Consider the following 138,668-nt stretch of genomic DNA (forward strand, 5'->3'; position numbering starts at 1 on the left):
GGTCACATCTCCCCAGAGATGCTCGGCCCACATCCAGGGGAGCTTCCACATCCCAGTGTAGAAACAGCTCCCCACAAACACCTTCCAGGCTAAGAACAAAATGAAATCACCCCCTGGGCAGGCCAAGAGAATCATGGAATCCTAAAATTGGCTGGGTTGGAAGGGACCTCAGAGATCATCAAGTCCAACCCTTGATCCACTCCCGCTGCAGTTCCCAGCCCATGGCACTCAGTGCCACATCCAGGCTCTTTGGAAAGATCTCCAGACACGGAGAATCCACTACTTCCCTGGGCAGCCCATTCCAATGCCTGATCACCCTCTCCAGAAAGAAATTCTTTCTCATCTCCAACCTAAACCTCCCCTGGCACAACTTGAGACCTTTTGTGCCCTCTTGTCTTGCTGAGAGTTGCCTGGCAAAAGAACCCAACCCCCCCCCTGGCTCCAACCTCCTTTCAGGGAGTTGCAGAGAGTGATGAGGTCTCCCCTGAGCCTCCTCTTCTCCAGCCTCAACACCCCCAGCTCCCTCAGCCCTTCCTCACAGCACTTGTGCTGGATCCCTTCACAGCCTCCTTGCTCTTCTCTGCACCTGCTCCAGCACCTCAAGCTCCTTCCTGAACTTCCTGAGGGGCCCAGAACTGGACACAGGACTCAAGCTGTGGCCTCCCCAGAGCTGAGCACAGGGGCAGAATCCCTTCCCTGGACCTGCTGGCCACGCTCTTCCTGAGCCAGCCCAGGATGCCATTGACCTCCTTGGCTACCTGGGCCAAGAGGAATGGTTTTAGCAGAACATCCACCTGTGAGCAGAGCTTCACGGGCAACGTGGGGAGCCTGGGGTGTGAGGCATTGGCACGGGATGCCCAGGGGGGTGGTGGTGGAGTCACCATCCCTGGAGGAATTTAAAAAGCACATGGATGTGGCACTGATGGGGCATTTTAGGAGAGGATTTACTGCTCTAAGGTGGTGTAGGATCAACAGTTGGACTTGATGATCTTGAAGCTCCTTCCCAACTATCATGGGATGACTCCATGGCAGCCCAGTCCCAGTGCCAGGATAATCAGGACTGAAACCACTCAGGACTTTCTTGACCTGAATTGTAGGGATTAAAAACTGGGACTGAGTTCCCAAAGTGCAGAATAGGTGCATCCAGACCCTCTCCAGCTGGGAGCTGGGGGATGAGTGCCTCTTGGCCATGGGGTCCTGCCAAGTCCCAGCCTTGAGGATTCCATGTGCTACCAGGTCCAGGAAAAGGCTGAAGGAGAGAGCAAAGAGCAGGAGTTTCCCAGAGAAGCAGAACAGCCATGAACAAGCAGGTCCTGCACCAGAAACTGAGGGCCAAGGAAAAATATCCTGAGTTTTTGACAGCAGGGGGGTCAGAGGAGGACCAGGCTGAGCTCCAGGGAGATGTTAGGCATCTCCATCTGCTTTGCTCCATGAGTTTCATGCCTTTCCCTGAGGAATGGCTTCCCAGGGGCACTCTGCCACCTCCAGCATCAAGCAATAGGTTGATGGAGCAGGTTTGGTGTAAAACTGTGTTACAGATGTGTAACCAGGAGCTAGGAAAAGCAGGATTAATCAAAACCCTTTATTTAGGTGATACAATAACCAAGCCTGGCTTATTTTCCAGGAAGGGCTTTGTGGGTTTTTTGGGGGACAAGAGGAATATGCTTGGCTGCTTGGTTTTAATACTTATTTTGGGTTTGGAGAATTTCTCCTGTTTTATGTCCAAGCCCATAAAAAGGACACAAATCAGGAGAACTCACTTGGTGATCTGCAAGCCTACAACATCCCCCAGCCATTTCCAGCAGTGAAGAAGCTTCTTGTTCATATTCTTGGTCTATAACCATCCCCAAAGAGATCTAAGCAAAGTGCAGATGCTTTATTTATCATTTTTATTAACCCCTCCCCAGCAACTCCATCTCTTTCTCCCTTGAAATAGTGAGATAGTGTTACTGGCTCACACATCCTTGTGCTTGTCTTCCTGCATTTCAAGAAAAAGGTTTGGGTTGGTTTTGGGGTTGGTTTTTTGGGGGGTTTGGTTGGGTTTTTTTTTCCTTTTGATGAAAATTCACTTTTTTTTTTTTCCCAACTCCTTTATTCCTTTATTTTTTGAGTCCCTGCACCTCTTGCAGCTGTGGGAAAAGGCTTCACTTTGCCAGGGCACAGCACTCATTGTCAAAGTAATTCAATTTTACACCACAGCAATGACATGATCAAGGGAACTCTGAGCAGGCTTTGTGACCAGGAGCATTTCACAAGTATGTGAAAAGCTTCCAAAGAGCCTTCCTGAAAGACAGAAGGGTCATAACAATAGGAGAGGTGGTTTGATAGTGGTAAATTTAGAGTCAGAGGAGTGACTTTAATCAGATTAGACTTTAAAGAAAGAGAAGCACCTTTATACCTCTGGGGTAGAGGCCTGAGTGCATCAAGAAGTGTTGGGGTTGGGAGGCACAGAAATAAATCCCTGGGGCACTCAGCACTTGCTCCTCCTGGAGCTGAAAACTCCAACCCTGCAAGGGCAAAGGTTTGGATGAGCACCTTGGAAAAATACTTAAATCCTTGTAATATCTGGGCCTCTTTAGGGGCTTTTCTCTTTTGTTGTGTCTTCTGAGTGTGGCAAAAATCTGATGTATAAAAGCACTGATCAACCATTCTCACATGTCATTAATTCATGAAATCTGTGCAAGCCTGAGCCAGATTCTGTCCTGAGCTCCATCCCAGAGAAAGGTATCAAGAAAGGCCATGGAGATAACAAATAATTCTCTATACTGGGTGTTTTCATCTGCATGTCTGGTTCTGAGTGCATCATTCAAACTTGGGGTTGGGGAGGAACCTGGATAGGGCTGAATGTTTTAAAGGAGAATCTAAAAAGACAACACATAGATTAGCAGGCTATCAGACTTTAGGGTTAGTTTTGTTTCTCACGTGTGGCTTAATCAACAACTTTTAGAAAGAGGTGAAAAATTAGAGCTTATTTTGCCCAGTAAAAAGGTGGCAAGGTGGCAAAAGGTTTTTTCTCTGCTAGTGGAAAAGAAGAAGCAAAACCCCAGGGCTTAGCCTCCTTTTTGCAATCGACAGGGACACCTACAGGAAGGCAAAATGAACACATGGGCATATTGGGGGTTTTCTGCTTTATTTGTTCACAGCTTGAGCCTATTACCTAATAGAGCCAGAAGAAAATGGCCCATCTGTTTGCAGTGGGCAAACGTGTGAGCACCACTCTCTGGGGCTGCCTGGGAGAAGGGTTGCTTTTCAAGAACATATTTACTTTGCTCTCTGTTTTCTCCACGGTGTCTATAACTCAATGCTAAAAGGCTAATTTGTTTAAGAAAACCAAACCTGACTCCTCCAGTTAATTGCTTGCTGTAGGTATTGCAGGGATGCTGTGGCCTTTGCAGGCAGGGAGGAAGCAGAGAAGGGAATTTTGGGGGTAGCAAAGCCCTGATTGTGCCTCTTGGAAAAGGTGAAGGAGTAGGAAAGAGATGAAAGTCTGTCTGTCAAGGGATGGGGATGAGTCTGCTGAGGGGCACAGGGGATCTGGGATGTGATTAAATGCTTTGGCAACATCTTAATGAGAAGAGGATCTGGCAACTGAGAGGAAATGCCTCTGTGTTCACTTCCAACCAGCCTGGAGCCAGAAGAGGAGCCTGTGCTCAAGCCAAAGTGAATCCAAGCTTTTTCCATGTGGGAAATGGGCTGCAGTTAGACCAGAGGGAATTTGGAGCCTGGATCCATCCCATGGGGCTGCTTTGTCCCTCCTTTTCTCAGCAGAGGGAGAGTGGTCCTTTTGGTAAAGCAACAGCAAACTCTCACAGCCATCACTCCTTTACCACTCAGGCTTTTAAACCAGTCTTTAAAACTCCCAAAAAACTCCTAAAAGTCCCAGAATCCAGCCCTGTGGTGACAGAGGTTTCTTTACTTGCCTGTAGTCTGCAGGGACAGAACTGCTTGAAGGTATTAGTTATGCTAAGCCTCTTAAATAACTATTAAACACATAAAACTCTTAAATGCAAGCAAATCCTCTGTAACAAATGGCAAACAATAAGGAAAAGCTGATCAACCATTAGACAGCAATTTAATCTATGAAATCTGCATGATTTTGTCAACCAGAAGGAGGCTGCAGCAGAACTCCTTCCTTAGGGAAGGCAGGGATGCTGCCCAGAACAGGTAAATAATCAGGAAGGAGGATTTTGCAAGCCCTCAGAAAATTCTTGGCACAAAAGGAGTGTGAGATAATTGCAAGGGATGAGCTGTGGATGGGCTAAAAGGGACAAAGGACAAGTTAGGAGCATGGAAAAAAAAAAAAAATCAGTTTGGTGATCAAATTGGGAAGCTTAGAACAAAGGCACCTTTAGCTCTGCCCCTCTGTATCCTTTCAGCAGACTGAGGGGTGGCATCCTGAGCTGTGGTCCTGAGCACCCATGGAGCCAGTGCCAATATTTTTGTGCCCATGGAGCAGCTTCCCCTTTGGAGAGCTCAAAAAGGGGGTGACTTCTGAGCAGCCTGGTTTGCAGCTGCCAGAATTTGGGGTGACCCCAGGAAACATCCTGTGCCTCCTCTGGGGCTCTTACAGTGAAGAAGGTGGGTCCATATTTCTGGGAATATTCCCTGCACCCTGTGGACTCCAAGCTGCACTCACATATTGAACACTCAGATTTATTTTTTTTTTTCCAGGGCCAGGAGGTGCAGAATGTACTTGGAAGTGGTTAACAGGGGGTTGGTTGTCACTGCAGAGCCACCTGTTTGGGTACAGCCCCTAGGGATTGTCACCAGGAGCTCATTAACAACTTAGTGCTGGGCTGCAAAGCCTTTTTTTTTTTATTTTATTATTATTATTATTTTGCCTTTTCCCTCTCAACTCCCCCCCTAAGGAATGTCCTCTATTATGTTCCCAGCAACTGGTGCCCATCAACACCTGGCTGATAAACTGGAAATCTTCACCTTCTTCTCTTCTCACCTCTCCAAGGAGCCATGAAAGAGGCTCCCAGATCAAAGGAATCCCCTTCCATCCTTATCCTTCTGCCTTCTGATGGGATTTAGCACCCAGGTGGGAATGTGAGCACTGGTAACTGGGGAGTGGTAGGGGTGGAAAAATGACTGGGGAGGGTGGGAGAGCCCAGAAGATAAATGGCTTGGGGAGGATGAATTGGGGGCTTCAGAGCCAGGGTGAGAAGACAGGGGAGAAATGACTTCCTCTGCCCCAAAATAAAGATGAAGCAGTATTTGCATTCAAAGGGGAGTTGAGTTTTGCACTTTCTTCTAACTGGAAATCCTCACTAATGAATTGTTCTGCAAATTCTGCTCCTGGATATCATCCCTCTGAAGGCTTTTCTTGTCTCCCCAGTGCTGACAACTTCGTGTTCCTGGCCCTTGCATTTTGCTCTCCTAAATCAAATAAAAAGCATGAAGGAGTTAGATGGGAGAGCTGCAGGATTTGATGAGTTTTTTAAAATATTCTGCAATTCCAGTATGTTAAAGTAGAGGTTTATGTGCTCCAGATAACCAAGCAAAATGCCCAGTAGGAGTTATCCACTAGTCCTATTTTTTTTCATCAATTTGAGGCTTTCTCTTGACTTTGTGTTAGCAAACTCAGCAACCTGGGGGCTTTTCCCAGCACCTTAAGCAGACTGAAGTGGAGCTGCTGAATAATCAGGGATGGAACAGCTGTTATCCAGAGATAACAGAGGACTTCAGGCTGCAGATGTGCGTGGGGTCAAGGGAGACAATGTTGTGCATGGAAAAGTCATACAATGGAGTTCTCTGTATTTTCCTCAGATTTAAAGAACAAAGCAGCAATGACCTTTTGTCTGCTGCTGTCATTCCCTGCTTCCCCAGCAAGGTAGTTTTTCTTTTCTTTATTTTTTTCTTTTTTTTTTCCCCTTGATGGGAAGGATTTTGCAATAGACCCCTGTCAATCATGCACTGAAAATGCTGAGTCCATCCAGGAGCAGAATCCTTTTTAGGAGTTTAAATACTCTGAATGTCTAAACATGGGGCAGCACTTTGGGTACCTGTGGCTTGGATCTATTTTCTTCAAAGACAGGTTGAATTTTTAATCACTGAGGATGCCAACTTTCAAAGGACAGATGAAAAACCCAGGAAAAAAAGCTTAGGAAGGATCTTTCCAGCCTGGTATTCAGCCTCCAACAGTGGTTGGTAGTGATGTGTAAGAACAGGCTGGCAAAGAGAGACAATTCTTTTTGTGTATCCTTCTGACAGGCTGTTTTATGATCTTTTGAGTTCAAGATGTGTCCATCCCTTCGTTATTCTGATTGTTTTTGTCTGGTTTGATTTGGTTTGTTTCTTGCTTGTTGTTAATCAAGTTTCATAAGTGATACTTGATAGGAAGAGGTGCTTCCTCTGTTTGTTTTGAACCTATCAGATCATTTCAGGGGAAGCCTTTTAATGTCTGTGTTGTGAGGAATCCTGATTAACTGGACCTGCCACATCTCAGTGTTGTTCTCCAGTTGTTCTTCATCTCTTTAACCTCTCTCTCCCTGACAGCCATCTCCTCTTAAGCATCTCTGTACAGCATCTCACCTCCAGCACACCCCAGGGACCAAGCATGGAGCAAATCCTGGGCTCTGCCCTTGTCCTCCAGCACATCCTGAGCTCCCCAGGGCTGGGGGCACCCAGAGAGAAGGAGGAAGAGGAGGAGGAGGCAGCAGAGCTGCTGAGACCTCCAAAGTCCCAGCAGGCCAAGCCTTGTCTGACACTGTGCCATGGGGCCAGCTTGCCAGGGGAATCAGCATCCCTCACCTCAGCCTGGCCACAAACCTCTTCCTCTTCCTGATGGGAGCAGAGCTGTGAGGGGACAAGAGCCCCAGAGCAGAGCCCTGTGCCTGGCACTGGGGTGTGCTGCTGCCTACAGCCACCCCATCCCAAACAAACATCCCCTACAACCCCTTAAACACCTCCTACAACCATCCCACCCCAAACATCCCCTACAGCCACCCCACCCCAAGCATTCCCTATAGCTACCCCAAACATCTCCTGCAGCAACCCCAAACACCTCCTACAGCCACCCCATCCCAAACATCCCCTACAACCCCCCAAACATCCCCTACAGCCACCCCATCCCAAGCATCTCCTACAGCAACCCCAAGCATCTCCTACAGCCACCCCAAGTACCTCCTACAGCCATCCCAGCCCAAACATCTCCTGCAACCACCCCAAAAATCTCCTACAGCCACCCCACCCCCAACATCCCTTACAGACACCCCAAACATCTCCAGCCATCCCACCCCAAGCATCACCTACAGCCATCCCACCCCAACATCCCCTACAGCCACCCCAGCCCAAGCATCTCCTACAACCACCCCAAACACCTCCTACAGTCATCCCAGCCCAAACATCTCCTGCAACCACCCCAAAAATCTCCTCCAGCCATCCCACCCCAAACATCTACAACCACCCCAAACATCTCCTACAACCCCCCAAACATCCCCTACAGCCACCCCAAACATGCCCTACATCTATCCCAAGCATCCCCTACAGCCACCCCAAACCTCTACAGCCACCCCACCCCAAAAATTCCCTACAGCCCCCCCAAACATCCCCTACCACCCCCTAAACATCTCCTACAGCCATCCCACCCCAACATCCCCTACAACCACCCCAGCCCAAGCATCACCTACAGCCAGCCCAAGCATCTCCTAGAACCACCCCAAACCTCTCCTTCCTCCATCCCATCCCAAACCCCCCCAGGAGCAGGCTGCAGATTTTCTGTTGTTCTGATTCTGCTTCTCTTCCTCTCCTGCCCACCCCCCCCCTGCTATGGGGCCACAGGTTATTCCTTAATGCTCTGGTTATGTCCTAACTGCTGGGAATTTTGTTTCCAGGAAGGGGAATGCTCCCAGAGCCTCTCTCCAGCTGGGCAGGGATGTGCTCAGCCTCTCTGGAGCATCCCTTGTGTTCCAGAGAGTTTTTGTTGGGGTTGGTTGGGAAATGGGAGCACAGAGCAGTCAAGCTCCCAGCCCAGCTTGGTTTTTTTTTTTAGGATTCCCATCCCCATTAGAGGACAATCTTACAGTCTATGGGAACCTGGAATTTGGGGGTTTTCTGGTGGGTTTTTTTTTTCCTGCTGGAGTTAAGATTTTAATTCCTTTTCCTTGCTGTTTGGTTTTGTTGGTTTTGCTAATTTTTTTTTTAAATTGCTTTCTCTCCTCCACACTTCATCCTTGTGGCACAGGGCTGCCATTCACCAGCTGTTCACAATTCCTTCACCCCTTCTGGTGTTCAGTACCACGCAACCACGACACAGATTCAAAGGATTTTTTTTTTTTTTTTCCTTGCAGGAAGCTTCCCATGCTCATTGCACACATTTAATACAAATATTTTTCTCTCTCTTTCCCACCTTGGAGGTATTTAATATCTGCCCTCCTCACATAATCCAGTCTATCATCCTCAAATTGCCTGGATTGGATTTCCTGCCTCTTTTTAGGTTCTGGGATGGATGAGCTTCCCCTCCACCCCACAGCAACCTCATCCACAAGGTGAGTACCCAAATAACCACTTCTCAACAAAAAATCTCACTCATCAATCTGGTCTCCTTTTCCCCTGCCTTTTCCCACTTTGCTTTGTGTAATTATTGAATTTATTTTTATTTTTTCCTAGCCTGAAACCTCACCAACAACCAGGGCATCCCCAAAGGGGCACAAAAAAGAGGGAACCTGGGATGGCACCTGCTGAAGGGAGGCAGAAGAGCTCAGTGAGGAGCAGGGCATGGCAGCTCCTACTATTGCTCCTCTTGGGAATGAGGTGGTTTAATTCCTTCTGGAATTATTTGCTCACTTGTTAGAGCCCCCATCTCTCAGGGCAGAGGCTCCCGGGGTGTCAGGGTTTAGCACTGGCCTGGCAATTAAACCGAGTACCAGATGCTCTCTATTAATCTCTCTCTCCTCCTTGATAAAGAAAGGAGAGAGAAGAAGGGAGAGAGACTGATGGGTTGGGAACTAAACTACACAGCTTTAATGAAACAGGAATGATAAATAGGAAAAATGACTAAATCTATACAAATATACAGGAAAATGGATCCCACATTCCTCCCCCTTTTCCCCAATAACTCTCATGTCACCCCCGAGGCTGCAGGGCAGCCCTGGGAAAGTCCAGGCTGGAATCCTGGGGTCAGCAGCAGTTGGAGCTGGAGGCAGGAACACACAGATATGGGCTGGGATGGATCAGGAGCACAGGCAGAGGAAGGGATGGAATCCTCCCAGGATGCTGGGTGAAGGAAGGGAAACAGGAAAGGCAGGAAGGGCAGGAGCTGGAAGCTGGAAATCATGAAATCTGGCTTGGCCCTCGTGATGCCTCAAATTTATCCTGAGTATGAGGTGTATGGGATGGAATCCTCTGTTTGGTCAATTCTGGCATCTCTCTTGTCCCTTCCTCCCCAAAGGAGGCTGCAGGTGGGACCTCTTTATTCCTTCTGGAGGGTAAAATGTTCCTCAGAGCTGAGCAGTGGCCTTGGCTCTGCACACCAGGCTCTGGCATCGAGTGGGATCAGTCCCAGCAGCAGACACTGACTGAGAAACTTGCTGTTCATTTCAGCAAGTGCAGCTCCTGACAAGAGACTGAGCTGAAAGCAAAAGTACAAGACAGAAAATCACCTTTATCCTGGCCCAAAGCAGGACATGGGGACAATAACCGTGGCCACACGCGGCCCCCGGGGAATCCGCGGCAGTCAGGAGACAAAAATCTTGTTCTGGTTGTTGAGGTCTGGTTTGACTTAAAACTGTCAAAACCCTGAAGCCATGAAGTGGCTGTGGTGGCACATGTCCCAGCTGCTTGTCTCAGAGTCCCTGCCTGCTCCTTGGCTCTTTTTTAGGCACTTGGAGCAGAGTTCCCAAGCGTTGGTCCAAGGGAGAAGGGCAAGTGCTGGGCTGATATTGGACTCTGGGAATGTCTCTGATGCTTCAGCTGAAATCCTTTGGGGATAACATGATGCAGGAATCATTAGGATGCTCTGTGGCTCCAGAAGAACCAGGGACCATCAGACTGACAGGTCAGCCTGCTCTCAGAGTATCTCTGCTATTCCCCTTTGCTTTGTGTCTCCCAGATCCATCCGTTGCCTCTGGAGCAACCTCACAGGCATCAAAACAACCCCAAAATCTCTTTTTTTTTTTTTTTTTTCTTTTTTCACATGGCCGTGTCAGACTATGTGTGCAAAAAAGACCCCTCCAAAGACCCAATCCACAAGCCATCCCTTCTACAAAGAATCCTGCTGATGAGGCAGCTCCTCTCCCCTTCCATCCAGTGACAAAATTAAACACACAAAACATGCTTGGTTCCCAAAGTGTCAAATTATTGCACAGAAGATATACATTTGTCCATTGCTTTTACTGCTTTTATTAACCTTCCTTTCTCATCTTTTCCTCCTTCTTTTGGAGGAGCCCTTGTGAGGCAGAGAATCCAGAGCAGGTTTCTGTGGTAGGAAATACAAGAGAAACTCTTCCCTGTTTTATTGCACAATGTGAAATACTGTTCCCTTACTATAAAACCTTTAATGAGGGTACTCTTTCTCAAATGAAAAGGTTTTGTTTCCATTAATTATCATCTTTTAATTATTATAAATAAATAACTAATCAATATTTAATCAATACTTAATTATTATTAATGAAAATCTATGTTTTGACACCTTTCCCCTAAAGCCCAGCTTTACAGAAGTGTTTGCTTGTATGGCTTAGGACAGTACTTGCATGTGGTTCAAGGCTTGCTAAAAATCATAATTTAAAAAAAAAAAAAAGAAAGAAAAAAAAAGAAAGAAAACAGAAGAAACTTGAGTGCTTTGGCTGTAAGGAAAAACATTGACCAGGGACAAAGATTAGGAATATCCTACCCACGAGATAAGAGGGCATTGATTTGCTGCTGCTGGTCTATATGGGAACTGCTTGCAAAAGGTAAATAGGGGACCCCTGGAGTTCCTGGGATGTGACTGAGCAGGTGGTTGGAAATCCAGGAAAGGCTGGAGGGAAGCTGAGTAAAATCTGGCCAAGGAAAGTCAGCAGCAGTGGGAAGCTGACTCTGCTCCTGGGGTTGGGTTTCTTCCCAGGGGGAGAACCCTGTAGCCCTGCAGAAGAGATGATGGTGAAGTTTGGATATGGAGACACCCAAGGCTGGCAAATGAGTTTTAGGAAGAAAGTTTGATTTTTCTGGCCTTGTGACCCCTTTCAGTATTGAGAGCCAATCCAGGGGGGTGGTGAACATGCAGGATGTGTCTATTGCTGCTGGAACCTCTCTTTGCCTTCTCCCTGGATGCTGGGGAGTCCCCAGGGGGATGTGTGGAGAAGGGACCTGGGTCTGGAGTATCTGGAGTGGCTGGTGGAGGTTTCTGTCCTACCTAGGGGCTATGAAATGGTCATAGAATCCTAGAACTGGCTGGGTTGGAAGGGACCTCAGAGATCATCAAGTCCAACCCTTGATCCACTCCCGCTGCAGTTCCCAGCCCATGGCACTCAGTGCCACATCCAGGCTCTTTGGAAAGATCTCCAGACACGGAGAATCCACTACTTCCCTGGGCAGCCCATTCCAATGCCTGATCACCCTCTCCAGAAAGAAATTCTTTCTCATCTCCAACCTAAACCTCCCCTGGCACAACTTGAGACCTTTTGTGCCCTCTTGTCTTGCTGAGAGTTGCCTGGGAAAAGAGCCCAACCCCCCCCTGGCTCCAACCTCCTTTCAGGGAGTTGGAGAGAGTGATGAGGTCTCCCCTGAGCCTCCTCTTCTCCAGCCTCAACACCCCCAGCTCCCTCAGCCTCTCTTCATAGGATATGTGCTTAAATCCCTTCACCCTCATGGTCCTTGTCAGCAAAACTCCTGGGAAAAAGAAGAGGTGAGGCTATGGCAGATGCTCCCAAGTGCCAGGAACTGCTGCCACCAGCCTGGCCCAAGCTGTCCCCTCATCTCCTGCTTCTGGTGCCTCTCAGGTGGGTGGTACCTGTGAGTTAAATACCCAAGAAGCAGAAGTCCCTTGAACCCTTCTTTACACCTCCCTGATGTGCTGAGAATGAGTTCAGGAGGCCCAGGAAGCTGCCTGTGGCCATGGCCCTTCCCACTCCTTGGAAAAGTCACTCTGGGGATGTCCCTGAGGCAGCCAACCCAGTTTTGTCTGGCACTGCAAACCAAGCACAGGAACTTTAGACCCTTCTAAGCCATGGCAGCAGCTCAGTATATGGGTTTGGTGGGGTTTTTTTCATTACATTGGGACTTTGTTCTTTCCTTTTTTCCTTTTTCATTTCACATCTCTCCCCCACCCCAAACACAACCTAAGGAAATGAAGATGGCCCAAAATACCAGTGATATGCCCTAAAATGCCATTAAAACCCCATGTCCTCTATGGCAAGTCCCTTCCAAGGCTGAGATCTATTTTACAGGATGCTCTGGGCTAGGGTTTGCTGGGTGCATGCACAGAATGCAGCTCTTCCACCTATCCAAGTTCATTTTTATCCAGAACAGCTCCTGATTTCTGCAGGGAAAGCAGCTGATGTACTGGGAACCCAAAACTTGGAGGGTTTTTTTCCCTAATTTTGAGACCAGGGCCCAGAGCAGCAACATGAGAGTGCAGCAAAGGGAGCTCCCAACAGCAAAATGATCTGGAGAACAAAAATCTTTTTCAGAAAGGATGAAGGTTTCTGACATTTTAAACCCAAATTAAGACCTTAATCTGTTTTGGCACGAATTTCCTTCTTTTTTTTTTGGTTTTGCACCTATTTCTAGGATGGATATGAGATGCCCTTTGGAAGAGGCAGCTGCAAAGTGCACACTGAGCCCAGGGAGAGGAGTGGCAGATGGGTCCTGAGCTTATCCCAAAGTTTTTTTTCCCAGCAAGTGCCAGGGGTTGGTGGCTGAAGCTGAGATCCCTCCAGGTGAGGAGGAGGTGAACTCCAAGCAGGGACTTTACCACCTTCCTGCTCAGCACTGCCTTGCCCCAGGGAGGGAGCAGGGGGGGTGAAGCTCTGAGATTTTTCCTCTTCTGCTTTCTCTGATTTTTTCAAATTAAAAAATCTCTCACCACCTTCTTCTTTCCCTCTCCTTATGGCTGCCCCCTCCACCTTCTTCCTCCTGCTCCATCCCACTCAACAGTGAATTTTCCATATTTTTTTCATTTTTTTTTTCCCCCACCAACCCCCTTCTTTCCTTTTGTCTTCTGGTTCAGCATCTCCCCGTCCTCCATAAGGCCTCAATGCCTGAATCCCAGGGCAGCTTGAACGTTGCCTGCTGAGACTGAAGAAGAACTTGAGGGAAAATAATCCTCTCTTTTGTTCCGCTTGGGTTGCTTTTTGTTTGCCTGACAGATGTTCAGCCCCTCTGCGTGTGCAGGGAGCAGCTCCTCTGATCCTCCCCCCCCCCCCCAAACACACAGATTATTGATTTCTGAGCATCCCTTACAGATGCCAGGGCTGGGGCAGCCCCTCTCCTTTGCAGACAAACAGACCCCATCCTCCAGGCTGAGGGCAGAGTTGGCTTCTCTCCCTGGTGATGATTTTGGGTGGGTTTGGTTGGTTGTTGTATTTTTAATTTTTTTTTTTTTTGGGGGGGGAGATGGGTGCTGAGCACCCCAGGTGTTTGAGGTGAAGGGGTTTGGGGTCTGCCTTGTGGGGTATCTTCATTTCAGGTGATTTCAGGCATGGGGATCCCCAGGGAAAGGTTTGGACACAGCAGTCCCTGCTCTTGCCTTGCTACAGGGAGCTGGTCCAGAGGAGAGGCAGTGATCAGGGGGATGGAGAGCATCCCTAGGATGAGGGATTGGGGTTGTTGGGGTTGCTGAGGGAGTTGGTTGCTCCAAAGTGACCTCAGAGCAACCTCCCAATATCTGAAGGGGGCTACATAAAGCTAGGGGAGGGCTTTGGACATAAGGGGGTAGGGAGAGGACCAGGGGAAATGGGTTCAAACTTGAAGTGGGGAGATTGAGGTTGGACATTTGGAAGAAATTCTTTAATTTGAGGATGGGGAGACCCAGGTTGCCCAGGGAGGATGTGGCTGCCCCATCCCTGGAAGTTTTTAAGGTCAGGCTGGATGGGGCTTGGAGCAACCTGGGCTGTGGGAGGTGTCCCTGCCCATGCAGGGGGTTGGACCTGGATGAGCTTGAAGGTCCAACCCAAACCATTCCCTGATTCTATGCTCCCAGCTTCCCTGGCAGGCTCAGCCACACCATCCCTGCCTCCCAGACTCCAATTTCCAACCTTACAAACCACTTGTAATGCTTTCCTTCCAGCCTGCTTTTTTATTGGGGTTGTTTTGTTGTTGTTGCTGTTTGTTTGGGGCTGATTTTCTGCCTCCTGATTTTCTGCCACCTTTCCCTGGGGATCCCCATGCCTGAAATCACCTGAAATGAAGATACCCCACAAGGCAGACCCCAAACCCCTTGCTCCTGAGTGGTGGCACAAGGGCTCTGCCAGCAGCCAGTGAGCAGGGTGCTCAGTGAGGGGGGCGAGGGGGGCACCCACACCCCTGCACCCACATCTCACAGCTGGGGACAGCACTTTGCCTTTTGTTTGTCACCTGGCAGACCTCTGGAGGGCTCTGCCCAGGGATGGAATGGGAGATGATGGTTTGGCCAGGCTGAGCCATCCCCCCTCAGCTCATTGCTGGTGCCTGTGCTGCTCAGGATGCTCTCCAGGTGTGGCCCTTCCTCTGGGGCTGGGGTGAGGATTTTCAGAGCAGCTCCAGGGTGCACCTCTCTCTCACCCTGCCAACTTTTCTGCTCTATGCCATGTTGCCCTGCCTTATCTCCCCTCTCCCTAAAGCCTATCACATATCACTGTGCCTGCCAGAGCCTCCAGAATTATCACAGCAGTGGGGGATGCCCTTTGGTTGCTATGAGGCACTTGGGTTGTCATTTAATACAGCAGTAGCAGGGCAGCAGTTTATTAAACCTAAGGTGTTAATGACCTCCTGCTTGTTTTACCCTGCAGGAACAAATCCAGAGAGATTTGCAGTGCTGCAGAGTTCATCTGGCCCTGTCCTGGAGTGCTGCTCTTCACTTGCAAGGGTTGGGATGGCTCAGTTTGCACTTGGTAAGGGAAAACTCCGACATGTTGGTTCTTCCTGAGAAGCTGCCAGAGCTGGCAGTCAGACCTTGCATGGTGCCAAGGGAGGGAGCAGGGAGGGATATTTCAAGGTCCCTCTAAACTTCTGACTTTCTAGGACTATGAAACTGAGCTTGGTGCCTGCACTGCAGTTAAAGTTATTGATCTGAGACTGAACCTGCAGCCTCAGAGTCCTCAGTGGGTGCTTTCCACTTACTGGGATGGGGCTCAGTCTGAGCTGGTGGCAAAGGAGCTGTCTCTGGGTCCTTTTTGGAGGAGAGGCTCAGGCAGCATCCCTAAGGGCAGAGCAGATGCTCCACACAGCCACTGCCTGCATCCCCCCCAGCACCACTGCAAGGGGCTCCTTCACTCTCATGGCTAAAACAAAAAACTATCCCTCTTGGCATCAGTTCAGGTCTGGAGATTTCCTTCCCTGATGCACAAGTCCTGCAGTTCAAGTGGTGTGTGTGGGGGTCTTCAATTTACAGCAAATAACTCTGACAAGCCACAGTGCTACCAGTAGCCAGAAACTTCCATTATTACCCTCTTTTTTTGGTCTTGAATTCTCCTTGACACACACACAAAAGTGAGCAAAACCAGTTCATTGGGAGAAGAGAAAAGCTTTGTAAAATGGCCTCTGGTTTGACAGGTGGGTCCTTGCTGAGGCTGCTGGACTTTGTCCTTGGCCTTTTGTTCCACAGGAGAGGGCTCTGACTGCTGAAAAATCACTCAATGCCCACTCTGCAAAAGGAATTATGTTCTGGGAGTGTCACCCAAACCCTTTTAGCTGGGTTGTGATGTTTAGGATGTTGGATTCCACCTGCTAAACCCAAGTAGCCAAGCAGCCAGAGAGCTTGGAGGTTGTGTGGGCACCAGACCCCCCCCAGTCCAAGCCAGGAAGCACAAGGGGGTGAGGTGGGAAGGATTCCTGGCTGGAGAATGGAGAAGAGAGAAAATCCCCCAATACAGACCTGTGGATCCTCTGAAGACAAGGAGTGGGGAGCGATAAAAATTTCCTCTGGCTTTCAGGTAGGAAACAGGCTGGGGGTGTGGGAAGCTCAGTCACTCCCTGCAGGACACTCCACGCACAGCCCCGGCACCAGTGATTTTGTACAGACTTTTGTTTTATTATTCTTTTTTTCTTTGACTTGTCTTCTTTCTGCCTTTACCCTCACAGCCCTTCCCTTTGCTCTGCACAGCCCGTGGGTGATGTTGTTGTTTGCAGGGCTGTTCTGTGACTTCTCTTTTAAAGGAGCTCTTTGCACTTCTGCTTCTGCGTGGGGTTCGCGGGCGGCTGCCTCACTGTTGTGCTGGTCTGTCAAGCCCCCTAATTGCCTTGTCTCATTAAAACTTAACAATTAGCACTTACAAGGCAGCAATCCTGTCACCCAACACTGGAACCAGAGCCACACTGCCTGACCAAGCACCTACACATGGGCTGGGGGCTGGATGCAGAGGTCAACTGCATCCCGTGCCTCAGTCCACAGCTTCTAAAAAGAAGCTTGGGGGGGTGAGGCCACCTCTGGCTTCACCTTCTCTGCAATTCAATCAACAAATAGATGGGGTTTTGTCTTCAGTTTGGAGTCTAGACTCCTGCTGGGATTTCAGACTGGACACTCATGGAGCATCCACTACCTGGATGGTTTGGTTTTGGGGTTTCTTTTCGTTAGCGAGAGCTTGGGGAGGAAATGGGGCAAGAAAATGGCAGATTTTGGTTGTCTCTAGCAGAAACCTTGGAGTAGCTCCAAAATGGGAACAGTTTATTAAAAAATCTTCTACCTGTTCATGTGAAACCATGAAGTAAACCACAGCAACTGCATTCTCTTATGAGAAGTTCTTTTTTTTTTCCTTTTCATAGAATCCTAGAATTGGCTGGGTTGGAAGGGACCTCAGAGATCATCAAGTCCAACCCTTTCCTTTCTCTTCTTTTAAATCTGATCCACCTAGGCAAAAGCAACTCGCTTATTTCAGGAACCTGATTCACTGCCCTGTAATTTTAATTATTTTAACTGCTTCTAGCACCATGGTTGAATTTAATTGGGAGCATGAAATGGAGCTCAGAGCTCCAGGTCTGGGCACAGAGTGAAATTGAGGGCAGCTTTCTTGTCAACACCAGGCTTAAACTAAACATGGAGTTTAAACTGCCAGAAAATACTCTTAAATGTTTATGCAGGAGTTTTATGGGTTAAATTAGATGTCTGAATGCCTGCATTAAATGCTGCTGTGGTTACTGTGCCTCCTCAGGTGTTTAGAGAAGAGCATCTTGGCTGCTTGGTGCTTCACTGAGTGTCCCTTTTATAGAGAAGTGGCTAAACAAAGGTGGAAGGCACCATAGCTCCTGACTTTAAAGGCCAAAAAAAAGTTAATTTCCTGATTTAGATGTAACAGCCTGCCCTGAATTGAGAGCTCAGCAGCTCTGCCCTGAGGGTCTGGAGAAATGGGGAGGAATTTCCTGCAGAAATGCTTCTGGCTGTGCTCAAGCAGAGCTCTGGCTGAAGCAGGATGGCTGGTGAGGTGACAGTGACCACCCAGGTGACATCTTTAGGGAGCTGAGGAGTGCTGAACACCTCGGTTACACATCAGTCCATGGAATGTGTAGGGCTGAGCCACCTCTCCCCCTGCTCTCCACATGCCCCAGGGGGTGGGCAGCAAAGCTTCCCTTCACCCAGTGCTGGAGTCAGCCCAGGAATCATAGAATCATAGAATTAGCTGGGTTGGAAGGGACCTCAGAGATCATCTAGTCCAACCCTTGACCCACCGGAGCAGTTGCTAGACCATGGCACTGAGTGCCACATCCAGTCTTTTTTTAAATGTCTCCAGGGACGGAGAATCTACCACCTCACCGGGCAGTCCATTCCATAGCCTGATCACCCTCTCCGTGAAGAAATTCTTTCTAATATCTAACCTAAACCTCCCCTGGCACAACTTAAGACTGTGTCCTCTTGTCTTGTTGAAGGTCGTCTGTGAAAAGAGTCCAGTTCCCACCTCGCTACAGCCTCCTTTCAGGTAGTTGTAGACAGCAATGAGGTCTCCCCTGAGCCTCCTCTTCTTCAGGCTGAACAGCCCCAGCTCTCTCAGCCTCTCCTCATAGGGCCTGTGCTCGAGTCCCTTCACCAGCCTGGTTGCCCTCCTTTGGACCTGTTCCAGGACCTCTACATCCTTCTTAAACTGAGGGGCCCAGAACTGGACACAGTACTCGAGGTGTGGCACCTCTGAAATCTGCTTGTTAGGTGGTGTTTTTTTAAAGAGCAGGTGAATGTAAAAGACTCCCTGAGCTGAGAAGACTTTGCAGCACCCTTGACCATGTTTCCCCTTCCAATTTTAGGGGTGAGCAGAGGGTGAGCACTTCTTTTGCGAGAAGCCATAAACCCCCAACTTTGTGGCTTATTTAAACTCAGAGAATGAAAACACACTGTGTGGCTCTTCCAAAGACAAATTCTCTTGGTTTTTAAAAATTGTTTAAGAATCCACCCCATCTAATTGTCATTAATCAAGCCATCCCCTGTGCTAATAAGATGGAGGGGGGGTCAGGAATGCCGTGGCGGCTCCGGCAGCTGCTGCGCGTGTCAGCTGGGTCCAGAATGCTTGGCAAAAAAAGTTGTAAATGCAGTTCTAATGAGATTGATTTGTCTGCAACTAGCAAACAAATACCAGCAGCACCAAAATGTTTGTTTGCTGTGGGACTTGATGGAGATTGTGTTAACTGTGCTGCATCCAAGGGGAAAAGTTCAGATCCAGCAGAAGGCGGTGACGCTGGAATGCAGCTTTCTCCAAGAGGGTTGTTCATATAAAACCTGAGAAAAAGCTTCCCTCTTCTCTTGGTTTTTGGTTTTTTGGGTTTTTTTAGTTTCTCTCCCAACAGGCCTCGTAATTTTCTGCTGCCTCAGTGCATGAGGTTCTCTGCAAAAGCTGCATGAGGAGGCTGCAGATGGAAATACATCTTCCAGTGGTGTGTTTGAGGATGGGCTCCTGCTGCAGGACAGACTCATGAGGATCTCTGCAGCACCTCTGAACCTCCCAGGTACACCCAGATGGGTACAAATCCATCACCAGCCCAGCTTGGCTATGAAGAAGAAGACAAGAAGCACTCTGTCGAGCCACCCAGGGTCTCCAGTATGAGACCACAGTGTTGAGAGACCAATAAAGAGCTGGATCATCCATCAGAGCTGACTGCCAGGCTGGTTACTGCTGCTTGTCACAGCTCAAACAGAGCAGTGGGGCTGTCATCCTGGTCAGCTAAACCCCCCCTGAGTGGGGCAAACTGGGGTGGGCACCCAGGTAAATCCAGTAGAACCACCAAGGAGATCCTCAAACTTGTGTGGCTGGAGAAAGCCAAGCAACAGTCCTGTGTCCAGTTCTGGGCCCCTCAGCTCAGGAAGGAGATTGAGGTGCTGGAGCAGGTCCAGAGAAGAGCAAGGAGGCTGTGAAGGGATCCAGCACAAGTGCTGTGAGGAAGGGCTGAGGGAGCTGGGGGTGTTGAGGCTGGAGAAGAGGAGGCTCAGGGGAGACCTCATCACTCTCTCCAACTCCTTGAAAGGAGGTTGGAGCCAGGGGGGGGTTGGGCTCTTTTCCCAGGCAACTCTCAGCAAGACAAGAGGGCACAAAAGGTCTCAAGTTGTGCCAGGGGAGGTTTAGGTTGGAGATGAGAAAGAATTTCTTTCTGGAGAGGGTGATCAGGCATTGGAATGGGCTGCCCAGGGAAGTAGTGGATTCTCCGTGTCTGGAGATCTTTCCAAAGAGCCTGGATGTGGCACTGAGTGCCATGGGCTGGGAACTGCAGCGGGAGTGGATCAAGGGTTGGACTTGATGATCTCTGAGGTCCCTTCCAACCCAGCCAGTTCTAGGATTCTATGAACAGATCTAAATTCCAGAGCAGCTGAGTCTCAGGTAAGCCAAAAGCATTTTTCCCCCAACCCTGAAGCACTTCCAACACTCCAGTACAACTTCCAGTCTTCCATATCTTGTTCCTCTTCCCCAGGAGAAAGAGTGAATCCTGGTTTTAGGCTTTTATTTTATGGTTCTTTGATCCCAAGCACAAAGGACTGGTTCAGTTCTTGGTACCATGACTACTCCCTTGCCAGCACCCCTTTAATGGGTGCCTTATACCAAAGAATCTTAAGTATTGTAGGCTACAGGCAAGTCCATCCCTACCCCCCCTTGAGCCTCTGACATGAACAGGGAGGTTGAACTTTGCCAGCAACTGTTAGGAAAAGGGCCAAGAACAGACTAAGGGGAAAGATACTGAGGATTTTTTGTTTGGTTTTTTTTGCTAAACCATGTTTTTTAAATTATGAATACTTTGTTGAAATTGTTTAGAAAGGAAGTGCACATTAAATGGTCCATGCAAATAAACTAACTGCATCTCAGAGCTGAAGGGATACAAGGCTGCTCTCACTCTGCTGCACTCACATAGACAAAAAAAAAAATCCCTTCTCAAAAGGAACTGGGCTTGGGAAGGCAGATCTGGAGACAGATCTCAGTGAACTCCATGCCCATGTGCCATTTTGTCTGGTGTGTGACTGCCCCAAATGGCCCCAAAGCAAAGGGCATTCACCCTAAGCAAAAAGCAAGGGCTGACAGAAAGAGAAAAAACTGGAAAGCTGTCATTTCCAAACCCCTTCATCTCCTGGCTGGGTCCTGACTCTGGATCAGAAACCCTGAACAAGGCAACAATTACTTAATGCTCTTAAAACTATGTTTTGTTTCACTGGGGACAAACTGAGTATTTTGCTCAGATTCACATGAATGCTGCTTTAGTTGTTCCCTGCCACTTCTCCCAAGCTGAAGTTTTTGAAATCCTGGAGATTTAACATAAGATCACTCCCCAGGACACCTCTCTCTTGTTTTTCCAGCATAGATTATCCTGGAATATAAAAAGCAAGCAACCAACCAAACAAAAAAAGTGGTTAAATTACAATTTTGTCCCCCCAAGCAAATAAAGAAAGGAGCAAGTTGCTGTGGGACCATTTCAACCTGCTGTACCCAGTAGTGTGTTATCATTTCCATCTGAATGGTTTTCCCTAGGCCATAAACCAGAAGCAGCTCCTGCCTCCCATCACACTCAGGCATCTGTAGTGTCACAGAATATCTGGTTGGGAAAGGAAAATGTCACCTCAGAGTGAGAAAGCTCAGTTATTTGCCTGATAAATCAGCATTTTATCATTCAGCCTGAAGAAAGCTTTGGGTTAATTTAAAGGGAAGATAGATAAACTTCTTGACTGATTGAAGACAGGGGATTTAACTTCACAAAGCATGCAGGCAATATGCAGGGCACATTCCACAGTAAAAAAAAAAAACCCATGAAATGGACTTGGTGCATAAAAAATACTGCTGAAAATATGGCCAAAAATCAAGCAAGATCCACTTGATCACAAATCAACATTTTCAGGCCAACTCTGCCCTTTTCCAGTGCCCTCTCTAAGGATCAGTGGGCAGCTGGGATCAAAACAAAGCCTCCCCATCTCCTCAAAACCCAGTGCTGCAAATCCCAGGAGAGTGGGGAAACTGGTCACAGGGTGTATGAGTATTTTTACCCGTGTGGAATTGTGCTGAAGCCTGGGATGGCAACTAACTATTGCCACCTTAAGGTGGTCCTCTGCATCGCTGCTGGGAGTTGTTCTCCTCTTCCCTGTCACTTGCAAGTTCTTCACCGAAGGGGTCAGAAGTGCTGGCTCCAAGGTTGGTCCAACCCTGCCCTCTTTTGGAAGACAGGCAAAATGTGTTCATTAACAAAAAAAAGCACTTAAAATTCATATTTTCCCCTCTCCCTCCTTTTGCTTCCATAAAATTGTGTTCAAGACATTTAATCCCTGGCCAAGCAGCAGATCTGCCAAACCCAAACCTCTGCTTCCCATAACTCTAAGTGCTACTGTTGCTTTTGTTTTCCTGGCTGCTGCCTACCTGCCAACACAGTTCTGTAACCAGAGAGTGTTCAAAAAGCTTCCCCAAACTGTTAATTTACATTGTCCACACAGTGGGAGATGGGCACTGACCTGATTTAACCACAGGAGAGTTGCAGGCAGTGATGTTCTTCTCACTTTACAGCCCTGTGTGTTGATGAGCTCTGCAAACAAAGTCTTGGTGGATGAAAAAACCCCAAATAAACACCTTTTAGGTACCTTTTACCTGTAAGACACACTTGACATCTGTGATTTTTCGATGTGTTTTAACTCTAATGAGCAAGTAACTTCCAGCTGAGCAGCCCATGGACATTCTTCTGCTTCCACATCAGCTCCTGACACTGAGTGTGAGTGAGTGGTGATGAGATCAGGGCAAGGCACAACCAGGGAGTTAAAACCAAACTGGGAAATGAACCTTCCCTTATCATTCATCCAAACCCATCCCCCCAGAGAGTGAGTGCAGTGCTGCCTTCTGCTGTAAAAGAAATTGGGGATTTTCCAGTCCAATGAGCTGGTGGTGAAAAAGCTTCCAAGCCCTGCTGGTTCTTCAGCCAGAGGGACTCTGCAGTGGAAACTGAGGAGGACACAAAATGGCCATCCCACCAAGAGGGCAGCACTGACCCCCAGGAAAACTTGGTACCTGCTGCTCTGTCTCTTCTGAGCTTGCAAATGAGACCAAACACTCCATAAACACCTCCTGTTTCTCCTGAAAGAACTTCCAGGGACAGGAATGGACAAGCTAAAAGAGGTTATTCCTAAAATCACTTGGAAATGCATCTATTCTGGATGGGAACTTTGCCCTTAAATAGCAAAGCATCCAAACTTAACAGCAATTTTTAAAAAAAATTAAATGAGTTTCACTGGAGTTCACCAACTCTGCCTAAAGCTCTTGTACCAACCTCTTGTGAAACACCACAGCACCCCAACACTGACCTGGGGGCAGAGAGAGCCAAACTTAAAGAGCTTTAAAGCTTTAATTGTATTTTATAGAAGTAGCAAAGGAAGTACTTAATTTGTAAAGTATTTAATTTGTAGAGTATTTAATTTGCAAAGTATTCAATTTGCTATTGCTGATTTACTCTTTAAATAGACCAAACCTTTCCTGGGATTCCTGCCCCATGCTCAGCACCAACAGCACAGCCCTGCCTGCACCTAACCCTGCTGCAGATGACTTTTACAAATAACATCAAATATCCAAGAAATTCCCTAAAAACGGTTTCAGGTCGCTGCCTCCGAGTTCTTGGGTGACCCAAAGCTCCAGCCCCGGTGCCACCCAGCTCCCGAGGGAGGTGATTCTTCCCCTTGTACTAAGCGCTAGTTAGGCCACACCTCGAGTCCTGTGTCCAGTTCTGGGCCCCTCAGTTTAAGAAGGATGTAGAGGTCCTGGAACAGGTCCAAAGGAGGGCAACCAGGCTGGTGAAGGGACTCGAGCACAGGCCCTATGAGGAGAGGCTGAGAGAGCTGGGGCTGTTCAGCCTGAAGAAGAGGAGGCTCAGGGGAGACCTCATTGCTGTCTACAACTACCTGAAAGGAGGCTGTAGCGAGGTGGGAACTGGACTCTTTTCACAGACGACCTTCAACAAGACAAGAGGACACAGTCTTAAGTTGTGCCAGGGGAGGTTTAGGTTAGATATTAGAAAGAATTTCTTCACGGAGAGGGTGATCAGGCTATGGAATGGACTGCCCGGTGAGGTGGTAGATTCTCCGTCCCTGGAGACATTTAAAAAAAGACTGGATGTGGCACTCAGTGCCATGGTCTAGCAACTGCTCCGGTGGGTCAAGGGTTGGACTAGATGATCTCTGAGGTCCCTTCCAACCCGGCTAATTCTATGATTCTATGATTCTATGATTCCTTACCCAGGAGGAAATGTCCCCTCCTTACTCTGCCCAACAGTGGCACCCAGCGGTAAAACGTCCTCATCAGCACTTTGGGGATGCTCCTTTTCCAAGTTCCCACTCCCTCTGAAACCAGAACTAGGTTCATCGGCTGGCATCCAGTAACTTCCTTGAAGTTACCATCTGCAATCTGCAACTTCTGGACCATGGACATGAACTGTAAAAATTGCTCCTTGTTTTGAGAATCTGCTACAATAGATGAACATCTGCAATCATAGACTGAATTATTTAGTGAGTTTTAGCACAGAGAGATAGTAGTAATTTGTGTATAGTTATGTTTAGGGATAAGAGATAGTAATGATTGGAGCATGACACAAATGGTATGGAATAAGGGGTGGAATGTCCTGCTTTGGGCCAGGATAAAGATGATTTTTCTGTCTTGTACTTTTGCTTTCAGCTCAGTCTCTTGTCAGGAGCTGCACTTGCTGAAATGAACAGCAAGTTTCTCAGTCAGTGTCTGCTGCTGGGACTGATCCCACTCGATGCCAGAGCCTGGTGTGCAGAGCCAAGGCCACTGCTCAGCTCTGAGGAACATTTTACCCTCCAGAAGGAATAAAGAGGTCCCACCTGCAGCCTCCTTTGGGGAGGAAGGGACAAGAGAGATGCCAGAACTGACCAAACAGAGGATTCCATCCCATACACCTCATACTCAGGATAAATCTGAGGCATCACAAGGGCCAAGCCAGATTTCCTGATTTCCTTCCTTCACCCAACATCCTGGGAGGATTCCATCCATTCGGAACTCAAGGCATCCAAGGGCAGCGTGAAGGCACCAGTGAAATTCAAACATTTATCCACTACTGAAACTGCCTGGAAACTGCCCCAAAACCACCCAGCACTGGGCAGCTGCAACCACAGCCAGGGAAAACACGTGGATCCCAAAATCCTACACAGATGCAGGAGACAAAGGTACTGCAGGGTCAGCCAAAACTGTTCTTACAAAAAAACCAAAACCAAACTCAAGGATTTTGTATCATTGATGTTCTTGAGGTGTGTCCCAAGAGTAGCAACAAAGCTGGTGAAGAGTTTAGAGCAGAAATCTTGTGAGGAGCAGCTGTGAGAAAAAGGGTGGTTCAGTCTGGAGAAAAGGAGGCTCAGGGGAGACCTCATCATTCCCTACAAGTGCCTGAAAGGAGGTTGGGGCCAGGGAAGTCTTGGGCTCCTCTCCTGAGTTGGAAGGGATAGGGTGAGAGGAAAGGGCCTCAAGTTTCACCAGGGGAGGTTTGGGTTGGAGATCTGGAAAAATCTCTTTTTGGCACAGGCTGCCCAGGGACATGGTTGTCACCATCCCCAGGGGGGTTCAGGAGAGCTACAGATGTGGTGCTGAGGGACATGGGTTAGTGGTGAACTTCTGGCAATCTTGGAAGTTCTTTTCCAACCTAAATGATCCTGTGATTCTCTGTATCCTTTCCTGGCTCCAGACTGTGACAGGATTCCTGACCAGAGATGATTTGGGCCCTGGTGATGCAGCTCTGCCTTCTGAAAACCCAAACAATTCCCACAGGGGTTGTTCAGCACCTCAGTCCTCACCTGATGCCATCTCCCAAGAACCAAAAGCAGGCAGTGGGGCTACCAAACCCTCCAGACTTCCACAAGGACCCCAAACTGAGTTATTTCCCACCCAAAGCCAGACACAGATGTTGCTTCAGCTTTAGGACATGGAAACCCCAATGCAGAGAGCCCAGGGCTGAAGTCTGGAAGCTCCATTTAACATTTTTCCCTCTTGCAGAGGAATTTGTTTGATTCAGCTATTTCTGTGATCTCTGCAAGTGCAGAGAGGGCAAATGCCAAGAGGAAAAGTCAGAGATAAAGGAGACAGGAAAAGGCTGAACTGAAAGCATTATCAGAAGTCTGTGAGCCTAAGTTAATAAATTTACACTACTCCATGTTTTGGGTTTGGAAGAAAGGGATTAAACTAACACTGGAATTGGAGTGATCAGTGGATGGAGGTGAAATGAACCAAACTGACTCTTTTTAACACTTCATCCTGACCAGGAACTGCTCTGGTAAAGAGTTTCCTCAGAAACACTGCAACCAAAGAAAGCACTCAGCATTAAAGCACTCCAATTTCTTGACAGATTTTAATAAGACAAATGTCTTCTCAGCACAGGTTACAAGTGAACTGAGTTAGTCCTTCCTTAATGGGAAAGTTTCCTCTTTAATCCCATCTTTTGTGACAATGCAAATCTTAAGGGCATCCCCAGTGTAGACATCTCTCTCAGCAGCAGAAATGAAGACATCTTTCACCAGCTGCAAAGCCTTTTCCAGGGTCAGAGGAAGATGTTCCACATTCTGCATGTTCTTGAAGCCAATCTAAGGAGAGATGGAAATGTAAAAGGGGAGAATGTTCCTCCCAGCACCAAAGCTCTTCCAGCCTCTGCCCCAGGATGAGCAGATTGAGACAACTTTAAAAAGAAAAAAGAGTTGGTCTGGCTTAGAAACTTGGAGCTGGCACAAGAATTCCTCCAGAGAGGTTACAGGATCAGAACTTGGCCCGTGGTTACAGGAGGAACAGAGGAGATAAATCAGACACAACATCACTCATTCAGCATCACTGTCAGTGGAACAGAACTTCAGAATTTTATACAGCTGCCTGTTCAGTGATAAAATGCATAATAATGGCAAGATGTGTCATAAAATGGATCATAATACTTCTTAAAGCAGTATTATTTTATGCTAAGCAACAGGTTTGCATTATCAGCCAGGGGAAAAGCAGCTTCTCTGGGAAATATTTTCTCCACTGTCTTTTAAAAGCAGGGAGTTCACTGCTGGCAGTGTATTAAAAACCCAAACAGACTCCAAAGCAACACTGTCTGATTTCTCACCATTTGTTCATTGCAGCCCTACCTGTAATAAATTTCAAGCAAAGTTCACCAAAAGTAAAGCTGTGTTAAGTCTGGATGTTACAGATGTTGACTGAGACCACAAAAAAAATAATCAAAAAGCAGAAAATAACCCCCAGCCAGAAGGAAAACTCTTTTACCTGGTTATCAAGCAAGGGCTGCAGCATGGCACTGGCTGAGCCACCTGCTTTGTAGGAATCTCTCTGGTAGGAGCCCACTGGATCAAAGCTATAAACTGCTCCTTTCCCTAGGGAAAAAAAAACAAAAGAAATGATGATGTCATAGAATCATAGAATCCTTCCCTGGACCTGCTGGCCACGCTCTTCCTGAGCCAGCCCAGGATGCCATTGGCCTTCTTGGCCACCTGGGCACACTGCTGGCTCATGGTCACCTTCCTGTCAATCCAGACTCCCAGGTCCCTCTCTGTCTGGCTGCTCTCCAACCACTCTGTGCCCAGCCTGGAGCTCCCCATGGGGTTGTTGTGGCCAAAGTGCAGGACCCGGCACTTGGAATGTTGAACCTCATCCCGTTGGGATCATCCCAACTCTCCAGTCTGTCCAGGTCCCTCTGCAGAGCCCTCCTGCCTTCCAGCTGATCCACACTCCCCCCAGCTTAGTGTCATCTGTGAATTTGCTGATGATGGACTCAATCCCCTCATCTAAATCATCAATAAAGATATTGAACAGCACTGGGCCCAACACTGATCCCTGGGGGACACCACAGCCGCCATTTTGATGCAGCCCCGTTCAGCACCACTCTCTGGGCCCGGCCCTCCAGCCAGTTCCTAACCCAGCACAGGGTGCCCCTGTCCAAGCTGGGGGCTGACAGCTTTTTCAGGAGGATGCTGTGGGAGATGGTGTCAAAGGCCTTGCTGAAGTCCAGGCAGACCACATCCACAGCCTTCCCCTCATCCCCAGGCAGTCACCCGATGATAAAAGGATAAAAGGAATTATCCAGACAAGGTGAGGTCTGAGCTCCTGCACCCAGCCAGAACACAGCAGTGAAGGAACTCAACCAAAATGTAAGATAAGAGCCCATAGAAAGTTCTGGAAGGGCTGAATGTGACCCTGCAGCTGCCATGTAGTATGCCACTTATTCTACAACTAAATCCTAAATTGAGTTTATTTCTAAAACTTCCATTTTCCTCTTCAGCCTTTTCTGTTTATTCTTCTGAAACTAAATTCTAAATTGAGCTTATTTCTAAAATTTCCATTTTCCTCTTCAGTTTTTTTCAGTTTATTCTACAACTAACTCCTAAATTGAGTTTATTTCTAAAATTTTCCTCTTCAGCCTTTTTTTTTAGTTTATTCTAAAACTAAATCCTAAATGGAGTTTATTCCTACAATTTCCATTTTCCTCTTCAGCCTTTTTTTTTCAGTTTATCCTAAAACTAAATCCTAAATTGAGTTTATTTCTAAAACTTCCATTTTCCTCTTCAGCCTTATTTTTGGTTTATTCTAAAACTAAATCCTAAATTAAGTTTATTTCTAAAATTTTCATTTTCCTCTTCACCCTTTTTTATGGTTTATTCTACAACTAAGTTCTAAATTGAGTTTATTTCTAAAGTTTATTCTAAAACTAAATTCTAAATTGAGTTTCTTTCTAAAACTTCCATTTTCCTCTTCACCCTTTTTTTGTTTATTCTTCTAAAACTACATTCTAAATTGAGTTTATTCCTAAAATTCCCATTTTCCTCTTCAGCTTTTTTTTTTTTTCCCAGTTTATTTCAAGCCTTACCTTCCTCATCCAGCCCCCCAATGATGTTGTAGACATAGTAAGGGAAGAACCTCCTGGAGTAGAGGATTGTGGAGAGCATGGCAGCAATGGCCCCTGTGGTCATGGTCTTGTTGTTGGAATGTTTGTACATCTGCAGGGGGACAACAAGGGGACAACAAGGGGACAATCAGAGGCAGCTAAGAGGTGCTAAGGAACCACCAGATAACTGGGAACTGGTGCTGAGCAGGATGAGGAATGAGGGGATGCCCAGGGAACTCCCTGCTCTGACAGCAAAGCCTGATTAAAAAAGGCTTAATTAAAAATTAAGAGTTCAGAGAAAAACCCCAAAGGCTTCATCCTCTGCAGCTCCTCCACTCTTGGCAGATTTTACTGCTTTTCAGAGGAAAAACACAGCAAGGGGACACTCAGAAGGAGCTGAGAGGTGCTAAGGAACCACCAGATAACTGGGAAGTGGTGCTGAGCAGGATGAGGAATGAGGGGATGCCCAGGGAACTCCCTGCTCTGACAGCAAAGCCTTTGGGAAGGCAAAAATTAAAAATAAAAAACCCCAAAGGCTTCATCCTCTGCAGCTCCTCCACTCTTGGCAGATTTTACTGCTTTTCAGAGGAAAAACACAGCAAGGGGACACTGAGAGGCAGCTAAGGGGTGCTAGGGGACCACCAGATAACTGGGATGGCTAAGGAACCACCAGATAACTGGGAACTGGTGCTGAGCAGGATAAGGAATTCCCAGGGAACTCCCTGCTCTGACAGCAAAGCCTTTGAAAAGGCAAAAATTAAGAATTCAGAGCAAAACCCCTCAGATTTTACTGATTTTCAGGGTAAAAACCCAGAATCCATTTCCCCTGCCTGCCCTCCTGCAGCTATGGAATGAACACCTGAAGAAAGTGAGCAAAGCTCCCAGGTAAAACCTGCTCAGAGACCCCCAGGTGGCAGCTGGGATCCTCTTGCTCCATCCCTTCTCCTTTTCTCCTCCCAGCAGCCCCTCCAAATGAGGCTTAAAACTTCCCAGAGTGGGAGAACTTCCCTTGGAAAACCATTCTGTCCTCAGAGGGGTTAAATTTCCCTGGTGTCCAGTCAGAATTTCCCCAACATTTATTATTATCATGTTATAATAATATCATTATATTATATCAATCATATTACAATGATATTAATCATATTAAATTTATTTTTATTATTATTATATTGTGCTGAAAGGGGCCAGGAATGTTCCCAACATTTATTATTATCATATTATAATATATTATATTAATCATATAACATTTATATTAATCATATTATAATGATATTAATCATATTATATTTATTTTTCTTATTATTATATTGTGCTGAAAGGGGCCAGGAATGTTCCCAACATTTATTATCATATTATGATATAGTAGAATATAATATAATTATATTAATCATATTACAATGATATTAATCATATTACATTTATTTTTATGATTATTATATTGTGCTGAAAGGGGCCAGGGATGTTCCCAACATTTATTATTATCATATTATAATAATATATTATATTAATCATACAATGATATTAATCATATTACATTATTATTATTATTATTATTATTATTATTATTATTATTATTATTATTATTATTTTGTGCTGAAAGGGGCCAGGGATGTTCCCAACATTTATTATTATCATATTATAATATAATTATATTATATTGATCATATAACAATTATATTAATCATATTATATTTATTTTTATTATTATATTGTGCTGAAAGGGGCAAGGGATGTTCCCAACATTTATTATTATCATATTATAATAATATAATTATATTATATTAATCATATAACAATGACATTAATCATATTACATTTATTATTATTATTATTATTATTATTATTATTATTATTATTATATTGTGCTGAAAGGGGCCAGGGATGTTCCCAACATTTATTATTATTATATTATAATAATATAATTATATTAATCATATTACAATATTAATCATATTATAGATTATTATTATTATTATTATTATTATTATTATTATTATTATTATTATTATTTTGTGCTGAAAGGGGTCAGGAATGTTCCCAACATTTATTATTATCATATTATAATATAATTATATTATATTAATCATATTACAATGATATTAATCATATTATAGTTTTATTTTATTATTATTATTATTATTATTATTATTATTATTATTATTATATTGTGCTGAAAGGGGCCAAGGATGTTCCCAACATTTATTATTATCATATTATAATAATATAATTATATTATATTAATCATATTACAATGATATTAATCATATTATAGTTTTATTTTATTATTATTATTATTATTATTATTATTATTATTATTATTATTATTATTATTATTTTGTGCTGAAAGGAGCCAGGGATGTTCCCAACATTTATTATTATCATATTAGAATATCATTATATTCTATTAATCATACAAGAATGATATTAATCATATTACATTTATTTTTACTATTACTCTATTGTGCTGAAAGGGGTCAGGGATGTTCCTGGGGAGGGGGGGGCACTTGGTTACCTTCAGTCTGGCTTCAATGATTTTGGTCAGGGTGAGGCAGTCGCCATGGAAACCAGCACATCCAATAACTGTTTGTTCTGTTCTGCAAAGAGGGAAAAATCCAGCTGGGATTTCAGCTCCAGCACTCCCTGGGGTGTCAGGAAAACACCAACTGTGTTTTCAGCTTCTCCAACCCCCCCCCCAGGGAGTGTTTGTGGTGCAAAATGCAGTGAGAGGGGGGGTGTGGGGTTCAAAACGTTTCCTCAGCTCCAGCTGCAGGAGGAGAGCTTTGGAATGTGAGTTCCAGGCAAGTGGGGAGAGCCTGGAAAGCATCCATGTTCCCAAGGATTCCTGTTTCTAGTTTCTGGGCAAGATCAGAGAGATAAAGATCAAATCAGGAGTCACCCAGGAGCAATCTGAGTTCCTGTCATCTGGTGTCATTAATTAAAATCAATTAAAACTAATGAATTAAGGAATAAATAAAATACAACAAGAAGAAGGACAGAGGAGGAAGGGGAAGGGGAAGGGAAGGGGGAAGGGGGAAGGGGAAGGGAAGGGAAGGGGAAGGGGAAGGGGAAGGGGAAGGGAAGGGGAAGGGGAAGGGGAAGGCGAAGGGGAAGGGGAAAGGGAAGGGAACGGGAAAGGGGAAAGGGGAAGGGGAAAGGAAAGGGAAAAGAAAGGAAAGGGAAAGGGAGAGGAAAGGGAAAGGAAAGGGGGAAAAGGGAAAGGAAAGGAAAAGGGAAGAGGAAAGGGAAAGGGAAGGGAAAGGGAAAGGGAAAAGGGAAAGGACAGGAAAGGGAAGGGGAAGGGAAGGGGAAGGGAAGGGGGAAGGGGAAGGGGAAGGAGGAAGGGGAAGAGGAAAGGGAAAGGGGAAGGGGAAAGGAGAGGGGGAAGGGGGAAGGGGGAAGGGGAAAGGGGAAGGGGAAAGGGGAAGGGGAAGGGGAAGGGGAAGGGAAGGGAAAGGGAAGGGGAAGGGGAAGGGGGAAGGGAAGGGGAAGGGGGAAGGGGAAGGGAGGGGAAGGGGAGGGGAAGGGGAAGGGGAAGGGAAGGGGAAGGGGAAGGGGAAGGGAGGGAAGGGAAGGGAAGGAAGGGAAAGGGGAAGGGAAAGGGAATGGGAAATGGAAAGGGGGAAGGGAAAGGAAGGAGGGAAGGAAAGGAAGGGGAAGGGAAAGGAAGGGGAAGGGAAAGGAAGGGGAAGGGAAAGGAAGGGGAAGGGAAAGGAAGGGAAGGGAAAGGAAGGGGAAAGGAAGGAAGGGAAGGGAAAGGAATGGGAAGGAAGGAAGGGAGGGAAAGGAAGGGAAGAAAGGAAGGGAAGGAAAGGAGGGGAAGGGAAAGGAAGGGGAAGGGAGGAAGGGGAAGGGAGGAAGGGGAAGGGAGGAAGGGGAAGGGAGGGAGGAAGGGGAAGGAAGGAAGTGAGGGAAGGAAGTGAGGGAGGAAGTGAGGGAAGGAAGTGAGGGAAGGAAGTGAGGGAAGGAAGTGAGGGAAGGAAGTGAGGGAAGAAGGAAGGAAAGGAATCAATGATTTGTCCAGAGCTAGTGGCAGGCTCTGGGTAAAGCCCCTGCAGCAATCCCCAGAATGTCCCCAGCAGGTATTTGTAAGGCAAGGAGATGCCATCCAGGAGTCACAATGAGGACAAAATGACCACAAAAAGTTCCCTCAGGTTCTCCTCTCCTCCAAGCAGCACCTCTGCCAGGTGTTTGGCTGCTGAGCAACCCCAGCTGGACCAGCACCAAGTGTCCTGACCAAGCACAAAACCAAATTTTGCCTGAATTGAGACAAAAGTTCCTCTGATTATCCAACCACAAAACCCCAAACCACCTCCCCAAAATGTTCCCTCATCAGCCAGCATCAGGAGGGGAAGAAACCTCTGCTCACCCCACTCCTGCAGCACAGCAGAATCAAAGCTAAAGAGCTTTAAGCTGCATGAGATGTTGGGGAGTTGAGCTGCACTCACAGTTTGTAGCATTTGGGGCTGTCCCTGCAGTGGATTGAATAACCCTCACTCAGCCTGGTGTCAGAGGCAACAAGGGAAAAGTCTTCTCCAGCAATGGCCAACACAGTGCTTAGGGAAAGAAAAAAAAAAGAAATATTTATAAAATGATGACTTTTCAACATGTTTTTCCAGGCTACAGAGGAACAGACCAGGCAGAGTCACCCTCCTGAAAGAGTTTGGCTCTCCAAGCAAAACTCCCTCAGCCAAGTGCAACTCAGCCTGTGCTCAGCTCTGGGGAGGCCACAGCTTGAGTCCTGTGTCCAGTTCTGGGCCCCTCAGGAAGTTCAGGAAGGAGATTGAGGTGCTGGAGCAGGTCCAGAGAAGAGCAAGGAGGCTGGGAAGGGATCCAGCACAAGTGCTGTGAGGAAGGGCTGAGGGAGCTGGGGGTGTTGAGGCTGGAGAAGAGGAGGCTCAGGGGAGACCTCATCACTCTCTACAACTCCCTGAAAGGAGGTTGGAGCCAGGGGGGGGGTTGGGCTCTTTTCCCAGGCAACTCTCAGCAAGACAAGAGGGCACAAAAGGTCTCAAGTTGTGCCAGGGGAGGTTTAGGTTGGAGATGAGAAAGCATTTCTTTCTGGAGAGGGTGATCAGGCATTGGAATGGGCTGCCCAGGGAAGTAGTGGATTCTCCGTGTCTGGAGATCTTTCCAAAGAGCCTGGATGTGGCACTGAGTGCCATGGGCTGGGAACTGCAGCGGGAGTGGATCAAGGGTTGGACTTGATGATCTCTGAGGTCCCTTCCAACCCAGCCAGTTCTAGGGTTCTATGACTCTAAGCATCAGTGTCACTGCACTTAAATTACCACCACTTCTCCTCTGGTGACATCCCCAATAACCAGCTCTGGGATTGGCAGGTGTGTGGCACTGTTAAGCAGCACACAGCACGCAGAGGTTCTTAAAAAAGCAGTTAGGTGTTATTAAAAGTAAATAAAAGAGTCTAAATGACAGTGGCCTGGCCAGACTCTGTCACCAACTCAGAGCAGGTGCCTGCAGAACACCACACCGACCTCTGCCAGCTCTGACACGGTAGCTTGCGGCCCAGTTAGAGGTTTAAAATCAGGTGAAAGCCATCACAGGGCTTTCCTCTCCCACAACAAAGAACCCTGCGAGGAGTGGAAAGCTCTTCTTTCTCACCAGACCCCCGGAGAGCTCCAAGGACCCGCGGCACGCTCAGCCCCGGGCCCAAGCGCAGCTCTCCGCGGTGCTGCCTCTTTTTCTACGAAAAACCCCTCGTAACGGGAGGAAAAAAACCCCACAGACTCGGGTGGGGAGGCAACAGCAAGGCGCACCAGGCCCACCCCCTCCTCCCCTCCCCAGCCCCCGCTCCCCTCGTTTCCCCCCCGCCCCCTCCTCACCCTCCATTGAAGGTGTACGGCGAGAAGCGGTGCTGCACGGCGGGGCCGAGCCCGTAGCGGCTCTGGGCCCTGTCAGGGGGATAAGCACCGAGCGACAGCATCATCCCGGTGCTGCCTCACCGCAATATGGCGGCGGACACAGCCGGAAGCGCCGCTCTGGCAGAGCTACACCGCGGGCGGACTCGTCTCGACTGCTCTGGAGGACTTCGAAGCTCTGAGCCGCCCTGCCTACACCCCCCCTCCTCCCCTCGCTCCTGGCGGTTCCTCTGAGCCCAACCGCCCCCCCCCGCCCGGTACCGATACCGACACCGCCTAAAGCTTTTCCCTCACAGTTCAGCCCCCGACACACACACACAGAGGGGCTCTCAGTGAAGATGGCGGCACGCAGGGCGGTGCTGGCGGGCGGAAGTGACGCCATCAGGAGGCGCCGGCGGCGTTGGGCGCTCTGGGGTCCGGTGGGCGCCGTGAGGCGGCGGTGGCGGCAGCGGAAGGGACGGACCCGGCGGTACCGGCCCGCAGGTACCGAACCCCCGGTACCGACCCGCCCACAGGTACCGCTCCCCCTCCCATCCCGCTCCTCTGGGCCCCACTGCGGGTGCCGGCACCAGCGGAGCCGCCATGGCGCGGGCCGGAACGGGCCTGGAGGGCGGGGACAGTGCGAGGGTTCGGGTTTGGGTTCGGGTTCGGTCCGCACCTCCCCGCCGTGCCGCGGGTAGAGGGGTGATGGCCGCTACCCCTTTGTGAGGATCCGGGGCGTCTCGGGGCGGGATGTCCCGCGGGTGAGGGAGGGCGGGAGGGAACGGGGCTGCGGGCGGTTCGGTTCGGTTCGTGGGGCGGGGTGAGGGGTATGGGTGGCGGGGAGAAGCGGGGGGTGTGTGTGGGGAGGGGCTGTTTGCAGGCGTTGCTGCGGGTTGGGGATCCCGAAGGGGCGTGTCCGGGGGTGTCCCGTGTCTGCTGCCCCCACGTCCCCGTGGGATGGTGTCACAGAGAGGGACCGGGGGACACCGGGCTGGGGGGAAACGGGGCAGGAGCGAGGCCTGACAGCTCAGGGAGCAGGGGAAGTCCTGGGCTTCATCAGAAAAAAGGTGGGGAGGGCTCGTTCTGCCCCTCTGGTGTGAAGCTGTGCAGCCCCTGGCACGGGGAGAGCGAGAGAAAGGAGCAGAGAGTGAGAGGGTTGGGGGTGTTCAGCCTGGAGCAGATCCCAGAGGGGTCTTGGAGATCCTGCCAGGAGCTGAAGGGGCTGCAGGAAAACTGGGGAGGGACTTTTTCTATAGAATCCTAGAATCGACTGGGTTGGAAGGGAGCTCAGAGATCATCAAGTCCAACCCTTGATCCACTCCCGCTGCAGTTCCCAGCCCATGGCACTCAGTGCCACATCCAGGCTCTTTGGAAATAGCTCCAGACACGGAGAATCCACTACTTCCCTGGGCAGCCCATTCCAAGGTCTGATCACCCTCTCCAGAAAGAAATTCTTTCTCATCTCCAACCTAAACCTCCCCTGGCACAACTTGAGACCTTTTGTGCCCTCTTGTCTTGCTGAGAGTTGCCTGGGAAAAGAGCCCAACCCCCCCTGGCTTCCAACCTCCTTTCAGGGAGTTGGAGAGAGTGATGAGGTCTCCCCTGAGCCTCCTCTTCTCCAGCCTCAACACCCCAGCTCCCTCAGCCCTTCCTCACAGCACTTGTGCTGGATCCCTTCACAGCCTCCTTGCTCTTCTCTGGACCTGCTCCAGCACCTCAATCTCCTTCCTGAACTTCCTGAGGGGCCCAGAACTGGACACAGGACTCAAGCTGTGGCCTCCCCAGAGCTGAGCACAGGGGCAGAATCCATGGAGTGAGAGGATGAGGGGATCTGAAAGCAGAGGAGGGAGAAGGTTCCTCCCCCCAGCCCTGTGGTTCTGAGGCAGAAATGTTCCCCTTCTGGCAGAGGAGCAGCCTGGGGCTGGGGGGTTGCAGGAGAAACCTCTGCAGAACTCTGTCCCAGCTTCAGGTTCTGCTGGGTCTCATTGCCAGGCAGATTTGGGTTTTTCTGAGGAAATGTTGAGGCTTCTCATTTCCCCCCCTTCTGATTTTGCCCCCCCTTCTGATTTCCCCCCCTCTGATTTTCCCTCTTCTCATTTTCCCCCCTCCTGATTTTCCACCTCCTGATTTCCCCCCCTCCTCGTTTCCCCCCCTCCTCGTTTCCCCCCCTCCTCGTTTCCCCCCCTCCTCGTTTCCCCCCACCTCGTTACTTCCCACCTCGTTTCCCCCCACCTCGTTTCCCCCCCTCCTCGTTTCCCCCCCTCCTCGTTTCCCCCCCTCCTCGTTTCCCCCCTTCTCATTTCCCCCCCCCTCCTCATTTCCCCCCCTTCTGATTTTCCCCCCCTTCTGATTTTCCCCCCCTTCTGATTCCCCCCCTTCTGATTCCCCCCCCCTCTGATTCCCCCCCCTCTGATTCCCCCCCCTCTGATTCCCCCCCCTCTGATTTTCCCCCCCCCTCTGATTTTCCCCCCCCTCTGATTCCCCCCCCCTCTGATTTCCCCCCCCCTCTGATTTTCCCCCCCCTCTGATTTCCCCCCCTCTGATTTCCCCCCTCCTCATTTCCCCCCCTCCTCATTTCCCCCCCTTCTGATTTTCCCCCCTTCTGATTTTCCCCCCTCTGATTTTCCCCCTTCTCATTTTCCCCCTTCTGATTTCCCCCCTTCTCATTTCCCCCCCCTTCTCATTTCCCCCCCCTTCTCATTCCCCCCCTTCTGATTCCCACCCCTCTGATTCCCACCCCTCCTCATTTCCCCCCCTCCTCATTTCCCCCCCTCCTCATTTCCCCCCTCCTCATTTCCCCCCCTTCTCATTTCCCCCCCCTGATTCCCCCCCCCCCGATTCCCACCCCCCTGATTCCCACCCCCCCGATTCCCACTCCCATGATTCCCACCCCCTAGATTCCCACCCCCCTGATTCCCACCCCTCCTCATTTCCCCCCCTCCTCATTTCCCCCCCTCCTCATTTCCCCCCCTCCTCATTTCCCCCCCTCCTCACTTCCCCCCCTCCTCACTTCCCCCCCTCCTCACTTCCCCCCCTCCTCATTTCCCCCCCTCCTCATTTCCCCCCCTCCTCATTTCCCCCCCTCCTCATTTCCCCCATCCCCACCCTGGGGGTTCCCTGTTTAGTGTCTGGGGGGAGGGGAAGCAGAATCTCACGTTTTAGGGGGAAAAAAGTACAACTTTCAGCTGCAGACTGGACATCAATCCTGAGCTTTCACACCTTATAAAAAAAGGAAGAAAAAACCAAAAACCTGAATAGGTTTTCTTCCCATTTTGAGGTGGTCTAAATCTGACCTAAAAATAAGCAGGAGTTTTTCTGGGCAGTTGGTATCTAATTAAAAAAGCTACAAATTAACAGAAAAATGACATCAAGGCCTCACTTCTTAAGTTTCCCACTTGTGTTCTTTGTTTCCAGAACACAGCAGCAGAGCTACAGATGGGGGTAGCTTTAAAATAAATTAAAAAATCATGCAGGCATTGCCTTAATGTACCTGAAATTGGGTTTCATCTGTTCAGAAATCACAGGAAAGGTGTTGGGGTTCTCCTGGAAGTGAATGGAAGATGATTTCCTGGTCCTGCTTTGACCAGAGATGGTTTTTTCCATAGAAAACAAACACAAAAAAATATAAATTATTAGAAGCCCAAACCTTAACATTCCTGGGAAGAAATTGACAGTGGAATTTAATTAAAAAAAATAAAATAATCAGTGTATAATGTGTATAAATGTCCTCTCATGGTTGCTCAGGGGTGTCCCAGCAGCTGATGGGGTTGGGGTTTTGGGGTTTGGGTTTGATACCACTCTCAAGATGCTGCTTTTCCTCTTTTCAGGCTTGGATCAGTACTTGAGGCTCACCAGACATTTCCCTGGAGCTGGTGGTTTCCTGACACTTTCAGCTGGGCTCAAGAAGCTTTTTGTGGGAATGTTTTAAAGGGTTAAAAAACCCTCAAGGATTCGAAGTCGTTTTAAATTTACTGCAAGAAATCCTTCTGGCTTCACTGAGGAATCATGGATCAGAACAACAGTTTGCCCCCCTATGCTCAGGGCTTATCCTCCCCTCAGGTAAAATCCAATAATTTGATTTACAAATGGGATCTGAGTTCCTTTGTTAAAATGTTTTCTGTTTCTTCAGCCTCACTTCAGGGTTTGTTGTGGGTTTTTTTTTTTTATGAGCAGATCTGAAACTCCCAGCCAGGTAGTGAGTAACATCAGGATCAAGCAGGACTCTAAAACAATCAGATGTTCTAGCCAGAGGTCTAAGAAACACCTGAGGTTCCTTCCAGTTGAAACTTGGCTGAGAAGCTGGAAAAATCAATTTTGTTTTGGTGATTGCACCCCAGGGAACTTTTGGGCAGGGGGGGTTGGGCAGAGTCTGGGTTCTCACCTCAGCATCCCAGCTGGAGACAAGCAGAGAAGTGACAGATCCCTCCAGGCAGGATTTAATCCTGGAGCAGAGCTGTGTTCCCAAGGGCTTTCTGCTTTTCCTGAGCTTTCCCAAAGGCTTTCTGGTTTTTTTTCTCTCTGTTCCTGATGGTTCTGTCCTGGTTGGATCAGTTTCCACACCCTGGGTTTACACCGATTTCTTTCCAGACTCCTGCAAACTTTATAAACCCTTGCCTGAGTCAAAAAGATCTGTGCTTTCTCTTTCCACCTTTCCTTCTGCAGGGTGCAATGACTCCAGGAATTCCCATTTTCAGCCCAATGATGCCCTATGGCACAGGACTGACACCTCAGCCTGTCCAGAGCACCAACAGCCTCTCCATCCTGGAGGAGCAGCAGCGCCAGCAGCAGCAGCAGCAGCAGCAGCAACAACAGGCAGCCCAGCAATCCACATCCCAGCAAGCCACCCAGGGGACATCTGGTCAAACCCCCCAGCTCTTCCACTCACAGACTCTTACCACAGCCCCTCTCCCAGGGACCACCCCCCTCTATTCCTCCCCCATGACTCCCATGACTCCCATCACTCCTGCAACGCCGGCATCCGAGAGCTCCGGGATAGTGCCACAGCTCCAGTGAGTGTCCCTTGGGAACTGGGTGCTTCGTTTTGGTAGGAAGGGAGATGCTGAGAATTTAGGGCTCTCCTCTAGCCACAGGAGTCATTTGTTTGCCCTTTTCTTTGTAGCTTAGCTTGGTTACTAAAGCACTTTGTGATACGAACAGTTTCTTGGGGATTTGTCAGCCAAACATCTTTTGAGCACCCCCTGGAGGATTTTGTCTTGATTTGGCACTGCAGCTTTTCACTCCCTGCTCCCTAGCAGTGGGTGATGCTTTAGCTGTAAGGGTTATCTGGATTAATAAGCTGCTATTTCAAAATATGTGTGCCTGGAAGCATTTGTTCCCATCTGCAATCAGCTGGGGACATGGGGCTCACAGGGAGGCAGAGAGCTCCACTTGACACAGGACCTGTCACAGCTGAAAAGGGGATGGCAAGGGCAGAGGGGAAGAAACCAGTTGCTAGTCCAGGAGCTAGAGCTGAGTTGTCCTTAACACTCCTCCCCTTCCCCCATTTCCCCCTTCCCCCATTTCCCCCTTCCCCTCCCTTTCCCCCTTTCCCCCTTTCCCCCTGTTCCCTTTCCCCCTGTTCCCTTTCCCCCTGTTCCCTTTCCCCCTGTTCTCTTTTTACCCCCCCTTTCCCCCCTTCCTTTCCCCCTTCCTTTCCCCCCTTCCTTTCCCCCTTCCTTTCCCCCTTCCTTTCCCCCTTCCTTTCCCCCTTCCTTTCCCCCCTTCCTTTCCCCCCTTCCTTTCCCCCCTTCCTTTCCCCCCTTCCTTTCCCCCCTTCCTTTCCCCCCTTCCTTTCCCCCCTTCCCTTCCTTTCCCCCCTTCCCTTCCTTTCCCCCCTTCCTTTCCCCCCTTCCTTTCCCCCCTTCCTTTCCCCCTTCCTTTCCCCCTTCCTTTCCCCCCTTCCTTTCCCCCCTTCCTTTCCCCCCTTCCTTTCCCTCCTTCCCTTCCTTTCCCCCCTTCCTTTCCCCCCTTCCTTTCCCCCCTCTCCTCCCTTCACCTCTCTGTGGCTACAGCAGAGTTTGGGATAGAGGAAAAAAAGAAACACCAGAACAGGGTCTAGGACCCCAGGTATGGAAGTGTTTTCACCCAACTTGAGTTTCCAGCAGCAGTTTTACAGAAGGCATCCAGAGAGAAATGGTTGGAAATGTGAGTTTTGCACTGAAAGAGTGGATTCCATTGTGAGGCCTCCCAGATTTCAGAGTTTTCCCATAAATGCTGCCTCGTTTTTTCCTGTTTTCAGCAGCTTGTGGGGGGGGGGCTCTCAGCATTCAGACTTTTTCCTGCCAAACTGAAAGAGAGATTCTTCTTGTGAGACACTTTTCATAACAGCAGATAAGGAGGGGTTGGCAGTTGTGCCTTAGGAGCTTTTGCCCTAAAAAAGCAGATTCCTGAGGCAGAACCCTGCTCACTGCTCCTGGCAGCTGGAAAAATCTGCTGGACTCACTCAGAGAAACAAATTTAAAAGAAAAACACACAACCCTCCCCAAAACCAAAATAATCAATGATGGTTAAGAGCAAGGAAGGTGCCTGAATTCTTTTCTTGCCTTTTTTAATTCATTTCTCTGAACTGTCCCCAGGAATATTGTGTCCACAGTCAACCTTGGCTGCAAACTTGACCTAAAAACCATCGCGCTTCGTGCCCGAAATGCTGAGTACAATCCCAAGGTAAGAGGAATGCTCAGAGCTCCCCCTGCAGCAGATCTGTTTGGGGGTGTACTTTGCTGCAGAGAGACTGAAAAAAAAAAACCCCTTTCTACTCTAGCTGGAGTTTTGTGCTGCAGTTAAAAAAAGAAATCTGTAATAAACTTAGAACGTGCTGTCAGACTGGTAGGAAAGTGTTCTGGTGGTGCTGCTGCTGTGTGGGTTTAGAAAGAACACAGCAGATTGAGGAAAAACCCAAGAAAATAAGGTGTTTCCTTGCTCATTGGGGTGGCTCCTTGAAATGGGATCACCCAGACACCATTTCTAAGGAAAGTTTGGATGTTGTGTTGTTGAACTGACTTGAGAAAGGTTCCTGAGCCTTCCTTGAGGAGGATTCTGCTTTCTCGGGGTGTTTTGTTGTTAATTCAACATTTGGGATTTTGCTGCAGTTTATCCCAACCCTGCTCTCTAAAATTAGAAGCTTGCAGGATAAATAACTGGTGGTATCAACTGATGTCAGTGCTGCTTTTACATAATTAAATGAGTAATTTTTTTGCAGCAGAAATTCCAGGGGTAGGTGGGTGGGTGTGTAAAACTTGCAGGCTTGAAAAATCAAGAAGAGATGTTGGATTTTTCCACAGTGGAGATAAAGAAAAACTACATAACTTTTAGTCAGCAGATCCATCTGTCCAGGGAAGGTGTTCCTTGGCTGTCATTTTTTGAAGCCACAGTTTGAGCAAGGTGCTGTTCATAGAATCATAGAATCATAGAATCATAGAATTAGCCGGGTTGGAAGGACCTCAGAGATCATCTAGTCCAACCCTTGACCCACCGGAGCAGTTGCTAGACCATGGCACTGAGTGCCACATCCAGTCTTTTTTTAAATGTCTCCAGGGACAGAGAATCTACCACCTCACCGGGCAGTCCATTCCATAGCCTGATCACCCTCTCCGTGAAGAAATTCTTTCTAATATCTAACCTAAACCTCCCCTGGCACAACTTAAGACTGTGTCCTCTTGTCTTGTTGAAGGTCGTCTGTGAAAAGAGTCCAGTTCCCACCTCGCTACAGCCTCCTTTCAGGGAGTTGTAGGCAGCAATGAGGTCTCCCCTGAGCCTCCTCTTCTTCAGGCTGAACAGCCCCAGCTCTCTCAGCCTCTCCTCATAGGGCCTGTGCTCGAGTCCCTTCACCAGCCTGGTTGCCCTCCTTTGGACCTGTTCCAGGACCTCTACATCCTTCTTAAACTGAGGGGCCCAGAACTGGACACAGTACTCGAGGTGTGGCCTAACCAGGGCTGAGCACAGGGGAAGAATCACCTCCCTGGACCTGCTGGTGACGCTGTTTCTGATACAGGCCAGGATGCCATTGGCCTTCTTGGCCACCTGGGCACACTGCTGGCTCATGTTCAGTTTCTTGTTGATGCAGACTCCCAGGTCCCTTTCTGCCTGGCTGCTCTCCACACCACACCCTGGGTTGTGGCAGGGTGCAGGGGGAGTGAGTCCAAGTGAAATCTCCCAGGAAAAGAGGGGCTCCTGTGAGGGCACCCCCAGCAACTGCCTGCTCCACAAAGTTTGGAAGAGGGTTTGGAAATGCAGGCAGAGCTGTGGGGGTAACTGGAAGGAAAAGTTGGAGCTAACCAGGCTGCTGTGGTAGCTGAGGTGACTTATACAGAACTTTGATGTCCAGCTGCTCTGTTTGGTTTTTAACAGTTGCCATTTTTTTTAAGAGACCCAAACAAAGCCCATCACAAACTACTTGCAGGTTGCTCGTCTCCCACCCTGCTTGTAACAGCTCAAGTTTCAAGACCTATGGAGGAATTTTATTTATTTATTTTAAAGATTGGCTGTCTTGCAGCTGTCAGCATTCTTTATGTGTTGCAGGCTCAGCAGTGATTTGGGTCAAACAGAAATTCAGTGCTAAATATTTTGTCTGACTCTCAGTGTGAAGCTGCTCTAGAATTTCATAGAATTTCATAGAATTGGCTGGGTTGGAAGGTGTAGCAGGAAGAGCCTTTCTTGCTCCTGAGGCTCGACGACCTGCTGGCCTCTCCATTGCCTCGCACAGGAGTGAGCTGCTCTCTGTGGGTGTGTGTCCCACCTTTATTGGCCCCCTGGTAATAGGGGGCCTGCCCTAACCAGGCACAGGTGGACTCACACCCACTCTTTGGCAACTCGAGGCACCTGGTTTATCTTGTTTCTCTACAGGAAGGGACCTCAGAGATCATCAAGTCCAACCCTTGATCCACTCCCGCTGCAGTTCCCAGCCCATGGCACTCAGTGCCACATCCAGGCTCTTTGGAAATATCTCCAGACACGGAGAATCCACTACTTCCCTGGGCAGCCCATTCCAATGCCTGATCACCCTCTCCAGAAAGAAATTCTTTCTCATCTCCAACCTAAACCTCCCCTGGCACAACTTGAGACCTTTTGTGCCCTCTTGTCTTGCTGAGAGTTGCCTGGGAAAAGAGCCCAACCCCCCCTGGCTCCAACCTCCTTTCAGGGAGTTGGAGAGAGTGATGAGGTCTCCCCTGAGCCTCCTCTTCTCCAGCCTCAACACCCCCAGCTCCCTCAGCCCTTCCTCACAGCACTTGTGCTGGATCCCTTCACAGCCTCCTTGCTCTTCTCTGGACCTGCTCCAGCACCTCAGTCTCCTTCCTGAACTTCCTGAGGGGCCCAGAACTGGACACAGGACTCAAGCTGTGGCCTCCCCAGAGCTGAGCACAGGGGCAGAGTCCCTTCCCTGGACCTGCTGGCCACGCTCTTCCTGAGCCAGCCCAGGATGCCATTGGCCTTCTTGGCTACCTGGGCACTTGAAATTTAAGCATTTCAAGTCAATTTTGAGGTATCCATGTGTCTGAGCTTGGCAGTTCTCTGCAGCAGAGGTGGAACTTGCTGCTTGGATGATGCAGGTTGGGTTTGGATGTAATTGCAACACTCTCTCAGTAACTCAACTCTCCCATTCCAGCGTTTTGCTGCTGTTATTATGAGAATAAGAGAGCCACGTACCACTGCACTGATATTCAGCTCTGGGAAAATGGTCTGCACAGGAGCTAAAAGGTATGTTCAGTCACTACAGGCACACTCAGCCTCTTTTCTCTTGCACCAGGATGCTTTGGAAGTATTGGATACTTCCTTTGTATTGTGTAATTCCTTTGGAATTATTTGTATATAGGATTTGCATACATGCAAAAAAGTTGCCCAGGGCCAAATAAATTTGCTGCCCACTTATTTCAAGTGGACTCAGAGATGAATTTACTTAAAAAGCCTTTTCATGACTAAAAGAACTTCCCCTGCAAAAGGGGGAATGGCAGTTCTGCTTCTGCAGCTCTTTCATAGTCTGATAACCTGGTTAGTGGAGGTTACTCCACACACATTTTTGGTTTTGCTGTTACCTTTTTTAATTTCTTCCCTAATAATTTAAAAATGTCAATGACTGTGCACAGGAACTTCTTAAAACTGCAGGGGCAGAGGAAGAGTGACTCCATTTGAAGAGTTTCATTCATCACAGGCCAAGCACTTCCAGTCTCTGGTCCCTGTGTAGTCTGGTCTGTTCTTGGCACAATCCTTGAAAGATAAGAATTGAAGCTTAACCCCAGTGGGCAGGAGAGAAATTCTGCTCTGAAAAAGTCTCTCAGGAATCCAGAAGGAATGAGCTGATGAGCAGAGCTGAATGGAGCTGCAGGGGCAGCTCAGTCTCTGCCTGGTGACCCTTGGAGTTGTCTTACTCAGCTTCAGGAGCAACCAGGTCCTCAGACTGAGTTCTGCACCAGCCTCTGAGGCAGAGCACTTCCATTAAACCAAGGTTTGAATGTCTGGGCTGAATCAAGCAGAGGATTTGCTTGCAGATTTTTATAGAAAAATGCATTTTCTAGCAGCAGTAGCAGTTCAAAGATGTTTGCCACTGAAAATGGTTTCCATGTGCCAGGAGAGGGAGCCCAGGCAGGATTTTAGGAGTGTGAAATATGTGGATTTATAATTTACTGTACAGCATGTACAGCTTTAATGGTGCTCAGGATCCTGGTACTTAAATTAGCATGCAAAGCAGTGCTGGTTGTTAATTTGGGATGTAAAAACTTTGCATGTCACCCTCTCTGCCCCAACACAGATTTTTCTTTTTCCCAGTTAAATATTTGTGGTTTGTTGCTCTGGGTTTCAATACTTAACAGAGGAAATAACATGGATATCCTTTCTTCACTTCAGTGAGGAGCAATCCAGACTGGCAGCAAGGAAATATGCAAGAGTTGTTCAGAAACTGGGATTTCCTGCCAAGTTTTTGGATTTTAAAATCCAGAACATGGTGGGCAGCTGTGATGTGAAATTTCCCATCAGATTAGAGGGATTGGTACTCACACACCAGCAGTTCAGCAGGTAAAAAAAAATAAAGGTTTCTGTTTCATTCCTGCCACACACTGAGAAGCTTAGAGAGTGACATCTTGCTTGGATCATCCCCCTACATCCCTGTTCCCACCACAGCTCTGCCTCAGGAATACCTGAGGCTGTCCAATGAACCCATCCATCCCATTCCCTGGGAATTCTCCCAAGTTTCAGTGAGGTCTGTCCCCTGCCCGTGGCTGAAGATGTGTTTGCAAGGAAGTTTTAACAGTGTCACTCTCTTCCCTTACAGCTATGAGCCAGAATTGTTTCCTGGCTTAATCTACAGAATGATCAAGCCCAGAATTGTTCTGCTTATTTTTGTTTCTGGAAAAGTGGTTTTAACTGGTAAGTGAAGAGAGAATCTTACTCAGGAGGTTAAGTGGAGACAGAGAACACCCAGTGGGACTGAGCCTGTAACTTGCTGGGTGCTTCCCTTGGAGAAGACAGACAGATAGACAGACAGACAGACTCAGTCAGTGCCTGAGGATGCACAGAGCAATCCCTGTGTTTGGCTAAAAGCAAGGATCATGGATCCTGATCAGTTCTGCAGGTGCCCAAAAGGCTGCAGGGGGGCAGGGAGTGTTTCTGGCAAAAATCTGAAATCTGAGCTGTGCTCTGCCAGCTTGGCTGGAGGCTCTGTCCTTCTCCTGGGATACAGCAGCCAAAAAAGGGGAGACAGCTGAGCCCCAGGAGCTCCTCAACCATTCCACCTCCACCTTTGTTTTTCTCCTCATGCTCTCTTACTCTGGAGAAAAAACAAAAGAAACATAAAAACTCAGGTGAAAGGAGTTGTCCCTCCTGCAAGTGCTGGGTCTCTGCAGCTGTCTGTATGCCCCAGATGTCCACACACCCCCCAAAAAAAAAAGCTCCAGCAGTTAAGCCCTTGTGCAGAAACTGCCTGTAGGGCTGGAGTCTCCTGTGGAAATTATATGAGATAAATCTGATCTGCAAAGGGCAGCATAAGTAGAAAGATGTTAACAGAAGTTTAATCAAAATAATTAGTGAGAAGGCTGGTAAGGTATGTTCTATATAAAGTGTGTATAATAAACCCTAATAGAGTGGGGATTCATGAATATTAAAGGCTTTATGTAGTCATTCACAGAATCCTAGAATTGGCTGGGTTGGAAGGGACCTCAGAGATCATCAAGTCCAACCCTTGATCCACTCCCGCTGCAGTTCCCAGCCCATGGCACTCAGTGCCACATCCAGGCTCTTTGGAAAGATCTCCAGACACGGAGAATCCACTACTTCCCTGGGCAGCCCATTCCAATGCCTGATCACCCTCTCCAGAAAGAAATTCTTTCTCATCTCCAACCTAAACCTCCCCTGGCACAACTTGAGACCTTTTGTGCCCTCTTGTCTTGCTGAGAGTTGCCTGGGAAAAGAGCCCAACCCCCCCCTGGCTCCAACCTCCTTTCAGGGAGTTGGAGAGAGTGATGAGGTCTCCCCTGAGCCTCCTCTTCTCCAGCCTCAACACCCCCAGCTCCCTCAGCCCTTCCTCACAGCACTTGTGCTGGATCCCTTCACAGCCTCCTTGCTCTTCTCTGGACCTGCTCCAGCACCTCAATCTCCTTCCTGAGGGGCTGAGGGGCCCAGAACTGGACACAGGACTCAAGCTGTGGCCTCCCCAGAGCTGAGCACAGGGGCAAATAAACCCCAAAGCTGAAATGGTTTGGCAAAAAGCAATTTTTTCCTTCCTCTCTTTTTCCAGGTGCTAAAGTACGAGCAGAAATCTACGAGGCATTTGAAAACATCTATCCTATTTTAAAGGGCTTCAGAAAGACCACGTAACAGTTTCTCCATCCTTCAGAGAAACTGGGGGGGGTGTATTTGAAAAAGGTTTTGTGTATGGCACAGTGGCCAGAAGAGATGGACTTCCAGTGAAACTGCAACACCAGGACTCATTTCCCAGTTAGTGCCTAGATCCCTGCTGCTGGAGGGGATCTGTAATCCTGATTCTGTCTACTGAGTTACTGTGAGTTGCTTTATGGGGCTGTTCCTGGAGCAGTCCCCCCAAGTTTTATTTATATTCTAGCTTTTAAATAGTTTTAATGCCAGTTGTATTAATAGAAAACACAGAAGTTGGTTGAAACAAATGCAACTGTGTTACTCAGTGTATAGACCACTTATTGCCATGTATATATGTTTTAACTTCCTTCCATAAGACCATGGTTTTTATAATTTTCAGAACTTTAGCTTTTAATGTTTTTCAATTAAATTTCTTTGGTGCCAGACACATTCCCTCTTTCCAGTATTAAGCAAGACAGAATAAATTTATTAATGAGAATGGCTCACTGTACATATATATAATATATACCTTCCTTCTCTTTCCTCCTTCAGCTCCACCTGTACAATAAATCCTGTTTATACAATTATGGGAACTGTCTTCATGAATTTTAAAATTCAGCTGCTAGACTGAAATACATTGAAAACTGCCTTTTTTAAAAAAAAATCCAGATTTTTCAATCCCACCTGCACATTCCTGTATATTTACCCTTGAATAACCACTCCATCAGAACACCTACCAATGCAAAGGTAGATTCACTGTCCCTTTTGAGACAGAGAAGGATTTCAGTTCCAAAGGGAAAGGTGAAGCAGCTTTTTCTTAGCTAGGATGCACCTGCAGAGCACAAGCACTTGAGTGATGTTCCAGCAATTTGTGGTAATTACTGAGTAGCAAAAAGAAAATCCTTTCAGCTAGCAATTAAGTTCTTAGAGTTCAGTCACCCCATAATAAGAAAAGATACTTTCACCCATCCAAAAATAATTCATCTTTATTTAAACACTCAGAATTGAGGTTTGAAATCCACTCAGCAATGCAGCTGGCTCCATCACCAGGTTGAAGTGAAAGCTCAAGAAGCTGCCAGGGAATCCTTGGAGTAGTTGTGCCCCTGGGAGAAGCTCCAGCTGAGCTCAGGCCCTGTATGCCCAGTGCTGTAACAAGGCAAGAGCTCACCAGATCAGCTCAGTGACAATTATCCAGAGCCTGCAGAGAAGTCTTGTTTCCAGATGAACTCCTCCAGGTACTCCTTGCCCTCCCCACAGCTGTCAGCACAAGTGAACACCACCAGTGTTCCCCAGTCAATGCTCTCTCCCAGGCTGTCAACCTGCAGGTGGTTCAGGAGCTGGGGCATAATCTTGGAAAGAAAAACAAAAGGTTTAGAGAGAGCCCACAGTTCTCTCTCCTCACCCTAATAAGGGCTCTGCCTTCAGTTCTCTTCTCTCACACCAAAATAACCCAGCAGCTGAAATAAAACACATTTGGAACTCCCCAAGCAGTGCTGTGGATGCAGAGGGGATTCACAGCTCCACCTGAGCTGCAGCCTGCCCTCTATCTGACATTAAATTCATCATGAGACTGCCCTCTATTTGACATTAAATGCTCTGCTTCTGCCTGGCATCAGGTGTACTCACCACACAAATGCTTCCAGCACTCAAAGATCTGCAGCTGAACACTTCCAGACAGACATATTTACATATTTCCAACTCAGGTTGCAAAGGAATTGTTTAATAAAATATACAATACCAAACAGCTCTTACTTAAGAGCTGGTTCCATATTTACAAATGCACCATTTTATGGATGGTGGCAATTGCCAGGTGGGAACCTGCCTTTTCTTGGTGAAAGTCATATAGAAAAAAAGCAGAATAATAAATAAGAGCTCTGTACAATGGAGTAGAGTTGGTTCTTGTAGCAATTTCAACTGCCTTGCTTTAATTACACCTCTACAATTACAGCCTGAGAAGTCTGAACTCCATCACCTTTATTATCCTTAAATAAATTCACATACCTGGAATTCAAAAATCCTTTTGGCCCCACATGAACAATTGGGGATATCTTTTTCTTCAGGAATATTTTCACCTGATACCCAGACTGGGCCTTCTCCTCCTCTGCAGTATCTAATAATCTGAAATAACACAGAAATTTTAAAGTTCTCAAGATTACCTTTTCATCTGGGTATAAAAATTGGTATTTACTGACACAGCCAAAGCAGGAAGTGCAGAAAAGGAGCAGTTCCTCTAAGTGTTACCCACAATGAAGTCTACCAGTCTGAACTAATTCAATCATTAAAGTATTCATACAACTATTTTTCAATGATCCAGGGGTAAATTTCAGATTTCTATTTCTCTAGTTAAGGGCCCCAGGAGTGCTAGGCCAGGTACTTATAGTTTTCATATATATATACTTATAGTTGTCACCTGGAAAAAGAGCAGATTGATCATTAACACACAGAAAAGTCAGAAATGCAACCCAGCTCTTTTCTATTTCCAGTTCTGCACCTAAATGCAAGGGACTGTCCTAACACCCACCAGGGAGGTGTTTTCAGTCAGATCCTTTTGTTTTTTCTGTTACTAAGGCAATTTATGCAGCAGATCAGGCACTCCCAGCCAGAGGAGGCTCTGCAGATCAGTGAGCTAGGGATGGACAGAGAGGGAGGTGATGCACCCACCCCAATCATACAATCATAAAATCATAGAATGGGCTGGGTTGGAAGGGACCTCAGAGATCATCAAGTCCAACCCTTGATCCACTCCCGCTGCAGTTCCCAGCCCATGGCACTCAGTGCCACATCCAGGCTCTTTGGAAAGATCTCCAGACACGGAGAATCCACTACTTCCCTGGGCAGCCCATTCCAATGCCTGAGCACCCTCTCCAGAAAGAAATTCTTTCTCATCTCCAACCTAAACCTCCCCTGGCACAACTTGAGACCTTTTGTGCCCTCTTGTCTTGCTGAGAGTTGCCTGGGAAAAGAGCCCAACCCCCCCCTGGCTCCAACCTCCTTTCAGGTAGTTGTAGACAGCGATGAGGTCTCCCCTGAGCCTCCTCTTCTTTAGGCTCAACACCCCCAGCTCTCTCAGCCTCTCCTCATAGGGCCTGTGCTCGAGTCCCTTCACCAGCCTGGTTGCCCTCCTTTGGACCTGCTCCAGGACCTCGATATCCTTCCTGAACTGAGGGGCCCAGAACTGGACACAGGACTCGAGGTGCAAGCAGAGAAGAAACTCCAACTCTTGAGATGTGCAGCCTCACCCCTCAGCTACCAGGGAAAACATGGAGAGAATTCCTCCCTCCTCATTTCATGCATCTGGGGCTGTGTCTCCTCTGCTGGCAGGAGGAGGAATGGTTTTGTTGGGCAGTGTGGCTTTTTTTCAGCTTCTTGTGTTAGCAAGAAACACCAGGAGGCAGGATTTCTGGTTTAAATAGTTGAAATTTAGAAGCCATTGCTCATTTCTTCAACCCTAAAAAGAGCCAAGGCAACTCAGGAGTATGTGGATGTGTGTGGGGTATGGAGGATGAGGAGCCATCCCCCTCACTGTTTCTAACAGTGAAACATTTTGCAGGTGCAGGGGGATGCTCTAAGTTCAAAGGCTGCCCCATCTCCTGACCTGTTCTGGCTCAGCAGCCACTCGTTCTTTAAACATCTGAAAGATTTTGTCTTCTTCAGTCTCATGTTTTGCCATTGCTTCCAATGTCTCCTCATCTAAGGACTGAAATGTCTCACCTAAGCAAGAAAAAAATAAAACAAAAACAAAAATAGCAACCAGCAACCCAAAGATTACAGGCTTATGCAAGACAGCCAGAAACTAAACACAATATTGTACCTGAAAGTGCATTTTGCTGTTAAGAATCAATCATTTCCCAGTAGAGATCTGGCTTTTCCCTTTTTGTGATTAATGAAGATTCAGTCACATGGATTTATTTAGTAGTTTTAGTTGCAGTTTAAACCTTGATGTCAGTACTGGAAGGCCAGAAATGGAAGAAACTAAACACAATATTGTATCTGTAAGTGCATTTTGCTTTCAAGAATCAATCATTTCCCAGTAGATATCTGGCTTTTTCCTTTTTGTGATTAATGAAGATTCAGTCACATGGATTTATTTAGTAGTTTTAGCTGCAGTTTAAACCTTGATGTCAGTACTGGAAGGCCAGAAATGGAAAGGGTAAATCCACCAAAGTTTATGACTCTCAGTGGGGATCACTGAGCCTGCTGAATCTCCAGAAGGTGACATCTGGGCAGGTCACCCATGCCAGGCAGGTGCCAGCTTTCAGCTCCAAGCACTGAAGGGTTTATTTCTCCTGCTCCCACCTTCACATCCCTGTAGGGCACTGAGCAATCCTGAGCCCAGCAACACTCCCTGGACCACCAGGAGCTCCCCAGCCTGGGTGGGGGCACAGCTGGTGTGGGGAGGAAGGGAAGAAGCCTGCACTTCAACTGCCCAGCTCAATGGCAACAGCCTCAGAGCAGTTTTCTTCCAGCAGAGCCAAGATTTGTGAAGTATTTTCCATAAATTAAGAAAAATTCAACCATCTGGCCAAACCCATCAAGCTCCATTTCCTGATTGCAGCAGTGTCCAGCAGAAGATGCTCAGGGCCCTGGTTTTGCCTCTGGGGTTGTTCCTCACCTGGAGGAAGCACCCAGGGACACAGGGGGGACCCCAGGGACACAGGGGGGACCCCTAAGATCACAAGAGGACACAGTGGGGACCCCCCGGGGACACAGGGGGACCCCCAGCTACTTGCAGCTTCGTGGCAGCAACAGCTGCTTAAACAGTTCATGGGCTTGGGAAGTCTCTCCCCTAAAAGCAACTTAAATTAGAGGAAGTATACAAAAACTTGCCTCAAAAATGACTCTAGATTTAGCCTTTTATGTTAGCTTGGGTTTTTATGTTAACACTTCAAAATCACACTGTTTTATTACTAAATATGTAATACAGGAGCCATTAGGAAGAATGACACACAGCATCTTACTCCTTACCTGCACTACCTGTAGCTCCCAGCTCCTCTTGTTCTTTGGGGTCTTTTGATGTCTCTACAGCTCCTTGTTCATCACCAGGATCTGCACTGCTCTCAGCAGCACACTCTGGTTCCTCAGGCTCTATCAAAATCTCATATTCTGGAAAAAGGAACTCATTATGCTCTGGGATTGCATCTGCTGCCTCGTCTACGAAACAGAAAGCAGAAAATCCCATCACCACCTCATCTCACCTCTCCTCCTCCCCAAAAGACCAGGAATTCCTTCAGAAACGCAGTATTCACTTCATGTTAACACATTTCAGGTTTTCACTGCTTCCATTAAACATCTGTCTGACCCCTCTCTTGGTTTGCACAAAACCTGTCAATGTTCTGCACGTTCCCACTTCCTACAGCTCCCAGTTTTATGGGACTGGCACTCAGCAGTGTATGATGGGAGTTACACCACACACACACTGCATCCCATTGTTCTTGATGTGGTACTGCTGAAGGCTAAAAAATACCAGAAATATTCTGTGTTTGTCCTTTTAACAAACAAATGCATTAATAAGACAAGAGCAGGAGAGGGGATGGCTTAAGAAAAGTACTGGAGAGAAGTACCCTTTATCTCCTGCCCAACAAGTGTCCTGGGAAGGCATCCCCTCTTGATGCTACAGTTTACCAATCAGCCATCCTAAAAGTAGCCCATAAAGGGAAAAAAACCAACCTCAAACTACATGCTTTCAGCTTTTTAGTAACAAAAAATCAGGCAGAAAGAGGTCTGAGAGCAGAAGTATGCCTGAAAATTCTTAGCCTTCCAGGAGCTACAAGGATCCCATCTTAAGTCAGACAATACACCCGAAAAAAGGTCCCGATTGTTTCCTTAGAAACCAGAGGACAACACAATCATAGAATCCTAGAATTGGCTGGGTTGGAAGGGAGCTCAGAGATCATCAAGTCCAACCCTTGATCCACTCCCGCTGCAGTTCCCAGCCCATGGCACTCAGTGCCACATCCAGGCTCTTTGGAAAGATCTCCAGACACGGAGAATCCACTACTTCCCTGGGCAGCCCATTCCAATGCCTGATCACCCTCTCCAGAAAGAAATTCTTTCTCATCTCCAACCTAAACCTCCCCTGGCACAACTTGAGACCTTTTGTGCCCTCTTGTCTTGCTGAGAGTTGCCTGGGAAAAGAGCCCAACCCCCCCCTGGCTCCAACCTCCTTTCAGGGAGTTGGAGAGAGTGATGAGGTCTCCCCTGAGCCTCCTCTTCTCCAGCCTCAACACCCCCAGCTCCCTCAGCCCTTCCTCACAGCACTTGTGCTGGATCCCTTCACAGCCTCCTTGCTCTTCTCTGGACCTGCTCCAGCACCTCAATCTCCTTCCTGAACTTCCTGAGGGGCCCAGAACTGGACACAACAGACACAACCATCCACACAACCATCCCTTCCCTCTGCTCCACAGGTCCTTACACCCCTCACAAACAAGCTCAGCCTGCTGAGAGCCTCCTCGGCTCCCACCAGCAGAGCTCGGAACCCACTTGAACCAGCGGCGAGCCCGCTCCCCTTCCGGACCCACCTCCGGCAGCGAGCTTCCCGCAGCTCCTGCGGTGTCCTCCCCGCCACTCCAGGGCCTGGTGCTGGGGCCCGCAATAGGCAGCGCGGCGGCAGCGCCCGCAGAGCCGGGGGCCGAGGCAGCCGCAGACCCGGCAGAGCGCGGCACCGCTCCGGAGCTGACGGGGAGGAACGAGGGGACCCGGGGGCGGCTCCTCGGGGGGAGGCTCCTCGGGGTAAGTGTCGTTCCGCCGCGGCAGCTGGTTCCGGAACACTGAGGGAAGAGAAGCGGCGGTCAGGGGCAGGGCAGCCGGAGAACTCCCCCGCGTCCCCTCCGCGTTCCGCCGCCCCCAGCCTCACCGCAGAGCGGCCCCCGCGGGCCCTGCAGGCGGTAGCAGGCGGCGCCGCGGCAGGCGAAGACGAAGAGGGTGCGGTGGAAGGCGTCTGGGCGGGCGGGCAGGGGCGCGTAGAGCTGGAGGAGGAAGGCGAGGGGCTGCTGGCAGAGGGAGCAGCGCAGGGCGGAGGGACCCGGCAGCCCGGCCTCGCCCAGCCACGCCGGCCGCCCCCCGACCTTGCTGGGGAAGTAGGGGCTGCGCAGCCGCCAGGCACCGCCCGGGCCCGCCGCTTCGGCGAACCCCAGCTCCACGCCGCCCGCCATGCTGCCGGCGGAAAGGTGTCCGCCCCCTCCCACGGAAGCACCGTCCCACCCACGGCCGCGCCGCCCGCCCCCCCCCACGGCCGCGCCGCCCCCCTCCACGGCCGCACCGCCCCCGCCACGGCCGCACCGCCCCCCTCCAAGGAAGCACCACCCACCCACGGCCGCGCCGCCCCCCTCCACGGCCGCACCGCCCCCCACACGGCCGCGCCGCCCCCCCCCCACGGAAGCTCCGCCCCCCCACGGAAGCTCCGCCCCCCACATGGCCGCGCCGCCCCCCCCACGGCCGCGCCGCCCCACTCCAAGGAAGCACCGCCCCCCCCACGGCCGCGCCGCCCCCCACACGGACGCACCGCCCCCCCCCCACGGAAGCTCCGCCCCCTCCACGGCCGCGCCGCCCGCCCCCTCCCACGGCCGCACCGCCCCCCCCCACGGAAGCTCCGCCCCCCCACGGCCGCGCCGCCCTCCCAGCCCACGGCCGCCCGCCCCCTCCCACGGCCGCCCGCCCCCCTCCGCGGACGCGCCGCCCGCTGCCTCCCACGGCCGCGCCGCCCCGCACCAACCCCGCTTCTCTGCTCGGTTCTCTCCCGGCTTGCCAGGAGGGAAGGGGGGAAGGCGATGGCTGAGGAGGACAGCGCAGGGAGGGGGGCAGAGGAATAACAGACACGTACAGGACGCTGATTTAATTCGTATTGTTTTAAAATGTAACATTCATGAGGTAATTAAAATAATGCCTAAAAAGAGAGAAAAAAAAAAATCAACCCGCAAGCCAACACACGATTACCATTTTCCATGAGTTCTGCTTTTCCTTCCTAAGGGCCTCTCTCCTTACACGCAGCCAGCCAGGTATTTCTCTAAATATTAATTTTAATAGCAAGTCCTTAATTCCCTGTTCCATTTTCACAGCCATTAAATCCTTGAAACCAATCACATTCCTTGTTACAAGTCTAGAAAAACGCGTTTAATCAGCCGTTACTTGTGCACATCTCTTTAAATATTAATCCAAAAGGAAAAAAAAAAATTACAAGGTTTAATCTGGTTTTTAAAAAAAACAAAAACACAGTGATGATACAAATAGAACCCTGACCTTCGGCACCAACAAGTTCTTGACCTCTCCTGCTGGGGCAGGACCATGGAGCATCCAGTGGGACACTGGGCAAGTGTCCTCAGCAGGCACCAGGCTGCAGTCACAGCACCAGGAACCACTCAGAGCCGTGCAGCCACAGGTTTCTGTACAGGTGTCCGAGCATCTAAAAGGGGTAGGGGGTGAAATAAAATAAGAATTGGATCAGCAAACTGCTGGAAATTGGGACTCCTGTTCCCTACTTCTTGCTTGGAAACTCAGTTGTTGGGTTGCAAAGCATTTCAAGTAAAGGAGGGAGATTCAAAGCTGCATCAGTGACACCAGAAAGTAGAAATGTAAAAATCATTATTGAGTGGGTTGGGTGGGATGGGACCTTAAAGCTCATCCAGGTCCAACCCCTGCATGTGCAGGGACACCTCCCAACAGCCCAGGTTGCTCCAAGCCCCATCCAACCTGGCCTTAAAAACTTCCAGGGATGGGGCAGCCACATCCTCCCTGGGCAACCTGTGCCAGGGTCTCACCACTCTCACACTAAATCATTATCTAACCCAAATTTCCCCTCTTCCAGCTTAAAACCACTCCCCTTTGTCCTAACACTCCACTCCCCTTTGTCCTATCACTCCACACCCTTTTAAAAAGTCCCTCTCCAGCTTTCCTGGAGCTCCTCCAGGTACTGGAATATATCATGAGGATTTTCATACAGATAAATCTAAGTTTCTACTAAGGACAAAACATTCAGTGTATGTGTGGACGTCCAAAGTAAATTTATAACTTGAGAAGCTCTCTTCAAATTAGAAAACATTTACCAAACATGTCCAGGATTTTATGAACAGCCTCTTGATTTACACTGTAAGTGAATCCATTGGATCTACAGTAAAAAGAAAAAAAAAATCTTCAGTGACTATTGCTTATTCCAGAAATTTTTACACAAATAACCTGAATTACACATTTTCATAATTACAGGTTTCTTTTTTTCATCCTACCAGCACACATATTAATTTTCAGGATGCCTCTTAAGAGATTGTACTCAAGGACAGTTACAGTTTTTTTATTCTTCCCATTGTTCAGTCCCTGTCTCTCTCTTCCCTTGATTTCTTTTTAGGGACACCCAGAGGAAGAGCACATTTGTTTGTTTCCTGCTGTATGATTTTCACAACTGCCTCTCTGAAACTGAAGCAAAACCCAGCTGATGTCAAATTCAATCTATTCCATTTACCTGAAAGGGGAATTTAGCTACAGACATTTTTCTAAACCCAGAGCAGCAGACATGACAAGAATACTTTTTGTATTTTGTACTTTCCAAAAGCACTGCAAACCTTAACCAATTCATTTCCTCAAGAGACACAAGGAAAAAACTCAGGGTCATCAGCTGCCAACTATGTCCCACAGCCAAGACTCAGCAGGACTGTTCTATTTGCTCACCAAACCTGGGCAGAAACTCTGAAAACCAAAAGGGAAAGGGACTCAGAAGAAGCCAAGCAGTGGGTGAATGAATTTTGTGCCACTTTGCTTCAACAAAGGGTACAGAAAAAAACTACCTGGGCCTTCACCACAACTCAGGTGAATGCAACCCCTCAGCCAAGGTTCTGCTTGATCCCAAAAGCTCAGCTGGGAATTGCAAGCTCACACACTGACTTCTGTCCACCAAATACCCAACTTCACTTACATTTTCTTCTTCTTCACTGCACCCAGATGCACAAGGGCTGCCAAGGCATTTTTCTGCATGTCAGAAGACAGTGCTTCATAACACTGCGTGTTCCCTACAGAGAAAGCAGAAATCCAACTCATATTTTTATCCCTCTCCATTACCATGCTGCAGTTCCCAGGTTGCACAAGGGCTGTACACACCCTTCTCCAGAAGTTGAAAAACAAAGTTGCGGACTCCAGGTATAAACTGCTTCTCGGTGAAGGCTTCTTTTGTTTCCTTCCAGAGGTATCTGAAAATGAGCTGACATTAAAAACAAACATGTTAGCATTTCTTTCCCTTTGAGTGCCAGCCCATCTCAGACACATCCTCACAAGTGCAGACAATCAACTCAGAAGGTTTCACTACAGAGAGCATCTGAAATTTTTATTACTGCTTAACAGGCACCAGAATCCCAACTTTAAAATAAGATTCAGATTAAAATAAGATTCAGTGTTACCATGATAGTTACCTTAGACATTAAGTTTAACACTCCTCACAACCAAAAACTGTCATTTTTTTAAAGCCATACCTGGTTTACAGCTGAAAAAGAAAGGGAAAATCCCTGCAGTTCAGCCCAAGTCACACACCAGATCACTAAGGCATCCCATCTACATTCCCACCAGGTATGCTGCCACATTTCTGCTTTTAGATCTTAGCCTCATCCTTTTATTTACATTGCTTAATGCAGAAGTGTTTGGGTACTGTAATTCTTTTTAAAGCCACACCTGGTTTATAGCTGAAAAAAAAGGGAAAATCCCTGCAGTTCAGCTCAAGTCACACACCAGATCACTAAGGCATCCCATCTACTTTCCCACCAGTACTATGCTGCTTTTAGATTTTAGCCTCCTCCTTACATTGCTTACTGCAGAAGTGTTTGGGTACCCAAGGTTTTAATAAGACTGATTTAAAGAGGTAGGGATAGAATTAATGACTCAAAAAAAAAAAAAAAAAAAAAAAAGAAATCTGATAGGAGCTGCAAACTCATTTCCATACCAGCCCACACAAAAAGAATGAAGCAAGAGCTTCTCAGAGGAAGGAGCAATGGATCCAGTGGCAGCACACTCCCTGTGAGTGAAGATTACAAATCCACAACAGGCCATAACATTACCAGGTAGTTACTGCTTTAAGTCAAGTGGAAAAGCCTGAGCCAAAAGCTGAAATCAGGCTCGTGGGCAGAAGGTGATGTGTTTAAGGTATTTGTTACTGTCATTTCTCAACTCCTCTGCTCCCCAGGCATGAAGGAAACAAGTCATTATCCACGCTGCACAAGTGCCACAGCTCTCCTAGCTTCTACCAAGAGAAAAAAGAAAAGAAAAAAAAAAAAAGGAATTTTCTGAAGTACAACCTACCTGATAACCTTCCACAAAAGGTCTGAACATAGCTGACAAGAAAGACAGTGTAACACTTCCTTTGTCAGTAGGGTAGATTTCCTGCTGAGTTGTTTGAATGGCATCACATTTTGTGAGCAGGAAACATCCTTCCTCAAAATCCTGGGAGAGACAAGAGTAACCAACCAACATTTTAACATCTTCAGTAAGTGCAGCTCCCTTTTCCTGCAAAACTGACAATAAAAGCCATGCAGCAGGACACCACTTCCAGGCCTGGACTCAGTTCTTCACAGACTCAGCTCAAAATTTTCCATTACACCAGAAATATCTTTATAAAAAGATATAAAAAAATATCTTTTATAAAAAAATATCATCAACACAGCAGTATCTCCATGCACAACAGGCATGGGAGCAAAGACTGCAGCTCCCTCAGGACTCTGTCAGAATAGGGTCAGGCTCTGTGGTGTGTTTTTTTTTAAACTATTATTTATTTACTCGTTTATTTTCAAGTCAGGGTTTGCTTTCATCTCCTCTGCACTGTTTGTGAGTGATGAATGACAACACTGTGCACTCAGCTGACCTCTGCAAAAGAAAGAGCACAGCAGCCCAAAGTGACAAACCAGGCTGGTGAAGGGACTGGAGCACAGATCCTATGAGGAGAGGCTGAGGGAGCTGGGGGTGTTGAGGCTGGAGAAGAGGAGGCTCAGGGGAGACCTCATCACTCTCTCCAACTCCCTGAAAGGAGGTTGGAGCCAGGGGGGGGTTGGGCTCTTTTCCCAGGCAACTCTCAGCAAGACAAGAGGGCACAAAAGGTCTCAAGTTGTGCCAGGGGAGGTTTAGGTTGGAGATGAGAAAGAATTTCTTTCTGGAGAGGGTGATCAGGCATTGGAATGGGCTGCCCAGGGAAGTAGTGGATTCTCCGTGTCTGGAGATATTTCCAAAGAGCCTGGATGTGGCACTGAGTGCCGTGGGCTGGGAACTGCAGTGGGAGTGGATCAAGGGTTGGACTTGATGATCTCTGAGGTCCCTTCCAACCCAGCCAATTCTAGGATTCTATAAGGACTTTCCCTCACAGTGCTGAATCTACACGAGATAAAGGGCAATAACTAAAAGCTAAAAGGGCTCAACCATCAAAGTACTTTTAAAAAATAAAGTTTACTAATGCACAGGGACATCAAAACCTTCAAAATTCAAAGTACAAGGAAAACACTACCAATAGAATGGTTTGGATTGGAAGCGACCTTAAAGCTCATCCAGTTCCAACCCCTGCATGGGCAGGGACACCTCCCACAGCCCAGGTTGCTCCAAGCCCCATCCAACCTGGCCTTAAAAACTTCCAGCCACATCCACCATGAGCAACCTGGGTCTCCCCACCTTCAAATTTAATAATTTCTTCCTAATGTCCAACCTAAATCTCCCCTTTTCAAGTTTGAAACCATTTCCATGGAGATGCTTCTCCTTCAGCACATGTTTAAAATCTCACATTTCATGGAATCATCACAGAATCATGGAATGGTTTTGGGGTGGAAGAGACCTTAAAGCTCATCCAGATCCAACCCTGCATGGGCAGGGACACCTCCCACCAGCCCAGGTTGCTCCAAGCCCCATCCAACCTGATCTTGAACACTCCCAGGGATGAAGCAACCCTGGAATAATATGTATTATATTGTATATCTGTGTAGTATAAATGCTATGGAGTGTATAGCACTGTGCAGCCAAGGACGGGTGGATAGAAAGGAGGACTTTACCAGACTCCTCTGGGAGTCCTGCCACCACAGACCACACACAAGAACTGATCACAGCTGCAGGAGGAGTATAATAAACCAGAGGACAATAGCTACTTATATGTAGAATTGTGTACTCTGTCACAGATACCAAGGGCATGCACTGGTTGATCACTAACTGGGATAATATTGATTGTTAAGCCTTCTGAAATAGCAGCAGTGCTCCTCTGCTACTCAGTCTGCAAGAGCTGTCAGGTAAAATTATCCTGGTGTGCTCTCAATGGCAATTCCTGTTTGTTTCTGCACTGACAGAGCACACCCACTCCCTGACAGAAGTCAATTAAATCTACATTAATTTTTTTTTCTTCACACCATAAAGCCTATTGCACAACTGCCCAGGGACACTACTTACACCTCATCTAAAAAACTGCTTCAGATATATTTTTATATCCATGCTGGAAGACTGGTAACTTCATGCAAAAAAGCCAAACTTCTGCTACTATTAATTTCACTAGTTCCAAACTGGGCAATTCTAAGATTTTTTGTTTTTTACTGAAGCAGAAAAAAAAAACCAAACCCAAGAAAGATTGCACATGCAACCTTGTGAATTCAGTGTTTTGCAATTAACCAAATCACTACCTCCACTCTGGCCCCTTTTTAAGTTCTCCCTCCCACTTATGGATCAAGCTGATAAGACTGGAGGTATGTATCACAAAGCACTTGTTAGGCAGAGCCCTGAAATCAGATGTTATTTTAGGTGGCTGTGGTACTGACTACCAGTATGTTTTGTATAAAGCATGGTTTTACCTTCAGTGAAATGCCAGGGAAGAAGATGAACTCATCAGAAAAAACATCTCTCAAAAAGGTGAAGCAGCTGTAGACTTCCTCTGGAAAAAAAAAAAACAAAACACACACCAAAATAAGTGCAAAATACTGTTGTTTAAAAGTAAAATTGAAAACATGCAAGTGAAAAGCCATTTACTTCTTAGTTTAGAGAAACTACCTATTTTATTTAAATAAAATTTGGACTTTAAAAGCATACATACACAGAGCAGAAACTACCACAGCTCAAAGCCCTTGATTCAGGTGTTACCAAGAGGAAAGAGCAGTGAGCTGCAGCTTCTCAGAATATGCACTAAACACCCCATAATCAGGTCCTGCAGAAAAATAATTCATCTATTCTGAAAGGTTTCTTTAAGAGACAAGGATTGGAAAACACTGAAATATTTCAGGAACAGGAGAAGGAAGGCCAGAAAGACAGCACTGGCTGCAAGTGTGAGAATTTGTGATAATTTGTGTTGTAATTTGCAATTTAAGCTAAAATAAAACCTAAGAACCAAAAGTATCAAAGGAAAACCAAACAAAAATGGCAAGCAAAACACCCAACACATCCACTTGATGCTCCTGGAGCTTAACCAGGGCACAAAATTACTTTCAACAAGACAAGAGGGCACAAAAGGTCTCAAGTTGTGCCAGGGGAGGTTTAGGTTGGAGATGAGAAAGAATTTCTTTCTGGAGAGGGTGATCAGGCATTGGAATGGGCTGCCCAGGGAAGTAGTGGATTCTCCGTGTCTGGAGATCTTTCCAAAGAGCCTGGATGTGGCACTGAGTGCCATGGGCTGGGAACTGCAGCGGGAGTGGATCAAGGGTTGGACTTGATGATCTCTGAGGTCCCTTCCAACCCAGCCAGTTCTAGGATTCTATGAAAATTCCCTCAGAGGAACCTGGTGCTCCTCTCCCAGCTGCCACCAGCAGGAAGGAAGCCAGCAGAGTCCCCAGGACACCCAAATTTACCTTTCCTGAAGCTGGGTGTCATCTGCAAGGCCAGTGCCACCAGGGAGGGACGCACAAAGACGTTGAGCAGCTGGTTCCTGTAGGTTGCACACATGAGGATGGCCAGAGCATGCTTGAAGACAACTTCTCCCACAGCTCCATCTTCCACACCCTTGTTGTTGAGGACCACGTGGCCATCCAGAAGCTGAGCAATGTTGGAATGCAGGGTGAGGCTGGAGACCACAGCTTTTTTGGCACACAGGTTATCTAGCAGGAAAATGTAAACCTCAGCAAGGTGCAAAAGGGAACCCAACTCTATGGAAACAGCTTCACCAGGATTCCACTGAGTTTTAGCACCCAATGATTACACCAAGCTTTCAGTGAGAGGGATGTTCTAAAATAATCCATCTGGAGAACTGGCAGCCTAAGCAGAGTGTGAGATGGAGAGAACAAATTTCAGACATTTCTGTAACTAAAGGACTTTTTTTCCCCACTAACAATGACAAATACTCCCTTTGTCTCTGGAAGAAGTATTCTGAGCCTCAAAATAAAAGAGAATGGATCAGATGGATGCATACATCCAACAGCAAGAAAGCTGAGGTCATACTTTGGCTCAGGCATTTCTGACACTAAATCTTTTGAATCAGATGCACAAGAAGCCCTCATCCCAAATTAAGTTTAAGGAAATCTTCATGTCAGAACCACTCTGTAATCTACCTGCTCAAAGAGCAACCAGGCATTATGAAAGAAGAAGAACTGTGAGTGTAAGACAATCCTTTCAAAATGCCCAAAGCAAGGGAAGTGTGTGGCTTTGGGTTTGTTTGTTTGTTTTAAAACCACAAAGCTCTTCAAAGGCAGGCAGGAGTTTAACAAACTTTGGTCAAGCTTTTTAGCCAGTGTGACACACCACAAACCTTGCTCAGCCAGAGAAGGAGCTCAGCTCTTGGAAGGATTCTCACCTTTTTAGAACACCTACACTTGAAACACAACCAGAACACTCCCTTCATCAAATGTGAACTCTTTGGCAAGCAAGGAAAGAAGCAAAAACCAATATCTTACTGAAAAATAAAATACACTTGATATGTTCACAGCACCACAATCATAACATCAATAGAGCCTCTGACAGAAAAAAAAACACAATTCCCCTTATTTTAGTTAATATTTTATGTTAATTAGGATTATTAAATTAATAAATCAATATATTTACTCTGCTAATTTATATAGTTACTTTATTATTAGAAATTATTTGCCCCTACCATCAATTTCACACAGAATGTGCTCACATCTTATTTGCTCCTCCAGCCCACTTCCAATTTTGTTAAATTTTTTGTTCCAATTTTGCTAAATCTGCCAAGTCTCTCAGTGCAGGAAGCAGCAGTGTGAGCAAACAATTTTGCACTTCCTGCTTTTAATATAGAATTTCTTTAGCCCAAGCAAATGATGTGCCTGTAAAAACCAACCAGCATCCTAACCAGAGACACAGCTACCTGTCTGAAGACAGAACAATGGGCAGGGTAAATACAGCAGCTGATTTGCAGCACCACCAAATCAGCCTTTAAATAGATTTACTCATTCAAATTACTAACAATCCAAAGCAAAACAAGAAGCCTTGCTTCTATGCAACTGTTGCTTGGAGAGCAAAATCTGCTAAGCTGTGGGCAGCCTCTGTTTCACTCCTGAGCCTGTTTTCTATGACTCTATTCATGCAAAAAAAAGAAAAAAAAAGCTTATTCATTGCTGCTAAGAACAGAAACAAAATTAAAAAGCAAAGCCCAATGTAAGTCCTTCAGTTTGCTGTGCAGTAAGATTCTAAATATCACCATCTAATGAGCAGCTCTTGAAAGAAGAAGTGGTTTTCTTCCAGAAATGAGAATCCTCTTACAACTTCCACCTCTTTTATTGCAGTCCTGAGAGGGAACCTTAATTATACACCTGACTACAAAAGCAAAAACCTGGAGTTTTGGTCTCCCTAGAGTGAAAAGGTAAATAATTTTTCATTCAACTACATTTTTTCTTTCTCTCTTTGTCCTGAGGCTCTGAAGTGAAACCCCCCTGTGTCACCCTGGATGACAGAGAGAAGTTGAAAACTTCTTCAGAAAGTCTGGAAAGAGAATCAACTTTTCAGTAGACAATATATAAATCTACAATTGATATATATAAAAGTCTAAGTGTGTGTGTGTGCATATACATATATATAAATATTTATATAAAAACACCAAAGAAACCTCCTTCCCAAAAGTCATCACTGTTCCTGGGTACAAAGTGAAATCTAAAAATAAACAGACAAATTCTTCATTTGCTTCTGCTCCTTCTTTGCCACACTGCCAACCTTACCATAATCAATATCAAGCAACACCCAACAGCATCACACCAAATTCAGCTGTTGCACACCAGGTAATTGCCTGTGACTTATGTAGGGTTTGGAAAGACAGACACCAGGCACCCTATAATTTCCCCTCTCACTCCACACTTCAGGAAATAACAGGAAAATATCTATTCTCCCTCCACCTAATTGTTTTTTCAAGCTAGTGTCTTCTACAGCCTAAGCCAAAACCCAGGTTTTAGCAGCATTTTTAGCATATCCTAAAATTCATTTACAAACATGAGGAAAGCATCCTGTAGAGCTGTCACCATACACTGCTTCCACAGAAATATAATTTATCCTTCACAAGCAACAAAAGGAGTAGAAATCCCATTTTCTCTGCATACCAGGCCATTCAATGAATCCTCCAAAAGTCTGTGTTAAGCCTTTCAGCCACAGGGTCTTTTCTATTAGAAGTTCAAACTCCATGGCTGGCAAATTCTGGAGCAGGACAGCAGCAATTAACACCCAGGGGCTCAAAACCATGTTTTCTATTTGCAGGAGCTCCATTTTATAAGCTACATCACTGACAAATTCTTGGATATCCTCAGATGGCTTTTGGGGAAGGTGCCTGAAAAGAACAAAGCAGTGAAAAGCTTCAGAACCTGGAATATAAATCACACCCTGCCTTATTTTTTTTTTTCTGGATTGCTCCCAGAGCTTCTTTCAGCCCCCTGGCACGTGGCCATGGAACAGTTTGCAGCAGTAAAGCAAGAAGGGATAGAAAGGGGGAAAATTTAAGTGGCAAAACCACTGAATCCCCAGAAAACAGAGCTTTGCCTGCCTCCTGTGTGATCATTAACTTTTAAAATGCCATTTTCTCCAGACAGTACAAAGCCATGCAAGTAACAACCTGTTCCAGAAACACCCCATCACTAAGCCTCTGCTCAGACCAAACAGGTTCAGCAGTCAAAACCATGAGGTGGAGGGAAGTTGAGAACCAAGGAGAAAAGGACATTTTTATTATTTTACCCAGGTGAGGGCTAAACAAATGCTTTTCCTCTGTGTAAAGCATGGAAAGGTGCAGTACCTGGGAACCAAATTGTAAGGGCAGTGATGGATTCTCCCAGATGCCAAGGTTCTAAGTGAGACTGGTTGGCCAACGTAGATGTGGATGGTACCAAAATTGTCACTGAGGATTCTCCTGGCTTTTAACAACCCCTACCAAAACAGGAAGAGCAAAACTAAAGTTTTGGTGCTACAGGGTGTGTATACATCCAGCTGTGTTCCACCCTTAAGGAATTTACATACAGAGGTAGATTCTTTGGGCTTTGGGACTCCAAGGAGTTCATATGCATAGAGAGATTCTTCTAATATCCTCTCATAACTGATGCTGATGGGAACAAGATATGTGTCAAAGACTTCACGTTTAAAAAATGGTTCCATCACAATGCTGAGAAGACCTGCAAAGTAAAAAATAATAAAATAAAAACCCTGGAAAACCACCAAACAGCAAAAACGTGAACCCCTCTTCCTTCTCAGGAAAGGAAAAGCAACTGTAATTTAACTCTGAAAAAGGTATCTGCAGATTTTAGAAACTGATAACAGCTGTGCACTGTGCCTTCAAGCAAGCAGAAGCACAAGATATTTGGACAGCTGTGTGTGTGCTCTCTTCAGCAGCACTGCTCTGTGCTCACACCACATCTTTCCCCAAAGATTAACATCATTAAATTCAGTTATCTTACAGTATTTCCCCCCTGACCAGGACATGCAAAACCGTGAACCCCTCTTCCTTCTCAGGAAAGGAAAAGCAACTGTAATTTAACTCTGAAAAAGGTATCTGCAGATTTTAGAAACTGATAACAGTTGTGCATTGTGCCTGTTCTCTCTTCAAGCAAGCAGAAGCACAAGATATTTGGACAGCTGTGAGTGTGCTCTCTTCAGCAGCACTGCTCTGTGCTCACATCACATCTTTCCCCAAATATTAACTTCATTAAATTCAGTTTTCTCACAGTATTTCTCCCCTGACCAGGAGATGACTATTTTCCAGAAAGAAAAGGGTGAAAAATTATGCAATTAAACACAGGATGGGGCAAAGGGAGGGAAAGCAGTGGAGTGCAGGAGATATTCTTTGCATGGTCTTGGAACTCTTAACCACAGTGTTTTCCACTACCTTGCCAGACCTCACCAATTTCCCACCACTTTAACATCCCTTTGTGTCTGAAGAAGCACACAGCCACTAATGAAAACATTCACAGTCATTAAAAGTTCCAAGTTTTCAACAATCTTACCAAACTTTGGAGTCAGAGTCTTGGCAGTGCGACTTCTAGTCCCTTCCAGAAAAAATTCAATTGGGGCATAGCCACTCTACAAAGGAACAACAAAGAAATGGTCAGGAAAATAACAGTGTTTCTTTTTTACTGCCCAGAAACAGCTTGAAGTACTCAAAATGTAAGTTTTATGAATGAAAGGCAGGCATGCCTGACTTCAGGCATCTCTAAGCCTACCCTCATCCTTGGTGTTTGCCACATCATACAATAAAACCAGTGACAAGTTGTGTCTGTCAGAAGATACAGGCACATGATTTAAAGCAACTGATGCACAGACCCTATGAGGAGAGGCTGAGGGAGCTGGGGGTGTTGAGGCTGGAGAAGAGGAGGCTCAGGGGAGACCTCATCACTCTCTCCAACTCCCTGAAAGGAGGTTGGAGCCAGGGGGGGTTGGGCTCTTTTCCCAGGCAACTCTCAGCAAGACAAGAGGGCACAAAAGGTCTCAAGTTGTGCCAGGGGAGGTTTAGGTTGGAGATGAGAAAGAATTTCTTTCTGGAGAGGGTGATCAGGCATTGGAATGGGCTGCCCAGGGAAGTAGTGGATTCTCCGTGTCTGGAGATATTTCCAAAGAGCCTGGATGTGGCACTGAGTGCCATGGGCTGGGAACTGCAGCGGGAGTGGATCAAGGGTTGGACTTGATGATCTCTGAGGTCCCTTCCAACCCAGCCAGTTCTAGGATTCTATGATAAACAATTTGTTTACCACCTATTCCTGATCTCTAACAAAAAGAGTTCATGCATCCTCTTCACCTGCAGCAACTCTGAGATGAAGCACATTGAATCAGATGACAGCAAGGACTTTCAATCACACCCCTACAATGCTGTGCATCTTTCCCATGAATTGTTCCAAAAGGATAGTTCTCAAGCACATGTTTTGAGAGCTGAGTAATTTATTTACCCTTAGCATTGTTTTCACATATTCAGCAAACACTGCCCAGTAGAGTCTGTTCCCACCAAAGGAACGTCTCATGAAAAAGGCACCTGCCCTTCGTAGCAGCTCACCAACTATTTTCATCCCTAGGAAATCTGAAAAACAAACAAAAAAACCCAAATCCACACATATAAAACTTGATTGATATCAGCCAACAGTTTCTCTAATACACTGATTCAATTACCAGAAGATCTCTTTAAAGGATTCTCTTTAGATACCTTGATTTGCTTTCCAACCATCTCAAGAGTTACATAGACATGAGTGGCATTTCTTGGTAAGATTTTAATTTGTGTGTAAATAGCACTCAGGTAGAGTAATTTAGTGTCTTTAGACAGCCAGATTTCAGCTACAATGAAGACTATATGTTTTTTAAGTACACTCTCATTTTCAGAAAGATCCCTTCCCTCTGAGTGTACCCTACAAGACACAGAACTTAACTCACCATCTGCAGCATATTAAAACATTTGAGATCCTGACTTCACTAGGATCAAATATTTTTGACCCAGCTCAAATATTTTATCATTTTCTAGTTTCAAATAAGCATGATCAACACTTAAAATTGTCAAAACCAGCAAAGAATGTCAACAAATTTCTTAATGAGGCATTTAAGGCAACTCTACAGCAACTTTGCCCTCTGCCACTTCAACCTCCTGGCCAGCTCAGTCCAGGAAACACCCAAGAACAGAGATTCACTCAGTAAATGAAATTCACAGGTCACATTCTGAGAACAACTGCCTTGAAGATGTCACATAACATGTCACACAGACATATATATACATGGGAGTTAGATACACATGAGAGCTTCTCCCCACTCAGCACATAGACCATGGAGAGCAAGTCTGTACATCACATCTTGTGATCCTCTAACACAATCTGTAATAAACACACATTAAAACTGTGTATTCTCCAGAGGAATTTAAAATAATACACACAGACAGCAGTATAAGCCCCTAATTCTGAAGAACTTTGACTTCAATATACCCAGAAACACTTTAAAAATCTTAACCATGAAAAAAATATCCCTCTAAGCTAAACTACTATCTTAACATGCAGGCCTGAGGCCCAAAACAAACAAAAAAAGGCTTTAAATTAAGTCAGCAAAGGATTACACCAGTAATAAGATGCAGAACAAGCTGGTGCCACACCTTGATCAAAGCAGCTATGAGACATCAACTCCTGAATTTACCAGAAACCAAGTCAAGACTTCAAGGATCCCATTTTTAGTGAAATGCCACCAGAGTCAGGATTTTCAAAAAGCACACTAACTCAGGAGATATTTACTGTTAAAAGTCTTCAAGAATTCTCTCCTGCAAATAAAACTGCCTTCATCTGCCTCAAAACTTGACAATTTGTCCAAATTCCCCCTCCCAGCCAGCTCTTCCCTCAGCACTTCACATAATGGAGTTCTGACAATGCTTGAAGGGAATCAGTCACATCAGGTGGCTGCTGGTCTGTTCCCAGGCAAAAAAAATAACAATATAGAAGTTGTCTTCACAAAACCAATCTTTGCCCAGCTCTGGGTGTACAGATAGGGAACTTCTGAGCAAATTTGATATGAAAAAAAAAAAAAAATCACCTTTGATGGGGCTCAACACAGCTGAGAGGCTTCCAGATGCTGCAAGCATCTCACCCAAGGAGGTCTGAACAAGAAGTTAAACACAACTACTCAGAGTAGCAGCTACCAGAGCCCTTGCTACTGATTCTCTGAATCCTGGAAACATTTGTTAAAAGAACATACTTGCCTATTCCTGCAGCAATGACAGGCAAAGCCAGGTCATATGTATATAGCAAATAAGACAGCATCAAAAAGTCTACGTAGCTTCTGTGACTGGGCAGCAGCACAACTGGATGCTCCTGAATGGCATGTTGCAACTGAAACAACAAAAAAAAGAAACAAAAAAACCCCAGAACAAACAATATTGTTCCAATGTTAACAGACTGACTGCTGCAGTTTGCAAATACACAACTCCACAAGGCTCAAGACAAACAGAAGATGATTTGGTTGAGGTCCACTCACTCTTTACCTCTCTCAGCATGGAACCATAGGGAATTCTGAGCAATTACAGACTGTGTTTCCCTTTGACTTCACCCAAAAGTCACCTCATCATGTGACAGTCTAACTCAAATCTCCATTGCTGGGGATGGGAAACCCTACAGGGTTTGTCAGGGCTGGGGAATGCACCCTCCAGAATAGCAACACCCTGCAATGAAACAGGGGGACAACTGCTCCCCAGGAAACAGGCAAACTTTCAACACCTCCTGCTACAGAGATGTTCCACTGCTTTCAGCTCTAGGAAGGTTTTGCAGGCCAACCAACCAGCCCAGACATGTAACATCAGGTTTTCCCCCCCAGCTCAGCTAAATGCATTATTACATTTATAGCATCAGATGGAAAGTCTCTTAGTGGCTCATCTAACAGAATCACTGACATGACTGCAAATATTCCTTAATAGAGGAGGCATCTGGGAAGTGTACAAAGTCCTGGTGACCCTTTGCCTCTAAAATACTTACATATCACCTGTCTTTTCCCTCCCTTATTAAGAAATGCATTAATAAACACAAGTGCAGTCTCTTTAAAAAAAAATACATATATATATTTGTTACTTGGAGCAAAGATGAGACTCTTTGCCCAAGTGACTGGTATGAATATATTGTAGCTTTCCCCCCAGTACTTACTCTCTGCATTCCTTCTTCATTCACACAAACCCTCTGGAAAAGTCGTTTAAATATTTTGCTCAGAGTAAAGGCAAAAAACCTGACAGCTCCTAATTGCATACTGTGGCCCATCTCATCCAGGATTTCTGTGGCTTCTTCTTGGATAATCTCAGGTGATTCTCCCATCTCCTTTGCTAACTGAAGAGAGACATAACAAACAAAGCAACACTCAGATGTTGGGCTCTTCTCCTTGTCCATGCACACTCTGTGCCACAACAACTAAGGCAGAACCTGACTGTGCACTACAACAGTCAGCAAGATTTATTCTATGTGACAGGCATGTCATACAGGATCTGTCTGGTGTCAGCAAACAAGAGGAAGACAAGTTAAAGCTGTTAAAAATCAAGAATTAGCTTAGATCTCAGTGGCAGGGGGGTAGTGTGTAACAGCTTTCCCCCCAGCAAACCTCCCATCTGAATGTTTTAACCTGCAGCAGCCTCAGGGATTTAATTTCAAGGGACATTTCCTATATTATTGGCCTGAAGAAGGCTGTAGACAATTTTCTTTGGCTAGTAAAATGAAAGTTCTGTTTGCAGAGATATTCAGAGTCTAAATCTTTGAAGTGTATTTGGGTTAGGTTTTAAGACTTGGCTGCAGAATCTCAGCCCTATCAGGCTTGGATTTCTTTGTAATGTATTCCTTTGGCAATGGCTAAGCTGAAATGCATGCAAAGCACTTTCCCTACCAACTTTGCATATCAATGATCTTCATTCAGCTGCCATGCACATTCCCTTTTGAAGTTCCTGAAAACAGTTTTAACTAATTGTCACCCCTCCTATTTGATACTTTGAGTCTAGAAGTACTTAACTGAAAAGTTAAAGACTAACTCTTATGGAACGAGGAATGTGCCTTTTACTGAACATGGAGGAGGAATAAGGAGGAATGGCAGAAAAGAAAGCCTCCCCAAAAGCATGGCTCTATTTATTTCTATTTTATTTCTATTTTCTTACACATGAGAAAACCCATCTCCTCCAACCTCCCTCCATATCCCACCTTACTATCATATCTACTGGTTCAATTGTGTTTTAATAACTGCATTATCCTCCATTCTGTGTGTTTCCACGTGATTTTAACCACTTAAAGAAGCCAAAAAACTGCTTCCACTTAAGCCTCAGAAAACAAATTTCTCTTAGAAAGCAAAAAAAAATCACTCTAATTATTCACTGGGGAAAGAGACACTGCTCTCACTCACCAGTAAAAGGCTTAGCACACAGTTGATCCACTGTGAATCAAGTGCACATCCACGATAGAGTTAAGCACTTTCTCCCCAAAATCAAGAATCCAAACCCAGACCAGTCACAGAGAAGAAGTTAAAACAAATGCACCTAACTTCACTAACCTGGACACCAGAACAAGTTCTCCTGTGCCTGTGCAAAGCTGTGTAAATTCTGCCCAGCCAGAGCAGTAGCAGCATCTGCCTCTCCTCTTGAAACAAACACATGGTGACATCTTAGGCAGTGGTTTTGCTTCAAAGAATTCTCTGTGAACTGTAACTCTCATTTTAGGGAATTCATGACTGATTCTGAAATGTCACTAGCCTATAAAATTCCTACAAGACATCCACAAAGTACAAAAAAAAAAGGTACTAAAAGGGAGAGTGCTTGTGCCTTTCACAGTGCTGCTCTGTGGTGAGGAAGTGGAGGAAGGGAAAAAAAAATAAAAATCAAGTGCAGCACATTGTCTGAGTTAGATGATAAAGTGTCACACATGCAAAATTAAAACACTCTTTCATGAACGAGCTATCAAACAGCTCTAGAGGCAATTCCATGGTAAATCAGGTTTTGCTGTCAAGTTACTGATTTATTGGACAATCTTTCAACCCCCAACTACCGTGTCTGACAAGGTCAGCAATAACTTTCTTTTCCCTGCTGCTCCACCAAGTTTGCCTGTGTTCAAGCTGCTCAGTGATCCCTCACCTGCTTGATAACATATTGAACTTGCTCTGACTGGAGAACAGCACTTTTAATAGCATTTGGCTTGCAAGGTGAAAGTCCTTTGTAGATGACAGGAGTGTAACACTTCATGGCGTATCTCAAGTCGCTGGACAATCGTCTTTCCTCCAAGATATCTTCAAACTCATCTCTTTTCTTTGAAGTGAGTTCTTTCTGCTAGGAACACACAAATAAAGAATGAGATACTGATTCAAGACACTCAGTGCTCTGCTTGGCTCCAGGACCAGAAGAAAAGCTTGAAATAATTCTGCAGTGTTTGGGGGATTATTTTACCTTCATGTAGTGTCTGCGTTTCCACACTTTGGGAGCAAGAACAAATGCTGCCTGCTTGGAGCAATGAAGAAAACAGAAAGAAACTAAAAAAAAAACAAACCACCCCCCAAACAAAACAAAACAAAAAACAAACAAACAAACAAAAAAAAAATCAACCTTTTCCACCTGCAAAGATGCCCAGGTCACACTGTGCTGCATTACTTAGTTCTACCCAGCAGAAAGGAACTGAGGGAACTCCTGGGTTTGGAAATCTGAAATGCCTTTGCCTTCTGCCTCTCCATGATTAAAAGGTGTTAATCTAACCTAAATTAACCTAAAACACCCTTGATTTCCCCTCTAGCAGCTGCATGAAGGCAATGCTCTGAATGACATTATAAAAACACAACCATCAGCACTAAAAAGAAATAATCCCTGCTACTTTAAGTTGCTTCTGGGACCTTGTTTTCTGCTGGCTGATGTCAAGTTTGGAGGCAGAGTACATAAAACACAGGAAAAAACAAAAAAAACCCAAACCTATCAGCAGCCAAAGAAGACCAAAATGCCCCTCAGTCTTTCCAAAGCTGCAAACTTCTTTCTCTAAACTTCAAAAGCACAGCACTAGCCAGCAGACAAGCAAGGCAACTGGAACAAGCCACTTGGAAACATTTTAAATATTTTAAATATTAATTTTTAAGTGTGAAATATTTTAAAATATTTTATAAGATGCTAAAATAAAACCACATCTTTCTTTACAGCACCAGAGGCATCCCCATCCAATCATTCTGCTGCTTCTCCCTGTAGACAACCTGCACAGAACCAGTCTCACAATGAAGGATTAAAAAAATGTTCTTTCATGGGCTCTTACGGTGACCTTTCCTGGTGTTGAGAGGCACATGGAGCCAGCAAACCCTCAGGAGAACACCAGGAACAGATAAGCAGAATGCCCAGCAGAGGTTGCTGAGTTTTCAGCCTTAGGAGTCAGATTTCACTGCCAGCTGATCACAGCCACAGCAGCACCACTTGACATTTAAAGTGAGCAGAGGGCAAACATTCAGTTCCTGCCCATTCATCAAGACAAGATAATTTGGCAAAACAGAGCAAAAAAAAAAAAAAAAAACCAACCCAAATCAGGAGCACATCAACTTAAGAACCACAAAACATTCTTCAAAGCCTTAACTGTGTTGAAAGCCAATTTCATTCTACCAGAGAACACAAATCCTACTGTAATACTTGACCTTCTCATTTTTTTCCCCACACAGCATACTCCTTTTGGGATCTCATCCTCCTACAGCAGCATTTAGTAGAACATCTAACTTCTCTCTCCACAACCTTGGAGTTTAGAGAATTGTCCCACAGAAACTGCAGAATCTCTCCAGGGACTTTTAAACCAATCCTATGCAAGGTATTAAACCCAAGCCCATATACATTTAAAGCTTTCAGGGTTTGTTTGGGTTTTGTTGGTTGTTTTTTTTTTTGCCTATGTGGTTTAGCATTGGAGTTTTGAGTCTTTCCTCTTCCACAGCTTTCAGCTGGTTGGGTGTTTTGCAAGAGCTGTGCAAGCTAAGAACTGTTAGGATGGCTGGTAACAGTTGACATTATCTGTTTGTTGTCACTGACACCTTACAGCAACACCCCCGATTAAAAATAAAATGCTAAAAAACCCCTTAAACCCTGTAAGAGCTAAAAAGGCAGCTCAGAATAGCATCAGAAGTCTTTAGTTGATTCTAAGTTGATTCTACACAGAGCAGCATGTGACAAGGCATTGCTTAGAAAACCTTAGCAGCTTTTAACCCAATCACCAAAGCTGCAATGTGCAACTGCATCAAAACCCAAAGAAACCCATTTTCAAAGAAACCCCAAGCTCAGATGGCTTGGGTACCATCAGAGACCTCAATGGTCACCACAGTGCCAGTGCCACCCTCACACAGGGCTCAGAGGAGTGGAGCTGTTGCCAAAAGCTGAAATGTCACCTCCCTGCCACTGCTCCTCACCCCACAGCTCCAGAGGTGAATCTGTTGAACTCTCCCCATGGCCATGGGTGTCCTCACACACCCTTGTTCTGAGTCAAAACACACACAACCCCACCAACCACTCAAGGAGACAACCACTGCCTTGGCACACTGCAGCTGCTGACTGCTGGGGAATACAGCTATAAAAGATGCTCTTGGAAACCTTGGAATCAGATAATTCCTTTTTGTGCACCACTGGTGAAGCACAAAAGCAAATCAGTGGGAGTTGGGATCTCCTCTGGTCCCATACAGCCTAGGGAAGCAATGGAAGGGGAGCACTCATGATGGAGGTTTGGGCCCCTCAGCTCAGGGAGGAGATTGAGGTGCTGGAGCAGGTCCAGAGAAGAGCAAGGAGGCTGTGAAGGGATCCAGCACAAGTGCTGTGAGGAAGGGCTGAGGGAGCTGGGGGTGTTGAGGCTGGAGAAGAGGAGGCTCAGGGGAGACCTCATCACTCTCTCCAACTCCCTGAAAGGAGGTTGGAGCCAGGGGGGGGTTGGGCTCTTTTCTCAGGCAACTCTCAGCAAGACAAGAGGGCACAAAAGGTCTCAAGTTGTGCCAGGGGAGGTTTAGGTTGGAGATGAGAAAGAATTTCTTTCTGGAGAGGGTGATCAGGCATTGGAATGGGCTGCCCAGGGAAGTAGTGGATTCTCCGTGTCTGGAGATCTTTCCAAAGAGCCTGGATGTGGCACTGAGTGCCATGGGCTGGGAACTGCAGCGGGAGTGGATCAAGGGTTGGACTTGATGATCTCTGAGGTCCCTTCCAACCCAAATGATTCCGGGATTCTTTAACTCTCTGCCGTAACCAAGTGCTCTTCCCCCCCCTCTCTCCCCTGAAGCTCTGAACAGAAAACCCGAATACTTCACGTTTTAAAAAGCTCAGAAACACAAAACCTCTCAGGAGATGAGGAGCCGGAGCCCCTCCACACCCATCTCACAGCGCGTCTGAGGAAAAAAGTGGTGCCCGAGCCCAGGATTATCGCGACTGACACGACAGGCGCTAGGGAAGCAGGAGGGGAAGCGGGTTTGGGCCCGCAGCGACTGGGGAAAGAGAACCGGGGAAGGGAACCGGGACGGGGAAGTCTCCGGTTCCCGCCCGGCCTCCAGGCCTCTCCTGGGCCCTCAGAGCCCACACCAGGGCCGGGCCGCCGCCTCCTACCCCCGCCCGGTGCAGGCTGCCGGGCCGGGGAAGTTGTGCTGGGCACACCCGCACCCGGCGGAGGCCCCGGAAACCTCCCCGGGGAGCACGGGGGAATCCCGGGGGGATCGCACTGAGCGGACTGAACGGCAGTCCCGCGGCGCCGGGGTGAGGCGGGCGGTCCCGCAACCCCGTCGTCCCCCCCGCCGCCACTTACCGAGTACATGGGCGCTTCTCGCCGCGCCCGCCCGAGCGCCGCCGCCGCTGCCCCCGCCGCCGCCATGGTCCTGCGAGCGCCGCCGCGCCGCCCCCCCGCACCCCGCTCTCCCGCCCTACCCCTCCGCGGTGGCTTCCCGACCGCCGCCGCCGCCTCCCGCGGTTCCCATGGCCCCGCGCCGGCCCGGTTCGGCTGCCCGGTGCGGTACGGCGGGTGCGGGAGAGGGCGGGGGAACGGCGAGATGGGCGGCGCCATCTTGGGGGCGACGGGAGCCGCGGGGGATCAAACGTCCTTCCGCCCGCCCTCCCGCCGGTTCGCGGCAGCCATGGGGTCGCGGGAGCCGTGCCGGAGGTTGGAGGCGGTGCTGGGTGCCCTCTATGACCTGGGTGGGTTCGGAACGAAGCCGGTACCGGGAGGGATTCCCTTGGGAGCTGGGGAAGGAAGGGAGGGATGAATGGGGGAAGCGGAACGCCGGCGGCCGCGCCCGGCTGACCCGCACCGCGTGTGTCCCGTCCCGTCCCGCAGGTGAGGAGCGGGGATACCGCGGAGCTGCGGGGAACGGCGAAGCGAGAGGAGCGTCGGGAGAGGAAAAGATCCTGGGAGAGCGGGAAGCATCGGGAAGTGGCGGGGAAGAGGCGGCGGGGATGGGAGGGGGCGGGCGGCGGGGACCCCGCGATTTCTTCGGGGATCTGCGGGCAGAGCTGAGCGCTGCCGAACCCCCCTCCCCCGCAACCCCTCCGACTGTGGAAGTGGTGGTGTTCCACGCGAGGAAGAGGAAGAGGCGGCCCAGCCCCTCGGCAGCACCCAGCGGGGGTGCCCAGGTAGGGTGGTCTCTTCCCCGACGGGTTCGGTGTCAGGATGCTGCCCGGGAACGGTCCCGGTACCGCCCATCCCTGCTCGGTTCCGCAAAACGCGGTGTTATATTTTCTATAATTGTGTATTTTAAAAGCGTTGACATGGAGCAAGGATGGGGTGAGCTGAGGGGTTAAAAGCAACCCAACTCCTCTGAAGTTTTGGGTTTATTGTGGGGTTTTTCTGCTGTCTTCACAGACGCCATAAACAGGGTCAGAAATACCCTAATTCCTCCCATCCCATGCCTGGTTGTTTCTTCCCTCTTTGGTAGCTACACCCCGGTGTCTTCAGTCTTGTCTTTAAGATGATCTGAAGTTCCTACCTCCCCCTTGCAGTTTGGATTTGGAAATGTGCATGGCACAGAGCTCAGATGGCTCAGTTTTCCTTTTACACAATGTATTTTATACTTGAAGGTATAAAAATTAATTGCAGCTATTAATGTTTTGTAAATTATGAAACTCTGATGAGCCAGGCAAGAAAAGGCAGGAAATTTAGCACTGGACTATAATGATACCCTATAAATTGTGCAAGGTTGTGCCAGTAAGATCCTATAGTATCTATATATTAAAAATGCCACTGAGCCTCTCTCCCTGAATAAATCCAGGTCATAAAGCTAGAAAAACATCCTGCTGGAAAGCTGTATACTCTTCCCTGTGGTTCATTTTACATTTCACTACTTTAAAAAAGAAATATAACAGTCAGCATGTAAACTGGTGTTATTTCTTAATTTTAATTCTTTTTTTATAGACCAAACAAGTGGATGAAGAGAAAAATGGGAGCAAAGAAGAATTTAACTTGGAAAAAGTAAGTCAGCAGGACTTTCCTCTCAGTGTTCCAATGTACAGGTGTATTTCTCTCCTTGGAGAAGCTACAGTGGGAACTGAGGGAAAGCACTTCCAGCAAAGGCTCTGTCCTGTAGGTGGGAATTTCCCAATAGGGAATTTTGGCTGCATGTCATGGCAAAGGAGGAACATTTGTCAGCTGCTCTGTGGCAAGAGAGGTGTGCTACAACCCCATGGCTTTTCTTCCTGATCTGCCAGTGAGAGTTTGAGGAGTGTTACTGTGTGTTAATTGTCTAAAGCTTCGTGAGCAGCAGTGGCTCTTTCAGGTCCATGGTGGTTAATTTTTGGATATCTCATTTTGTGTGAGAGAGGGGGGGGAAATAAGGATGTTGATAGCTGGTTTGGAAACAGCAGATGGCTTCTTTTCCCTTTGTCTTTTTGTTCTTTTATGAGCATGGACAGCACAGGCCTTCTTGGATGCAGGTTTAATATCCAAGTAAGTGCTGAGGGACTAAGAGGCTGACTCCTGTTCTTACCTCTGCTGTCAGAGTGGTTCCCAAGAATGATGGCACTTTATATATAAATATGAGTATAGATATAAATATAAATATTCATTTTTACACAGAGGAGATCTGTTCCACTGTTTTCTCTGAAATTAGGAGAACCAGAGCTTGTTCCCCTGGCAGTCCTCACCATCCAAGGATCAGAGTCCAGGCTCAGTTTTGTTTCCCAGCACCCCTGCTTTCAGCTATCAGAGAGGTTTCACTGGGGGTGTGACTTCCCTGTGATCTGCCATCTGCAGATGGCTTCTTTTCCCTTTCTCTTTTTGTTCTTTTATGAGCATGGGCAGCACAAGCCTTCTTGGATGCTGATTTAATATCCAAGTATTTAGTTTCTAGATCTGTGCAAGTTGTTTCCTGTGCCTGATTTCTGCTCAGGGATGTGCTGTGATCAGCTCTAAACTGATACAAACAGTGGGGATTTAACCACTGGCTTTAACAAGATTATAAATTCTGGTTTTGCCAGGATATGCATGGATAGTGTCAGCTCTCCATATAGGTGTAGTCAAATATCCATAGAGTGTAGTCAAACCAGCATCTCTCCATCTGTGTTTCTCACTGGTTCTACAGCCAAGAAATGAAGACTCTGTAAATGTGGGGTCCTGTCTGGAGCATGTTTTGTTTTCCTTCATGCCAAAGTCTTGTGGTTTTTGGTTGTTTTTTTTAATTGGTTGGAAACAGAAGTGCTGAGGGACTAAGAGGCTGATTCCTGTTCTTACCTCTGCTGTCAGAGTGGTTCCCAAGAATGATGGCACTTTAGATATAAATATAAATATTCATTTTTACACAGAGGAGATCTGTTCCACCGTTTTCTCTGAAATTAAGAGAACCAAAGCTTGTTCCCCTGGCAGTCCTCACCATCCAAGGATCAGACTCCAGGCTCAGTTTTGTTTCCCAGCACCCCTGCTTTCAGCTATCAGAGATGTTTCACTGGGGGTGTGACTCCCCTGTGGTCTGCCATCTGCAGATGGCTTCTTTTCCCTTTCTCTTTTTGTTCTTTTATGAGCATGGGCAGCACAGGCCTTCTTGGATGCAGGTTTAATATCCAAGTATTTAGTTTCTAGATCTGTGCAAATTGTTTCCTGTGCCTGATTGCTGCTCAGGGATGTGCTGTGATCAGCTCCAAACTGATACAAACAGTGGGGATTTAACCACTGGCTTTAACAAGATTATAAATTCTGGTTTTGCCAGGATATGCATGGATAGTGTCAGCTCTCCATATAGGTGTAGTCAAATATCCATAGAGTGTAGTCAAACCACCATCTCTCCATCTGTGTTTCTCACTGGTTTCTACAGCCAAGAAATGAAGACTCTGTAAATGTGAGGTCCTGTCTGGAGCATGTTTTGTTTTCCTTCATGCCAAAGTCTTGTGGTTTTTGGTTTTGTTTTTTTTTAATTGGTTGGAAACAGAAGTGCTGAGGGACTAAGAGGCTGACTCCTGTTCTTACCTCTGCTGTCAGAGTGGTTCCCAAGAATGTTTAGCAATATGGTGATAGGCACTTTATATATAAATATGAGTATAGATATAAATATAAATATTCATTTTTACACAGAGGAGATGTGTTCCACTGTTTTCTCTGAAATTAGGAGAACCAGAGCTTGTTCCCCTGGCAGTCCTCACCATCCAAGGATCAGACTCCAGGCTCAGTTTTGTTTCCCAGCACCCCTGCTTTCAGCTATCAGAGAGGTTTCACTGGGGGTGTGACTTCCCTGTGGTCTGCCATCTGCAGATGGCTTCTTTTCCCTTTCTCTTTTTGTTATTTTATGAGCATGGACAGCACAGACCTTCTTGGATGCTGATTTAATATCCAAATATTTAGTTTCTAGATCTGTGCAAGTTGTTTCCTGTGCCTGATTGCTGCTCAGGGCTGTGCTGTGATCAGCTCCAAACTGATACAAACAGTGGGGATTTAACCACTGGCTTTAACAAGATTATAAATTCTGGTTTTGCCAGGATATGCATGGATAGTGTCAGCTCTCCATATAGGTGTAGTCAAATATACATAGAGTGTAGTCAAACCACCATCTCTCCATCTGTGTTTCTCACTGGTTCTACAGCCAAGAAATGAAGACTCTGTAAATGTGAGGTCCTGTCTGGAGCATGTTTTGTTTTCCTTCATGCCAAAGTCTTGTGGTTTTTGTTTTTTTTTTTAAATTGGTTGGAAACAGAAGTGCTGAGGGACTAAGAGGCTGACTCCTGTTCTTACCTCTGCTGTCAGAGTGGTTCCCAAGAATGATGGCACTTTATATATAAATATGAGTATAGATATAAATATAAATATTCATTTTTACACAGAGGAGATGTGTTCCACTGTTTTGTCTGAAATTAGGAGAACCAGAGCTTGTTCCCCTGGCAGTCCTCACCATCCAAGGATCAGACTCCAGACTCAGTTTTGTTTCCCAGCACCCCTGCTTTCAGCTATCAGAGAGGTTTCACTGGGGTATGACTTCCCTGTGGTCTGCCAGGTGTTACTTTACAACAGACAAAGTGCTGTAACCTTGTAGGCTCGTCTGGAAGTGCACAAGTTTGGAATCACTGGCTACAAGAAGCAGGAACAACGGGAATGGGAACAGGAACGTGCTATCATGCTGGGAGCCAAGGTAACTGTCACCTGCTTTGTGCTGGTGCAGTGCAGGAAAGGGGTTAAAAAACACCAGGGAGGTTTGGCATTAGTTTGTTAAAACCCAAGATTCCCTGCCCTGAGCTTTCTCCCACTTGATTACTTTCACATTCTCTATTCTCTCTGTTTTCTGTGAATGTTTGGAAAATGAGTATGGTTGTGTTATCAGGGCTGTATGGATGGGGGTGGAAAACTACACTTAACTAATTTTTGATCAGGCCATTCAAAACTAAATTGTTTTGTAAATGCTTGCTTTTTAGATAATATGGGGGGTGGGGAGGGGTTTGGGGTTTTTTTATAGCTCAGTGTGTACATGGAAACCTTGTAGGACTCACAGAGCATGAGCATCCCTCTCTACTCTCTCCACCAAAGAGGATACAGTCTCCATTTGTCCTCTCACCCAGAAGGAAATAAATAATTTCTAATGCTTCCCCACCTGAAAAATATTGTCCCTGCAAGTGTGTGACCATTTTTGGAGCCTACTTAAGAATTTAATCAGTGATCTCCCTCCCAATCTTTTTGCAGCCCCTCAAAAAGGAACACGGGAACTACAAGACTTACCAGGAGAAAACAAAAGAGAAAAAAGCAGCCAAAGATGATGATAAGGGAAAGGTTTGTGTGAAATCTTCTCTAAATGAAGGCAGGATGTAAGAGCTGAGCCTGACAGGCAGTACCTGGTGTGCAGGAGGAATGCTAGAGCTTGGTCCCTGGTGCTCCCTGTGGAATTCCTGGCTTCAGCTGGATTCCTGGCATCAAAAAGAGGTGGCTGTATGGAGAACACAAGGCACAGAGTGAAGCTGGTGTGGTGGTGGCTTTCACTGCCTCATCCTTTGAGGCTGACAGGCTGATGACACAAAATCAGGAGTTTTGTTTTCCTTGCCTCTTAAGAGAAAGAAAAATGTCCTTCTGTTAAAGTTGGATGGGTGTTAGCTAGCCACGGAGAGCCAGAATCTTCACCTGGTTTCATATCAGCACAATCCCATCTAGGATCTTGCTCATTATTTAAAGCAAGGGTGAGGTTTCTGTTGCATCCATCCATCCATCCATCCATCCATCCATCCATCCTCCAGCACTGCCCATCTGGCTCCAAGCCTGCTCCTTGCCTTGCCATGGAGTCTCCTCGTGTAGGTTGGAGCAGGGCTGCAGGGTGGAGAATTGTTCTACCAGCCTGTCTCCTGCCACCCTCTTCCCCTATTTCTCCTCCTCCTCCTCCTCTCTCACGTGGCTCAGAAGTGCATGAACTGACACGTTTGAACCCTGTTATTTGACAGGTACACTGAGTCAGGCACCTGGGCACGCCTGCCTGCTGCCAAGTCCATCTTATAGACTTCCCAAATGATCTGTCACCTGCCCAAGGGACAAACATCTCTCCTCATCCAGCTGGATTTGTGCCTCCTCACCTGGCAGGGGCAGCCTGGGGGTCACCAGAAGAAGGCTTGTGCCTTCCAGAAGGTGACAGAAAGGACTCTGGGCATTCCTAAGTGTCTCCTTAGCACATTGCATCACTTGGCCTCTCAGAACTTCTCCCAACCTGCTTCAAACCCCTGGGGAGCAAAGGCTTCCCACTGCTTTGTCTGCAGGGTTGTTCCTTATCCATTCCAATATTTATCTTTTTAACAACAGGAACACATGGGTGAGCCTCTGAAGAAGAAGAAGAAGGAGCAGAAAGAGAGGTGAGCTGGTTTTAACATGGTGCAAATTCACTTTTTTTTTTTGTAGCCTCCCCAGCATATTTCCCCTGGGCAGCTTTCAGCAAGGGGGAAGGAATTTCTGCAGCTCCAGAAGAGCTCAGTCACTGAGTGGTGAAGCTGCTCTGTGTCTCAGCAGTTCCAGAGGCCCCAGTTACAGAGTTTGACTCCAAATCTGTCAGTTCTGCCCTGACATGTCTAAGGCTGCGTGGAAATCCCTGTGTGCCAACCCAAGGAGATGCCCCTTGGAGCATTTGCCCTGAGAAATAATTTCTGCAGTATAATATAATTAAATATTGTCATTATAACTTGATATTCCACAATACCAAACACTGACTGCATGAAGAGGTGACATTTCCCACCATATTAAGCACTCTTATGAGTTTGATTCCTTTCTCTTAATGCTTTTGGGTTTTTTTTCCCCCTCTTCCTATTTCAGAAAAGGCAAAAGGAAGAAGTTGGTGCCCAGCATTTGGTCTGCAGGACAAGTTGGGAAATTCAGAAATGGGACTTTGATTCTGCAGAGTCGTGACATAAAGAAAATTAAATCATCCAAAGTTATCAAGTGAACTTCTCCTACAGACTGAAATGGACAATATGCATGAGAGAGAGTTTGCAATGCTACCAACACAGACTAAGGAAGCTTCTCCCCTCCCCTCCATATCTTAATTTTTTCTCTATTATTTGTTGCAGGATTTTCTGTATTTCATTCTGCCTTGGGAAGAGTATGAAAATTTACCACTTTATAATAAGATTTTTTTAATTAAGAATGTTGCACAGGCTATTTTTATTATTTAATGATTTCTAAAGAAAGCCTTTCATTTTCTAGATTGAGCTTTTTGGCTGTACATAAAATATTAATTTAATCCATTAATTGATTAAATATATACCTCTTAGATATAGGATCATAGAATCATAGAACTGGCTGGGTTCGAAGGGACCTCAGAGATCATCAAGTCCAACCCTTGATCCACTCCCACTGCAGTTCCCAGCCCATGGCACTCAGTGCCACATCCAGGCTCTTTGGAAATATCTCCAGACACGGAGAATCCACTACTTCCCTGGGCAGCCCATTCCAATGCCTGATCACCCTCTCCAGAAAGAAATTCTTTCTCATCTCCAACCTAAACCTCCCCTGGCACAACTTGAGACCTTTTGTGCCCTCTTGTCTTGCTGAGAGTTGCCTGGGAAAAGAGCCCAACCCCCCCTGGCTCCAACCTCCTTTCAGGGAGTTGGAGAGAGTGATGAGGTCTCCCCTGAGCCTCCTCTTCTCCAGCCTCAACACCCCCAGCTCCCTCAGCCCTTCCTCACAGCACTTGTGCTGGATCCCTTCACAGCCTCCTTGCTCTTCTCTGGACCTGCTCCAGCACCTCAATCTCCTTCCTGAACTTCCTGAGGGGCCCAGAACTGGACACAGGACTCAAGCTGTGGCCTCCCCAGAGCTGAGCACAGGGGCAGAATCCCTTCCCTGGACCTGCTGGCCACGCTCTTCCTGAGCCAGCCCAGGATGCCATTGGCCTTCTTGGCCACCTGGGCACACTGCTGGCTCATGGTCACCTTCCTGGCAATCCAGACTCCCAGGTCCCTTTCTGTCTGGCTGCTCTCCAACCACTCTGTGCCCAGCCTGGAGCTCCCCATGGGGTTGTTGTGGCCAAAGTGCAGGACCCGGCACTTGGAATGTTGAACCTCATCCCGTTGGGATCATCCCAACTCTCCAGTCTGTCCAGGTCCCTCTGCAGAGCCCTCCTGCCTTCCAGCTGATCCACACTCCCCCCAGCTTAGTGTCATCTGTGAATTTGCTGATGATGGACTCAATCCCCTCATCTAAATCATCAATAAAGATATTGAACAGCACTGGGCCCAACACTGATCCCTGGGGGACACCACAGCCGCCATTTTGATGCAGCCCCGTTCAGCACCACTCTCTGGGCCCGGCCCTCCAGCCAGTTCCTAACCCAGCACAGAGTGCCCCTGTCCAAGCTGGGGGCTGACAGCTTTTTCAGGAGGATGCTGTGGGAGATGGTGTCAAAGGCCTTGCTGAAGTCCAGGTAGACATATATTTATATGCTTCAGCATATTTATATATTTCTGTATATTCCTTTCCTCTGGAAGGGGCATGGAGAAAGCAGTACCTTGCTTACTCTGAATCTGAAGTAGATTTTCTCAGACATTTATTTGGCATACATCTGTTTCTGTGTCTGCACAACAGTTTTCCTGTCCAGCCATACCTCTTAATGTTTCAAAATTATCTGCTTTGGGGTGAAAAATGGGATTATTTGAAGTTTTATCCCAGGTAAGAGCTCTACAGATCTCTGCAGAGGACTCCAAATGAGCATTGTTTAAAACGGTGATTTTGTGGCTTTGTTGCTACAAAACAATATTAAAAAAAATAAAATATGTAAGATAGAGCCAAATAAGGCCCAGACAGTAGTTCATGATTCAGGAATATTTGTTTTGATCAGTGTTCCCATGCCTCACAGGGCTTTTCTGTGAAATCTTTGTGCAGTTTTAGTGGCATTTGGATTTCAGCATTTGGGGGGGTTCTGAAAGAACAGTTTTGTCCTCTCTAGCTAAATAGGGTTTTTTTTTGTTTTAAGGCTGTCTTTCCATTAGCAATGGTTAATAACATTCCCAAAATGTTCTCTCCATCCTACATCATGCAAAAGAAACTTGAGGATTTTAGTTGAAGGCCAAAACAAGGTTAACTTAAATAATGGGGAGAAGTCATTGCTATGCTGCATGTCAGCTTATCTGGAGCTGATGTGGAGAGCTCTGGCAGTGAAAGAGGTGCAGGTGGGAAAGAAAACAGACCTGAAAAATTTCTGGAGAAAATTCCAAGTGTATTCCTGAAATCCAGCATCCCTCTGCAGGCTGGGGGAGCAGAAGAAGTGTCCTGGCTGCCACCCTGAAGCCTGGGATGGGAATCTGACTCGGTGAGCAGCATCAGCTTGCAAAGGTACCAGCAGCACATCCCTCTCTCCAAGCAGCAGCATCCTTCACAGGACAGGAAAGTATTCTGGGATGGAGAGAGCCAAACCCTTCCATTCCACCTTCCTCTCAGGTCCTGGAGAAATGCCCTGCCAGCCCAGAGAGGATCAAGAGGAAGAAGAGGGTCTGGAGGGAAGGTAAAAAGTAAGAAGGTGGGTAACAAAAAAAAAAAGAAGGTGGGTAAAAAGGTGGAAGGGAGGATTTCTGAAGCCATGTGGGAAGAGGAGGGTTGTGCAGGGTTGGGTTGCTCAATATTGTTACCACATTTCATAATTAATTCGATTTCTTCTTATTCAGTATGGGTTGGAGATTCCAATTTGGTAATTCAAACTGGAACTCACTATCCTGGCTGGCTACAGCCTTAGAGAAATGTCAAATCCTGATGGCATGAGAAGGTGTTAATCCCTAAGAATTGAGTACAGAGGATCCAGACTTGTTGGGGCAACAGATGAGCTTTGAATGTTGTGGCATAACCTGTATTTTTTAAACCCTGATTAATCCTTGAGCTCATTTTTTCACTGCTTACTTCTAAATAAAGTTTTTATTCAGCTGGCTTTGGCTGGGATGTGGGAGTTCAAGTCCTCAATCATCTTTGGGGGTTTAAAGGGTTCACTTTCCACCTTCACAGCTCCAAAAAGCTATTAAGGAGTGAAACTTGATCAGAAGGGAGTGTCTTAATTTTCGCAGTCCTGGTCTCAAACTTGTAAGCTCTGTTAAAGAAAAGTTGAAAAAAAAATAATAATTCAGTTCTTAAAAGAAAAAGTTGCAAACTGAAATGCCAAGCTGACAGTAGGACATGAAAGGGAATAAATAAATAAATGTATAAAAGCTTATTCAACATTTTGCATTTTCTTGCTCATTTATTACTGGTGTGGATGAATTTTGTATCAAACCCCCCAGGGATGGGGGGTTGGGGGGCCATGCTCCATCCTTGTAGAATAAACATGGTCCCTTCAGTCCTGTTGTGTTGCTAGATGGATTAATAAAAATAATAACCAAATGAACCCATTCTGTTCCTGCTGTTGCTCTGGCCTGGTGTGATTTCTCTTGGTGTCCAGGCTGCTTTGGGGTCTGATCCAGGAAACCCAGCACTGAGCAACAGATTCATTATGGACAAGGGAGGGAAGGGACCATTTTATTTTGATTTTATTTTGCTGTAGCTGAATAGAGATGTGAGGCATGAAGGCAGAATGCACAGATTTTCCTTTTCTTTTGCACACCTATGAGTTTTATGTCCATTCCCAAGGGCTAACCCCATTGCCATCATTTTTCCTCCTAGTCAAACCCTTTGTCATGAAGGAGCTGGCACTGAGTTGTCCCCAACAAGAAGGCCAGGATGGATGGATGGGATCTCCACACTCTTAACCCTAATTAACCCCTAATTGGTTGGAGTTGTTTCTGATGCTTTCTACTGCTTTATTCCTTTATTCTACTGCTTCCCTTTATTTAGGAAGGTTGCTGGCAAAGCAAAGCAGGTAGGTAGGGTCAGGCATGCATCCTACATGCCTCATCTCCATTATCATAGAATCATAGAATCATAGAATTAGCCGGGTTGGAAGGGACCTCAGAGATCATCTAGTCCAACCCTTGACCCACCGGAGCAGTTGCTAGACCATGGCACTGAGTGCCACATCCAGTCTTTTTTTAAATGTCTGCAGGGACGGAGAATCTACCACCTCACCGGGCAGTCCATTCCATAGCCTAATCACCCTCTCCGTGAAGAAATTCTTTCTAATATCTAACCTAAACCTCCCCTGGCACAACTTAAGACTGTGTCCTCTTGTCTTGTTGAAGGTCGTCTGTGAAAAGAGTCCAGTTCCCACCTCGCTACAGCCTCCTTTCAGGTAGTTGTAGACAGCAATGAGGTCTCCCCTGAGCCTCCTCTTCTTCAGGCTGAACAGCCCCAGCTCTCTCAGCCTCTCCTCATAGGGTCTGTGCTCGAGTCCCTTCACCAGCCTGGTTGCCCTCCTTTGGACCTGTTCCAGGACCTCTACATCCTTCTTAAACTGAGGGGCCCAGAACTGGACACAGTATTCGAGGTGTGGCCTCACCAGCGCTGAGTACAGGGGAAGAATCACCTCCCTGGACCTGCTGGTGACGCTGTCTCTGATACAGGCCAGGATGCCATTGGCCTTCCTCCTATTTTTTTGTATCATCATTTGCAGTCAGAAATAGGGTCCCGAGGCTGAATTTGTTGGCAAGGTTTTAAGAATTTATTTAGAAACTGTAAAACAGCATCAACTCAGATGTCAGGTTTTCCAAAAGGAGAATACACAAAGTTTTAGTCAGACCAAAGGACAAAAAAGCAGTTTGATTCCAATTCAAAAAATACAAACGTTTGCTACAGGTAGAAAATTATAAAAAGTTTGTATTTTCCTCTCGATCTGGTGACAGACACATACAGCAGAGATGTATATTTCACCAGCTCCAAATTCATACAAGCTCTGGGGAATGCCAAGAAAGGAGAAAAAAAAAAAAAATGTCGTGGTTAAGAAGCAAACAGAGAAACAACTTTTGTCTTTCATTTAACCAGAAGTGAACACCATTATCTTATTCCTTTGCACTTTTTTGGTTGCCAACATTTAAGTTAGTGCTACTCATGCTTCATATAACAATCAGAAATAACAGCAGGTTTACCTCATGCATTTATTTTTAATATTCATCACATAATGTCTTCTCACCATGCTACCTAGAAAGGTTACTGGTTTTATTGACAACATTTAAGGAGGATGAAGGAACGCAATGGGGAGCCAGATTTTTTTATCTGCTTCTTCACAAGAGAATGTTGGAAAGCCAATTAGCATTAAAAAATAATTCTGTAATTAATTCTGCTTGGATCTGGTTGTAGTAATAATAAAAAAAAGGTTTCTTAGCAGAAGGGGAAAATGCTGCTGAGTGCCTCTGTCAGTCAAAACCTCTTCAGTTTCCTGTGCTGGGCAAAGATGCAGAAGCCCCACACATGGGTGCCTTGCATGTGGGCTTCTGCATGGGAGATAAAATAAAATAAATGTCTTATTTATGATGAATTTGTGCTTCACTCAGGCTGCTGCTTCAGCCAGCAGTGTTCAGTAGTGCTGGGCAGAGGAATTGCCAGAAATGTTGTCAGTAAAAACCAGAAGCATCTCACTTCTTAAAAAAAAAAAAATAAATAAAATTAACAGACTCTCCACCTTTGTTTGGTATTTTTCAGTGAGAAGTGCCCTTTACATCTGCAGTGGGGGGGGATTTGGCCCCATAACTTCTTCTGAAGGACTTGGAACCCTTCCCAAGTTGATCCAGCCAACCTGCTTGGGACTTTCAGCTCATCTTGCCTGGTTCAAAGCTGATTTCTTGATTTTGCTGCTTCAGCAAGATGCTGCTGAGCTGGGAAGGCTGAGATGAGCTCTAACCCCTCTTTTTTCCCTATTTATCTGTCTGTGAGCAAAGGATGCAGCAGAGAGCTGCTGTGCCCAGGCTGATGGTATCCTGCAGCCCTTCTCACAGGCACAGCTCATCTCAGTTCTGACCCAAAAATCTCCCACCAAACATGATGGGTTTCATGGGGAAAGGGAAAGGGAAAGGAAAAGAAAGGAAAAAGAAAGGGAAAGGGAAGAAAGGGAAAGGGAAGAAAGGGAAAGGGAAGAAGGGAAAGGGAAGAAAGGGAAAGGGAAAAAGGGAAAGGGAAAAAAGGGAAAGGGAAAAAGGGAAAGGAAAAAAAGGGAAAGGAAAAAAGGGAAAGGGAAAAAAGGGAAAGGGAAAAGGGAAAGGGAAAAGGGAAAGGGAAAGGGAAAGGGGAAAGGGAAAAGGGAAAGGGAAAAGGGAAAAGGGAAAAGGGAAAAGGGAAAAGGGAAAAGGGAAAAGGGAAAAGGGAAAAGGGAAAAGGGAAAGGGAAAAGGAAAGGAAAAAGGAAAAAGGAAAAAGGAAAAAGGAAAAGGAAAAAGGAAAAGGAAAAAGGAAAAAGGAAAAGGAAAAGGAAAAAGGAAAAGGAAAAGGAAAAAGGAAAAGGAAAAGGAAAAGGAAAAAGGAAAAAGGAAAAAGGAAAAGGAAAAGGAAAAAGGAAAAGGAAGGAAAGGTGCATCTTGCATTTCTTCTTGCACTCGAACAACTCAGGAACCAGGTACTGGGTGCTCTCTGCCATCCTTCCTAACTCCACTTTGGAAACAAAAAAGAAGCCACAGAACTAAACCCAAAAGCTGACACAGGACTGACACAGAACTCCAGCACCAGCCAAGACCAAACTCCAGCAACACAGCCTCATTATTTACAACACCAGGGAACATTATGGATACAAGAAATTACATTTAATACTTTTCCTCTTAAACTCTGATACATGTAAGCTCATATATAAGCTTTAATTTTAAAAAATTTATTTATTTTGTTCGGTCCAATGTATTTTCCTCTAACTGAATGGGGAAATATAAGAGGTGAGGCTACTCTTTGCCTGTCTTTTCTATGCTTTGGAAGCCAAATTGCTTTCCAAATTCAGGATCTGAGTGTCCTTGCTGACTTTTATTTGCTAGCACCTACCTTTCCCCAGCAGAAGCAATCAGGGATTCAGGGAATCAGCTGGGCCTCTGCTCAGCTTGACATGAAGTCTTAGCAGGAAATATCCTTGTGAGCTCTTTTCTGAGTTGAAAAGGGAAAAGCAGGGAAAAGGGGGAACTGGGCAGAACTGCATGCCTTGGGAAGCCTGGGAATCCTCCTACTTTGTGCTGCTTCTGTTGGGTCCCACTAAACTTAACGAGGAAATTTGCAGAGGGAAGAGCCAGAAAGAAGGTTCACAGAGGTGAAGGTTTGGGTTTCAGGGGAGCAGATGAGAACTGAGAGCCCCTTGGTGCTCTGCAGGACAGAAAGTTTGCCTGCTGCAGTTATTTAGCAGCTGTGCAGAGGGGCCAGCTCAGTGTGTGCAGAAGTCAAGCTTCAGTGTGTTTATCAGATGAAATAAGTCCACTTGTGGGGGGTTTTGTGGGCTTTTTTTTTTTTTTTTTAAACATTAAATCAACACACAGCTTTTGTGGGGGCTTTGTACCAGTGGATGGGATTCATGGGATTCATGGCTCTGCTCTCCTGCCTCTACAGGAGCATCTTGGCCTCAAGGGGCAGAACAGAGCCAGGAAAAGCAGCTCTGTGTGGAGGAGCTGGGAGTCCCAAATAGCCCAAGGAATTAGAAGGAAGCAAGAGCATCCAAAGAGCTCCTCTGGGGTATAAAAGTCCCTGTTTTACCCCCTGTGTTCCCCCTGGCATCAGAGTTTCTGCAAGGACCATGGTACTAGAGGCTGCCTCCCTCTTCACAAAGGGATTTGGAGGAAACTCCAAGATGCTGCAGATGAAGAACGTGGGAACTGTTGGGTTAGAAAGAGATGGACCTTGGGGGAGTTATCTGCAGAGAAGCAAAATGCCTCCAGCCTGACTGCAGAGGTGCCAGGACCTCAATTCTGGGGGCACCTGATGCTCTTCTGTCTCTGTGCAGGTGGCCAGGGCCAGCAGGATGCTCTGCATAAATATTTAATAATTAATTTCCTGACTACTTAAACATTATTTCTGTTAAGCAAACTCCCAGAATGTATTGCCCTGAAGGCAGGAGGCTACACTCTACTGGGGTAAATGTTTTATTGCTCTGGGCCATGCCAAACCCAAGGCCTTGAATGAACCAAATCATACAACCACTTTGTTGAGGGTTTTTTTTGTTCTCTAGGCTAAATTAGTGTTATTAATTCAGGTTACCTACTTCTAACTGTATTAATTTTCATTTATTTGCATTTCTGCAAGCAGAGTCTAATGATAGCTGGGCCTTATTCCTCCACATTTATGAATTTTAGAATGTGTAGAGGATAACCAAAAAGCTTCTCTACAGCTCTGAAGCATTTCCCTACCTTCTGTCCATGTTTCCACTAGAAATCAGTAACCTGTATCACTCACTGTGTTCTCCCCAAGGTATAAACACACCAGGAACCAACACTGACTGTGAAAACCAAAACCAAGTACTGCAAACACTTCTAAAACCCATCCAGAATTAATCTGAAAAATCTGGCAATGGCTGAAGATTGAAAGATAGAAATTCACTTGAGTTTCCTACAGAGAAGTTGAGAGCAAAGACAGAGGTTCAGGACCCAAAACAAGCAATACCCTTTTGTTTTTAATGCAACAAGTGAAAGTGGAGTGCTTTCTGTATTAAAATTATCACAGGATGCTTCCCAGTATAAAAAAAACTATGTGCAATTTATGTACAATATTCCCAAATGCTGCTCTGCCCAGCAACACCCCAAGCCAAGGCTGTGCTTACAACTGGTAGGGCTGTAGCAGAGCACACACCCAAGCAGAAATCTGGTAGCATTCTAGCTGAGGTAGGTTAAACCAGACCTGCTGATTCAAAAACCCTGCCTGAGTTCATACAGACTGAACCAAAACCCAAAATCAGAACACAGTTGGTCTCTGCTGATCTTTAAGAAACCAAGGTCAGTGCAGCACAGTCACTCCGACACATTTACTGATACAATCCAGCCCAGACTTTGAAGGAAGTATCCTTATTTCCACACTTAAAACCTGATGTTATTTTTCCCCCCTGCTGTTGGTTTTATTTCCTAATTCACCCTGAAGGTGAGCTAGGCTACAGGATGCTCACAGGCAGCATGATGGGGCAGATTGCTTTTAATCTATAAAATAGCCCAGGATTGGTTCATTCCAGGCTGCTTCTCCCTCTCCACAAGGGCTGGGAGGTGGGATGAGCTCAGGGAGGATGCTCTGCCCCAGGGATGCTTTGCCATCATTCAGCACTACCTGAGGGATGTGCTCCAGCCAGAGACCAGAATTGGACCTGCAGGAGGATGCTTAGGAGCTGGCAAGTGCCCCAAACCCAGGCCTAAGCTGTTTGTCCTGTGGCTCTGGTTTAATCCAAGGCAGCAAACTGGATTTTGATCAGCATATTTGTTTCCAGGCTTGATAATTACATGGCTGACAACAACACGTGTGTGCTTGGAGTGGAGAAAGCAGCAGGAGTTTCAAAAAAAGCAAATTATACCTGGGTGGGATTGAAGAGTTTTTGCTTTCCTTGCTTGCTAGCACCACATGGATGAGAGTGACAGAGTCCAAGGTGACCAAGGGCTCACAGGGTCTGCTGCATCTTGTCCATTGCTGCCACACACACACTGCCATCCATCACGTAGGGTCAGGAGAGGCAGCACACACACAAATCCAGGGATTTTCTGGCACCAGCATGCAGGTGGCAGTGGGAAATGGTCCCTGTCAGTCAGACTTGATGAGCAGCACCTGACCTGGATGCATTTCCATGGGTGATGCAAAGGATTTATGTCCCAACCCAGAAAAATCCTGCAGGATGGATTTCACAGTAATGCCCCAGATCTCACTTGCTCAAGTGCTTCATTAGGATCAAGGTATTAATTAGCTGACACGAAGCTAATAGAAAATTAAGGCTTCTGATCTCAGAGCTACATTGGAACTACAGCTGCCCAGGGTTTATCACAGGCAAGGCTGGAAAGCAGCATTTCTCTAGGTGGGATGCCTTGTATGTAGAATATTTAAAAAAAAACCTCTTACCAACTCAGTTCAAAGTCCCCTGCACCATTTTTCAACAGTTTTGCCAATGACCACAGTGAGATCTTCTGGATGTGACAGTCTCCACAACCACATCTAAATAACAAACACTGAAATGCAGCAAGGATGTTTCTCACTCTGCTTTTCACATCTGAATTCTGTGTGTCCCGTGGTTCAAATGAGCACCACAATTAGATGGCAGCATTTGCAAACCAACCTCATTCTTGTTGAAGAATAATGAGTGAAGTTCTGCCACAGAATTCTAGGAAAAAAAGTTATTCCACAGCTTACTGCAGTCTGGAGCCAGAAGGAAGAATTCATGCTCATTTGAGCCCCTGAATATATCAGACAACCACGAGTGTGCAGCTTCCACTTCAGCTGTCAAAAAATATGATTTCTCAATTTAAGACCTTCAGGTGACAAGAGAATCCAGCTCACCTACTGGTGTATTGCTCCAACATCCAGTGTCCCTCAGTCTTCTCCATTTTTTTTCCAGCATCCCTAACACCTCTTCAGCACAAATCCAGGTGTGAGAGAGAAAATACACTCATTTAACATTTCCTTTTATCAATGTCAGTGTGTGCAATGCAGTGTACATCTGTTAGGGGCTATGCTTGCTATGGCTGGTAAATTTAAAATGGAGTGGTGAGCTGTGACCAGCAGATTATCCTGTGAGCAACATGCTGTAAAGTGTTTTAAGTCAGGGAAAAAAAGAATGTTGTGTGGTTTTTTTTTTTTTTAACTGACTTACAGGAAGGTGCCAAATCACACTGAGAAAGCTTACAGAATCCAGGCTCAGGCAGGGGCTTCATTAATTGTTGGGCAACTTGGGCTGTTTTACACCTTGAGGCACCTCCAGTCCTGTGTGCAGGGTCACCTGAACAAAGCAGAAGCAACACAAAGATTCAGAACTGGGATATCCTCAGCAAAAAAGCATTTGTGAGGGCCTAGAGCAAGGAAATGGCAGGGAAAGGGCTGGGGGACTTCAGGTTTAAGTCATTAAGAATATTAATGGAGGTGATAATTGAGCCCCTGAAATAACCAAGCCTCTTTCTCCCTCCTTTCCTGAACACCTGGAGGGCTGGAAGCCAAGGGTCCCATATCCCTTCCCAAATCCAACCCCCAGCTGCCTGCTGGATGGAGAGGGACCCTGAATGCTTCAGGACTGGGATCCCACAGGTACTAAATACATATTAATAGAGAGTTGGGATGATCCCAACGGGATGAGGTTCAACATTCCAAGTGCCGGGTCCTGCACTTTGGCCACAACAACCCCATGGGGAGCTCCAGGCTGGGCACAGAGTGGTTGGAGAGCAGCCAGACAGAGAGGGACCTGGGAGTCTGGATTGACAGGAAGGTGACCATGAGCCAGCAGTGTGCCCAGGTGGCCAAGAAGGCCAATGGCATCCTGGGCTGGCTCAGGAAGAGCGTGGCCAGCAGGTCCAGGGAAGGGATTCTGCCCCTGTGCTCAGCTCTGGGGAGGCCACAGCTTGAGTCCTGTGTCCAGTTCTGGGCCCCTCAGGAAGTTCAGGAAGGATATCGAGGTGCTGGAGCAGGTCCAGAGAAGAGCAAGGAGGCTGTGAAGGGATCCAGCACAAGTGCTGTGAGGAAGGGCTGAGGGAGCTGGGGGTGTTGAGGCTGGAGAAGAGGAGGCTCAGGGGAGACCTCATCACTCTCTCCAACTCCCTGAAAGGAGGTTGGAGCCAGGGGGGGATTGGGCTCTGCTCCCAGGCAGATATCAGTAGGACAAGAGATGGGCTTAAGTTCTGCCAGGGGAGGTTTAGGTTGGAGATTAGGAAGAAATTTGTACCAGAGAGGGTGATCAGGCATTGGAATGGGTGCCCAGGGAGGGGGTGGATTCTCCCTCCCTGGAGGTTTTTAAGAAGAGACTGGATGTGGCACTGAGTGCCATGGGCTGGGAACCACGGGGGGAGTGGATCAAGGTTTGGAGTTGGTGATCTCAGAGATCCTTTCCAACCCAGCCAATTCTATGATTCTATGATATTAATAAATAAAACCCTTTTCTCTTTTCTGTCCTGGCAGGACAGAGCTCATCCTATAGCCTGACATATCTCTACAAGGTCAGGGTTCTCACCACCCAACAACAAACACAAGCTCAGACTCAGTTTCCCCCTTCTCAGCCACACTTTGCCTTCATCCACTTGTCCTAAGAAACATGAGCCAGGTTCTTGGAGGCAGCAGGGAGCTAAAACTGAAGGTGGGTTGGGAGTAAAAATCTGGGTTGAACCTGGAGAAGTGCCTGGGTCTTTCATGCTTCATGGCATCATGAAACCTTCTTGAAAGGTTTGGGTGGCACCGGTAACAAGTGCTGGATGTTGATTTGCCATGGGATGTTTCTGGTGTCAGTCTTGGAGGTTTGAATGATGAGTGTTCCACCTGACCTCCTTTAGTCCCTGTGGGGAATTCCATAGGTTCTCCCTTCCACTGCATCCTCTTTTCTAGCCACTTGGTCTTCAAGGAAAATTGCACTATATTTACAGAGGTTTCCTTCAAAAAGAAATCCTCTTGAGAACAGAGAGCCATCTCCAAACCTCAGGGAGAGCAGGGGTGATGTGCTGACTGCTGCACCTCACATTCCTGCTCACATTCCTGCCTCTTGCCAAGGTTAACAACCCCCAAACCTCAGTTCTGAGAGAAATCAGGATATTCTTGGCTTTTAGTCAAGCTGGCAAGGAAAGCCTTGGCCTCATGGGCTTTCCAAGTGGAGATTGCAGCAAAATGAGCACAGGAATTAAGAGTTTGCAGAGCCTTGTACATGGGTGCTCCTCACACCTGTGAGGCAAAGCAGATTAAACAAAGTTTTTCCCCCCCAAAAAAAGTGTTAGCAGTTTAAGTGTCAGTGGGAGAAGGAGAGAAGCCCTGTTCCAGGTGACACCACAGGGGACAGTGCTGGCTGGCAGCACCCATCCTCCTCCTCTGGATAAATGGGATGAAGGATGGAAAGGATAAATGGGATGAAGGATGGGAAGGATAAATGGGAGCCAGGGGTATAGGGGACTCACCTGGACGTTTCGATTGAGGCTCAAGGCTGGCATGAAGACACCCTCCACGTTTTCAAATGCTGGAGGCCCTTGCTGCTGCCCATTGATGTAAAAAGTCAGGTTGTGCTTGTTGAGATCCAGGAGAACACCAACTGTGGCACCTTTAGAGACTCCTCCTTCAGTCCTGTGGTGCAAAGAGAACACCCTGTGGGTGAAGGAAACCCTGACCCCCCCCAGGACAAGGCAGGCTCACTCAAAAAAGGGAATAGCAGGGAGAAATGGTTGTCCCAACAGCATTTGGCAGTGGTTGAGCCATACCTTGATCTGAAGCACAGGTACCACATCCCTGGGGGGGGGAGATCCTAAAGAGAAATGGGGTCCACATCTCCTCTAAACCCAAATGAAGAGCTGGAAATGGGGTCCAGAGGTAAGAGGTGCCCTCAGGTGATGAGGGACAGGGAGGTGAGCAGGTCAGGGAGAGGAGCCCTAGAAACACCAGGTCCTCAGAGCAGCCCTGCTGTAGGGAAGTGATGCTCAGGAGGGACCAAAAAAAAAGCAGAAATCTCATTTCCTAGGCATGAATTCCTAATCACTAACAGCTAACAGCCCCAGACTCAGATTCCCAGTTCAAATACTCCCTAAGGTGACCCAGAGATGGGGGGGCCTGCAGAGATACAAGAGCTGGTGGACCTGGGGAGGGGAGGAAGGGGGCTTGGTTAGGGATAAACGTGGCTCCCTGACTGCCCAGGTGCTCAGCTCTAAGCCTGGGACCTGTTTCAAGTGCAGAGGCCTGGTTATTAACACCAGTGCTAATTGGCTGTGTCAGGAGCAGCTGCTGAGAGCACCAGTGGTGTCAAAGCTTGCCAGGACAGCCCCAGCCCCAGCCATTACCTGCCTGAGAGCTCTGACATTAATGCACTTTGATCTGGGGGTCAGTCAACCCAGTATTATTTTTAAAAGCACCCAGAAAAAAAAAAAAAAAGACAAAAACCCAAGAATCCACTAGAGATGCAGCTTGGCCACAGGCACTGCTAATACCAGGGGGGCTCTGAGATGGATTTGCAGCCCCACACAATGAGTTCAGGGTAAATCAGATCTGAAATAATTTGTAGGCAGGGAGAAAGCAGATTTTGTCCCCCTCAGGCACACAACATTCCCAAGATGAATGCAACTTTAACATCAAATTTATCACAATAGGTAGGGAAACCAGAAAAATAAAAATAAAAAAAAAGGGAGGGGTTTCAAAATATGATGAGGAAAAATTGAGTGTGGGGTAAAACTATTCCAGCTTGTCCACCAGGTGTCATGAACTGGTTCCTTACAGACTAAAAGTGGCCCATGGCACTTCTTCTGAAGGGAAAGTGTCCTGGTTTGGGCCAGGATAAAGGGGATTTTCTGTCTTGTACTTTTGCTTTCAGCTCAGTCTCTTGTCAGGAGCTGCACTTGCTGAAATGAACAGCAAGTTTCTCAGTCAGTGTCTGCTGCTGGGACTGATCCCACTCGATGCCAGAGCCTGGTGTGCAGAGCCAAGGCCACTGCTCAGCTCTGAGGAACATTTTACCCTCCAGAAGGAATAAAGAGGTCCCACCTGCAGCCTCCTTTGGAGAGGAACAGACAAGATAGATGCCAGAATTGACCAAACAGAGGATTCCATCCCATACACCTCATACTCAGGATAAATTTGAGGGATCACAAGGCCCAAGCCAGATTTCCTGATTTCCTGCTTCCAGTTTCCAGCTCCTGCCTTTCCTGCCTTTCCTGCTTCCCTTTCTTCACCCAGCATCCTGGGAGGATTCCATCCCTTCCTCTGCCTGTGCTCCTGATCCATCCCAGCCCATATCTGTGTGTTCCTGCCTCCAGCTCCAACTGCTGCTGACCCCAGGATTCCAGCCTGGACTTTCCCAGGGCTGCCCTGCAGCCTCGGTGGTGACGTGAGAGTTATTGGGGGAAAGGGGGGAGGAATGTGGGATCCATTTTCCTGTATATTTGTATAGATTTAGTCATTTTTCCTATTTATCATTCCTGTTTCATTAAAGTTGTGTAGTTTAGTTCCCAACCCATCAGTCTCTCTCCCTTATTCTCTCTCCTTTCTTCATCAAGGAGGAGAGAGAGATTAACAGAGAGCATCTCTCACTCAGTTTAATTGCCAGGCCAGTGTTAAACCCTGACAGAAAGGAAGTTTTATCCAGGACCTAAGTGTGCAGAATGCATCCTGACTTCTCCACTGGAAGCTCTTTAAACAACAGGAATCATCAGTTGGCTCTGAAATCTCTTAGATTTCAAACTTCACCATTCCCAGGTTCCTTTTCTTTGTTTAATAAGATTCTCTCTGAGCTCTTCTCCAAAACTATTCAGCAAATTATCATAGCCAAGCAGCTTTCTTATCCTCAGGCTCTCAGGACCTCAACTTTTCATTAAAAGCACTCAGCCATAAAACTCAGGATGAGATTATAGGAAGCAACAGTGCTATGATCTAGAGCTGTTTACAAATAGATTACTTTTTTTTTTCCCCTCCTTTTTTTCTCCTCTTTTTCTTTTTCCTCTCTCTTTCTTTCTCTTTTTTCTCTTTTTTTTTTTTCTCTTTTTTTTTTTTTTTCTCTTTTTTTTCTCTCTTTTTTTTCCTTTGTTTTTTTTCCTCTTTTTTGGGAGCAGCTTTGATTTGTAGGGCACCACCATGGTTTATATCCTGTAGTACTTTAAAACAGATTTGTTGCCATCCTTTTAAATGACATCGACCCTCTCTGGGAAGCACAAACAGCAACTTTGGGAGTGTTCTGCTCTTCCCTCTATAATAAACTGATTTGCTTCTTGGGGGCCAATTGGGCTGCTCTGTGATACTGAGTGACTCCTCTGGGGACAACCTGGCTGAAGAGGAGATGGATGGCCACAACAACCCCATGGGGAGCTCCAGGCTGGGCACAGAGTGGTTGGAGAGCAGCCAGACAGAGAGGGACCTGGGAGTCTGGATTGACAGGAAGGTGACCATGAGCCAGCAGTGTGCCCAGGTGGCCAAGAAGGCCAATGGCATCCTGGGCTGGCTCAGGAACAGCGTGGCCAGCAGGTCCAGGGAAGGGATTCTGCCCCTGTACTCAGCCCTGGTGAGGCCACAGCTTGAGTCCTGTGTCCAGTTCTGGGCCCCTCAGCTCAGGAAGGAGCTTGAGGTGCTGGAGCAGGTCCAGAGAAGAGCAAGGAGGCTGTGAAGGGATCCAGCACAAGTGCTGTGAGGAAGGGCTGAGGGAGCTGGGGGTGTTGAGGCTGGAGAAGAGGAGGCTCAGGGGAGACCTCATCACTCTCTCCAACTCCCTGAAAGGAGGTTGGAGCCAGGGGGGGGTTGGGCTCTTTTCCCAGGCAACTCTCAGCAAGACAAGAGGGCACAAAAGGTCTCAAGTTGTGCCAGGGGAGGTTTAGGTTGGAGATGAGAAAGAATTTCTTTCTGGAGAGGGTAATCAGGCATTGGAATGGGCTGCCCAGGGAAGTAGTGGATTCTCCGTGTCTGGAGATCTTTCCAAAGAGCCTGGATGTGGCACTGAGTGCCATGGGCTGGGAACTGCAGCGGGAGTGGATCAAGGGTTGGACTTGATGATCTCTGAGGTCCCTTCCAACCCAGCCAGTTCTATGATTCTATGATTCTATGATGCTCAGCCCAGGCCAGGGAACAAGGGTTGGGTCCCAGCTGAGCCCCCTCCAAGAGCTCAAGGGTCAGACCAGAGGGACGGGTACCCTCTCCCTTCCAGGGAAGCTGGAATTTTCCTGAGGTTGGGCTGCTGGCCCTTCCTGAGCATCCCAGGTTTTCCTTGGGAACAGCACTTGGAGGATTCCAGTGCTTTTTGGACCATTCTGCCTTTGGGAGTCAAAGATTCATAAACAAACTTTGCCTTTTCTCACTCTTCTGTACCTGATTTAGACAGTGTTAGAGGCTAAGTTTTCTAATCTAATATCTTAAATATAATTTATTATTTTTATTATTATCTTATATTTATTTTCTAATAAATTCCTTGGCTACAATAAAAGAAGCTCAAGAGATTCATGCTGATGCTGCTCTCTCCTGGTACTCTCGTGTGGCAGCATGCAACAAATCCTGGAAAGCATTTTTTAGAACTACTTCATGACAATTATAACAGAGGCCCCTAGTCATCTGCAGGCCATGGAAAAGCCAAATAAAAATCTGTTTATTGCAACAATTCTTCATCCCAGCACTCAGCATTCATTAAATGCTGCTCCAGTTTTGAAGCTCTGCACCACGCTCTCCTTAGTTCAAGCAAGTCCCACTCCTCACATTTAAATAATAATTAAATATAAATACAGGGAGTTTTCTTTCTGGGGACAGCAGGAATTCTGAGTGTGCTATGTGGAGGCCAGGAAGGTTGGAATACAGCTAAGAGCAATCTGGCTTCCATGACAAATGCCACGAGGATTGAAAAATGGCTTGAGGAATTAATTAAGAGCAGTAATTAAGTCCCACTATTATTGAAAAATAAACCCTAGCCGTTTAAAAACACTTTAATAAACTGAAGAGTGAGTTTAACTCTCCATTAACAGGATTTTAATCATGACCTTTGCAGTAATGTAACAATTTTACCATGTTTATTGTCAAGGATGGTATTTTTCAGTCAATTATAAGATTTTTATGTGGTGAAAACCTGCCCTTGAGAGCTCTGAAGTCACTGAAGAGTCTCTCTTCATTGCTTTAAGACTACACCCCAAACTCTCTAGATTTTTACTTCCCACTGCCTTCCAGCACAAAACATTCCAGTACAATTTCCATCTCTTTTCTTTCCATAACCCTGCAGTGGATGCAATGGCTTTGGGGGCTGAACTGGTGATTTCCAGGGATAACATCTGAAAGGCACCTCACAAAGCTATCCCCCTGTCCTAATATGTTGTGTTTTTTCGGTTTGTTTTTTTTAACTCAACCCATTCTCAAAGGCTTCTGATATCATCAGAGGCTTCTGCTCTTGCAGAAGTTGGAAAGTTCTGTTCCAGTTCTGTTCAGTATCTTTATTGATGATTTAGATGAGGGGATTGAGTCCATCATCAGCAAATTCACAGATGACACTAAGCTGGGGGGAGTGTGGATCAGCTGGAAGGCAGGAGGGCTCTGCAGAGGGACCTGGACAGACTGGAGAGTTGGGATGATCCCAACGGGATGAGGTTCAACATTCCAAGTGCCGGGTCCTGCACTTTGGCCACAACAACCCCATGGGGAGCTCCAGGCTGGGCACAGAGTGGTTGGAGAGCAGCCAGACAGAGAGGGACCTGGGAGTCTGGATTGCCAGGAAGGTGACCATGAGCCAGCAGTGTGCCCAGGTGGCCAAGAAGGCCAATGGCATCCTGGGCTGGCTCAGGAAGAGCGTGGCCAGCAGGTCCAGGGAAGGGATTCTGCCCCTGTGCTCAGCTCTGGGGAGGCCACAGCTTGAGTCCTGTGTCCAGTTCTGGGCCCCTCAGGAAGTTCAGGAAGGAGATTGAGGTGCTGGAGCAGGTCCAGAGAAGAGCAAGGAGGCTGTGAAGGGATCCAGCACAAGTGCTGTGAGGAAGGGCTGAGGGAGCTGGGGGTGTTGAGGCTGGAGAAGAGGAGGCTCAGGGGAGACCTCATCACTCTCTCCAACTCCCTGAAAGGAGGTTGGAGCCAGGGGGGGGTTGGGCTCTTTTCCCAGGCAACTCTCAGCAAGACAAGAGGGCACAAAAGGTCTCAAGTTGTGCCAGGGGAGGTTTAGGTTGGAGATGAGAAAGAATTTCTTTCTGGAGAGGGTGATCAGGCATTGGAATGGGCTGCCCAGGGAAGTAGTGGATTCTCCGTGTCTGGAGATCTTTCCAAAGAGCCTGGATGTGGCACTGAGTGCCATGGGCTGGGAACTGCAGCGGGAGTGGATCAAGGGTTGGACTTGATGAGCTCTGAGCTCCCTTCCAACCCAGCCAATTCTAGGATTCTATGAAGTTGTGGTTCAGGTCCAGCTTTGCATGCTATGAGGGACAGGGACAGAGACATTAAACCCATCAGGTCCCAGGGACAGGTCTGCCAAGCTCCACCTCACCTTATCCTTCAAGTCAGGCATTTCTTTATTGCCCTAATTTCTTCTCATGAGGCTCATGAAATTATTACCAAGATGCAATCTCCATCACCTATAAGAAGCTAAAAGCTGACAATAAATTTCCTTTGGGGATTTGCTGTCCTGCATTTGCCTCCAGTGGGGAAAAAAAAACAAGCAGGGAGCAAAAGATTATTTCCAAAAGACAGCTAATGAGTTAAAAACCTGACCTACTTGACTGCCACTGTTAAAAATATAATGCCTGGACCTAATTTCACTGAAGCACACATGATTTCCTAAGACTGCATCTGCCCTCTGTGAGAGTGTTTCCCAGGGACAGGAATTCCATGGGTCTATCCATGCCCTGGATGCACCTGCAAAGCCTTTTGAGTTTTCCCTAGTAAAAACTGGGAAATGAGCATTGACAGAAAGCACTTGGTTTTCCTGTTTAAGCAGGAGGATTGGAAATACAAAGATTTCTTTCCATCATTTGTGCTTCCCAGGAAAAAAAAGGCACATTTGCCAGGAGGAGCATTTTGAGGACTAAATCCATCAAATAGGTTTCTGGGACAGCAAATGCCAGAATTTTTCCAGAAAACATAAGCTGTTTTCACAGAGCATTAAAATTAATACAGCTTAGCATTACTCCTGCCCTAAATTGAATTAAGAGGTACAAGAGAGAGAGAACCTTTTGATGTATTGATTATACTGATGTTATTTTACTCTATATTGTGTTAGGACATTATCTAGGATCTTTGGAGCCATGGAATATATTCCAGTTGAGGTCAGATGGCTTTTGAGCCAGCTAAAAGACTCTGTGCTTGAAACACAAACTCCCAGCAATTATCTTATTTAAAATACAATAACTTATTTAAAATATAAATATGCTACAGCTTCTAAGTGCCTGTTCAACAGGAGCATCACAACCAGGTTTAGGGTAGAGTGAACACCAACAGGAACTTAGCACTTTAAAGAGGTAATAGCTGCCTGTGAGCACTTAAAAAGTCCCTGCAAACCTTTCCTTTAATCATCTGGTTTAACAGAGACAACACCTGAGCAAACAACTGTGGAAGAATTTCTGGCACAGTCAGCAGAAAAAAAAAATCAGATTTGATTTCTACTCTGCCTCAGACTTGCTAAGCAGGTTACTTTATTCCTATAGCAATCTCCCACTGGATTAGAGTACCCAAACACCATTTTCCAAGAAAAGCAAAGGATTTAGGATCCTGAATCACACTCTTCCCAAAGGTCTCAGTTCCTGTGGTGCCTCAGGGAGCTTCAAGCCAAGCTGACCATGTCCCCCCCCTACAAAGTCCAGCATCACACAAGGAAACAGGAGGTGTCAGGCAGAGGTAACTCTCAGGAGGGATGAAAGTCATGGAACCTTGTCAGAACCACTCTGGGTCCACGCTGGCTGATATTGTTTTGGGGTCATCCATCCCTGGAGGTCACTCCAGGGTCTTCCCACTGCTCTGCTGCCTCTGAGTGATGGGAGGAAGGAGGATCTGCCTGGGAATGATGGCTTAGAGAAATCCTGAGATCCTCCTGTGTGGAAGTTGGTTGTACTGACTGGGACACTTCCCCTGGGTGCAATGGCTCAGAAACTGTCACTTTGTCCTCGTGGTCCCCTCTGCTCAGACCACCCGAGGTGTCACCTGCAGCATTTTGCCTTTAATCAGGGCTGGCAACAAACACCTTGGGGACAGGCCACCACCAGTGCTTTCCCTGATTCTTGTGCAGCCCTGCAGCCAGAATTCCTCCTAAGGAAGGGACTCAACCACTTTTCTCCTCGTGAGAGAAATCAAATCCTCAGCCTGGGGGTGCTGGGCTCCTGCTTGGTGAGGCCGTGGGTGAGATGGGCAGTAATGGGCTGAAATCACACAGTTTAGGACAAAAGTGAGGATAGGATGAGAGTGAGGATAATCAACACAGATTTCTAGGGTGCAAGTGCTGTCACCAGTGATTTTATGAAGGCCTAAAATAACACGTGAAATAGCAAACAATAAAATAATAAGAATCAATAATTACACAATAACAATAAATTAATGCAGTTAGCAGGCAGACAGCCCAGATGGCTTGATGAGACCTCTTTTTTTCATGAAAAAAAAACAAAAAAAAGATCAGTGATGAGAAAAGCAGGCAGGAGGAGCTCACCTGTTGGTGTGAGAGTTGCAGTGCATGAACCAGCTGCGGTTGTTGTCGACGTACATGGCCCAAGCTTTGTCATCTTTGCCCAGCATCATGTCCTTGACCACGTTAATCCTGGCAATCCCAAAAGCTGGATCTGGGTGGTTGTCATACCGATCCACGTGGAGCTCCCAGTAGTGCACACCCTTGGAAAAAGCTGCAGTGCCAAGGACAACACGGTCGTCGTAGCTGTTGCAGGTGGCTGTCTGGTTGTCATTGGAGAGAACAATGTCCCTGTGAGCTGAGGAAGGGTCGAAGGTGAACCATGCCACTGGAGAACAGGGAAAAGGAAAGGCAGGAATTCAGAGAATCACCCGAATGAAGTGCCATGGTTGGGAAAGACCAACCTTGTGGTGGTAGGGCGAGGGGCGGTGGTTGGAGGCTTAGATTGGGTGGTAGAAAAAAGGGATTTACCATCAGGGGAGTGGAAAAATGGGAAAATGGAACAGGATGGCCAAGGAGGCCTTTAATTGGACTGACAGGAAGGTGACCATGAGCCAGCAGTGTGCCCAGGTGGCCAAGAAGGCCAATGGCATCCTGGGCTGGCTCAGGAACAGCGTGGCCAGCAGGTCCAGAGAAGGGATTCTGCCCCTGTGCTCAGCTCTGGGGAGGCCACAGCTTGAGTCCTGTGTCCAGTTCTGGGCCCCTCAGGAAGTTCAGGAAGGAGATTGAGGTGCTGGAGCAGGTCCAGAGAAGAGCAAGGAGGCTGTGAAGGGATCCAGCACAAGTGCTGTGAGGAAGGGCTGAGGGAGCTGGGGGTGTTGAGGCTGGAGAAGAGGAGGCTCAGGGGAGACCTCATCACTCTCTCCAACTCCCTGAAAGGAGGTTGGAGCCAGGGGGGGGTTGGGCTCTGCTCCCAGGCAACTCTCAGCAAGACAAGAGGGCACAAAAGGTCACAAGTTGGAGATGAGAAAGAATTTCTTTCTGGAGAGGGTGATCAGGCATTGGAATGGGCTGCCCAGGGAAGTAGTGGATTCTCCGTGTCTGGAGATATTTCCAAAGAGCCTGGATGTGGCACTGAGTGCCATGGGCTGGGAACTGCAGCGGGAGTGGATCAAGGGTTGGACTTGATGATCTCTGAGGTCCCTTCCAACCCAGCCAATTCTAGGATTCTATGAATATCCCTGGAGATACTGAGACTTGAGGAGGTTCTGAGCAACCTGATCTAGTTGAGGGTGTCCCTGCTGACTGCAGGGGGTTGGACTGGATGTCCTTGAGAGGTCCCTTCCCACCCAAGTTATTCCAGGGTTCTATGATGATTGGCAGCTGTAAGGGAGAGATATCCCTATAAAGAGGAAACAGACTGCCCACAGATCAAGTGCAACTACTTACAAGAGACCTTTTACTTTTGAAAGCAAAAGTACAAGACAGAAAATCACCTTTATCCTGGCCCAAACCAGGACATTGTCATTCTACAACCTCCCACATCACTGTGTGCAACCACCAACATCAACTCTGCCCCCCGGGAAAAATAAAATATTTATCTACATCACCATGCCCACTGGGACATGTCCTGAAGTGCCTCACCTGCATGAGTTTTAAGTATTTCTAAGGATGGTGACTCCCACACCTCCCTGGGCAGCCAATCCCTGGGCCTGGCCACTCCTTCAGGGAAGAAATTCTTCCTCAAATCTATTCTAAACCTCCCCTGGTGCAATTCAGCCCATTTCCTCTGGTCCTGTCATTATTTACTTGAGAGAAGAGCCCAGCACCCACCTCCCTGCACCCTCCTTTCAGGGAGCTGTAGAGAGATTCTGTAGATGATGGCAGAACACAGATGAATTGGTTCAGGATAATGGAAATGGAGTTCCAATGTGGCTGTGCTGGTTAGGAGTGATTCCATCAGTTTCTCAAAGGGGGAAAAAAAAGTTTAAAAATACCCAAGCAACAGAAAAAGCTCTTAAAGTATAAATATTTTACACTGGCCTATTTTGGCAGCACAGCATAGAAGTGGAAGTGGTAACAGCATCCTGATTCATTACAATGTCATTAATGAAGATGAACTTGCTGTAAGGCCAGTGTGGATGTCAAGTAGAATTACAGAGGAACAAGTAGGAATTCCCATCCCTGCATTAACAAATCCTGCTGTGAAATTGAAGCAGTAGTGACAAAAAAAAAAAAAAAGGCAAATTCCAAAGATAAAGGGAGCAGTGGAGAAAGTGGCACAAAAATACCCCTTGTCTTGTACAGCTGCTTCTGTATGTTAGGGCAAATCAGAATCCTACTTAGATCCCAGACTTCTACAGCCAAATAAAATTGCATTACTTGAAATTTGAATGGAAAATCCCCAAAAAGTGCCAAGAGAAGAGCTCAGTCCCTGTGCACACTCAGTTTCTGGCCTCTCTGAACAGATGCTCCAAAGTCACCAAGTGCCAAAGATATGAGTGGGTATAAAGGGGTGGAAGTGCCACTGAGACCTGTGGTTTTTCCCTCAGAAACTGGCATAAAAACCCCAACTCACCATCTGATGTCTGTAAAATGACTGTCTTGCTGTAAGGACCAACCCCTGAGGAGTTGAAAGCTTTGACTCTTGCATTATAGGTACTGTTGAAGTGAAGGCCATCGATGGTGCAGAGAGTCTCCTTGCCAACATATACTTCCTAAAAATAATTAAAAAATAATAATAATAATTAAAAAGGAGAAAGAGGGACATAGTTTAACTGTTTCTCAGTGCTCTGTGATCACACGTTAAGACTTTTCAATGCAAGCCACAAATGAACAGCTGTTCATTGCTCCTCAGGATGTAGAAGTTATTCTGCTATAAAATGGAGAGTACAGAGGTGGAGACATCAAGGATGGTTGGCAGAGGAGACACTAAGGTGAAGATGAAGCTGGAAGGGTACAGCAATAAAAGGCAACACAGAAATATCCTAATTGTTACCCTTTTCTCCTAAACACCTGCTCCAAAACACTGTTTTGGATAGTAAGCAGTTTTATTCTGTTGGAAAGGTGGTCTCGTGTCTGTGTTGAAATATAATATTGCAACCTGGAAACAAAGAGCCAGATGAAGCTGATCTAGAGATGAGAATCACATCCATCACATGGTGAGCCAGGAGCCAGACAACTGAGACATCAAAGGCTGCAAAGATTTAGTGAACAGCAGGCACTTGTGTGATGCAGAATATGTCAGGAGGACCATCCAGACACAGTAACAAAGAGGATCAGACAGATGAGGAACTAAAAGAAGCCTAGAGACCTCATGCTTGTTGGAAAACTGAGCAGAAAATGGCAGGAAAAATCCTCTCTTGGCAGAGGGTTGAAAGCTTCAATTCCTTTCCACCTCTGGTTTCTCAGATTCTGTGAAATCCATGGATTTACTGTAGCCAAGAACCTCAATAGCTTAAAGCTGTGACTAACTAAACTCAGGTTTAGTTAAGAGACTTAATGTATGCCTAAAAGCAGTCTTGTTGGTTAAGGCTCTTTGATCTGAACCTGAAGCAAATTAATTATGTGACAAAGAAAGGGATTATTTAAGTTTACCACAGGCCATGAGTTTGTCCCTTTTGCTACCATGGCAGCTGCTACAAACCCCAGAATCTCTTAGGTCCTGAGTTAGCTGATGATCTTCCATGGAGAGAAGGAAGAGATTTAATAGAATTTTATCATTTTAGAATAATATTTTAAAGAATTTTTATTATTAAAATTAAAAGCTGTATTTGTAGGGTAACTCCCCCCCTTTTGCCAATCCATTTCCTATTTTCACCACTGTTCACTGCTTGTGTTTGTTGAGATGGATGCTCTCTGCTACACCAGGAGACAAAACCCTTTCTTTAAATCCATGCAGGGAACACTGATAAAGTGCAGTCAGTGCCACTGCTTTCAGAGACATAATCCTGCATGAAAAGGCTCAGCCAACTCTTATTAAAATGGCATTGCTGAGACCCAGCAATTTATTTCTCAATGAGTAAAACTGAGGGCACATCAAGCAAAACATCCCCCTGGCCATTTTTCACCCTATATTTTTAAGGACTGAGATGCTTTTGTACCTTTTTTCAAGCCCAGATCTTGACAGGGCAGCACTGGCAGTCCTAAAACTTTTGCCAGTTACAAAACTCCCCGGAGGAACAGGCTTGGGGATGCACGAGCCTTTAATCTTGTTTATCCACAAGAGTTTGTTTAGGTGTGAATACCACTTTAAAAAGCTTTATCCAAGACACCAGAATTCCCAGTTCAGGCACCACCATCCATCATCCATCAGGCACTAATCAGTCTTACCTAATATTACACCATAACTGCATCAGCAGCTCCCAGGAGCTGTTCCCTAAAGTCCCTTTGCAACCCCAGGGGAAATGAGACTTGGACCAAGGAACTGAGACCTCCTAGAACCACACCATGTCATTTCTCATGAAGAGCACCCAAACCAGGTGCCTTTGTGGCTGTGGGTGCAGGAGCTTGGCAGGAGGAAGAAATTCCTGAGGTGGAGCCGTGCCAGAACATTTTCAGCTTGAGAAACCTTTGGGTTTTCAGTGAGAAGCATCTCCCAGAGAAATGCCACTCCATCTTTTTGGCCAAATTTCCCATTTGTGAAGAGAGCAGCTGGACTCCACAGCCATATCCAGGTGCTTTCCAAGCATTAATCCCTAGGGAATGAGCTGGTCCTGGAGGAAGAGGAGCAGGAAGCCTGGCTGAGGAGGAAGGGTCACAGCTTCCAGCAGAAGCTGATTTGATTATTTCTGTAGTTTTTTTTATTGGGATGTGGTGAGAAGGGATGGAAGATTCTTCTTCCTAGAAGAACCCTGCTCCTGTAGGCAGGAGCAAACAGTTTTGGAATCATCCCAAGGGTCTGGAAGCACTTGGGATGTCTTCCCATACTTACCAATCCCATTGCAGCATGGCTGTGGAAAACTTCCACCAGCTTGAACTCATCCACTCCCAGCAAAGAAGATTTAGAAACCCTGTGTTTTTATGTGTGATCCCATTTTGACTCAAAAAATAATAAATAAAAAAACAGGGAAAAAAATGCATTGCATTTCTGGACCAAGAATCTCAGCTGTCAAAACAGGGGGCTGGGGACAGATGAGAGTTGGGGCTTCAAAGAAATCTCTGGTTTGTAGGATTTTTGCTGTGTTATGATCCAGGGGGACCACACAGAAGATGTTGTAGTGACTTGAAATGCCATGGTTCACTCCAGCAGGGAATGTGCAGCACTGCCAGAGAACAACCTCCCCCAGAGCTCCTTAAGCAAGCTGAGGGGCCTTCTAAATAAGCATCATTTCCACCTGGGGCTTTCCACATCCATGTGGCAGCAGAAGCAGGGATGTTTTGACAACCTGTACCTTCCCCACCCTCAGACAGAGATAAATCCACACCCTGAGGAGACTCAGACACAAGGAAACACAAACAGAGATAAACACTGAATGAAATTCTCACTCGGAATTGGCCACCATCTCCATCATCAAGCTCCAAGATATAACCCTCCACTGGGTTGTGGCTCAAAGGTGGCATCCTCCAGGCCAGTGTCACACTGTTGTTCCTGGTACAACACTTCTCCAGCTGTAGCAATGGGACGGGTGGCACTGCAACAGGAACTGGGTACAGATTAGTGTCACCCTGCCCTACCTCCTCCTCCTATCCCTTGGGGGAGAGGAAATATTCCTTAGGAAGAGAGGTCATTCCCTCCCTTGAAACATAAGGCAGTAAAAAAAAAATAAATGAGGTAACAAAGTGTCAGCACTCATCTAGGCAAAGCATTTGGCTGAAAGATGTGACCAGAACCAGGTCTGGATGTGCTCCTTTTGGCCCTTAAGGACTCCAGTTTGGGGACCTCACATATGGTTTCCTACCCAGGACTCACTGTCTGGAAGATTTTTCTCTTGCCAAAGCACTTTGTCCCCAAGAGGAAAGAGGGAGCAGTGGTGGCACTGGGTTTCTCAGGCCACGGGGTGACATGGGAGGTGCAGAGCTGTCAGGAAACCCAGCTCATTAATCAAAAATTGGATTATTAGCCAGCAGAACAGCCACTTCTTCCATCATGGTGATAAGGCAGAGCCTGAGCTGCCCTGACAGCAGCAAAACAATTCTTCACCATAGGCTTTAGGGTTTTTTTTTTTAATCTAATCTAACACAAACACTCCACTCCCCCACTTTTTCCTCAAATCACCTTGGGTATGTTATCTTTATGGCAGTCATACTTCAAATAAACTGTTGAAGAAAATTGTTCCATTTGCAAATTTTGCCTAAATCCCTTGCTTCAGGTAGCAAAAAAGCTTCTGCATCCCAGGTGATTGCTTGTGGCCCTCCCTGTGGGTGCAAAGTTATCTATCTGCTGACATCTAGACCAGCATCTTAAAATTAAAAATTAATATCTCTGGAAATATTCCAGGTCAGTTTGGATGGGATTCTTCATGGAGTTGAAGGTGTCCCAGCTCACTGCTTGGATCTGTTGGATCTGTGAGGACCCTCCCAGGTCCAGGTGGCCAAGAAGGCCAATGGCATCCTGGCCTGTATCAGAAACAGCGTGGCCAGCAGGTCCAGGGAGGTGATTCTTCCCCTGTACTCAGCGCTGGTTAGGCCACACCTCGAGTACTGTGTCCAGTTCTGGGCCCCTCAGTTTAAGAAGGATGTAGAGGTCCTGGAACAGGTCCAAAGGAGGGCAACCAGGCTGGTGAAGGGACTCGAGCACAGGCCCTATGAGGAGAGGCTGAGAGAGCTGGGGGTGTTCAGCCTGAAGAAGAGGAGGCTCAGGGGAGACCTCATTGCTGTCTACAACTACCTGAAAGGAGGCTGTAGCGAGGTGGGAACTGGACTCTTTTCACAGACGACCTTCAACAAGACAAGAGGACACAGTCTTAAGTTGTGCCAGGGGAGGTTTAGGTTAGATATTAGAAAGAATTTCTTCACGGAGAGGGTGATCAGGCTATGGAATGGACTGCCCGGTGAGGTGGTAGATTCTCCGTCCCTGGAGACATTTAAAAAAAGACTGGATGTGGCACTCAGTGCCATGGTCTAGCAACTGCTCCGGTGGGTCAAGGGTTGGACTAGATGATCTCTGAGGTCCCTTCCAACCCGGCTAATTCTATGATTCTCCCAGCCCAAATGTCCTATGATTCTATAAAACAATCAGGGACAGAAGTTTCCACACCTTCTCTGCTAAACACAACCAACTCTCTCACTGTTCACCCTTTGCTGGGAATGATAAAGGGAAAATTTGGTCTTCTGCCCATGTGTTTTATGCACCACTGAGCTAAGAGAGGGGTGGTGGGATGGGGGTGATGTAGAAACCTTGCCTGATCCTCTGCCCAAGGCTGAATTTCATGTTCAGCATCATTTCTGCAGAGCTCACTGTGTCTTGCAAAGAGCTGAGTGCTCACTGATTTAACCTCTGAACAACATCAGTTTGCTCTTCTTTTTATCTGCTCCACTTGGAGTTTATTTTCCTCTCCCTCTCTGCCTGCCTGAGAGCTGAGCCCTTGGGCTGCTCCTTTTGTCCTATTTTACCTCTCCAGATAAAAGAGGATTTTTCAGGTTCTCTGTACCAAGCAGCCTGTAGGAAAAGGGATAGAGGCAAAAGCTTCACCCTCTCTTTGGAAATGACACGAAAATCAACATTACACTTGTGATAAACAGTGCAGAAACTGCCCTGGCTTTCTGCTGGCATCACCCCAGTGAGGGCAGATGGTTGGGAGCCCAGAAGAATGACTGCAGTTTGAAACAAAATAAATGAGCTCTTGATGGGTTTTGGGTGAAAAGAGGGAAAAATAAAAGCCTTGTTCCTATTCCTTGATATTTAAGGATGATTCAGAGGGTGTAATGAGTGAAAAAGTTTGTTTTTTCACATGGAAAGTTCAGGTTTTTCTCGAGGAGACACTGCCTGGAGAATTAACAGAAATGTGGCATTACAAGAGTCAAAACCCCAAAAAGGAGGAATTTAGAGGCAATGGGATTTTTTTTCAAGTGAACCATTTAAAGTTTGGGGTTTTCTTTGTGCTTGTCAGGCTGTGTATTTCCAGGGAAAGGAGTCTGGGAGAAGATTGGGGCAAATCTGGCATCCCCACTCCCACCATTCCAGCTCAGAGGTTGAGCCTCTCAGGAGGCATTTGCTGGGTCCTCCCCAACAGACTGAGACTCCCCCTGGCAAAACTGGATGAAAACTTCATTCCTCAAGTTTCAAGAGTGCAAAACAGCCAACACCCTCTCATCTCTGAAAAAAAAAAACCACCAACCTCTCCAAGCCCCTGCAAAAATCTCCTTTTAGGGACTGTTCACATAATGCACAACCCTGGAAAAAAAACACCAAAATGAAGCAAAAAAGAGCAGAATTTCTGGGGGGGTGGGTAGGGTTTTGACAAATCCTTTAATTGTGGCAACAGGAATGCTGTCTAGGATTCCAATATGTTTCCAGAAGGGAAAGTGCTGCTCTTTCCACTTCCCAGAGGCATTCTGAATTTTAGTCCTGGGTGTGAGAGTCACACACACCACAAGGAAGTGTCTGGGCTTTTTTGATGGGTCCCTGGACATTTAAGTTTTTAATCCTTATCCTTTTAATCCTCTCTCCTTTGGACCAGCATATGGCCTGAACTGGACAAGCTGCAGTAGCTGAAGGAGAGGGAAGAAGTTCCTACCAAATGTCTGTGCAGCTTTGACACTCACTGCATCTGCTCTCCTGCATCCTCCCCTGGATGCTGATGGGCAGAGATTTCCTTTGGTCCCATATTCCCTCCAGGAGGAGAAAAGGTGAGCACTTGTTGCAGAAGTCAGAGCTGGATAATGGGGGCACTGGGATGTACTTCATAGGGAAGAGCAATGGGACAGGACTGAGAAAACTGATAGGGTGTCAGAAAAAAAAAAGAAAAAAGGACTGAGATATTGAATTACAGAGCTGTCCCACTTCTTGTGCAACTTCAAGTCCTCTAGAGAATTTTTGAAGGAAAAGATTAAAGATCTAAAGGGAGCAGTGACACAGCTTTGGTACTGTAAGACCTATTAATGAGTCTGAGTGATGTCCTGCTCTTCTAAAAGTGCTTCAAGCAGGTCACACTTAACTACAAGATGTAACACTGAGGAACACTGATGTTCCCCAAAACTGCAGTATGGCCCTGGAAAACAACCAGAACAGTGCCCTAGGAACAGGGCTATGGAGAGAGAAGGAAAGAGCAGGGGCAAAGAACTGGGTCCATGACCCAGAGCAGACAGAACCAGGAATAAAGCCTATGATGAAATGGTTTCTATTTCATTATCAGGTGTGTATCAGATGTCTCTGGGGAGAATTCCCATGAACTGGTTTGCAGAAGGAAGGAGTCACTCGTGGCAAGGAGAAGGGACATAGGAGTGAGGAGGGACATTTTAGGGGGTACATTTTAGTACCTACATTTTTTCCTATTTTATCCCAAGCCTGCATGCCAGCTGCAGCTGTTTGAACAAAAAACCTGGGACACTCACTTGCCTCTGCCCATAGCTTGCAGGGGGGAAATGTGATGTACACACTGAGCCAGGCCACAGAGAGGAGAGGAACTTGGTGCCAGGGCACTCAGAAAAAGCATCAGGAAACATGGGCAGAGGAAAGGGATCTGGGAAAGCTCAAGAGGCCAGCAATTAGTCAAGCTTTGTGTGTGTCAGCCCAGGGAGCATGGAGCTCTTGACCCTTTGCTCAGCATGCCTGCTTTAAGCATGATTTCTGCACCTTATCACATTTAATTTCTTGCCAAATTGTTTTTTTGTTGTTTTTCCTTTCTGTAAAAGAACTATAAAAGCACCCCCTGAACTCTACTGAGATGAGCTTTAGATGTGGTCTTATCCAGAGTCCAGCAGGAAGGCACATGAATATGTCACCAAAGCAAATATAATGGGATTTGTTCCCATTTTCATTCTTCTTTGCCTAGCCCAGGGAATCAATGTTTGCTCCCAAGCATGCTTTCACTCTAAATGACCCATGCAAGCTCACTGAGGTTGAATGAGGCCAGAGATTGAAAAAAAAAAAACCTGATTCAGTCATGCACTAAGCATTGATAACAACAGTACAGACCCTACACTGCAAAGCTTTTGGAACAGAAAAACTTGCAGCTGGAAAAGCCACACTGGTCCTGCTCTCCTGGGGTTCTCCAAAACTCCCTTTGCAGATCATCTCTGATGTCTTTAATGCATCTGCTCTTGGCAGATCAAGCAACATAGGGACTTAGTAACACCTCACCATCACCATCTGGCAAAGACTGATGTTTTGTTGGAGCACTGGGGCTCTCCTGAGAGGAGCAGAGATTTTACTCTGTGAAACTGGAGGCTCAGAAGTATAAATAGCAAAACATTGCCCTGCAATACCAGCTTCTCCTCACAAACTGGTGTTCCCAGTAAGTCCAGGTGCTTGCCTGCTCTGTGGTACCTGCATTTCTAGATGCAAGAGGCTGCCATGCAGCAGGAGATGATGCAGAGCTGGTTGGAGTCATAAAGGTAAAACTTCAGGAGCAGGAATGCTACTGAGCAGTTGAAATGCAAACAGATTTGCTGCCAGCCACTGAAAAAATACAAATACACCTCTGAAATTTTGTGATGAAGGGTTCAGGACTTGACAGAACCCACAGGAACACCAGGGATCAAAGCTGCTCCCAGTTGTGCTCAGCTTCACCTGGTGCTACACCACACAGCTGGGGAGGCTTAAACATCAGAGGGTCTAATTAACCCTCAATAATCATCAATATCAGCATGGGAGGAGCTGCTGGCTTGTTCTGCTTGGACACAGAAGCAGGAGGGGGAATACTGCCAGCTCTTATACCCCCTTAGAAACAGGGGCCAGATTGAAGCCATGGTCTGTACGTCATGATGCTGTGCTGACCAACCTGATGCAACTGGTAATGTAATCCCTGGTCCAGGCAAAGCCCATCCTCTGGGTTATCTGGTTGGGGCAGAAGTCCTGTCCTCTGCTCTTCAGGCCGTGCTTAGCTTGGTGTCAGATCCTCACTGTGATTTTATGATAAATGAGAGCAGAGCAGGCAGCACTTGCAGAAAGCTTCAGTGAATCTGCCTCAATTAAAGCCTCATAATTAAGCCTTCAAGCTTAAACCAGGTGAATGTCCAAAAGCCAAGCAGCTAAACTGCCCTCAGCTCAGGTGAGTTAATCAGCAGGCTAAGTAGACAGTGGGTATTTATTTGGGTAGGAGAGTGGTGGAAGATTAGTATTAAATATATTTACCAATAAGAATGGGCAGCATTGAATATAAACTGATTTTAAAAGACATTATTTAGTGGTAATCTTCTCCTCTTGACACCAGTTTCCTGGCTCTCAGCATCAGGAGCAGCTCACAGGTGTTTTCTGAGTAACTTCAACCTATCCTGCTTATGGCAAGGGACAAACCTCTCTTGGTGGGTTGGCTTCAGCCTCTGTTTATCCCTTGTTCCTCCACGTATTTATCTGCCAAATTATGCCCCCTAATTACTTTGTCTTGGGTCTCTCAGGTTCAGAATGAGGCCAAGAGAGAACAGAGAAATGGGACTGAAATCTTTATACTTGCTCTGAGTCAAATAAAGCCCATCCAGCAGCAAGGCACCATTATCCTTAACTCATTCATTTACTTCTGGGCAGTATTAAATATAAACTGATTTTAAAAGAGATTATTCAGTGGTAATCTTCTCTTCTTGACACCACTCTCTTGGCTGTCTGCATCAGGAGCAGCTCACAGGTGTTTTCTGAGTAACTTTAACCTATCCTGCTTATGGCAGGATGCAAACCTCTCTTGGTGGGTTGGCTTCAGCCTCTGCTTATCCCTTGTTCCTCCACATATTTATCTGCCAAATTATGCCCCCTAATTACTTTGTCTTGAGTGTCTCAGGTTCAGAATGAGGCCAAGAGAGAACAGAGAAATGAGACTGAAATCCTTATACCTGCTCTGAGTCAAATAAAGCCCATCCAGCAGCAAGGCACCATTATCCTTAACTCATTCATTTACTTCTGGGCAGTATTAAATATAAACTGATTTTAAAAGAGATTATTCAGTGGTAATCTTCTCTTCTTGACACCACTCTCTTGGCTGTCTGCATCAGGAGCAGCTCACAGATGTTTTCTGAGTAACTTTAGTAACTTTAACCTATCCTGCTTATGGCAGGATGCAAACCTCTCTTGGTGGGTTGGCTTCAGCCTCTGCTTATCCCTTGTTCCTCCACATATTTATCTGCCAAATTATACCCCCTAATTACTTTGTCTTGGGTCTCTCAGGTTCAGAATGAGGCCAAGACAGAACAGAGAAATGGGATTGAAATCTTTATACTTGCTCTGAGTCAAATGAAGCCCATCCAGCAGCAAGGCACCATTATCCTTAACTCATTCATTTACTTCTGGCAGCCTCTGCCCTGACACCCACGTGTGGAATTAAGGCTTGAATCACCACTGAGGGAAGTTAATGGCATCATTCCCAGGGACCACAATGGCCTTCAAATACAACCAGTCTATGGATCTATCTAATTCTGATGCAGTTCTCATCCTGCTCCATATAAACCAAGTTCATTACAAGTGCATGATGTTATTTCTCTCTTTTTTTTTTTCCACCAGTGGCATCTACTGCTCATCAGCTTCTGGTTTTTTTAATAATTTTTTAAACCTCCTTTCCCTTTAGTATATCCCTGGTAACCATTCAGATACCTGGAATCAAGGAAGAGTATAGACTTGGATTTACTTTCTCCTTGTGAATCTCGGCCTCCTGATTTTTTAAGCTGGGCACTGTTCACAGCACAGTCCAGATATAAGTGAAAAGGTTGTGGGTTTTTTCCCTGTTCAAGTGTATATTTGTGTGTGAATATTTATTTACTACTTCAGCTGTTCCTGACATGATGGGGGGAACTGGGATTTTGAATTAACCATGTTAAATCTAAAAAGAAATAAAGCTTCATGCAGATCATGTCTTTTTAATCAGAGCCTTTCCCTGAGAATTTATCTTTTCTGAGCTTGTTCAGGTCCTTAAATGTTAGGATAGGAACATCCAGCAACCTGAATCTGCTTGAAGAATTTTTGAAGCCATCCAGCAAGTCCCACTCATTCCTCTTTCCTCCCTCTGTGCCCAGAGCCTCCCAGCACTGCGTTAACACATGCATGGAAAAAAAGAAAAATTATAAAAGCTCACCCCTACATTTCATCTGAATGAAATCCAGCTGGTGTATTGACTGCAGTAAAGGTTCACTATCCAGAGTCAGGTCAAACTCAGCAGAGACTTTTGGCTCCAAGGCTCCTTTCACCCACTGCTCCTGAGACACCTGAACACGCTTGATTAGAGCATCCGAAATCTGGAAGAGGACACCAGGATTCCTTGTGATGGAATGGTAGGTGCAGACATCAACAGTGACAGAATGCCTGCCAGAGACAGCACAAAGCAAGCAGAAATGTAACAGCAAACAGCTGAGGCAGGATCTGCTTGGTTTGGGATCAGGTCCATTTGTGTTTCATCCTTTTGTCTCATCTTTTCATTTTAGGGGAGGAAAGCAAAAATCCCACTTACAAAGACCACTAAGATTGTGTTCTCATCTTTTCAAAACCAGCTCATTTTAGGGTAGGAAAGCAAAAATCCCATTTATAAAGATTTTGTATCATGCCTCTGGATGCCACGAGTGCCTCTGCACTGTGTTCTCTGCTCTCCTGTTTAAAACTCAGTTGGGGAGAGGCTTCAGCATTAGAGGGTCTCTCCATCCAGCAGAGATCCTTCAGGGGAGGGAAGCTGAAAGGAATAAAAATATCAAGTGGGAAGGGATGTGTTTATTTCTCACAGTGAGTGTGGCTGTCTGAAGGCATCTGGTCATTGGGACACCTGCCCAGAGAGGTGGTGGAAGCCCCATCCATCCCTGGAAGTTTTTAAGGTCAGGTTGGATGGGGCTTGGAGCAACCTGGGCTGTGGGAGGTGTCCCTGCACATGCAGGGGTTGGACCTGGATGAGCTTTAAGGTCCCTTCCAACCCAACTCATTCCATGATTTGAGTTTTTAGTACTAACAGGAGCTGAGGTGAACCTGCTTTGGACATGGAAGAGCCTAATTAGCTAAACCATCCATGTTTAGATTTAACTTTCATGTCTTTTCCTTTTTTTTCTTTTCTCTCAGAACATCAGGAAGCAAAATACCTGTAAAAAGCCAGAAGGATCATTTTCTTTGATGACTTCCAGGCAGTATTCCATAAGCCCCGTTGACTGGCGAAGCTTCAGGGTGCAGTGATTTATCTGGTCCCAAACAACCTGGGAAGAAAGCATCACTTCAGTTCTGATGAGTGCCTCAGCTAACAGGGAACCAGATTATTTCAGAAAAGGCAACGAATGGAAGAGTGTGTTAAAGCTATGCTTAATTTAGCTGCCATATGGCCATTGCCATCTCCCCATCAGCTACACTCACTGCCTCTGTACTGTAAATACTGATAATTAGCTTGGCAAAATGCTGTGCAGAGGGAATCTCAACTTTCAGAGCAGATAATTGCTCAAAGATCAGGTTCACTCAGGGCAGAAAAAGCACAGAACGTGTTTCTGCATTTGCAGTGTTCTCATTTACAATCAAACTTCCATTAAAATCTGAGCTTTTAAAAAAATCCTTGTCTTAAGAGGCAAATATTACAGAGGAAAACTGCAGGAGTGGCTCCTTGCAGATTATATTCTCTTTCTTTATATTCTCTTCACAGTCCCCCATTGATCCTACTCTGCTTGAGGACACATGGGTCAGATTAAGAAATAAAAAAGCCATATCTCATTTCTGCAGCTTTGGAACTTGATGCTGCCATGGGCAAGACCTGGCAGTGCTGTGTTTGACAGCCCAGTTCCTGAGGCACAACAGGAATAAACCACAAAATTAGGTGTACTGCTGCTGGTACCTCCCAAGCGTTGGTTCTTCTTGAGCAGAGGAGGTTTAAAATGCTGATCTTAGTTAGATTTTATTCCTTGTTTGCCATGTTAGATAGTTTGCTTCCATTTTTCCTTCTGCCTGAATGTTACTTGGCATTATAATCATAGAATCATAGAATTGGCTGGGTTGGAAGGGAACTCAGAGATCATCAAGTCCAACCCTTGATCCACTCCCGCTGCAGTTCCCAGCCCATGGCACTCAGTGCCACATCCAGGCTCTTTGGAAAGATCTCCAGACACGGAGAATCCACTACTTCCCTGGGCAGCCCATTCCAATGCCTGATCACCCTCTCCAGAAAGAAATCCTTTCTAATGTCCAACCTAAACCTCCCCTGGCACAACTTGAGACCTTTTGTGCCCTCTTGTCTTGCTGAGAGTTGCCTGGGAAAAGAGCCCAACCCCCCCCTGGCTCCAACCTCCTTTCAGGGAGTTGGAGAGAGTGATGAGGTCTCCCCTGAGCCTCCTCTTCTCCAGCCTCAACACCCCCAGCTCCCTCAGCCCTTCCTCACAGCACTTGTGCTGGATCCCTTCACAGCCTCCTTGCTCTTCTCTGGACCTGCTCCAGCACCTCAATCTCCTTCCTGAACTTCCTGAGGGGCCCAGAACTGGACACAGGACTCAAGCTGTGGCCTCCCCAGAGCTGAGCACAGGGGCAGAATCCCTTCCCTGGACCTGCTGGCCACGCTCTTCCTGAGCCAGCCCAGGATGCCATTGGCCTTCTTGGCCACCTGGGCACACTGCTGGCTCATGGTCACCTTCCTGGCAATCCAATACCTCAAGATCACAGATGCAGTTCAGCATCTCAAGAAATGTGTCTGTTCAAACATTTCCTGTCACTTTCCACAACCATTTATGGCTTTCCCCTCCCCACCCCTCTTTACTGCAGTTCTTTAATAACCTTTAATATTTGGAGGTGGTATCTCTGAATTTCAGAGGTCTGAAGAGACACCAAAGTCCCAACATTTTATCTGGGCAGGTTGTCCTGCAACCCGACCCACACAGAAATTTCACTGATAAACACCTCTCAAAAGAGACCCTCAGGCCACCAGATAAACAAAGACTGAATTCAACAAACCCCTGAAGAATAAATATGTCTCATTTTAATCACACCAGCCCAACACCACCCAACTGAGCTGGAACCTGCTAACTTTAGGGCTTGGCCACTTGGGATTTTCGTGATGAAGGGCTCAGGACTTGACAAACCTCCAGGTACCAGAAGCTGCTCCCAGGTGATGGGGTTGTGCTCACCTTCAGCTTGTGCTCCCGTTCTTTGGTCACCTTTGTGAGCAGCTTTGCCTTCTGTCTTGTTAAGGCATCAACCAAGGCATCACACTGAGCAACCAGACAGGCTTCATAGTCCAGCCCATTCTCCTAGAAGGTGATAACACACATAAAAGAAAGTCTATTTTTTACAGCTTATTGCTCACTCTTACCTGGTTTTTCTATTCAGAAAATATTTCTTTTCAAGACCTTGGCATTTCTCTTGCCCTCCTGATTTGATTATGGCTGTGCCAGCAAGAGCTGCATGCTCTGAAATGAAAAGGGGAAGGTGGAAGGAACACCACAAGTGGGCTTATTTCAAACCTTGATTTACTGGCACTTCCCTGACAACAGATGTAGCATAACAGAATGTACAAGCAAAACCTGAGACAGTGCATATAGATATATAAGAGAGTTCTGCCCCATTCTGTTGTAATTATCCCACTGTGGCAACTTTCAAATCACTACACCATGGCAATTAGAATTATGGGCCAGAATCTCCAGGCTTATTACAAGGAAATTAATCAGCTACAAAGCCCTGAAATTTTGTGTATTGCTTCAAATATGTGGTTTTTTTTTTGTTTTAACAGCTAGCATTTGGAACTGGAGGCATGAATTTCATGAGCTTTAAAAAAAAAGAAAAAAAAAAAAAAGAAAAGAAAAGAAAGACACAGCAGGTTTTTATTCACATTGTGGTAAAAGTCTCTGCCAGGCAAAGTCCAGCAATTGGGATATAAAAAACCCTGGTACCCACTGAGCCTTGCTAGGTTCTGGGTATCATAAGGGTTTATTTGGGCAGGTGGTCCTGCAATCCAAACCACACACAGATTTCACTGATAAACCCCTCTCAAAAGAGGTGAGCCAGCAATGGGGAATAAACCAGAGAACCCCAAAAACCTGAGCAGATGGCATGGCAAGGTCCTGAGCTGCCCCTCCTCCAGGGAATGGCTTCCTCTGGAAGTGATGCTGGAGCACACATTCAGAAGAAGATTCTCCCTCACTGCCTCTGCTTGGGAGATCAGGAGAAAGCTGTGCTGGCAGCTTTCCTCCCAAATAAGAAAAATAGAAGATTAAATGAGTGAGGGGGGTGGCACAGCTTGCTCAGAGAAGTTGTGGCTGCCCCATCCCTGGAAGTGTCTCAGCCCAGGTTAGATGGGGCTTGGAGCATCCTGGGCTGTGGGAGGTGTCCCTGCCCATAGGGTTGGGACTGGAGGAGCTTTAAGGTCCCTTCCACCCCAAACCATTCCAGGATTCTGTGATGATTCCATGAAATGTGAGATTTCAAACATGTGCTGAAGGAGAAGCATCTCCATGGAAAGTCACCACCCCCCCCTAACTCATTGCTATCTCTCAGCTCTTCCAGTTACACTTTTCTTTCCCATTCCTTGCTCTGTCTCCATTCTCTGGAAAGCAAAACCTTCACTTTCCTGCATTCCCTTCCCTCATCCTGTTCTCCAGCTGGATGATCCCTCATCTCAGAAGGATGCAGGCTCACCCATCTCTGAGAGGTCCCCAATGCATTCCTAGCCCTGCCAGCAGGATGGGTGGGTGGGAGAAGGGACACCAGACAGCTCAGTTACTGCTCACAGCTTTCTCTTTTATTTTTCCTGTTTGCATCCCTCCCTCCTTGGCTTGGATCATCCCCAATTCCCCCTCTGAATTCAGCTCCCACCCAGCTCAAGTGCTGCTTTGTGTACAGATCCTGCTCCATCACTTCTCTCCTCGTTTTCTCTTCACAAGCTGGAGGGGGGGGGTCTGGGGAGAAAGCATCTTGCAAGTGAGAAAGGATGAAATTGTGGCAGCAGATGGGAAAATGTGGAAATCAGCTAATGACAGCAACAGGCAAGTAACAGAGGTAATGAGGAATGAGCAGTTTCTGGAGAGAAGAGATTGTAAGATTTAAAAGTGACCTTGGATAGGAGAAGGAAGGGGGAAAAAAAGGTAAAGAAAAAAAAAAAAAAAAAGAGAAAAAAAAAAAAAAAGAAAAAAAGAAACAAAAAAGAGAAAAAAAAAAAGAAAAAAAAGAAAGGAAAAAGGGAAAAAAAGGAACAAGGGGGAAGGGGGGAAGGGGGGAAGGGAGGGAGGAAGGGAGGAAGGGAGGAAGGGAGGAAGGGAGGAAGGGAGGAAGGGAGGAAGGGAGGAAGGGAGGAAGGGAGGAAGGGAGGAAGGGAGGAAGGGAGGAAGGAAGGAAGGAAGGAAGGAAGGAAGGAAGGAAGGAAGGAAGGAAGGAAGGAAGGAAGGAAGGAAGGAAGGAAGGAAGGAAGGAAGGAAGGAAGGAAGGAAGGAAGGAAGGAAGGAAGGAAGGAAGGAAGGAAGGAAGGAAGGAAGGAAGGAAGGAAGGAAGGAAGGAAGGAAGGAAGGAAGGAAGGAAGGAAGGGAGGAAGGGAGGAAGGGAGGAAGGGAGGAAGGGAGGAAGGGAGGAAGGGAGGAAGGGAGGAAGGGAGGAAGGGAGGAAGGGAGGAAGAAAGAAAGAAAGAAAGAAAGAAAGAAAGAAGATGAAAAAAGAAAAAAAAGAGGGGAAAATAAAGATATCTGCAAATAAAAGTAGATTATGAATTTGCAAACTGCCCCCAGGCAAGGTAATGCCACAGCTCCTGGTGGCTCTGGCAAACCCAGAGAGGAGACAAAGGGTGCAGATGGCTGTCTGGTCAGCTGTGCATTGGGATGGGCTAACAGGATGCACATATTGCTCCTTCTTTTGTGCAAACACCCATTTTAGAGGCATTTTTGCTGAGGGGTAAATGTCTGTGTGTGGCAACCATCACAAGAGAAAGAGAAATAAATAGAAAATAACCTGCTAGAAATAGAACTAACCTGCTCTGAGATTGATGGCTCTGGGTATAAATATAAACATGAAGGCTACAGCTCTTCCCCCCAAATAACAGCCCAAGAATTGGGGTTTTTTGGTCCAGATTCCAATAAGAAGACCAGCTCAGGACACATTTAATCCCTTTCCCCTCAGACCAAACCTGCCAGCCAGGAGCACCCCTGGGTGCTTGAGCATCACCTGGGGAGAATGCAGTCTGTCACCCACCAAAAACCTCATTAAGGGTTAATTTGGGGGGTGATTGCCTCAGATCTGTGTCATGTTTTGCTTAGGAATCCATATGGAGCTGATTAATCCTTGCTGGAAATTGATGTCCTGGCCACGTGAGGGTCACATCCAGCTTTAGGGCCAGGCATGCCTGATGTTAAAGGGTGACTGTTGGGTACAATTCCTTCTTTTGAGTTCACCTCTAACATTTTAAGCTGTGAGCATCACCTAAAACATGGCCTGGTCTTTCCAGGTAGTGGTAGCAGCTCCCTAAAGCAGAGCAATTTGGCAGTGATTTTACTGGAACACAGGAAAGGATTTTCAGCATAGTCATAAATAGTTGGATTAGGCCACTTTGTTTTCTTTTTTTCCAGGAGAGAAAAATACATTTTTCATGGGGCAAGATGACTCAAGAGAAGACTGGTGAGACAACACTCTTTTGGATGAGTTTGCCCATCCTAAACCAGCTCAAAATGAAGACACCTCAATGATGAGATACATAACTTTTAAATAGGTAAAGCTGGATGAAAAAAACCTCAAACTATGTCTAAACCATGCCAGTCAGTGGCTTCACACCAGTTTCTTACAGTTAGATTTGCTTTTTTTTAAAAAAAACACCAATTTTCCCAACTTTTCTGTTTCCTTTCCCAGGTGGTCACAGAAGATGGGGATTGCTCTGTGGCAACCTGGGATCTGGCTCAGCTTTTGGGGTCCAAATTCCCCACCTGGAGTGCAAAGTGGAATCTTAATGATTCAATTCTAAGCCAGGAACAGATTTTTGAACTTCTCTGACTTTCTGTAAGTCCCAGGAACAGGACTTGCTTGTTGATGAGAGGTGAGCAAGCAGCAGAGCAGATAATGTATTTTCCAGAGAAAATCCAGTGCCAGAGAGCACCTCTGCTGTGGTTAATCCTTCCTCTAGCACACTGTGAAGCTCAAACTACAGCTGCACACTTCCAGAAACACTCTGAAGGGCAAGAAAAACCTTGAGGATCCTCTGACCTTCAGCACTGACAAACCTAAATGTGGTTGAAAACGAGACTCGGTACGTTGGGGGGTTGTGCCCTCAATTACTGCACTCCCCAGGAGCCCTTTTCTGACGTTTAAAGCTGCCCAATTATAGGCAGGGAAATATCTTCTGCCTCAATAAATGACCACATTGATTTTGTAGGGTTTGTTTCTCCTATTTTATTTTTATTTTTTCTGGCTTCCTACAACCAGAGGTTGAGTGGGCTCTGTCCGGAACCAGGGACATTTTTAGAAGATGTAAGATTGGAAAACAAGCAGTAAATTCTGAATGTCTTCCAAAGAGAACTTCTCCTAAATGCCCATTTCAAGTAATTGCAGGCAGGAAGGAGCCTGAGTGATGGATTCAATCAATATTAATCAACACAGCTCAGATGTCCAGTAGTGAACACCAGCTCCTTGCCATATAAACAGCAAAGGATGAAGATGCTGAGAAGGGTTTACAGGCATTGTTTGATGGATAATTTTGCCCAGCAAACCCCTCCAAGAAAGGTCAGATGATTCCCAGAAAGATAAGAGCAGCACAAGTGATAAAGTCATCAAATAAATTATTCACTCAGTTTTATTGATGACTGTATTATCAAGCCAGCTAATACTCTGCACTTACCTGGATCTGCTGCAATAAATTTTTCAGCTGGACCAGAAATTCTTTAGCTTCCTTTGCTTTATCTGAAACACCATTTAAAGCCTGAGACAGCTGTGCCTGCAAGAAAAAACAAAAAAAGGGGGGTTAAAAAGGAAAAATTTGAGATAAAATGCAAATGTGTTTCTTACTAATCCTTGGGTTTGATGATTAATAATGTGCTAAAAGGCTTCCTTGCTGCTGCATTTCATAGAACCATAGAATCATAGAATCCTAGAATTGGCCGGGTTGGAAGGGACCTCAGAGATCATCAAGTCCAACCCTTGATCCACTCCCGCTGCAGTTCCCAGCCCATGGCACTCAGTGCCACATCCAGGCTCTTTGGAAATATCTCCAGACACGGAGAATCCACTACTTCCCTGGGCAGCCCATTCCAATGCCTGATCACCCTCTCCAGAAAGAAATTCTTTCTCATCTCCAACCTAAACCTCCCCTGGCACGACTTGAGACCTTTTGTGCCCTCTTGTCTTGCTGAGAGTTGCCTGGGAAAAGAGCCCAACCCCCCCCTGGCTCCAACCTCCTTTCAGGGAGTTGGAGAGAGTGATGAGGTCTCCCCTGAGCCTCCTCTTCTCCAGCCTCAACACCCCCAGCTCCCTCAGCCCTTCCTCACAGCACTTGTGCTGGATCCCTTCACAGCCTCCTTGCTCTTCTCTGGACCTGCTCCAGCACCTCAAGCTCCTTCCTGAACTTCCTGAGGGGCCCAGAACTGGACACAGGACTCAAGCTGTGGCCTCCCCAGAGCTGAGCACAGGGGCAGAATCCCTTCCCTGGACCTGCTGGCCACGCTCTTCCTGAGCCAGCCCAGGATGCCATTGGCCTTCTTGGCCACCTGGGCACACTGCTGGCTCATGGTCACCTTCCTGTCACCCCAGACTCCCAGGTCCCTCTCTGTCTGGCTGCTCTCCAACCACTCTGTGCCCAGCCTGGAGCTCCCCTTGGGGTTGTTGTGGCCAAAGTGCAGGACACACTCTTACTCTTAAACACATGGAGTGTTTGTGCTGGAAGAGAATTGTTAAAGTTTTAATTGTAATAAGACTTAATAAAGGTGAAATATGCATGTGGGGGCAGTCAAGTTGTGTGTCTGCACATTCCAATTTATTGCAGTAAGTCAAAATACCTTTGTTGAAGACAGCTGCCCACATATTTAAGGAGATAATAGTCTTGCACTTCCACAGTAGCATCTGTTATGCTGAAAAATCCCCAAAATGCTTTCCAAAATGACACTTTTTGGGGTTTTTTTTCCACCAAAGCCTGAATTCTTCACAAATGTGGTAGGACTTTTGAAGAGAAATCTGCATTTCCAGGCTTCACAGCTTTGGGGCTCCTGTTTCCCATGCTCATACCAAACAAAAAGGTTGAATATTTCTGGAAAAGCTGGGAAAAAAGCTCTTCCTCTGACTTTTGACTGGTGAGATGTATGGAATTTGTAAGTCCACACTGAAGACAGAACCTCCCCTTTTCTCAGCTGAGACCTCTAAACAGAACCAGGGGCTTCTTGGTGGACTTCCAGGATGGGAAGAAAGAGCAGTTCTGCCTTTAGCACACCCAGACATGGAAATTACCAGGTTGCCAGTGCTCAGTTAATTACCTTCCCCAAATGAATGTGACCACTGACATCAGGAAATGGAAGTTTCTTTGCCAGCATCAGGCTCTGAGAAGGCTGCTGCCTCTTCTTCCATTCCTGCCTGGAGACAGAACCTGACCAGAACTCCTGGAACTCATCCCCACTCATCCTCTGCTTCCCTCTTGATTTTGGATGGAAGGAAATGACTCCATCCCTAAAAAGGGCAGAGATTTCTTCTTTATCTTGCCACAATTTTGAGCTTACCTCCTGCCTGAATGTTTTCTACTCATCCTCCCCTTGTGCTTCCTCATTCATGCAGGACAGAAAAAGGCTCCTGGGCACTTTGAAGCCCAGCAGGATCTTCCCCCCCCAAGCCAAACCTCCTGGGGCTCCCAGGGAAGTGGCTACCAACCCTGACTAGGAGCTGGGATGGAATTATAGAGAAAAAAGCCATATAAGGGGTTTTGTCCTCCTATTCACACTTTTTCCCCCCTTTTAGCCCCATTGCAGGTATTTGATTAATGCTAAATTTGAAGCTAAAATGTGTTTTCCTGTAACTCCTTGGTACCAAATGTAAGGGGCAGACACACTCCTGCATTTCTTTCTCAATACTGGAATATTTATTATTATTTTTACACCAACCCTTCTCACTGCACAAGAATTTCAAGTGCTGATGTTTGACATGAATGCTGCAGGGGTCAGAGCAGATCCTGGCAGGGGTCAGAGCAGACAACTAGGGCTTCAGCTCAGCTCTCCTCCTGTTTTCCAGAGGTTAAAGCCCATCCCTGATTCTCCTTCGAGCTGCATCCCCAAGGCACAGCTGAGCCTTTGGTTTGTCAGGTGGATGCAGGACAGGGAAGTGGATGGAGAGGAGGAAAAAAATGAAATAAGTGGCAAAAGCACAGCATGCTCTGCCATTACCTGCCCTGCCCAAATTGTCCCAGGGAGACAAGGGCTCCTTTCTTCCCAATCCAACCCCATGGTTGATCCCAACAAAAGCAAAGCTTCCACTTTTCCCACACCTGCCCCAGCTCCCCAATTATCTCCAAGTGCATTTCACCAGGCAAGAAAAGCCAAAGATTCTAGGTGGGCATCACCAGGTAGAAACCTGAATTATCACTCTGCAGAGGAAATGGAAGCAGGGATTGTTCTGGTGGCAATCAGCAGAGTCACTGCTGGGAACAGGAAAACTCTGGGAGCAAAGAGCTGCCACAGGAACTCAGCTGTGTCATTGTTCAGAGGGCTCAGAAGCCAATGGTCCTGTTCATTAGAACCTGTGGCTGCATTAAGACAACTGAGGAAAAGATCAGTTTTCTATTCCTGAAAACTAATTAGAGCTAATAGCCCTGTTTTGGGTTGGTTTTGGGGTTTTTTTTGGTTTGTTTTTTTTTTTCCAAGCTTTTGTAAAAGCTGCCTTACAAAGCAGTGGAATTTAGTCATGCCCTTGCCATTAGATTCAAATGGAGCTCCATGACTAAGCCCTCAGGAAACCAACCATGCCATTAAAAATGCCCTGGACACCCAGAGCAACCTTTTGTGCTGCAGAAATGCTGAGGGGAAGCCAAGCTGAAATGGTACAAACTCAGCTGACTCCAACAATCAGGAACTCCTGACAAACCCTTCTGCAGGGTGTTACCTTTAATACCTGTCTCACAGCCAAGGGTGAGGATGCTGGAGATGGATACCAAGTTTCTATCAACCACATGAATGGAGAGATAGCAAAGGGGAGTAATTAAACCCAGATGAAGATGGGAGACTGATGCTTCCTTTGATTTTAGAAAATTAATCAAATTATGTTTTTTTTTAAATCTTTTTCATGCTTTTTTTTAATCCTTTTTCAACCTTACAGTTCATGCTCATTTAACTTGGTTCCCTCCATCTCTCTTTAGCAGCAGATTAGCTGTTGATGAGATATAAGCTTGTCCTGGTGATGAGTTCTCCAAAAGCCCACATGGTTTTGGGGAACACAACTCTTCAGGCCAGAGAATAAAAGCAGGCACTTGGCCTCCAGCATTTGTCTGTCCTTCACACATCTATCCAAAGGTTTTTTTCCAGTGCTCTGCTGTGCATTTATACACCTGTAAACATCCAGAATGGGCAGAGCTGAAATGTATCCATCATCATTCCTGGTGTTGGAAGGTCAAAAGTCCTCCCTACCAACTTCCATCTGCCAAGGTTGTCACTGTTCTTGCTGTGAAGACACCAAAAGTCTTCACTTTGGTAGAAAACTTGATTTAATAACCTTAAACTGCTGGTCCAGATGTATTTTTCATGCACGTGGATATAATGAAGCCCAAATGTGTGATAGATTTTCACAGACTGACACCATCAGGACCCTGCTGTTACTCTGCACCCTTTTTAATGTCTTTATAGGAGAAGTTCTAGCAATGGAAAGGGGGAACTTGCACCATAACCAGGGGCCAACCACCCAAATGCAGCTTTCAGGGCAGCGATGGGGGTAAATGCACTTTTTCACTGCATGCTCTGCAGCACTGTACAGACACTGTTGTGGGATGAAACTGAGGGGTGAGGAATTAGCTCTGGAAGGTGAAAACATCAGCCATGGGCTTTCCAAGGAGATAAGAAGGTGCTTATCAGCTGCTGCTGAACAACCTGAAGTCTGTCAAATTTCCTGAGCTAAGAACAATCAGGGACAAAACCTTCCAGCTATGCCTGGAGCATCTGGAGAGAAGACAGAAAATGTGAATTACACTTGGCATACCACTCAATGGAAGTCATTTATGGTTTGGCCAAAGTAACTGGAGGTAATAAACTTGTAGAAATTGCTGTGTCTGAGAACTATTTCTAAGCAGAAGTATCTAATTGCAAAACAGTTTATCTGAACAAATTGATGATTTAGGCTGTCTGGCTAGCTGGTTCCATTATATTTACTTTCTCCAAGCTCATTGTTCTGGGGAAAATAATATTCACAAGAAGATAATTTTAGAGGCTGCAAATTAGTTAATTTTGAGTACTTTTTTTCCACCAGAATTTTCACATTGATTGAGTCTGTAAATCAAAAAAAAAAATTCCATCCTGTGATACTTTTGGTCCCATAAAAAGTGCAGAAAAAGTACAAACCACTTGTTCACTCTTTTCATAAGATTTGACAGTAGGATAGAGAGAAAATGAGTGACTCTGAACTCAGATCACACTGGAGTTTATCACATCCTTCAAAAAGGCATCAAACATTTTAACTCAAGGCAGAACATAATACAGCACTCTCCAAAATATCAGTCATGCCTGAACAGTGAACTCTCATAAAAGAATTCTGCTGAGAGGTGGAGTTTGCCCTTGGCACAGGCATCAACACCTGAAAATTTGGACACTGAACCTTCTGGGCCAAGAGAGCTTCTCCTTTGCCCATCATGGCAGAGAGGAGATGGCTGAGCTCATGGCAGTGTTCAAACTGAAACAAGTCCTGGAAAAATTTGTTTTTCTTGGATGGACAAGCTCTGAAGAGTTTCTGTTCAATATCTTTATTGATGATTTAGATGAGGGGATTGAGTCCATCATCAGCAAATTCCCAGATGACACTAAGCTGGGGGGGAGTGTGGATCAGCTGGAAGGCAGGAGGGCTCTGCAGAGGGACCTGGACAGACTGGAGAGTTGGGATGATCCCAACGGGATGAGGTTCAACACGGCCAAGTGCCGGGTCCTGCACTTTGGCCACAACAACCCCATGGGGAGCTCCAGGCTGGGCACAGAGTGGTTGGAGAGCAGCCAGACAGAGAGGGACCTGGAGTCTGGATTGACAGGAAGGTGACCATGAGCCAGCAGTGTGCCCAGGTGGCCAAGAAGGCCAATGGCATCCTGGGCTGGCTCAGGAAGAGCGTGGCCAGCAGGTCCAGGGAAGGGATTCTGCCCCTGTGCTCAGCTCTGGGGAGGCCACAGCTTGAGTCCTGTGTCCAGTTCTGGGCCCCTCAGCTCAGGAAGGATATCGAGGTCCTGGAGCAGGTCCAAAGGAGGGCAACCAGGCTGGTGAAGGGATCCAGCAGAATTCCTGTGAGGAAGGGCTGAGGGAGCTGGGGGTGTTGAGGCTGGAGAAGAGGAGGCTCAGGGGAGACCTCATCACTCTCTCCAACTCCCTGAAAGGAGGTTGGAGCCAGGGGGGGTTGGGCTCTTTTCCCAGGCAACTCTCAGCAAGACAAGAGGGCACAAAAGGTCTCAAGTTGTGCCAGGGGAGGTTTAGGTTGGAGATGAGAAAGAATTTCTTTCTGGAGAGGGTGATCAGGCATTGGAATGGGCTGCCCAGGGAAGTAGTGGATTCTCCGTGTCTGGAGATATTTAAAAAGAGACTGGATGTGGCACTCAGTGCCATGGTCTAGCAACCGCAATGGTGGTTCAAGGGTTGGACTCGATGATCTCTGAGATCCCTTCCAACCAAGCCAGTTCTATGATTCTATGAGTACCCCAAGGAGCATGGGTTTTTTTGAATCTTAAAATCAAATCCCAATTTTTTGCCTTGACCAATATCTTAGCCCAACTTGTGCTCAGCCACTTTATGGCTGAGGGGTGATGAGGCCAATCTTGATTTTGTCCTTACCTGCTGTGTCTGAAAGGATCTCTCTCTGCTTCTTTTACTGCTGACTGCAAAGTTAGGAGGAGGGAATCTTGTGCTGGGAAGCTCTTTGCTCAGTTAGGGGAGAAATCCTTTACCCCAGTACAGAGCAAGCTGCATGGGGCTGGTCTCAACACTCAGGTCTTAAAGTCCCTTCTGTATGTTTATACGTATTAACTAATCATTTTTTTTCCAGGATGTGAAGTTCTTAGCAACTGCTAACTTCAAACACTCTTTCAGCTTCGAAGGTCATGTCTTGCTCTGTATTCAAACAGCTGCAAAATCTTGTTTTTAAGGAGGAAATCATGGATATGTCACCCAGCAGCTCTACCAGACCTTGGCAGCTCTCCTGTGTGGGGCTCTTGGGTCTTACCAGGGGGGGCTGAGAATCATCACTTGCAGGGAAGCATGCACCAGGCCATGGCTTCATGGAAATAAGAAAAACTTAGATTTGTCTAAGTTTCCCAGACCCCAACCACCCCACAAGTCTGTACTCATCTCTGTGTCATGAAGGGGCCCACCAACCCATTTGGCCTCCTTGGGAACTGAATGGGAGGGAAACCTCTCAGAGGAGCAGAAGACAACATGGTGCCCCACGATCCTGTCCCAAACATTTGTGTGGCTCCTTGAGGTGTGGTGGGAAAGGGTTGTGACAGCTTGCACTGAATCCCAGGTGAAAGGGAAGGGGTGACAGGCAACAGTGCCCACCCTGTCCCCTGCTTCCACCTCTGAGGGGATGAGATGGCCAAGGACCCTGTGGTGGGCAAACAAGTTAGAATCATAGAATCCTAGAACTGGCTGGGTTGGAAGGGACCTCAGAGATCATCAAGTCCAACCCTTGATCCACTCCCGCTGCAGTTCCCAGCCCATGGCACTCAGTGCCACATCCAGGCTCTTTGGAAATAGCTCCAGACACGGAGAATCCACTACTTCCCTGGGCAGCCCATTCCAATGCCTGATCACCCTCTCCAGAAAGAAATTCTTTCTCATCTCCAACCTAAACCTCCCCTGGCACAACTTGAGACCTTTTGTGCCCTCTTGTCTTGCTGAGAGTTGCCTGGGAAAAGAGCCCAACCCCCCCCTGGCTCCAACCTCCTTTCAGGGAGTTGGAGAGAGTGATGAGGTCTCCCCTGAGCCTCCTCTTCTCCAGCCTCAACACCCCCAGCTCCCTCAGCCTTTCCTCACAGCACTTGTGCTGGATCCCTTCACAGCCTCCTTGCTCTTCTCTGGACCTGCTCCAGCACCTCAATCTCCTTCCTGAACTTCCTGAGGGGCCCAGAACTGGACACAGGACTCAAGCTGTGGCCTAACCAGTGCTGAGCACAGGGGCAAAAGTTGGTGAGATGGACCCGCTCATGCCTGAGGGGAGGTGAGGCCAGCCCGGGGGGAGGGAGCCTGTGGGTTGCCTGACCCAGGAGGGTCTGTGGGGTTTGTCAAGCAGTCAGGAAGCACCCAAAACCACCGAGGGGCAAAAAAATCCAGGAAGATGATGGACACGAAGCATCCTCCCATCCCACAGACTGCACCCCGGGGGTAGGCACCGGGAGGAAGGAACCCCGGGGCTGAGCATCACCCTGAGGTGAGTGGGGGACTCACCTTGTGCTGCTTCCACATGGCACCCAGGGCTTTCACGTCGTGCTTGCCGTGCCTGCCCTCCTCCAGGCACTGGTAGCAGACGGGGCTGCGGCAGCTCACGCAGTACATGCTGTAGTTCTCCAGATCGTGCTCAGCGCAGGTCGGCACTTTGCGGCCTCCACCCCCCCCTTTCCCACCGCCACCTCCTCCTCCTCCTCCATCACCGCCGTCACCTCCACCTCCTCCGGGCGCTCCGGGCTGTCCGGGCGGCGGAACCAGGCGGTGCTTAGCGAAAGGTCCCCGGGCCGGGTGACAACGGAGCTGGCAGGAGGAGCAGTAGAGCACTTCGCATTGCTCGCAGAAAGCGGTGGCCGGTTCGGGGGGGTTGCGGTCGCAGAGCTGGCACTTGGCGGCGGCGGCGGCGGCGCGGCCATGCTGGTACCGCTGCACGATGGCCTCCAGGAGGCGATTGCGCTGGAAGCCGCGGAGGCCGCGATGGTCGAGGGATGCGCTTCGGTGGCACTGCGGGCAGGTGAGGGAGGAGCTGGCGGAACCCCGCGAAGCCCCCCCCGCCGCCGCCGCTGCCGCTCCCGGAGGTGCCGGTACCAGCGGCAGGACCCGCACGCCGTTGGGGGATTTGAGGCTGGGGGTGTAGGAGCCGTAGCCGCTGTCGGTCTCGCTGTGCAGGCTCAGTTTGTCCGCGTGGTCCCCGCCGCCGCCCGCCGCGCACTCCGAGTCCAAGCAAGAGGCGGAACCGGCGGTAGCTCCCGGTATCGGTCCCGGTCCAGGTCCAGGTCCAGGTCCAGGTCCCGGCGTGGCGGTGGCGGCTCCGTGCGGTGCGGTGCCCCGGGGATGGAGCATGGGCGGCAGGTGCTGCTCGCTCTCCGGGGTCTGCACGGCGATGGTGCGGGCGCAGGGCAGGCAGACATTGTGCGAGCAGGGCAGGATGATGGGCTCCCGGTAAAGCGAACCGCACACCGGGCACTTCAGCTCCTCTTCCATGGCCGCGGCTTTGTGTGCGGGACCCGGGAGCGGGGCTCAGGCGGGAGGAGAGGGCTCGCTGCCGCCCGTTCCCCCCATCCCCTCCGCTGCCTCCGAACCGGTTTGAGGGCCCCGGGGTGAGGCCGGGAGGGATCCGGCTCCGGGACCCTCCGGTTCAGCACCCGCAGGCTGCAGACAGCTCCGTACAGCGGGGCCAGGCCGGACCGGGACCGGAGGTACCGCCGTGGGGTCGGGGAGGGGTTCGGTGACCGCGAGGGGAGAGGGTGAAGCTCCACACCGGCTGCGTCCGGGGCTCGACGGGGTTGTTGGAAGGTTGGTGGTATAGAGTAATAATATATGGGGAGGGGAGGGCGGGAGGAGGAGGAGGGAGGGCAGGAGTGGGAAGGGGCGGGAGGAGTCCGTTCCAGCAAATAAATGATCGCTCGCTCACTCCGGTTAAGGACGGCGAAAACAATATTTAAAGGAACTCTCTGCAGCGGGGTCTCGGGGTGTTTAAGTCACGCCATTGTTTGGGGAACCGCTGGAAGAGAAAGGGGGGGGTTCTCTTACACCTCGTAGCCCTTTCTGGCCTCCCCGAGGAAAGGAGGGAGGATGTTGGCCGAGAGAGTTTCTCTTGCGAGGTGATCTCACACAAGAGAGGTGCTCCGAATGGCAGAGGGAAGAATGAAAAAAAAAAAAAAAAAAAAAGAAAGAAGAAAGAAAAGAAAAGAAAAGAAAAGAGAGAAAGAGAGAAAGAGAGAAAGAGAGAAAGAGAGAAAGAGAGAAAGAGAGAAAGAGAGAAAGAGAGAAAGAGAGAAAGAGAGAAAGAGAGAAAGAAAGAAAGAAAGAAAGAAAGAAAGAAAGAAAGAAAGAAAGAAAGAAAGAAAGAAAGAAAGAAAGAAAGAAAGGATAAAAAAGATAAAAAGGGGAAAAAAGAAAGAAGGAAAAAGAAGAAAAAAGAAAAAAAGAAAAAAAAGAAAAGAAAGGAAAAAAGATAAAAAAGGAAAAAAAGAAAAAAAGGGAAAAAAAAGAAAAAGAAAAAGAAGGAAAAAGAAGAAAAAAGAAAAGAAAAAGAAAAAAGAAAGAAAGGAAAAAAAAGGAAAAAGAAAAAAAGAAAAGAAAAAAAAAGGAAAAAAAAAAAAAAAAAGAGAAAAAAGAAAAAAAGGGTTAAAAAAGCCTGGTCAGGGAGATGTGCAGCCCCAGTGCTGGCCCTGCAACCCCAACCCAATTGGGCTGCTAGGATAAAGCAGGGGTGATGGCTGAGAGTTTATGAACTGAAATAAGCATCCTTAGAAGAAAGAAAGAAAGAAAGCAGCAGTGGGAAATCCCCCATCTGTTTTGTTTACTCTGCATATGCTGAGCGTGGATGTCACTGGTTTATTTTCATAGTGAAGTGACTACACATAAGAGTGATTTCACTGCTTTGGGGGTGGCTGGGGTTTTTTTTTTCCTAATTCATCTATCTCGTTTAAAAGCCAGGTCTGTATTGACTTCAGTTCTATCAGTAAATCCTGATTTTTTTTTGTTTGTTTTAAAATGCTGGCTGTTTCAGAAGCACTCTTTTAAAAATGCAGAACTGACTGGTGTCAAAAATAATAATAATAATAATAATGATGACATAATAATAATAACAATAACACTAATAATAAAGAGCAGAGGAAATGTATTAAATCATTAAATCATGGATTAATGTATTAAATCATCAGCCCTCATCATAATTTTCCTGCTACCTGATGAGTGTTTTCTGACCATGGGCAGGAAAAGATTTTCAACCTTCAGGTTTTGCTTTTGCCAGATTATTAAAACTATTGATGCATAGAAAAGGAGAAATGGGGGCAGAGAGCAGGGATATGTGAAAGGTTCAATTATTTTCAGTCTTTTCTCTGCCGTTTTCCTTCTTGTCTCTTGATTAGCCATCCTCATGTCAAGCTGAAGGGGAAACAAGTCCCAAGGGGGTTAAGAGCTTGGTGCAGTTCTCTAGTTCAAGGTCTAAAGGGACAGGTTTGTCCTCTGGCATGCCAAAGAAACAGCCCTGACCCACATAAACCTGCCCGTCTGCTGGCGAGGTGTCTTTTTCTTTCATGTGTCCTCTGAGTTAAAATTGGGAATTTCCAGACTGAGTGTGTTTGGGCTGCCTCAGCAGTGCAAGAAATTCTCTGAAACACCACTGGTTTTACAGCTACCTCATGCTACTACATCCCAAGGAAAAGCTGTGGGTGAAATGCTGTTATCTTCCTAGTCTGTCTTCTCTTCTCTACCATCTGGCAGCAACAGGAGAGGATGTCTGCTAAAGATTTCCTGCAGACCTATAGGTGAATCCAAGCCACCAATGCCAAGTCTCTAGTCACTAGTGGTGTCCCCCAGGTCACCAGTGGTGTCCCCCAGGGATCAGTGTTGGGCCCAGTGCTGTTCAATATCTTCATTGATGATTTAGATGAGGGGATTGAGTCCATCATCAGCAAATTCGCAGATGACACTAAGCTGGGGGGAGTGTGGATCAGCTGGAAGGCAGGAGGGCTCTGCAGAGGGACCTGGACAGACTGGAGAGTTGGGATGATCCCAACGGGATGAGGTTCAACATTCCAAGTGCCGGGTCCTGCACTTTGGCCACAACAACCCCATGGGGAGCTCCAGGCTGGGCACAGAGTGGTTGGAGAGCAGCCAGACAGAGAGGGACCTGGGAGTCTGGATTGACAGGAAGGTGACCATGAGCCAGCAGTGTGCCCAGGTGGCCAAGAAGGCCAATGGCATCCTGGGCTGGCTCAGGAAGAGCGTGGCCAGCAGGTCCAGGGAAGGGATTCTGCCCCTGTGCTCAGCTCTGGGGAGGCCACAGCTTGAGTCCTGTGTCCAGTTCTGGGCCCCTCAGGAAGTTCAGGAAGGATATCGAGGTGCTGGAGCAGGTCCAGAGAAGAGCAAGGAGGCTGTGAAGGGATCCAGCACAAGTGCTGTGAGGAAGGGCTGAGGGAGCTGGGGGTGTTGAGGCTGGAGAAGAGGAGGCTCAGGGGAGACCTCATCACTCTCTCCAACTCCCTGAAAGGAGGTTGGAGCCAGGGGGGGGTTGGGCTCTTTTCTCAGGCAACTCTCAGCAAGACAAGAGGGCACAAAAGGTCTCAAGTTGTGCCAGGGGAGGTTTAGGTTGGAGATGAGAAAGAATTTCTTTCTGGAGAGGGTGATCAGGCATTGGAATGGGCTGCCCAGGGAAGTAGTGGATTCTCCGTGTCTGGAGATCTTTCCAAAGAGCCTGGATGTGGCACTGAGTGCCATGGGCTGGGAACTGCAGCGGGAGTGGATCAAGGGTTGGACTTGATGATCTCTGAGGTCCCTTCCAACCCAGCCAATTCTAGGATTCTATATTTCTGTATATAACTGCAAGCCTGATGATGATAATGAGGGAGATGAACAGGCAAAACAGCTCCTCATCCTTACTGCCAGCAGGGAAATTGATCCCAGCATTTAAAAAATGGCACAGAGCCTGAGCAGGAAGACTTTGGGCTCCTTGAGTCTTCCTGAGGAACAGATCCCATCGAGTCCATCCCCTGATTTTAATGGAGCTGTTCCCAAAGCACTGCTGAGGCTGAGCCTGATAGAATCAGGCCTATGGAATGTTTTGTAATCGAGCCATTTTTATATTGGAGATGATCCCTATGAGTTTTTTTCTCTTTTTATGTTCAAATGAGGCTTTAATCTGTTAGAGCTGTAATGCTGTATGGATAACCTAGAAACCCTATTCTGGCAGTCATGGCTTTGATCATTATTTTAATATTTCAGTAGCACTAGTATCATCCCCTTAAACTATTTACCCTTATTAGCATCTTTTATATCCCTGTGACAGCAAAAAAAACCTAATGAAGTTTGTTTATAAATTTATCTAATAAAAGACAAGGCAGTTTGCAGTACAGCCTCTCAGTAAGGAGAGAGATTTGATTCAGCTTTTTGCCTCTCTTCTTTTATTGCTCATGCCTTCTCCTTCTGTTTATGTTAAATTTAATTTTAAATTTAAAACAATTTTAAAACATTGTTTTCCCATTTATTTCCCTGTACATCTATACTTTATATCACCCTCACACATTAACTCCTTTCCAGATAATTTTCTCTTTTTTTTTTCTTGTTTTTCTTTTCTTTTTTTTTCCTAATTTTTCCTTTTCTTTTTTTTTTCTCATTTTTTCCTTTTTTTTCTATTTTTTTCCTTCAAGAACTGCCCACCAAGGTCATTTCACTTGTTTCAGTTTTCTTCTTCTACCACTGCTGTTTCCCCATGGGGAATTTTCTGATTCCAGTATTCCAGCACTGCTGCCACTAATGGGCAGCAGTCCAAGCACACATCCTGTGGTTTGAAGGGTAAGAGAGAAACAAGAAAAAGGGGGATCTTATCTCCACAAGTGTTTAAAAGAAGACCAGAGAGAGAGAGAGAGAGCAGAGAAGACAAAATGCACCTGGACCCATGCCAGCAGTGTAAGGTGAAGAGCCTTGCTGCCTCCTTATAATAAATTCATGGGGTTTGATCAGCAACAGAAGATGCTCTCAGCAGCCACTGCAGTGCCTGCCCACCTCAGAATGTTAGGGTTTTGATGCATGCACCTCCATCACACTTTGGTTTTGCTCTGAGGGGTTTTACTCTGTTTTTTAATAGAGATTTTACTGGGATCTCCCCTCCCTGCTTCCTTGTGTTCTGTACCCAGCCTCTTCTTCCCAACTTTTCCAGCTGGAGCTGGTGGTTCAGGGTTTGTTTCAGGGGTGATGTGGCACAGAAGAGGGGGGGGTTTCCACTGTGGCTTGGAGGAAAAGCTGATGTAGATGGTTTGTGGGGCAGGGGAGCTTTGGGAATGTCAGCTCTGGGCTTTCTTTCCTTATTTTCATATATTTGCATCATGATGGAGGTGGAACAGTTTTAGAGAGCAGTTTGGTTCTGGGGTGGGTTGGTTCTGAATTTCTTTGAGCAGGCATTCAAGTAGCTATTATGTTGTTAAGGTTTTTGAAATGTTTGCACATTGATCTGGTCATGAAAGGAAAGAAGGCAGAGCTTGGCAGGAGCCCAGGAGAGTGCCCCAGAAGCATGGCTGCTGATAAAAAGCTTATCTGTCAGCTAGCAGAAGAGTGTATCTGTAGCAAAAATGCAGCTCTGTATTGAGTCTGCTCTGTCAGAGCAGTAAATCTGCCATAAAAACATAATTCACAGCAGAGGATGCTTCTATACAGTGGAATTTTATACAGACTGCTAGGTGTGTGCTTGTTGTGATGGTTAAACAGCAAAAAATGATGCTGGATCACAAAGAGTACCTCAGAATTACACTTTAAATCTATTTCATCAGTCTAGGAATGAAATTCCATGCAGAGGAAAACACT

The 138,668-nt window shown here is 46.9% G+C and overlaps 6 protein-coding genes across 13 annotated transcripts; 2 read left to right on the plus strand and 4 right to left on the minus strand.

Annotated features, from left to right (window-relative positions):
• Nucleotides 1-25,880: 25,880 nt before the first annotated feature.
• On the minus strand, nt 25,881-34,634 carry PSMB1 (proteasome subunit beta 1). 2 transcript variants are annotated; one of them, XM_030447401.1, is made up of 6 exons: nt 34,254-34,455; nt 32,862-32,969; nt 30,929-31,010; nt 28,399-28,528; nt 26,802-26,908; nt 25,881-26,131 (listed from the first exon to the last, which is right to left on the minus strand). In XM_030447401.1, exons 1-6 carry the CDS (start codon nt 34,355-34,357, stop codon nt 25,946-25,948), a joined length of 717 nt encoding a protein of 238 aa, XP_030303261.1. In that variant the 5' UTR covers nt 34,358-34,455; the 3' UTR covers nt 25,881-25,945. The 2 variants fall into 2 exon arrangements, with proteins under 2 accessions (XP_030303261.1, XP_030303262.1); XM_030447402.1 differs by lacking the exon at nt 32,862-32,969 and having other exon boundaries at nt 34,254-34,634.
• Nucleotides 34,635-34,682: 48 nt separating this feature from the next.
• On the plus strand, nt 34,683-47,653 carry TBP (TATA-box binding protein). Of its 3 annotated transcripts, none has more exons than XM_030447398.1 (8): nt 34,683-34,804; nt 38,099-38,330; nt 38,934-39,280; nt 40,847-40,934; nt 43,873-43,964; nt 45,108-45,275; nt 45,532-45,626; nt 46,993-47,653. In XM_030447398.1, exons 2-8 carry the CDS (start codon nt 38,277-38,279, stop codon nt 47,070-47,072), a joined length of 924 nt encoding a protein of 307 aa, XP_030303258.1. In that variant the 5' UTR covers nt 34,683-34,804; nt 38,099-38,276; the 3' UTR covers nt 47,073-47,653. The 3 variants fall into 3 exon arrangements, with proteins under 3 accessions (XP_030303258.1, XP_030303260.1, XP_030303259.1); XM_030447399.1 differs by having other exon boundaries at nt 34,717-34,772; nt 46,993-47,504; XM_030447400.1 differs by lacking the exon at nt 45,532-45,626 and having other exon boundaries at nt 34,707-34,804; nt 46,993-47,014.
• A 317-nt stretch (nt 47,654-47,970) lies between these two features.
• Nucleotides 47,971-54,220, minus strand: PDCD2 (programmed cell death 2). Of its 3 annotated transcripts, XM_030447477.1 has the most exons (6): nt 53,923-54,220; nt 53,588-53,836; nt 52,035-52,220; nt 50,665-50,780; nt 49,071-49,187; nt 47,971-48,418 (listed from the first exon to the last, which is right to left on the minus strand). In XM_030447477.1, exons 1-6 carry the CDS (start codon nt 54,218-54,220, stop codon nt 48,257-48,259), a joined length of 1,128 nt encoding a protein of 375 aa, XP_030303337.1. In that variant the 3' UTR covers nt 47,971-48,256. The 3 variants fall into 3 exon arrangements, with proteins under 3 accessions (XP_030303337.1, XP_030303339.1, XP_030303338.1); XM_030447479.1 differs by lacking the exons at nt 47,971-48,418; nt 50,665-50,780 and having other exon boundaries at nt 49,154-49,187; XM_030447478.1 differs by lacking the exons at nt 47,971-48,418; nt 49,071-49,187; nt 50,665-50,780 and adding an exon at nt 51,110-51,196.
• Nucleotides 54,221-54,874: 654 nt separating this feature from the next.
• GNPAT (glyceronephosphate O-acyltransferase) lies at nt 54,875-75,910 on the minus strand. Of its 2 annotated transcripts, none has more exons than XM_030448077.1 (16): nt 75,656-75,910; nt 72,007-72,198; nt 70,052-70,228; nt 69,118-69,247; nt 67,343-67,470; nt 66,407-66,482; nt 65,427-65,578; nt 65,206-65,336; nt 64,523-64,746; nt 61,835-62,080; nt 60,848-60,927; nt 58,338-58,478; nt 57,150-57,249; nt 56,968-57,061; nt 56,108-56,169; nt 54,875-55,467 (listed from the first exon to the last, which is right to left on the minus strand). In XM_030448077.1, exons 1-16 carry the CDS (start codon nt 75,908-75,910, stop codon nt 55,424-55,426), a joined length of 2,232 nt encoding a protein of 743 aa, XP_030303937.1. In that variant the 3' UTR covers nt 54,875-55,423. The 2 variants fall into 2 exon arrangements, with proteins under 2 accessions (XP_030303937.1, XP_030303938.1); XM_030448078.1 differs by having other exon boundaries at nt 54,882-55,467; nt 72,007-72,195; nt 75,656-75,733.
• Nucleotides 75,911-75,954: 44 nt separating this feature from the next.
• Nucleotides 75,955-82,921, plus strand: C3H1orf131 (chromosome 3 C1orf131 homolog). The gene is made up of 7 exons (XM_030447830.1): nt 75,955-76,041; nt 76,181-76,476; nt 77,255-77,311; nt 80,355-80,450; nt 80,996-81,082; nt 82,094-82,143; nt 82,598-82,921. The coding sequence occupies exons 1-7, from the start codon at nt 75,981-75,983 to the stop codon at nt 82,725-82,727; spliced, it is 777 nt and encodes a 258-aa protein (XP_030303690.1). The 5' UTR covers nt 75,955-75,980; the 3' UTR covers nt 82,728-82,921.
• A 10,566-nt stretch (nt 82,922-93,487) lies between these two features.
• On the minus strand, nt 93,488-133,346 carry TRIM67 (tripartite motif containing 67). 2 transcript variants are annotated; one of them, XM_030447978.1, is made up of 11 exons: nt 133,228-133,346; nt 132,366-133,101; nt 124,609-124,704; nt 119,930-120,052; nt 117,917-118,027; nt 116,932-117,091; nt 109,262-109,407; nt 106,353-106,491; nt 103,859-104,162; nt 95,700-95,862; nt 93,488-93,553 (listed from the first exon to the last, which is right to left on the minus strand). In XM_030447978.1, exons 1-11 carry the CDS (start codon nt 133,344-133,346, stop codon nt 93,488-93,490), a joined length of 2,163 nt encoding a protein of 720 aa, XP_030303838.1. The 2 variants fall into 2 exon arrangements, with proteins under 2 accessions (XP_030303838.1, XP_030303836.1); XM_030447976.1 differs by having other exon boundaries at nt 132,366-133,346.
• Between the last annotated feature and the right edge of the window lie 5,322 nt (nt 133,347-138,668).

Source organism: Calypte anna, chromosome 3, assembly GCF_003957555.1.
Source record: "Calypte anna isolate BGI_N300 chromosome 3, bCalAnn1_v1.p, whole genome shotgun sequence".
Lineage (NCBI taxonomy): Eukaryota > Metazoa > Chordata > Aves > Apodiformes > Trochilidae > Calypte > Calypte anna.

What these genes read in the sequence shown, in the direction of transcription:
- GNPAT (XM_030448077.1), bottom strand. Translation starts at nt 75,910, where the DNA reads ATGGCGCCGCCCATCTCGCCGTTCCCCCGCCCTCTCCCGCACCCGCCG. An exon ending in ATGTGAAAACAATGCTAAGG is followed by an intron (nt 66,483 to 67,342) that starts GTAAATAAATTA and finishes GTTCCTTTGTAG; the next exon opens with AGTGGCTATGCCCCAATTGA. An exon ending in GACTCTGACTCCAAAGTTTG is followed by an intron (nt 65,579 to 66,406) that starts GTAAGATTGTTG and finishes TTTACTTTGCAG; the next exon opens with GTCTTCTCAGCATTGTGATG.
- PDCD2 (XM_030447477.1), bottom strand. Translation starts at nt 54,220, where the DNA reads ATGGCGGGCGGCGTGGAGCTGGGGTTCGCCGAAGCGGCGGGCCCGGGC. An exon ending in CGGGAAGCTCGCTGCCGGAG is followed by an intron (nt 52,221 to 53,587) that starts GTGGGTCCGGAA and finishes TCTGTTTCGTAG; the next exon opens with ACGAGGCAGCAGATGCAATC. An exon ending in TGGCTGCTGAGCCAGAACAG is followed by an intron (nt 49,188 to 50,664) that starts GTCAGGAGATGG and finishes GTGTTATTTCAG; the next exon opens with ATTATTAGATACTGCAGAGG.
- TBP (XM_030447398.1), top strand. Translation starts at nt 38,277, where the DNA reads ATGGATCAGAACAACAGTTTGCCCCCCTATGCTCAGGGCTTATCCTCC. An exon ending in GGGATAGTGCCACAGCTCCA is followed by an intron (nt 39,281 to 40,846) that starts GTGAGTGTCCCT and finishes AACTGTCCCCAG; the next exon opens with GAATATTGTGTCCACAGTCA. An exon ending in TGGAAAAGTGGTTTTAACTG is followed by an intron (nt 45,627 to 46,992) that starts GTAAGTGAAGAG and finishes CTCTTTTTCCAG; the next exon opens with GTGCTAAAGTACGAGCAGAA.
- TRIM67 (XM_030447976.1), bottom strand. Translation starts at nt 133,346, where the DNA reads ATGGAAGAGGAGCTGAAGTGCCCGGTGTGCGGTTCGCTTTACCGGGAG. An exon ending in ATCCTTCTGGCTTTTTACAG is followed by an intron (nt 117,092 to 117,916) that starts GTATTTTGCTTC and finishes GTCCTCTTCCAG; the next exon opens with ATTTCGGATGCTCTAATCAA. An exon ending in GAGATGGTGGCCAATTCCGA is followed by an intron (nt 106,492 to 109,261) that starts GTGAGAATTTCA and finishes AATTATTTTTAG; the next exon opens with GAAGTATATGTTGGCAAGGA.
- PSMB1 (XM_030447401.1), bottom strand. Translation starts at nt 34,357, where the DNA reads ATGATGCTGTCGCTCGGTGCTTATCCCCCTGACAGGGCCCAGAGCCGC. An exon ending in CCGTACACCTTCAATGGAGG is followed by an intron (nt 32,970 to 34,253) that starts GTGAGGAGGGGG and finishes TCTTTCCCTAAG; the next exon opens with CACTGTGTTGGCCATTGCTG. An exon ending in AGCCCTTGCTTGATAACCAG is followed by an intron (nt 26,132 to 26,801) that starts GTAAAAGAGTTT and finishes ATCTCTCCTTAG; the next exon opens with ATTGGCTTCAAGAACATGCA.
- C3H1orf131 (XM_030447830.1), top strand. Translation starts at nt 75,981, where the DNA reads ATGGGGTCGCGGGAGCCGTGCCGGAGGTTGGAGGCGGTGCTGGGTGCC. An exon ending in GGGTGCCCTCTATGACCTGG is followed by an intron (nt 76,042 to 76,180) that starts GTGGGTTCGGAA and finishes CCCGTCCCGCAG; the next exon opens with GTGAGGAGCGGGGATACCGC. An exon ending in CACCCAGCGGGGGTGCCCAG is followed by an intron (nt 76,477 to 77,254) that starts GTAGGGTGGTCT and finishes CTTTTTTTATAG; the next exon opens with ACCAAACAAGTGGATGAAGA.